Source organism: Chiloscyllium plagiosum, unplaced genomic scaffold (assembly GCF_037043375.1).
Source record: "Chiloscyllium plagiosum isolate Xiang-an unplaced genomic scaffold, Cpla_swu_hap1 HiC_scaffold_36, whole genome shotgun sequence".
NCBI lineage: Eukaryota > Metazoa > Chordata > Chondrichthyes > Orectolobiformes > Hemiscylliidae > Chiloscyllium > Chiloscyllium plagiosum.
Window position 1 is genome coordinate 18,775,697 of NW_028270174.1, and position 110,327 is coordinate 18,886,023.

At 43.4% G+C, this 110,327-nt stretch overlaps 1 protein-coding gene across 1 annotated transcript; it reads left to right on the forward strand.

The window, feature by feature from the left end:
• Positions 1 to 652: 652 nt before the first annotated feature.
• LOC122539252 (insulin-like growth factor-binding protein-like 1) lies at positions 653 to 80,481 on the forward strand. Its single transcript, XM_087980012.1, has 5 exons — positions 653 to 1,106; positions 64,881 to 64,990; positions 70,960 to 71,076; positions 71,873 to 71,990; positions 79,703 to 80,481. The coding sequence occupies exons 1-5, from the start codon at positions 668 to 670 to the stop codon at positions 79,738 to 79,740; spliced, it is 822 nt and encodes a 273-aa protein (XP_087836138.1). The 5' UTR covers positions 653 to 667; the 3' UTR covers positions 79,741 to 80,481.
• Positions 80,482 to 110,327: the final 29,846 nt, after the last annotated feature.

Genomic DNA, 110,327 nt, shown 5'->3' on the forward strand with positions numbered 1-110,327 from the left:
TCTGGCGATGAGGCATTCTGCCAAATGGCTGGTGTGTCCTACATACACACAGTGAGTGGGATGTGTACACGGTGTGTCGCACATACAGGAAGTGGGATGTGTACATGGTCTGTCCCACATACAGTGAGTGGGATGTGTACAAGGTGTGTCGCACACACAGTGAGTGGGATGTGTACACGGTGTGTCCCACATACAGTGAGTGGGATGTGTACACGGTGTGTCCCACATACAGTGAGTGAGATGTGTACATGGTCTGTCCCACATACAGTGAGTGGGATGTGTACAAGGTGTGTCGCACACACAGTGAGTGGGATGTGTACACGGTGTGTCCCACATACAGTGAGTGGGATGTGTACACGGTGTGTCCCACATACAGTGAGTGAGATGTGTACATGGTCTGTCCCACACATAATCGCGGTGGGGGTACCGGGGTGGAGGGAGGGCAGGTGGAGTTGAGATGAACAGGGAAGGCGCTTGAGAGAGTTAGCTGGATATGTGTTGGAAGTGGTGAATCACTGATTGGGAATGTGCTGAGGAGTGTTTATTTGGGATCTGACACTGGTCCAATCGGAGATGCACATGAATAATGAATGATGGGGGCCGGAGTTAGGAGCTGGTGTACACCGAGGGTGTCAGTCACTGAGGGGGAAGCGGCTGAACTGGCGGGATGGAGAGGGGACTCTTGCTGCTGCTGCTGCTGCTGGGGGCGATGGGCTGGGACCACGGAGTGCGAGCCGAGTGCGGTCCGTGCCAGCTGAGCTCCTGCCCGCCTGTCCAGTGCCAAGTGCCCGAGCTCCAGGCCAAGGACGAGTGCGGTTGCTGTGAGCGGTGCCTGGGGGTGCAGGGGGAGCTGTGCGGGGGAGCGGGGCTGCAGCACGGCCGCTGTGCCCCGGGCTATGTGTGCCTGACCTCGGCGGACGGTCAGCGGGCCGACAAGGAGGACGAGGAAGGCACCGGCTCCTGCATCTGCAAACACGACTACCCGGTGTGCGGCTCGGACGGGAGCACCTACCCCACCATCTGCGCCCTGCACCTGGCCAGCTGGCAATCCGTGCACCGGCTCCAGGGCAAAATCCACAAAACCCGCGATGGAGAGTGCAAATACGGTAAGAGAGAGGGACAACAGGGGGGAGAGAGAGAGAGAGTGGGACAACAGGGGAGAGAGAGACTGGGACAACAGCAGAGAAAGTGTGGGACAACAGCAGAGAGAGAGAGAGGGACAACAGGAGAGAGAGAGTGGGACAACAGGAGAGAGAGAGAGAGAGAGGGACAACAGGAGAGAGAGAGAGAGAGAGTGGGACAACGGAGAGAGAGAGAGAGAGTGGGACAACAGGGGAGAGAGAGAGAGGGACAACAGGGGAGAGAGAGAGAGGGACAACAGGGGAGAGAGAGAGGGACAACAGCAGAGAAAGTGTGGGACAACAGCAGAGAGAGAGAGAGGGACAACAGGAGAGAGAGTGGGACAACAGGGGAGAGAGAGAGAGAGTGGGACAACGGAGAGAGAGAGTGGGACAACAGGAGAGAGAGAGAGTGGGACAACGGAGAGAGAGAGAGAGAGTGGGACAACGGAGAGAGAGAGTGGGACAACAGGAGAGAGAGAGAGTAGGACAACGGAGAGAGAGAGAGAGAGTGGGACAACGGAGAGAGAGAGTGGGACAACGGAGAGAGAGAGTGGGACAACAGGAGAGAGAGAGAGAGTGGGACAACGGAGAGAGAGAGAGAGAGTGGGACAACAGGAGAAAGAGAGAGAGTGGGACAACGGAGAGAGAGAGAGAGAGTGGGACAACAGGAGAAAGAGAGAGAGTGGGACAACGGAGAGAGAGAAAGAGAGTGGGACAACAGGGGGGAAAGAGAGAGAGTGGGACAACAGGGGGAGAGAGAGAGAGTGGGACAACAGGGGGGAGAGAGAGAGAGTGGGACAACAGGGGGGAGAGAGAGAGTGGGACAACAGGGGGGAGAGAGAGAGTGGGACAACAGGGGGAGAGAGAGAGAGTAGGACAACAGGGGAGAGAGAGAGAGTGGGACAACAGGGGAGAGAGTGGGACAACAGCAGAGAGAGTGGGACAACAGGAGAGAGAGAGAGTGGGACAACGGAGAGAGAGAGTGGGACAACGGAGAGAGAGAGAGAGTGGGACAACAGCAGAGAAAGAGAGTGGGACAACAGCAGAGAAAGAGAGAGAGTGGGACAACAGGGGGGAGAGAGAGAGGGACAACAGCAGAGAAAGTGTGGGACAACAGCAGAGAGAGAGAGAGGGACAACAGGAGAGAGAGAGTGGGACAACAGGAGAGAGAGAGAGAGGGACAACGGAGAGAGAGAGAGTGGGACAACAGGAGAGAGAGAGAGTGGGACAACAGCAGAGAAAGAGACTGGGACAACAGGGGGAGAGAGAGAGAGGGACAACAGGAGAGAGAGAGAGGGACAACAGGAGAGAGAGAGTGGGACAACAGGAGAGAGAGAGAGTGGGACAACGGAGAGAGAGAGAGAGAGTGGGACAACAGCAGAGAAAGAGAGTGGGACAACGGGGGGGGGAGAGAGAGTGGGACAACAGGGGAGAGAGAGAGAGTGGGACAACAGGAGAGAGAGTGGGACAACAGCAGAGAGAGTGGGACAACAGGGGGGAGAGAGAGAGTGGGACACCAGGAGAGAGAGAGTGGGACAACGGAGAGAGAGAGAGAGAGTGGGACAACGGAGTGAGAGAGAGAGAGAGAGAGTGGGACAACAGCAGAGAAAGAGAGAGAGTGGGACAACAGGGGGGGGAGAGAGAGAGTGGGACAACAGGAGAGAGAGTGGGACAACAGCAGAGAGAGTGGGACAACAGGGGGGAGAGAGAGAGTGGGACACCAGGAGAGAGAGAGTGGGACAACGGAGAGAGAGAGAGAGAGTGGGACAACGGAGTGAGAGAGAGAGAGAGAGAGTGGGACAACAGCAGAGAAAGAGAGAGAGTGGGACAACAGGGGGGGGAGAGAGAGAGTGGGACAACAGGGGAGAGAGAGAGAGAGTGGGGCAACAGGGGTGAGATAGAGAGTGGGACAACAGGGGAGAGAGAGTGGGACGACAGCAGAGAGAGTGGGACAACAGGGGGGAGAGAGAGAGTGGGCCAACAGCAGAGAGAGAGAGAGTGGGACAACAGCAGAGAGAGAGAGAGTGGGACAACAGGGGGGAGAGAGAGAGTGGGACAACAGGGGGGAGAGAGAGAGTGGGACAACAGGAGAGAGAGAGAGTGGGGCAACAGGGGCGAGAGAGAGTGGGGCAACAGGGGCGAGAGAGAGTGGGACAACAGGGGGGAGAGAGAGTGGGACAACGGGAGAGAGAGAGAGTGGGACAACGGGGGAGAGAGAGAGTGGGACAACAGGGGAGAGAGAGAGTGGGACAACAGCAGAGAGAGAGAGTGGGACAACAGCAGAGAGAGAGTGGGACAACGGGGGGGAGAGAGAGAGTGGGACAACAGGGGAGAGAGAGAGTGGGACAACGGGGGAGAGAGAGAGTGGGACAGCAGCAGAGAGAGAGTGGGACAACAGGGGGGAGAGAGAGAGTGGGACAACAGGGGAGAGAGAGAGTGGGACAACGGGGGAGAGAGAGAGAGAGTGGGACAACGGGGGAGAGAGAGAGAGTGGGACAACAGGGCAGCGAGAGAGAGTGGGACAGCAGCAGAGAGAGAGTGGGACAACAGGAGAGAGAGAGAGTGGGACAACAGGGGAGAGAAAGAGTGGGACAACGGGGGAGAGAGAGAGAGTGGGACAACAGGGCAGAGAGAGAGAGTGGGACAGCAGCAGAGAGAGAGTGGGACAACAGCAGAGAGAGAGAGTAGGACAGCAGGGGAGAGAGAGAGTAGGACAGCAGGGGAGAGAGAGTGGGACAACGGGGGAGAGAGAGAGTGGGACAACGGGGGAGAGAGAGAGTGGGACAACAGGGGAGAGAGAGTGGGACAACAGCAGAGAGAGAGAGTGGGACAGCAGCAGAGAGAGAGAGTAGGACAGCAGGGGAGAGAGAGAGTGGGACAACGGGGGAGAGAGAGAGTGGGACAACGGGGGAGAGAGAGAGTGGGACAACGGGGGAGAGAGAGAGTGGGACAACGGGGGAGAGAGAGAGTGGGACAACGGGGGAGAGAGAGAGTGGGACAACGGGGGAGAGAGAGAGTGGGACAACAGGGGAGAGAGAGAGTGGGACAACGGGGGAGAGAGAGAGAGTGGGACAACAGGGCAGAGAGAGTGGGACAACAGGAGAGAAAGAGAGTGGGACAACAGGAGAGAAAGAGAGTGGGGCAATAGGGGAGAGAGAGAGTGGGACAACAGGAGAGAGAGAGAGTGGGACAACAGGGGAGAGAGTGGGACAACAGGAGAGAGAGAGAGTGGGACAACAGGGGAGAGAGTGGGACAACAGGCGAGAGAGTGGGACAACGGGGGAGTGAGAGAGTGGCACAACAGGGGAGAGAGAGAGAGTGGGACAACGGGGGGAGAGAGAGTGGGACAACGGGGGGGAGAGAGAGTGTGGGACAACAGGAGAGAGAGAGAGAGAGAGTGGGACAACGGGGGGGAGAGAGAGTGGGACAACGGGGGGGAGAGAGAGTGGGACAACGGGGGGGAGAGAGAGTGGGACAACGGGGGGGAGAGAGAGTGGGACAACAGGGGAGAGAGAGAGTGGGACAACAGGGGAGAGAGAGAGTGGGACAACGGGGGAGAGAGAGAGAGTGGGACAACAGGGGGGAGAGAGAGAGTGGGACAACGGGGGGGAGAGAGAGTGTGGGACAACAGGAGAGAGAGAGAGAGAGAGAGAGAGTGGGACAACGGGGGGGAGAGAGAGTGGGACAACGGGGGGGAGAGAGAGTGGGACAACGGGGGGGGAGAGAGAGTGGGACAACGGGGGGGAGAGAGAGTGAGACAACGGGGGGGAGAGAGAGTGGGACAACAGGGGAGAGAGAGAGTGGGACAACGGGGGGAGAGAGAGTGGGACAACGGGGGGGAGAGAGAGTGGGACAACAGGGGAGAGAGAGAGTGGGACAACAGGGGAGAGAGAGTGTGGGACAACGGGATAGAGAGTGGGACAACGGGGCGGGGAGAGAGAATGGGACAACGGGAAGGAGAGAGAGTGGGACAACAGGAGAGAGAGAGAGAGAGAGAGTGGGACAACGGGAGAGTGAGATTGTGGGACAACGGAGAGAGAGAGTGGGACAACGGGGAGAGAAAGAGTGGGACAACGGGGGAGAGAGAGAGTGGGACAACAGGAGAGTGGGGCAACAGGGGAGAGAGTGAGGCAACAGGGGAGAGAGAGAGAGACAACAGGGGAGAGAGAGAGAGTGGGACAACAGGGGAGAGAAATAGTGGGACAATGGGAGAGAGAGAGGGAAACAGGAGAGAGAGAGAGTGGGACAACAAGGGAGAAAGAGAGAGTGGGACAACGGGAGAGAGAGAGTGGGGCAACGGGAGAGAGAGTGGGACAACGGGGGGGAGAGAGAGAGAGTGGGACTACAGGGGAGAGAAATAGTGGGACAATGGGAGGGAGAGAGGGACAACAGGAGAGAGAGAGAGTGGGACAACAAGGGAGAAAGAGAGAGTGGGACAACGGGAGAGAGAGAGTGGGGCAACGGGAGAGAGAGAAGGACAACAGGAGAGAGAGTGGGAAAACCAGAGAGAGAGAGAGTGGGACAACAGGGGAGAGAGAGTGGGGCAACAGGACGGAGAGAATGGGACAACAGGGGAGAGCGAGAGAGAGTGGGACAACAGGGGAGCGAGAGAGTGGGACAACAGGAGAGAGAGAGAGTGGGACAGCAGCGGAGAGAGAGAGTGGGACAGCAGCGGAGAGAGAGACTGGGACAACAGGGTAGAGAGAGAGAGTGAGACAACAGGGGAGAGAGAGAGAGGGACAACAGGGGAGAGAGAGTGGGACAATGGGGGAGAGAGAGTGGGACAACAGGGGGGAGAGAGAGAGTGGGACAACAGGAGAGAGAGATACAGTGGGACAACGGGAAAGTGAGAGTGGGACAGCGGGAGAGAGAGTAAGGCAACAGGGGAGAGAGAGAGTGAGACAACGGGAAAGTGAGAGTGGGACAGCGGGAGAGAGAGAGTGGGACAACAGGGGAGAGAGAGAGTGGGACAACAGGGGAGAGAGAGAGAGAGAGGGACAACGGGAGAAAGAGATTTGGACAACGGGGGAGAGAGAGAGTGGGACAACGGGGGAGAGAGAGAGTGGGACAACAGGGGAGTACAGAGTGGGGCAACCGGAGAGAGAGGAAAAGTGGGGCAACCGGAGAGAGAGAGTGGGACAACAGAGGAGAGAGAGAGTGAGTGGGGCAATGGGAGAGAGAGAGTGGGACAACAGGAGAGACAGAGAGTGGGGCAACAGAACAGAGAGAGTGGGACAACAGGGGAGAGTGGGACATCGGGAACGAGAGAGTGGGACAACAGGGGGGAGAGAGAGAGAGTGGGACAACAGGAGAGAGAGAGAGTGGGACAACAGAACAGAGAGAGTGGGACAACAGGGGAGAGTGGGACATCGGGAACGAGAGAGTGGGACAACAGGGGGGAGAGAGAGAGAGTGGGACAACAGGAGAGAGAGAGAGTGGGACAACAGGAGAGAGAAAGAGTGGGACAACAGGAGAGAGAGAGAGAGTGGGGCAATGGGAGAGAGAGTGTGGAATAACGGGAGAGAGAGAGAGTGGGACAACGGGAGAGAGAGAGTGGGACAACGGGAGAGAGAGAGAGTGGGACAACAGGAGAGAGAGAATGGGACAACAGAGGAGAGAATGGGGCAACAGGGGGGAGAGAGTGGGACAACGGGAGAGAGAGAGTGGGGCAATGGGAGAGAGAGAAGGACAACGGGAGAGAGAGAAGGACAACGGGAGAGAGAGTGGGACAACAGGGGAGAGAGAGAGAGTGGGACAATGGTAGAGAGAGAGTGGGACAATGGTAGAGAGAGAGTGGGACAACAGGGGAGAGAGAGTGGGACAACAGGAGAGAGAGAGTGGGACAACAGGAGAGAGAGAATGGGACAACAGAGGAGAGAGTGGGACAACAGGGGATAGTGAGAGTGGGCGAACAGGGGAGAGAGAGTGGGACAACGGGAGAGAGAGTGGGGCAACAGGAGAGAGAGAAGGACAACAGGAGAGCGAGTGGGACAACAGGGGAGAGAGAGTGAGACAATGGGGGAGAGAGAGTGGGACAACAGGGGAGAGAGAGAGAGTGGGACAACAGGGGAGAGAGAGAGTGGGACAACAGGGGAGAGAGAGAGTGAGACAACGGGAAAGTGAGAGTGGAGCAACAGAGGAGAGAGAGTGGGGCAACAGGGGAGAGAGAGAGTGGGTCAACAGGGAAGAGAGAGAGTGGGGCAACAGGAGAGTGGGACAACAGTAGAGAGTGAGAGTGGGGCAACAGGGGAGAGAGAGTGGGGCAACGGAAGAGAGAGAGTGGGGCAACGGGAGAGAGAGAAGGACAACAGGAGAGAGAGAAGGACAACAGGAGAGAGAGTGGGACAACAGGGGAGAGAGAGAGTGAGACAACGGGAAAGTGAGAGTGGGACAGCGGGAGAGTGAGTGGGGCAACAAGGGAGAGAGAGTGGGGCAACAGGAGAGAGAGTGGGACAACAGGGGAGAGAGAGTGGGGCAACAGGGGAGTGAGTGGGACAACAGGGGAGTGAGTGGGGAAACGGGAGGGGAGAGTGTGGGGAATCAGAGAAGAGAAATGGAGGCAATTGGGGAAAGAAAGCAGGCATTAGGAGAGGAGAGCAGGGCAGCAGGGGAAGAGAGAAGGCATTAGGGAAACAAGGAAAGAGAATGTACCAACATGGGAAGCGAGGGGGCAGTACAGGAGGAGCCGAGGGCAATAGGGGAGCAGGGATTGAAATAAGAGAAACAAGAGCTGGGAGGCTAGGGAGACAGGAGGTGTGAGGGAGGGAAGGAGAAGAGTCAGATTGGAAGAGATATGGGAGAGAGGGACTGAGTGAGAGAGTGAGGAAAGGAAGATGAGGGAAATAGAGGACAAGAAGGGCTGGATTGGGGAGAGTGGGAATGGAGGGGCTGGGGAGGAGAGACTCGGCGTAGAGTAACGTGTGGGAGAAAGGGAAGGGGGAAGGACAACAAGGGGGAGAGAGAGAGAGTGATCGAGGTTGGACGTGGGCACTAAATACATTGAATTATCGAGCACATTTCCGCACCAACTTATTTTCTCTCACTATTTATTGTTTGAATGTTCCATGTTTCTGTTTTCGCCGTTTCTCTTTTCCTGTCTGTCTCATGTTGCTCCCCTTGATTAGTCTCTCTTTGTATTTTTCTGCCTCGCATCTCTCTTTCTCTCTGTCCCAGTTCCTCATCTCTCTTCTGTCCTGGGCTCTCCTTTCTCTGGCACTCTGTCGCCTGGCTGTGCCTTCCTGACAGAGAGAGTGAGATGGGAATGAAGGGAAGGAAAGACAGATCGAGAAAGCAACAGAGGGAGAAGCAGAAAAGGGACAGGTATAAAGGTGCAGCGAAACTGAGGGGCGATTTCTCTCCCTCTGTTTCACCCATCCACATTAATTCTCGCCTTTAAACTCTGAATGGGAAGCTGTGCAGCTGCTGTTAAATGTGTTGAGATTTTGCAAACCAGCCGAACCTGTGCTAAATATACGAGACATACTCAGAAGTACGGAGCGCTAGGCTGGGTGCGATGGGCCGAAGCGGTGTTTGGGGTTCGGTGTCCTACAACTGCCGCAGGCTAAACCATTCAGTTCCTTCACTTGCCTTGCCCCAGTCCTGCTGTTAAGGTCTCCAGTCAGGCTCAGTGTGACAACCAGGAACTGGTGCAAAGCTCTGGCGATAGCTGTGTTTTCCCAAATGAAGGCACCAGATTACTTTCAATCAGGTCCCTGTGGGAAAGACGTTTGTCTGAACCCAGATCAAGACTCCCGAGAAGCAGCTGCTGCCTCATTTAATGAGACATTTGGACCATTGTATTCGCCCACAACTGTCCCCTCAACATCCCTGGTAATTGGATGTGTAAGCAATTAGAGGAAGGAAAACAGAATAATCTATTCAGAATATTATTTAATAATAAAACTTCATTATTCAGACTTGGCAGTATGCTGAGTGGGTTTAATATGGACTATTTGGATCAAATGTTCCCAATTATTACTCCTCACTTGTACTTTAACCTACTGCATACATGCAGGCTTCCAGTATGTGTGAAGGATGGAGCGATACAGAAGATATGCCCCACAGGTGGGAGAGATACAGAGGAGGGAAGATATATCCCACAAGTGGGAGAGATGCACAGGAGGGAAGATATATCCCACAGATGGGAGAGATACACAGGAGGGAAATACACCCCACAGGTGGGAGAGATACACAGGAGGGAAGATATATCCCACAGGTGAGAGAGATACACAGGAGGGAAGATATATACCCCACAGGTGGGAGAGATACACAGGAGGGAAGATATATACCCCACAAGTGGGAGAGATACACAGGAGGGAAGATATATACCCCACAGATGGGAGAGATACACAGGAGGGAAATACACCCCACAGCTGGGAGAGATACACAGGAGGGAAGATATATCCCACAGGTGGGAGAGATACACAGGAGGGAAGATATATCCCACAGGTGGGAGAGATACACAGGAGGGAAGATATATACCCCACAGGTGGGAGAGATACACAGGAGGGAAGATATATACCCCACAAGTGGGAGAGATACACAGGAGGGAAGATATATACCCCACAGATGGGAGAGATACACAGGAGGGAAATACACCCCACAGCTGGGAGAGATACACAGGAGGGAAGATATATCCCACAGGTGGGAGAGATACACAGGAGGGAAGATATATACCCCACAGGTGGGAGAGATACACAGGAGGGAAGATATATACCCCACAGGTGGGAGAGATACACAGGAGGGAAGATATATACCCCACAAGTGGGAGAGATACACAGGAGGGAAGATATATACCCCACAAGTGGGAGAGATACAGAGGAGGGAAGATATATACCCCACAGGTGGGAGAGAGACACAGGAGGGAAGATATATACCCACAGCTGAGAGAGATACACTGGAAGGAAGATATATACCCCACAGCTGGGAGAGTTACACAGGAGGGAAGATATATACCCCACAGGTGGGAGAGATACACAGCTGGGAAGATATATACCCCACAGCTGGGAGAGATACACAGGAGGGAAGATATATACCCCACAGGTGGAAGAGATACACAGGAGGGAAGATATATACCCCACAGGTGGAAGAGATACACAGGAGGGAAGATATACCCCACAGCTGGGAGAGATACACAGGAGGGAAGATATATACCCCACAGCTGGGAGAGATACACAGGAGGGAAGATATACCACACAGCTGGGAGAGATACACAGGAGGGAAGATATATACCCCACAGCTGGGAGAGATACACAGGAGGGAAGATATATACCCCACATCTGGGAGAGATACACAGGAGGGAAGATATACCACACAGCTGGGAGAGATACACAGGAGGGAAGATATACACCACAGCTGGGAGAGATACACAGGAGGAAGATATACCCCACAGGTGGAAGAGATACACAGGAGGGAAGATATACCCCACAAGTGGGAGAGATACACAGGAGGGAAGATATATACCCCACAGCTGGGAGAGATACACAGGAGGGAAGATATATACCCCACATCTGTGAGAGATACACAGGAGGAAGATATACCCCACAGGTGGGAGAGATACACAGGAGGGAAGATATATACCCCATAGATGGGAGAGATACACAGGAGGGAAGATATATACCCCACAGCTGGGAGAGATACACAGGAGGGAAGATATATACCCCACAGGTGGGAGAGATACACAGGAGGGAAGATATATACCCCACAGGTGGGAGAGATACTCAGCTGGGAAGATATATACCCCACAGCTGGGAGAGATACACAGGAGGGAAGATATACACCCCACAGCTGGGAGAGATACACAGAAGGGAAGATATATACCCCACAGGTGGGAGAGATACACAGGAGGGAAGATATATACCCCACAGGTGGGAGAGATACACAGGAGGGAAGATATACCCCACAGCTGGGAGAGATACACAGGAGGGAAGATATATACCCCACAGCTGGGAGAGATACACAGGAGGGAAGATGTACCCCACAGCTGGGAGAGATACACAGGAGGGAAGATATACCCCACAGCTGAGAGAGATACACAGCTGGGAAGATATATACCCCACAGCTGGGAGAGATACAGAGGAGGGAAGATATACCTCACAGCTGGGAGAGATACACAGGAGGGAAGATATATACCCCACAGCTGGGAGAGATACACAGGAGGGAAGATATACCCCACAGCTGAGAGAGATACACAGCTGGGAAGATATATACCCCATAGCTGGGCGAGATACACAGGAGGGAAGATATACCCCAAAGCTGGGAGAGATACACAGGAGGGAAGATATATACCCCACAGCTGGGAGAGATACACAGGAGGGAAGATATATACCCCACAGCTGGGAGAGATACACAGGAGGGAAGATATACACCACAGCTGAGAGAGATACACAGGAGGGAAGATATATACCCCACAGCTGGGAGAGATACACAGGAGGGAAGATATATCCCACAGCTGGGAAAGATACACGGGAGGGAAGATATATCCCACAGCTGGGAGAGATGCACAGTAGGGAAAATACACCCCACAGCTGGGAGAGATACACAGGAGGGAAGGTATGTCCCACAGCTGGGAGAGATACACAGGAGGGAGGTTATACCCCACAGCTGCGAGAGATACACAGGAGGGAAGATATACCCACAGCTGGGAGAGAAGCGATATACAGGAGGGAGAGATACAGAGGAGATATGCAGGGGTTAGAAGCTATACCTGGAACAAACTGGACAATCCCAGAAAGGAAATTTCTGTATTAATCAAGTGGGAATTCTTGAACCCTGGAGGTGACAGTTACACTCAGGTGTGGAGCATTAATATACAACCTTCATGATCCCATTCATTCCATTTGCAAATTCATCTCATATTTTAACACATACATTGAACCAGCTAGGGATTTTGTCCCTTTCTCTGTGTGCTTATGTTTAAATCTAGTCTGAAAACTGTATCAAGCTTCTCCCTAACATTGGCAGACATTCGGTTTCTGGGATAAACACGGCTCTGTCAAAGTTACAGTGGATCAGAGGCAGAAAACCCTGAGAAATTCTTAGCTCTAAAGCTCTTGTGAAGCTAACTATGCAACGTTTTGTTTTTGGATCTGAATTTAACCTCTTCAAAGGAGAATTTGATTCAGAATTTGATATTTGTCAAATGTTAATACCGTTTGTAACATATTTGACAACTGATCTAATTAAGTTGGCATAGCGCTGGTGGTCATTTTAGGTGTCCAAATACCCAGTCAGTCAATCAGTACACAAGAGGCCCTTCAGCCCATCGAGTCTCCACTAACCTATCTATAAAAATTCCAAAGTTAAAAATCACACAACACCAGGTTATAGTCCAACAGGTTTAATTGGAAGCACACTGGCTTTCGGAGCGACGCTCCTTCATCAGGTGATTGTAGATGGCTGTTTGGAGCGTCGCTCCGAAAGCTAGTGTGCTTCCAATTAAACCTGTTGGACTATAACTTGGTGTTGTGTGATTTTTAACTTTGTACACCCCAGTCCAACACCGGCATCTCTGAATTATAATAATTCCACCCTCCAGTATTTAGCCCACAGCCCTGAATGTTATGATATTTCAGCTGTTCCTCCATATATATATTTTAAATGATTTGAGATTTCCTGCGCCTATTACCCTCTCTGGAATTGCATTCCAGATTCCCACTATCCTGTTTCTCCAATACCCTCCAAACCTCCTGCCGTTCATGTTAAAACATCCCCTCCCCCCGCCCCCCCCCCCCCCCCATTGACCTCTCAGCAAAGGGAAACAGTCGCTTTCTATCCAACCTTTCCTTACCCCTCGTAACCTTATACCTGTCAATCTGGTCCCTTCTCAGCTTTCTTTGCTATAAATAAAACAGACTTTATCCAGCCTCCCTTCGTAGCTAAACTGCTCGATCCCTGGCAATGTCCTGGTGAATTTCCTTTGCACCCTCTGCAGGTCAATCACATCCTTCCATCGGTGTAGCAACCAGGACTGCACATAGTACCCCACCTGTGGCCTAACCAAAGTTTTGTACAGTTCCAACATAACCTTCCTGCTTTTATAATCTCTGCCACGACAGATAAAGACAAGTGTCCCGAATATCTTCTTATCCACCCTGTTAATCTGTCCTGCTGACTTCAGGGATCTGTGGACAACCACGCCAAGATTCCTCTGAGCATTCTGGTGTCCTGCCATTCATTGAGTACTCCCTTGTCTTGCTGCTACTTTCAAAGTGCACCACCTCACAATTTTAAGGGTTAAATTCCATCTGTCACTGATTTGCCTGTTTGATTAACCCATCTATTTTCCTATAACCTAAGAACTTCTTCCTCCCTATTACCACTTGGCCAATATTTGTGTCATTGCAAACTGAGTTATCATTCCCACACATTCTCATCTATATCGTGTGTGTATATATAAGGGATTCAGCACTAATCCCTGTGCAGTGTCACTGGACACCAGCCTCCAGTCACACAAACAGCCATCTACTACTATCCTCTGCCTCCTGCTACTACACCAATTTTTGATCTATCTTGCCAAGTTATCCTTGATCCCAAGTGCTTTTACCTTCTTTATCAGCCTCACGTGTGTCAGCTTGTCAAAGGCTTCACTAAAATCCATACAAATAACATCAATCATACTGCCCTCATCTGAACACTTGATCACGTCCACAAAAAAGTCAGTCAAAGTTTGTTGGACATGACCTCCTGCTAACAAAGCCACGCTGACTATCTCTGATCAAACCTTGCCATTCCAAGTGGAGATTAATTCTGGTCTTCAGAATTTTCTCCACTAGTTTCCCAGCCACTGATGTGAGACTCACTGGTCTGTAAATCCTTGGTTTATCTCTATCACCCTTCTTAAAAATTGGAACTACATTGGCCATCTTCCATACATCTGGCAACTCTTTATCTTGAGAGATCTGTGGACAGAAATTACAAGTGTACTGTACACAGTTGTAACAACAGGTGGCATTTACATTGTACCATTAACAGAACCATCCATAAGAGGATGTAGAGCCCACATTGTGTGGCCTCTTCCCTTGCCTGTGGCTCTCCAACTTTATTTCCAATCCAAGAAGGAAACTCTCCAAGGTGACTATCATTCCATGGAGCTCCTTTGTATTAATGACATCTTGTTGCCTTCAACTATTCCTGAAACCAATCCATAAGTGATACGGTGCAAAAGCCCTACACAGATGTGTAACTATCAACGAAAATTTGTTGTTTGGGCCACAGAACAAGATAGTGTAAATTTTAAGGAGCATCTTAATAGCAAGAGAGGCTTAAGGTCTATGTAGCTGTTATAGATGGATTCGTTAATATCAGTGAAGCTAGAGGGCCTGAATTGAAGCAATGGAGATATCTTGGAGGGTTTTGGAGCAAGAGTTGGATACAAAGATAGGGTGTAGTCTAGAGGAATCTAAAAGCAAGAATGAGAATTTTAACATTGGAGTGTTGCTGGACAGGAGCTATTGTAAGTCAGTGTACATAACCAACATATATTCAGTGGAAAGATTCTATAGGTGTATGACTCATAGGTAAATGGATAGATTTTACAAATGCCAGTATTACAGTTTTCTTTATGTAAATTAGATGGTAACCAATGCTTAACATTTCTTTGCAAAATGCTTATAAATATTTAGATCTATTCTGGCAATTTTTGCAAGATGATGCCCATACGATTTTTCCCAAAGTTGGCAATTAAATACAGTTTTAGATTTCAGAATTTAAAAATGCATTCCAGCACTAATATATGGTCTTTAGAAATTAAAAATACAAAACTAGTGTTGCTAAACAAAATTAATCTCTATCCTGAAGTGCATCGGTATGTAAGGTCAAATTTATTAATATCATGTTAAAAAATCCAGAGGCACAACACAAATAAAACACATTTTGATGTGCAGTCACTATTATGTAGCACAGCCGTCAGTTTAAACACAATACTATCAGACAAAAAGGGGTGCGAGATTAATGTTTCTAGTCTCTAGTTTGAATGAGGGAGAAATTTACCCAGACCACCAGGTTCTGGGTTTTGTTTCAAATCATTTTGGGGTTTTAATTTTGGGATCTTGGTTCAACGTTTTGTCTGAAAGACAATTGCTATAATGAAGCATCAGCGTAGATTGTAAAGTCAGGTCCTGGAGTGAGACAAACTCAAAACATTGAAGCTACTCAAAGCAAAACAGAATCCAAGCTGACAATCGCTTCACTGGAAATTTGAAACAAAGATTCCATTTGTGTTTAGGTTTTCTTTGCATCTGTTGTTGTACCAAGTTTGACTGGAATCACTATTAGACAATGTTGCATTACAAATATTGTACCAATATCATGTTCGAAAGAGTAATTCATGTGGGAATCCTTGTTTGCAATTTTAGGATGGATTCACCTTGTCGATGTTCAGTTTTCTGAAATCACAGTCATCATTTTGTCATCTTAGCTGATCTGCAAGACCCATTTGGCTAATTCAAGGGAACTTCAGACCTTTACAAAAACAAGAATGAGTTGCTCTTGTTGCACTGTTTTACACAGTGAGCATTTGCCTACTGCTAGGTTTGCACAGTACCCCAGTGAAGGAAGGAGGCTGCAGGAAAAAAATTAATGGAAGGAACTGAAGGCAATATCAAAGCGGTATGTTTCAAGGTTTGTGAAAGAGGAGCGATGGAACGCGGTAATAGCGAGTGAGATCTGGAATGTGGGATATGGCCATTGATGAAGAAATGGAGGAAAAATCCCTAAGAAGTCTAATTCAGAAAAAGAACACAGAGTGTTGAATCAGTGCATTAGGTTGGAGGAGATTAAAGAAACAGGATAGGATGCAATATCGGAAGGATTTCTAAATGTTATTTTAAAATGAATTGGAGGATGAATGTTCCACTGAGTAAAGTAGACAGTGATGGTAATTAGGAGCGGAAGTAATTACAAGAGTGGTTGCCCGTTTGGAATCAAAACATTTTTCACCAATACCATACTGATGAAGTGTGGAGGAGAAATGGCAAAAGTGATGGAATTAATGACTCACTGAAAATATTGTTACAGTTATGAGGTTTATAAATTTATCAAGTTTAAATTGAGGGTAAATGAAGGGTGTCATTAGACCTGTTCTAAAGATTTCCTCACATTAAGTTTGTGAGATTGGATTATTACACATCAAAGGAAAGCCAAGATTGTTTTATTGAGAAGGTGCAAGGTATTTCTACCTGGAAACAAAGGCAGCAGTCACTGAGTTTACAAGTAGACTGAGTCTCACAAATTGTAACTATCAAGTTGTAAACAGTTGTGATATAAACTGTCCAGTTACTTTCAAGGTGAAAGAGCATTGCATAATGCGTTTCATGTTGCCATGTGAAAAAGGGTAGAGGAAGCCATTTTGAGATCAGGTTACAGGCTTCCCTAAAAATAAATTCAACAAATAACAGAGACTACAGAGATTCCATGTAGTAAGCAGGGAGAAAAATGCCCTGAAAAATGCGAAAGCACCTGGTGACAGTATTGTGAAGTTACTACTTGACAAATGGCCATCTAGTTACACATTCAAATCTAGGGACAAAGATTGACCTACTGCGAAAAGGACTGTAATTCCATGGAGATAGTGATGTGTGGTAAGTATAAAAAGGGAATGTTCATCATTGTAATTTAAAATGTAAGTTGCCTCCAAGAAAAAAGTGTTTTTAGTCAGTAAAACCTTTTAAATGATCAATCCATACACGAGAGGAGAGAGATTTAAGAAAAACATGACAGGCAATTTTTCTTACACAGAGGGTAACTTGGCTGTGGAATGAACTTCCTGAGGAAGTGGTGGGTGCAGGTATCTGGATAAGTACATGAGTAGGAAAGGTTTGGAGGGATATATTTCAGGAGCAGGCAGGCAGGACTAGTTTAGTTTGGGATTATGTTCAGCATGGTCTGGTTGGACTGAAGGGTCTGTTTCCTTGCTGAATGACTCAATGTCTTCCTTTCAACTAATGGGTGGAAGTTTAAATTTTTTTTAAATTGTTATGGAACAATATACATACTACAGGAATTGCCTCAAATGTTGATTGTGACTTTGATGATTTGCTTTAGTTCTATTGAGTTAGACAGAAACTGAACTGGAAATGGGTAGAACTGCCAAAGATGCATTCAAGGATTTTATAGAAGAAAGGAGCTGATAGAATGGATCAGGAGTGAGCTTTTGATGAAGGAAGTCAACTTGACAATTATCTTTGCATCAAACAAAACCAAAATTGAAATGCCTATCTGGGCAAATTCTCTTCTCTTCAGTCAGACCTTTTATTCATTCTTAGAATATGACACCACCGACATGGGAAGCAGTTTTATTCATTCTGAAATGCCTTTATAGTTGAGTGGCCTGCTAGACCATTTCAGAGGGCAGATTATAATCAACCACACTGATGAGGATCTGTAGGCCAGACTAGATAAAGATGACCGATTTTCTTTCACTGATGGACATCAGTGAAGATCTTTTTCAACAGTCTCATAATTTCATGATAATCTTTACGGAGACTGCTATTTTAAATTGAGATGTATTTGCTTAATTAAATTTAATTTCTCCCACTGCCCTGGTAGGATTTGAACTCATGTCATTGGATTTTTTGTCCTAGTCCATCACTACTTGCCACTACACTACTATCCATTGCAAAGTTACACTTCAAATTCCTGCATGGGTTCTTGACTTGATGTCGCAAATACTTTTTGCCTTTCTATTTATTTTCTTGAATAAACTATTTTAATTTATTTAGGTTTATTTCCTAAAAAGGACACAAATTGGAAGCTTTCCTTCTTAAAAAAAAATTGCAGTTTTCAAAATTGTTTGGGTTTTGTGCATGGAAAAATGCAGGTGGGGTGTCTCGCTTTGTGCATTGGTGCTCCCTCTTGCAGATGCATCACACAAGCAAGTTTCAAATTGTTTACTTTCCATAAATATTTGGGACTGTCTTTGGGGAAAAGTTTTAACATCTTTTTACTTGCTGGATGATGTGATCATGTTTGAATATTAAAGAATAAGGATATTAAATTAGTTAGTCCAACAGGATATACTGGTCTAAAGCTTAAATGTGGCATCAGCTTAAACTCTTGCACTTATACTCTTCCAGCCCTTCAACTACACCTAAAATAAACTTAAAATAACAATTTCCTGGGACTCTTCCGGCAAGTTGACATTAAAGCCTAAACTCCTGCCTTGCTGAAGCCACAAACTAAACTGCCAAATCAGGTCCCAATGTAATGTGTAAACAATTACTTTAAAACATTCAGATGTTTACTTTTAATTGAGCTCATTTCTCATATTCATGTTATAATCTGAAAGACACTAAGTCCAGAAGGTTTCAATTCATAGAAACAAGTTGATAATGTGTACAAATACTAGTGATAATTTTGGTATTGCCAAAGCCGAAGGCTTCAGCTTGAATCAATTTGTTTGTATGATACATATGTAAACAAGGCCCTCCCAATTTGCTTGCCTGCTCCAAAGAACAACTTAATTTCATAGAATCCCTTTGGTGTGGAAACAGGCCATTTGGCACTACAAGTCAACACTGATCCTCTGAAGAGTTACCCACCCAGACCCATTCCCCTACTACTCTACACCTAATCCACCTAACCCACACATCCCTGAACACTATGGGCAATTTTAGCATGGACAATTCACCTAACCTGCACATCTTTGGATTGTGGAAGGAAGCCAACGCAGACACAGGGAACATGTTCAAATGCCACACAGACAGTCATTCAAGGTTGGAATCTAACCAGGGTCTCTGGTACAGTGAGGTAGCAGTGCTAACCACTAAGCCACCTCTAACACTGCGAGACTGTGAGAAGACAATAGAATAAGACTGCATACCTCACCTCCTTTACTTTTAACTTCTCTCGGCCCAGGCAAGCAGTGTTAAAATTGTGGCTATGGTACATCAGATCCTGTACATGTCAGCATTGGCGCTCCTTTGGCTTCTGTAAGAACAAAGTATAATTAAAATTGCTGATTTGTGATATTGTAGGTATCCAATGCCACTGAAATACAAGAATAGAAACAGCTTCACTTTTTTTTAGTACACTGTATCTGTGACTTAAACAACTGTAATGCTGATTAATATGCAAAGGACCTTTTGATGATTATTCGGTGCCTATAATGTAACAAACCCCTGTTTTCACATATAACCTTTAACATGACAAAGCATCCCAAAATGCTAAGACTTTGAGCCATAAAAGGCATGTTTTCATGATTGGGTGGAAATTCATGGATTGTCTTGACAGAATCATCTGTAATTTTTTTGGGGGGTGGAGGTAATACTTTGAAATGTGATGAGTTTGTCCAGGAACAAATATTACTGATCATATTTGTATTTATAAAGGCCATGATTATAACTGTGGATGAAGGGACAAGCAGCAATCATATTCCTATTTTGGCAGACATTTACCTGCTAAATATTCAAAAGATGTCTTATAATATGCTTTAGTGATTTGGGATTCATTAGTAAGAATTGTGCTAATTTGTAGCTGTACTAAACATCAGCTGTACACTTCATCCAAAGGGTTACAGCTGCCGTTCACTGTTTCTCTTGCTGAGCTTAGCGTCTGAATGGGATTTGAAACTGGATGTCTGTCTGGGTGTTGAATCTGTCTGCATCTTTGAATAGAGAAGAGTGAATAATTTAGCTACAATAGTCTTCTGTGACAAGTCTCTGGGAATACTGGCATGCTACGCATCCAAATGAATCCAAAGTAATCCCAGGCATTTTTCATGTTAATTGTCTTTTTGCCAAAATGCATGCTGTTCTTCAATACACCTCAGAATTGAGAACTTCAGATGATAGCCCCTGAATGCAGTAACTAACAGTTCATTGTGTCGAAACATTAATTAATCCTGAATGGCACTTACCATCCTAACAGACAATGTGTTAAATTGTTCAATATGTCAGGATAACCATTTTGACAAAATCGAGGGAGATAGTGTTTACAGCAGAGAAAGGGTGTAACTATAAACTGCACTGAATAAAGCCTTCCTCCTTTCCTCATTCATTGCATGTGCGGTAGGCAACTGAGAAAATTAAAGGAGCATTAGAGCCTTTTTAAGGGATTTTCCAGCCACTAATCTCATGGTTTCGGCTTGTTCCATCGACAATTTCACCCTTCATGTTTGCATTTTGCATCTATTTTTCCCTTTATTATCAAACAGGGGCAAAGGCTAGAGAGTGACTGCCATAATCCTTTTATGTTGTCGGAGCATCAGTGCTTCCCTTTGAAGTGTTGCAGGATTTGTTTTAAATTTTCAGTTTCTGTTTTCATCATTGACCAGCCAGTTGCTACTGAGGACAGCGTCCTTGTGTCTCCCATAGATCAGTATTTCTCCTCCTGCAAATTCAGAAAGACACTTTTAAAACAAAACATCAAGATTTACCGTTTGATGCAACAATGGCCAATTAAATCAGGAGAGTAAGAAGCAGTGGAGCAGAAAAAGCTTAATCCTGGTTCTTGGACAGAATATTCTCACTGAAAGGGGCGGAATGTGAAAATCCTCCCAAGTGGCATCAGCATGGGGTTCCATTTCTAAATCCACCTCAGGGCATGTAAAACTGCTCATGTATTATGCAAAGCAAAACTCATGAATGCCTTCCCATATAATGTATTTCAAAGCAGCACCACAGCTGATGTTTAGTTCTGGTACCTGAGGGAAGGCCAAATACAGCGGCAATGTATGTTCTTTCTCAACACTGCAGCTGCTGATGGTCTGGATCAGGAGCTGAGTTCAGTCCTGGGGACCCGCCTGAGAAAGTGAAAGTCTGCTCGTGGAGCAACAACAGGGGCTATAATAAAAGAAAAAGCTTTCATTTATGTTGCTGCTTTCACAAAGTCCAGACATAGCAAAATATTTTTTTGGAGCAGTTACTGAATGTAGTCACTGTATCTGGGGAGATCCTCAAATTTCAGCTGAGGTAAAGTCATCATAGTCCTCCCAGACCATAGGGCTCTCTCATTAGGGAGAAAGATGATTGATGCTGGTTTAACCTGAGGATGACCGCACCTCAAATGAGGGAAGAAGGATCCTTCATGTTAGCCTCAGCCTGTTTGGGAACTGAACCAATGCTGTTGGTGTCTCTCGAGTCACAAACCAGCAGTCCAACCAACCGAGCAACAATACAGCTATGGAATAAATGACCAGGCACTCTATTTTGTGATATTGAGTGAGAGAAAAAAATTAACCAGAGAAACAGAAGAATGGCAGAATGCATTACAAAGTGGCGTGGGATCTTTTACTTCTTGTGAGGGTGCTTGTCTGAAAGGCAGCATCTCCCACAATGCAGCATGTTGTTAGTACTGAAGAATCAGGGTAGATTACATGTCGAAATCTGTAGTGAGTAATTTGCAGACTGAAGGTGACTTCAGTTTCCAGTCTTATGGATGAAAGCATGGTAGCTCTGGAACAATTGAGGGAGTTGAAAAATTGACCAATGTCATCTTCACCTTTCCTTTCACAATGTGCATTGTTTAAACAGACTAGATCAAGAATGAACAAGCCATTTGCTAATGGTTTGAATTTTTGTGATAATGCTTGTTCCTAGAAGTACAGCAGATTCCTCCTGTTCAGATGAGCAACCTTGGCTGGTGAAACCCAGACATAACAACTGTCCTGTATACCAGTAACATTGTGCTGTTTAGTTCCATCAACATTCCCACTACATTTCATGTCAAACTGTAAAAAGAGAAGTTCAAAAGCTAGGCCCCTTTCACACATTCAATAGCAATCAAATTGATAATACTTCAGCATGGAAACAGGCCCTTCGGTCTCACTCATCCATGCTGATCAGATATCCTAAATTAATCTAGTCCCATTTGCCAGTTCTTAGCCCTTTTCGTCTAAACCCTTCCTATTCATATACCCATCCACATGCCTTTTAAATGTTGGAATTGTACCAGCCTTCACCACTTCCTCAGGCAGCTCATTCCATACACGCACCACCCTCTGTGTGAAAAAGTTGCCACTTAGGTCCCTTTTATATCTTTCCCTTTTACCTTAAACCTATGCCCTCGACTTTTGGACTTGCCCACCCTAGGAAAAAGCCCTTGGCTATTCACCCTATCTGCTCCCCTCATGACTTTATAAACCTCTATAAGATCACCCCTCAGCCCCCAATGCTCCAGGGAGAATAGGCCCATCTGATTCAGCCTCTCCCTACAGCTCAAACCCTCCAACCCTTGTTGGGCAACATCCTTGTAAATCTTTCTGAACCCTTTCAAGTTTCCCAATAACCTTCCGATAGCAGGGAGGTCAGAATTAAGTGTAATATTCCAGAAGTAGTTTAACCAATGTCCTGTACAGCCACAACATCCCAATTGTTATATCCAATGCACTGACCAATAAAGGCAAGCATACCAAATGCCTTCTTCACTATCCTGTCTACCTATGACTCCACTTTCAAGGAACTAAGAACATCCGAGGTTTCTTTGTTCAACGACACTCCCCAGGACCTTACTATAAAGTGTATAAGTCCTGCCCTGATTTGCCTTTCCAAAATGCAGCACCTCATATTTATTTAAATTAAACTCCATCTGCCACTCCTCGGCCCATTGGCCCATCTGATTAAGGTCCCATTGTACCCTGAGGTAACCTTCTTCGCTGTCCACTAAACCACTAATTTTGGTGTCATCTGCAAACTTATTAACCATATCTCCTATGTTCACATCCAAATCATTTATATAAATGACAAAAAGCAGTGGACCCAGCACTGATCCTTGTGGCACACTGTTTGTCACAGGCCTTCAGGCTGAAAAACAGCAAACCCAACACCATCACCCTTTCAGCCAGTCCTGTATCCAAGTAGCTAATTCTACCTGTATTCCATGTGACATCAAACCTTGCTAATTTACAGGGAAGCGATCAGGTATTCTTGAATTGGGGTGGCACGGTGGTTAGCATTGCTGCCTCACAGCGCCAGGGACCCGGGTTCGATTCCAGCCTCGGGTGACTGTCTGTGTGGAGTTTGCACATTCTCCCTGTGTCTGCGTGGGTTTCTTCCCACAGTCCAAAGATGTGCAGGTTAGGTGAATTGATCATGCTAAATTGCCAATAGAGTTAGGTACATTAGTTAGGGGGGATGAGTCTGGGTGGGTTACTCCTCGGAGGGTTGGTGTGGATCAGTTGGGCCAAAGGGCCAGTTTCCATACTGTAGGTAATCTAATCTAATCAAATACATTAGTGGGGCATAAAAGGCACTAACAGGTATTAATATAACTCTGCAAGAACATAAAAGCAAAACATGCAAATACTGGAGACCTGAAAGTTAAAAAGAGCATGCTTCTAAAGCTCAGCAGGTCTGTGGAGAGAGAAATAGAGTTAATGTTTCGGTTTCTTATTAAGACTTAGCGAGCTGAAATGTTGGGCTAACTTTAATAGCTGTAACAATGGTTCTATCCACCAGCCAGCGAGCCAGTGCTAATCTCACTGCAGCCTGTCACCAAGGCTTGATAGCATTAAATGCCGGTCAGACATTTAGCTACTTGCTGTCTGAATTTCCAAAATGCTCAGGACAAAAATGTCACCTTTTTTCCCATTCCGGAATATGGGCCACTTTAGCTGAGCATGCATTTATTGCCCATCCCTAATTGCCTGTCATGGTGAGCTGCCTTCTGAACCCCTGCAGTCCATTTAATTGTTGGGGAGGGAGTTCCAGGATTCAGACCAGCCACATTGAAGGGACAATGATATACATTTCCAAGTCAGGATGCTGAGTGACTTGGAGGGGAACTTGCAGATGATGGTGTTCCTACATATCTGTTGCCCTGGCCTTCTAGATGGTATTGATCATAATTTTGGAAGATGCTGTCTAAGGAACCTTGATGAATTGTTGCAGTGTACCTTGCAGATGTTGTATACTGCGCCTTGGTTAAGGAGAGAGAGTGAGTCTTTGTTCCCGAGGACTACTGCAAATCAATGACTAGCAGCATAGTAACATCTATGGGAGCAGTGGTCACTGTGGGCCTACAATAGATCAGGAGCAGGAACAGCCATGGAGGTCCAGGGGTGCAGCTAAGCAAGACAGACTAACCTGCACTCATTTGTCAAAGGATCTTCAGGTGGGGATGTCACTGAGGGAGCCTCCATCGAGCACCAGGAGCCCACAGAGGAGTGGTAAGGCTGTTAGCACATATCTACTGGTCTCTGCATTTGGTGTAGGCCCACAATCCATGATGGTGGGATAAAGATCTTAAATGGTCACTTTAAGGGCCTCAATTGGTGACTGACAACAGTAACTGTTGCCACCCTGACTTCATCAGGGGTAGAGGGGATTCACCACCCTCTTCCTGTTGGGTCAGAGGACCAACCTACTGGCATTTAATCCTTCCCATCATTACTTTGGTCAGCATTTCATGGAGGCAATCAAAATCTTACCCTCCAGCTGGAAACCACCTTGTCACCTCTTTTAAAGAAGACCTGACCTATTAAGTAATTGGGCAATGGTGGATCTACCACAAAGACATGGACTCCAGGGATGGAGTGCTGCCAACCAGAGAGTAGCAGTTCTACTGACTACCATCTAGAATGTCCATGGGGGTGGTGATGCCTGGAATGGCACATATCTGAGTCCCAGGGTGATTGCTGGACTCCTCAGGCCACATATGAGTGATGGAGGGATGGGGATCACAGGATGGAGGTTATGGGTGGTGTGGTGTTGGCTTTCAGAATGTGGATACTAATTGCACATCGATAGGGCCCGAATTGATGGAGGGAGAGGGGAGGCAGCCTGTCCATGAGGTGGAGATGAAAGCGATCAGAACCACTAGGCCAATCTCATTAAGCATCCCTCCTACCAAATGACAGAGGCATTAAATTCTGTCCTATCTCTCACTACAGACATTGTTTAACATGCTGAGTACATACAACACTTTTTAAAATCATTTATTAGATATTATTTCATCACTTTCAGCTTGAGTTTAATTCTTATTACAATTTTATTAATCACTCATTTTGCATTATTAACTTCTTCCTTTCAGCATCAGTCTAGTTCTTGTTACAAATTCTTGCAATCAAATCATTTTTAGGATGAAACAGATATATTTCCTCCTGTCTGTTGGTACAGAAATTGTAGTCTGCAGTGGAATTCTTTAGATAGAGGCACTGGCCATCAAATCGTTGAAATACATGAGGCCAAATGTCCCCTTTGAGTTCTTTGCCTCATGCTAGTTTCAATACCACCAAGTACTGAGCGTATAAAGACTAATTGCTTCAAGCTTGGGAACAGGAGTAGGAGTATTCAACCATTTAATGAGATCATGTCTGACTGTACATTATTAAGAGGAGTCGCTTTTGTTACAGTTAGACAAAGTCCTGTTTACTCCATATCTGTAATATTATGTACAGTTGTGGGTATCACACAATAGAAGGGAAGTATTGGTCTTGGAGGGAGTGCAGCAGAGATTCACTAGATGTAACTGTTAACTTCATCCACTCTCCTTGGCTCTGTATCCTCTTACAGCATTGCCAATAAAACTTTGTTCATTTTAAACTTAACTTCATGCTTAAAAGCATGCTCTTTAAACAGGCTAAGGTGTATAAACAAATCACTCTAAAATCTCCTATATTACTGGAAATACAAACCTTACTTATGCAATTAATCCTCATAATGTAATACTTATCATTGTGGTGAAACTATGTTATGCTCCTTCCAAGGTCGAGACATCCTTTCTAAATGCAATGAAGTGTATACAGTTTTCCAGATATGGTCTAACCACAGCTTTATATAGCTGCAATAGAACTAACTCCTCTTTACATTCTAACCCTCTCGTTATCAATTATGTTCATACTTCGTAACCTACCAAATGCTCAGCAGCAGCAGTGATTACTATCCAGAAGATGCACAGAAAATTAAAATCACCAATGCTGCATCAACAGCACCTTCTAAACCCACTACCATCGAGAAGGACAAGAACAGCAAATACGTGGGAACAGCACCAGTGTCAAGTCCACTGACATTTTCTACAAACCCACCGACTCCCACAGCTACCTGGATTACACCTCTTCCCACCCTACCTCTTGCAAAAATGCCATCCCGTATTCCCAATTCCTCCGCCTCCGTCGTATCTGCTCCCAGAAGGAGCGGTTCCACCATAGAACACACCAGATGGCCTCCTTCTTTAGAGACCGCAATTTCCCTTCCCACGTGGTTAAAGATGCCCTCCAACGCATCTCATCCACATCCCGCACCTCCGCCCTCAGACCCAACCCCTCCAACCGCAACAAGGACAGAACGCCCCTGGTGCTCACCTTCCACCCTACCAACCTTCGCATAAACCAAATCATCCGCCGAAATTTCCGCCACCTCCAAACAGACCCCACCACCAGGGATATATTTCCCTCCCCACCCCTTTCCGCCTTCCGCAAAGACCGTTCCCTCCGTGACTACCTGGTCAGGTCCACGCCCCCCTACGACCCACCCTCCCATCCTGGCACTTTCCCCTGCCACCGCAGGAACTGTAAAACCTGTGCCCACACCTCCTCCCTCACCTCCATCCAAGGCCCTAAAGGAGCCTTCCACATCCATCAAAGTTTTACCTGCACATCCACTAATATCATCTATTGTATCCGTTGCTCCCGATGCGGTCTCCTCTACATTGGGGAGACTGGGCGCCTCCTAGCAGAGCGCTTTAGGGAACATCTCAGAGACACCCGCATCAATCAACCAAATCGCCCAGTGGCTCAACATTTCAACTCCCCCTCCCACTCTGCCGAGGATATGGAGGTGCTGGGCCTCCTCCACCGCCGCTCCCTCACCACCAGACGCCTGGAGGAAGAACGCCTCATCTTCCGCCTCGGAACACTTCAACCCCAGGGCATCAATGTGGATTTCAACAGTTTCCTCATTTCCCCTTCCCCCACCTCATCCTAGTTTCTAACCTCCAGCAACTCGACTTGTCCGGACTTGTCTGACCTGCCCAGCTCCTTTTCCACCTATCCACTCCACCCTCTCCTCCCTGACCTATCACCTTCATCTCCTTCCCCACTGACCTATTGTACTCTATACTACTCTCTCCCCACCCCCACCCTCCTCTAGCTTATCTCTTCAGGCTCTCTGCCTTTATTCCTGATGAAGGGCTTTTGCCCGAAACGTCGATTTTGCCTGTCCTTGGATGCTGCCTGAATTGCTGTGCTCTTCCAGCACCACTAATCCAGAATGATGTTCTCAAGGCCAAATAAGGATGGGCAATAAATTCTAGTCCGGTTGGACACTCACATCCCCTGTGTGAATAAAACAAAAACTCTTCAAATTTTGATTGTCATTTATATTTGACTACTACATTTTGGTGACCTGTGTACAGGGACTCCAGAACTGTCCTTCAGCCTCCAGACTTCCAAGCTCTTCACCATGTAAGCAAAACTAAGATTCAATGTTCCTTCTAATTTCCCTTTTGCTTTATGTATGCAAAGTACTTGTTTCACTGTACAGCCCCTTTAAAATTGTCACATGATGCAGCATGTTTGGATCTTAAAGGGATCATTACTTGTATGTTTGTCCCTTGCAAGGCAATTTCCTGATTGCTGCACAGCCACATATATATAATCATGCAGCTTAGCGGAAACACAAAGATTTATTTAGATTAAAAAAAACTCACACGTACCTGCATTGAAAACCAGTTGCCACAGTTTTGCCTACTCTTTTAATCATTGTATTCTTTGTAATGATTAGATTGGATTACTTAGAGTGTGGAAACAGGCCATTCGGCCCAACAAGTCCACACCGAACCACAACCCACCCAGACCCATTCCCCTAAATTTACCTCTTCACCTAATACTACGGGCAATTTAGCATGGCCAATTCACCTAACCTGCACATTTTTGGACTGTGCACCCGGAGGAAACCAGAGCACCCGGAGGAAACCCACGCAGACACTGGGTGCATGTGCAAACTTCACACAGGCAGTCGCCTGAGGTGAGAATTGAACCTGGGTCTCTGGTGCTGTGAGGCAGCAGTGCTAACCACTGTGCCACCCATAATGTTTAGTATCTATCAAAATCACCAATGATCGATGTAATTGGCATATTTGGATATATGATTTTTTATTGTGACAGCTGGGCAGTGTCTTATGGCGCAGTGGGTAGTGTGCCCACTTCTAAGCTAGACAATCTGTGTTCAAATCTCACTTCAGGATTCAATAGTCATAGTTCATAACGCGATCAAACAGGTTGATTATGAACTTGTGCATCATTCCATTCCTATGGTAACAGCAGAAAAATTTTGCAGTCATGTGTGTCACAGAGAGGGTGCCTTCAAGCTTTAACCTTGGCAATAGGCTGGCAACTTGTTCCAAGAAAAGCTAGTCATGGACTTAAGCACATGCTTTGTCTGCCTCATGTGCCATTAGATATAGAAGAGAGAACAAGATAGTGTTATTTAAGAAACATAGTCAGTTGTGTTATCTAAATCATGTAATGAACAGTTGAGGTTGTAGCCCAGTGGGGTTCCATTCATTTCTTTGAAGAGGGGACCGTCAATCTTAATGACATGAACAATAGCCAGACTCATTGCATGACTGGTACCAATCTACCATGGCTTTGTGCATGGGAAATTGTGTCTTATAAAACTTGATTGAAATTTTGAAGATGTGCCCAAGAAGATAAATGAGGGCAGAGCATTATCTTGGCAATTGGATACTAAATTGGGAGACAGAAGGTGGTGGTGGAGGGTTGTTTCTCAGACTAGAGGCCTGTAACTAGACGATTGGTGTTGTTTGTCCACTGTTGTTTGTCATTCACATAAACAGATGGTGATGGCCAGCATGAGGGGACATAGCTTTAAATTGAGGGGTGATAGATATAGGACAGATGCCAGAGACAGTTTCTTTACTCAGAGAGTGGTAGGGGCGTGGAACGGACTGCCTGCAACTGTAGTAGACTCACAAACTTTAAGGGTATTTGAATGGTCATTGGACAGACATGTGGACAAAAATGGAATAGTTAGGTTAGAGGGGCTTCATATTGGTTTCACAGGTCAGCGCAATATTGAGGGCCAAAGGGCCTGTACTGCGCTGTAATGTCCTATATTCTAAACAATTTGGTTGAAAATATAGGAAGGATGATTAGTACATTTGCAGATGACACTAAAATCGATGGTACAATAGACAGTGAAGAAGGTTATCTAAGAGTGCAAAAAGATCTTGAACAATTGGACGATTGGAGCAAGGGCTGGCAAATGGAGTTTAGTTTAGATAAATGGATAATGTTGCATTTGGTAACAGAAACAAAGGCAGGAGTTAAGTAGTTAATGGTTAAGGGCCCTGGGGGTGTTGTCGATCAGAAAGACCTAAGGGTTCAGGTACCTGAACCTTGATAGTTCCTTGAAAGTTGTGTCAGAGATAGACAGGGTGCTAAGAAGGTGTTTGGCACATTTGCCTAAGAGTTGGTTGTACAGAAATTTGGTGAGGCCACTTTTGGAGTACTGTATACAGTTCTGGTTGCCCTGTTGTAGGAAGAATATTTTTAAATCGGAGAGAGTGCAGAATAGATTTGCAAGGATGTTACCAGGACTGAAGCATTTGAGTTACATTATAAGGAAAGGTTGGGACTTTTACACTGGAGCATAGGAGGTTGGGGGTAACCTTAGGTTTATAAATTCATGGGGGGGTGGGGGGGAGTAGATAAGGTGAATAGCAAAAGGTTTTTGCCTTGGGTAAGAAATTCAAAAAGAGACCTGAGGGGCAACTTTTTCACACAAAGGATAGTTCATGTGTGGAATGAATTGCCAGAAGTGATAGATGCAGACATTTGGAAAAGTACATGAATAGGTAAGGTTTAGAGGCAAATAGAATTAGTTTAGTTTTGGAAACTTAGTCAGCATGGATGAGTTAGACTGAAGGGTCTGCTTCCATTCTGTATGGCTGAAACAAGCTGTAAATGTAATAAATCATGAACAATGGTCTTTTATAAACTGATGTCCTGTACTGCTGATGTCCCTCACAGAATGGGGCATATAACCTTCTCGAACCTTCATCTGATAACTCAGAGCTGAGGTCATCTTATGGATGTTCTCTTCTTAACTTGTACTGAGCAGATCCAGCTGCATGTAGATCCTTGGTACGTTAACAAGTTAAAACAAAAGAAATTTTCAAGTGCAGGCGTTGATGCTCATTCTGATATTTGACTCCCAATGAAGGATTTCAAACATATTTACTGTCAGATGCCTCAGGGTGGTGGTCGCCAGTAGGCATATTCTAGTCCTTATCCTAAAATTGTTCTGTTGAGTGATTTCAGTGCCGGGACTTTCTAAGAATGATACTATCTTTTAATGATTTCCTGGTGTCAGCTACTGGACTGAATCTAATCAAGTGATTCTGATTGTTTATTTCCCTGGTGGGACATCCTCATTTATAATTAACGACCTGTTCACCAATGTACTCATTGATCCCAGATGCACCAGTGCCTCATTTTAGAAATCCTCAGCCTTGTTATGCAAATTTCTCTGTGGTTTCACGTTTAACATCTCTGTAACTGGCCCCAGCTCTACAAATTTGACATCTCTGTAGTCATCTCCCATCTGGCCTCTTCCACAGCTCCTATTTTTATCACTGCTCAGTTAACAGCTCTTCATTCTGGAATTTAGGTCCTAGGGTCTGGGATTTCTCCCCAGACCTCTTTGTATTCCCTTCATTCACATCTATCCTTAAAAGCTACCTGCCCTACAGTCACCAGTCCAAATGTTGTTTCTGTAACTCAGTGTTAAATTTTGTCTGTTGCCATTCCTGTAAATCACCTTGGGACTCATCATATGATGTTAAAAGCACAACAGAATTGCAAGTCAGTGTTTACCAATGGGGAAGCAATTACAGTAATGTGTATTGCAGAGATATTAAGCATTGACATATTGCTCTGAAAGTGTGCAGTCAGATTCTCTTTACTGACTCTTGAGGTAATAAGTTGTGCAGAGTAATTTCTGATAGTGCATTTTGAAGTGGCTCCATTCACCTTGATTAAAAGTCACTTAGTGTTACGAATCAAAACTCTGGGTATTAATAGACAACCCATAAATACTATATCCTTGAAGAAGGTTGAATGCCACGAAATAGAGATTCGAACTTATGTAAACAAAAGTACTGCGTCAACTCAGTTTTCATTATTTTAACCATAAAAGCATGGCCAAATGTAGGTAACTGGTAAGGCAGAACCTTAACTGCAGTTACTGTTCTTTTTTATATTACCGTGTGAACCTTATATTACTGTGTGAAATACAGAAACATAAGCCTAAACTTAATCCTGATGGGAATGTGAGGAATTATTTTATGTCTCAAAGCCAAACTGAATGTTAATAGCTTCAATGTTCGTCATGACATTAGGTTGAACTTCTAAACCCATATTATTCAAATACACACTGCCATTGTTTGAGTCTGAATTAGATTGTTTGCACCTTTAATGTTCTGCATGACACTGGCCTGAGCTCCCAACCTCAGATCCTCCATCACCCAAGCTCACCTATTTACACCTAGGCAACGCTGACCCTCTCCAACCATGTCTTAGCAAATCTTTTTCTGAAACCATCCTTCATTTGCTACCTCCGTATTCAACAGGCTCGCACCTGCCAAATTTCATAAAAATTCAACTCATCTTAAGACTTTGCTGCCTATATCCTAAGCCATGCCAAGTCCCAATCATGCTCTGTCGTTATGCTCAGACACCAACATTAGTTCCTGGCTTGGCAACACCTTGCTTTTAATATTCTTGTCCTTCCAAGGGGGTTCCTCAAAATTTTGCCCCTTCCTATCTCTGTATCTCACCTCCAGGTACACATCCTCTATGCTCCTCCAATTCTGCCCTTCTGTACAGCTCTATTTCCATCACTCCATCATTGGCAGCTATTCCAATGTGTAGGCTCTAACGCCTGGAATTCCTCCCTCTTTATTGCCTCCATACCTCTTTGACCAGTCGCCAATCCAAATATCTTGATATCACTCCTATAAAGTGCCTTAGGACATGTCTCCAATGTTGAAACCCCTACATCAATGCAAAGTATTGCTTTAACCCATTCAGTTTAATGATTGCAGTTTAGAACTAAAACAACTACAGTATGTAAAATATTATTATAGTGAGAAATACCAGGGTGTTGCAAATGATTAATTTTGAATAACAATATCTGTGGCCCTTCATTAATGAGTTACTTTGAACTTCATTCTTTCTGGTAATGAATCCAGAACGGAACATTTAGTGACTCTCCTCCTGTTTGTGCTGTTGCTCCTTGTTTTGTGAACTAGCTGGTTAAAAGTTAACAGCACTGACCTCGAGTTTAATGTGTGGCCTCCCATCCATTTTACACCCAATTTTAGCAGGTATTTATTTTCTGAGAAATACAAATAGGGTTGCAGAGAGCAAAATATACAAAATAATGGAAATTGAGAACAACAAATTCAATTTTACACTGCTTAGTTTTACATGTAACCTGTCATAATTCCAGTTACATATGAATAAGAAATAGGGTGGGTGTGGAAAACCTTCTTTGAAAAATTGCATTGGTCTGAAGGAATTCTAATTGAGATACCCAAGCATTTGATGATGGGTTATTATGAATTCTAATATATATCAATGACTTCAGACTCAGAAACTCAATGCAACTAGGGCAAAATTGGAGATTATATCAAATTAGTAGGTGCTATGAAATCGGAAGGAAATACTCAAGGCTGAGCTGGACAAAGCATTAAGAGGCAGAGCAATATTGGCAGATGGCAATATAGAGAAATGTAAATACATTCTTAAATGATTTTGATTTAACTTAATTTAAGATGAAATTGGAGAAGACTGAAGAGGCTCAGGCAGTTTGAGTCTCAAGTCTGCGAAATAGCACAGAGAACAGAGCAGCATTCAAAAAATTAAACAGCCTTTGAACCAGACAATTATTGTCACTGGGACAGGATAGGAGCTTTAGACCAGGTGACAAGAGGCATAGTAAAAAAGGAAGACGTTTAAGGTGGTCGTCAGGCATGAGAAAGGTAGAAGGGGGTGGCAAGGTTAAGAAAATAAATTTGAGACCTTATGTGCTAATGGCTGAGGGCAAGGCTGATGGGAGTGGGTCAAAGGGATTGAATAAATGTCCAAAGTTAGAAGGATGCAGAGTTTTGGAGAGTTGCAGTGCTGGAAGAAGTTTAAAAAATAGAGAGGTCTGAGGCCAAGGATTGACTCCAATGTGGAGGGAAAAGGCTTTGCTATGCCTGGAGCCACTGCAAGTCAGCAAGCATGGGGGGAGTAGGGGAATGGGAATTGGTATAGTTTAGAATGATGTTCTGAGTGCAGGTGACAGAGCCTTGGATCGGATCAAATGTACAGATCATGGATGAAAAGGGGTTAGCCAGGGTAGCGTTGCATTGTCAAGTCTGGAACTGAGAAAAGCACTGGATGAAGGTTTCAGCAGCACATAAGCTGAGGTAGCGGTGGAGATGGGTGATGTTATGGGGACGGAGACCTGTGATGGAGAATAAACCCAGCTGTAGGTCAAATAAGACAAAAAAAGTCATGAGCTGGGTTCAGCCTGAGACAGCAGCCACGGAAGGGGATGGGTTTAGTGGCTTGAGGATGGAGGTGATGGATGTTGGTCTTGCCAGTGTTTGACTGGAGTAAGTTGCAGTTCATTAACATATCAGACATGAAGGCAATGGTGGAATTGAGTAACCTGCTGATGAGCTGGAGCAGAATGGAAGGTATTTAGATTAGATTCCCTACAGTGTGGAAACAGGCCCTTCGGCCCAACCAGTCCACACCGACCCTCCGAAGAGTAACCCACCCAGACACATTTCCCTCTGACTAATGCACCTAACACTATGGGCAATTTAACATGGTCAATTCACCTAACGTGCACATCTTTGGACTGTGGGAGGAAACCGGCGCACCCGGAGGAAACCCACATGGGGAGAATGTGCAAACTCCACACAGACTCAACACCCAAGGCTGGAATCGAACCTGGGACCCTGCTGCTGTGAGGCAGCAGTGCTAATGGTCAGACCGTTCCCATTTTATGTTAGCATTTTCTTACTGTGATTCATGGACTGGCAATCTGCCACGATCCATGTCCACTTTTCTCATGCCGTCGTCCACCTTTCAGCAACTGGTCTCCATGGAGCCTGGCACATGGAATGGCGTGGGAGGAGAAGCAGAAGTGCTCACCACTGTACATACTCTGTGACATTGGTACCACTGGCGCCAGATTTAAACTCCAGCTCCACAGTGGTTCAGGCACTGCAAGCCTGTCACAGTGTGCTGTTCAACTGTCATTACTGAAGATACAGGGCTCTCACTTTGCCGACAGGGATCTGGAGGTGTGAGTGGGCAAAGTGTAGGAAAGGCGGTGCCTCAGGAGTGTTCCCATGCTAATGCCTTTCATGGGAAACAATACTGCCCATTAGATACCATACACTGACTGAAAAAAGCCAGTCTCAGCACCTTCCAATATAATTGCCCTGTTTCACTGACTGCTGCTTCCTCCCTAACAAAATCTGTAACGTCAAGAGTAGAGTGGTGTTGGAATTCCTGATGAAGGGCTTTTGTCCAAAACATCGATTTTCCTGCTCCTCGGATGCTTCCTGACCTGCTATGCTTTTCCAACGCCACTCTGATCTTGACTCGAAACTCCAGCATCTGCAGTCCTCACTTTCGCCTAAAATCTGTAATGTGCAGATACTGGAATTACCCAAAGTTATCACACATACAATTGTCTGAATGAGCAGCCATTCATTCAGCAATGGGAAACATCAAGGAGTGTAGAAATAACTAGATTCAAACGGACTTTGAACTGACCGGAGACTGCTTGCCAACATAATGTTACACAACCGCACTGTGAAAACACATCCAAGCCCAGCTCATTCACACAGGAAGCAGGTTTCAACAAAGTCCCGTCTGGCCTGTCAAGTTCAATAGTGATAGCACCCTCTGACTGACCAGAGCCCCCCCCTTCACTCCACTCAGGACTGGTCACTGCAGTTGTGACACTGATGTAGCACTGTGCTTGATTATTCCATGCACTGCACAGTTACAAGCTGCCTGCCTCTCTCCTGCGCTAAAAAAAAATGCAAATCACGGAGGCTGGCAAGCAATGATTTAGGGAGGAAGAGACCATCCATTAAAAAGCAACTCAGGTCAGAGAGGCTGGCGCGCAAAGGGTGTCCAGGCAGCTTTCTGGGAAATGGCAATGATGGTGGAGGTGGTTGCAGGCCAAGAGAAGCAAGTGGTGAGCTTTGGCACCAAGTAAAAGCTTCAGCTTTCTTGTCGACAATTGGTACTGTCTAGTTTCTCAGGGGAGAACTGGAAGCTGCATACAAGCAAGGTGAAATGAGCTAATATTGAGATGCAAGTATGTCATAAAGTCATAGAGATGTACAGCATGGAAACAGATCCTTCGGTCCAACCCGTCCATGCCGACCAGATATCCCAACCCAATCTAGTATGTGAACATTAGGTAGTCACCAATCTTTAGCGAGATTTAGAACTCGACATTCAATCGACAAGGGGAGCATTGGAATTTTTTTCCTTGAAATCAGGAAACTGATTTTTCAAGTTCAGCGTGTTTTTGTAACTTTTCCATCATTGCTCACTCTGCTCAAGCCAACAGACAATTCTTCCTGGTGTTGCTCCGCATTAGCTAATAAACGGGAAAACAAGACAGGACCAAGGATGGATTCTGTAGGAACTCCAGAAGTAATGGTGCCTCACTGGGAAAAGACTCCTTGCTGGCGATTCTCTGACTATAAACAAATAAGTAAGAATAAAACAAGGTGAAGGTAATCCCTTTCAACTGAACAACAAAAACGAGGTGTTAGACAAGAATGATATAGTTCACCTTCTGGTGCACATCGTCCTTTTACAGCACGCGACTACAGTTGCATTCGATTCAGGTCTGCCTGCTCTAGGAAAGATATTGTTAAACTTGAAAGGTGCAGAAAAGATTTACAAGGATGTTGCTGGAGGGTTTGAGTTATAAGGAGAGGCTGAATAGGCTGGGACTATTTCCCTGGAGTGTTGGAGGCTGAGGGGTGACTTTATGGAGGTTGATAAATTCATGAGGGGCATGGACATAGGCAACCTTTTCTCACAGAGGGTGGTGCATGTATGGAATTAACAGCCAGAGGGAGTGGTGGGAGCTGGTACAATTCCAACATTTGAAAGGCACCTGGATGGGTATATGAATAGGAAAGCTTTAGAATCATATGGGCCAAATGCTGGCAAACAGGATTAGGTCAGATTGGGATGGCTGGTAGGCATGAACAAGTTAGACCGAAGGTAAAAACAAGGGCTGCAGATGCTGGAAACCAGAGTCTAGATTAGAGTGGTACTGGAGAAGCACAGCAGGTCACGCAGCATCCGAGGAGCAGGAAAATCGACATTTCGGGCAAAAGCCCTTCATCAGGAATAGAGGGACCGAAGAGTCTGTTTCTGTGCTGTTAAATTCTACAACTGTATGAAACTCTCTCTGGTCTGAAGGGTGAAAAGTGTGAAGGAACCCATGTTGACCAGTTCCATTTTTCAAATCTACTTTTGAGTAACGTTTACTCAGAGTTTGGGCTCTATTTTAAATATCAGTGATCAAATGTGAACATACTCCTGACGTCCTCCTGACTCTCCGGCCTCTTGGCCTAGCACCAGGAAGCTACCATTCATGGCATGCCATTAAGTTATTTATAATGTAGCCTTGCTGCCCAGAAGATATCCTTTTCTGTCTCTGGTGACCAGTGCTCACAGATACATTTCATTTATGTAGAGTCTCCTGCGGTATGTCTCCTTGCTGATTTTCCATGTTCACCACAATCAGTACAACGACTATTATTTTTATGTGGCACCTTTAAGCTGGATAAAAACAATCCAAGGTGCTTTCCAGGAGCATTATTTGACAACATGGGGCGGCACAGTGACGGGGGCGGCATAGTGGCATGGGGTGGCACAGTGGCTCAGTGGTTAGCATTGCTGCCTCACAGCACCAGGGTCCCAGGTTTGATTCCAGCCTCGGGTGACTGTCTGTGTGGAGTTTGCACATTCTCCCCGTGTCTGTGTGGGTTTGCTCCAGGTGCTCCAGTTTCCTCCCACAATCCAAAGATGTGCAGATCAGGTGAATTGGCCATGCTAAATTGCCCCATAGTGTTACGTCAATTAGTCAAAGGGAAATGGGGTGGGTTACACTTTGGAGGGTCGGTGTGGACTGGTTAGGCCGAAGGGCCTGTTTCCACATTGTAGGGAATCTAATCTGATTCCAGGACACATAGGCAGACATAATGACAGTAGCTAACAGCTTCATCAAAGAGGCAGGAAATGTAATTAAGCATTTTCCATCCACCCTTTATTCCCATTTATTCTTCAGTTTGTTATTATTTTAACTTGAATAACATCTAAATTTTAATGTGACAACGGACCATAGGGACAGGAAGATAGGAACAGGTATAGTTCACTTTCAGCTTGTCGAGCCAACTCTGCCAGTCACAAAGACTTTCAAAATTCTTGTCTTCCTCATAAAAAGTTTCAGCTCTTCTTCATCTATGATTTAACCAGTTCCCCTGTCAAGTTCAATGGGGAGATTTTTCATCATATATGATACAGAGTTGCAGCGTCTCTTCAACTCTGTTTATGATGGTCTGGATGGTGTAGATCCACCAATGCTTATGTTCAAGTAGCAAAAACAGTTGCAGTAACTGTGCTATAACTTATTCTTAGCTTCTGGATCTCGGCTCTGACTTCTTCAACCTCTGCACCACTGGAATCATCATCATTTATTGAGCTCAGATAACTTCTGCATCTTTCTATGAGTTTCAATATTCCTAGAATTTTGGTCTTCATTCTCAATTGTGGACATTTTCTAATCAACCTGTTGAGAGATGTTATGACACACCTCTGGGGTAGGTGGGACTTGAGCCATCTCCTTGGAAGCTGGGACAGATCTGTTTCCTTTCTTAGTTTCTCTTTACTGTCTGTCTCAAAAAAAATGCAACTTTGAATCTATGAATTCCATCACAATTTGCTAAATGTCAAACAGAGCCAGTTCGGTGAAATGTGATAATACAGTGTGTCAGTATCTTTGTTTTAAATGACAGTCTTGTTGGAAAGGGCAGGGGCCATGTTCTGTTCAGAATGCATTGTTAGTAAGCTATTTTGCTATACAATTGGTTTCAACAAGCAGAAAGATCCTTGTGCCAAGAAATAGAACATATTTCACTTGTGACACCATGCATCTTCATCAAGCAGTCCAAAATCTGGAACAGCACTGGTAAGGTATGTCGTAAAGGCTTTGGAAAGGTAGGAGCAAACCTTACTAGAATGGAAAGCCAAAAGAACTGCAGATACTGGAAATAAGAAAAAAACAGAAATTGCTGGAAGAACTCAGCAGGTCTGGCAGCATCTGTGGAGAGAAAGCAGACTTACCGTTCTGGGCCCAGTGACCCTTCTTCAGAACAGTCCTGTTCTGTCGTGCTGAGTTTTTCCAGCATTTTCTGGCTTTGTTACTGCAATAGATCCATCAGTTAGAAATGACAGTTACATTGATTTACTGGAGATGATAAGGGCTGCTCTGTTTAGAGCAGAGAAGGCAAAAAGATGATTTGACGGAGATGTTTAAAATCATGACAGGGTTAATTGGAGTAAATCTGTTCTCAATGTGACTATAATCAAAGTCAATTGGCAAAGGAACTACAAACAATGCGAGAAAAATCTTCTTAATATCATCAACAGTTCTGATTTGGAATACACAATCTGATAGGACAGTGAATAAAGATTCCCCCATGGCAGCTTTCAAAATGGGCTTGCAAAATGCTTGAAGTAAAAGGAATTGTGGAATATAGAGGAGAAGGGATGAAGTGGAACAATTTAGTTTGCTCTTCAATAGATCTACAGTAGAATCAGTGGGTTAATAACCCTTTTCTGGGTTATTTCATAATTCTGTGATTATATTTTCCTGGCACCTAGTTTCCCTTGAGGAGATGGTGATGGACTATCTTAAACAACAGTAAAGATACTCCCTCCATATTGTTGGCTAATGGATTTTACCCAATGATGGAGCACCAAAATATGTCCAGACCAGAATGTCCTGCTATAGGAATGATATGTATGATATGAGGGGTGCTTGGAGGTGATGGCATCCCAGTTACCTCCTGCCCTTGTTCTACCAAGAGAAAGTGAGGTCTGCAGATGCTGGCGATCAGAGTCGAGAGTGTGTTGTTGAGAAAGCACAGCAGGTCAGGCAGCATCCTAGGAGCAGGAGAATCGTTTCGGGTGTAAGCCATTCATCAGCAATGGTGAAGGACTGAAGGAGAAAACTGCTCAGGACTCATATGCCAAATCTGGATCGGCAAAAATGGAGTAAAGCTATGATCAGTGTGAAGGGCTTATGTCTGTAACATTGATTCTCCTGCTGCTCAGATGCTGCCTGACCAGCTGTGCTTTCCCAGCAACACACTGCCCTTGTTCTACCATTTGATAGATATCATGGGTTTGAGAGAAGTACTTGAAAAAACCTTGGTGACTTGCTGCAAACAGGAGATCAACAAAAGACAGGTAAATTTTTTTTATATAGATATTTTTATTAGAAATTAACATTTTTACAAGTTTACAAAAATAAACAAAACTCTCAAGTACAAACATTATATACAATTAAATCTTAAATATATAATCACCAAAATTTAACAAAAGAAAAATACCAAGAAAGAAAAAAAAACTCAACTAACTACTAATCTAACCTACAACTAACCAGAGTGTATATTTAAGTCTCTTATATTATTCAAATAAGAGAAAGAGAAAAAAAAACAGCAGATAACATAGAAATTGGGTAGTGAGATACATGCTCGGAATGTGTTAACATCAAATGTAACAAAACCCGTATTCGTGCGGGATTCCTCTCCCAAGGAGCCCCGGACCAGGCAATTTCGTAATCTCAATTAAATAAAAGCCCTTGGTAGGATAGCCGAAATATCTGTATTCATATAATTCAAGAAGGGCTGCCATATTTTATAAAATAATTCGGTCTTTCGGTGCAGCATATTTGTAAGGAAGTCAAGGGGAATACATTCCATAATTAATCTGTGCCAATTTGAAAGTCCAGGGGGACCCTCAGCCACCCAGTTTACCAAAATATTTTTCCTTGCACAGAAAGAGAGAATAGAAAATAGTCTCTTCCCGTACATGTCCAGAGAGGGAAAGTTCGAAAAGCCCAAAAGGAGAGATACAGGGTCCACTTTAATTTCCGTTCCTAAAATTTCTGTCAGGGTACTTGCTACTTTAGTCCAGTATCTACGGATCTTATGACAGGTCCATAGGCAATGTACAAGAGTGCCCACCTCTATTTTACATTTGGGACACATTGGAGATGCTCCTGCCTTAAATTTTGCCAATCAAATCCGGTGCTATATGGGCCCTATGAAGTATCTTCACCTGGATAGCCTGAGTTCTGTTACAGATGGTGATTCTTCTGGCGTTTTCCCAAACGTCATTCCACGTTTCTATAGAGATTTCTAGTCCCAATTCCTGATCCCATGTTTTAAGCAGATTGTCCATATCTCCCGATACTTCATCATGTAGTAAATGATAAATAGTACTGATGGAGGATACCCCCATTGGTCGTAGTACTCTACATTCTCTATCTGATTTATAAAGACTATCTAATAATGTAGTCTTCTTCTGTATATAGTCTCGAATTTGGAAGTATCGATAGAGATCTCCATTAGGTAATCCGAATTTCTGACTCAGCTGTTCAAAAGACATCAGGACCCCATCTTTAAGTAGGTCCCCTAGACATGAGATACCCCTGGATCTCCAGAGTTTAAAAGTGGAATCTGTAAACCCCAGTTGGAATCCCCATGCTCCCACTATCAGCGCATAGGGGGATGTTTTATGTGAGTTGCCCTCATTTTGCCGCATTATATTCCAAGCTTTAATTGTGTTTAGTATTATAGGGTTTTTACAGTGATCCGTAATGATTTTCCTCTTGTCTGAAAATAAAAGGTTAATAAGTGGGCATTTTACTTGAGAAGCCTCGATATCCAGCCAGATTGATTGTGGATCAGACAAGACCCAATCAGCTATGTAACTTAATAGGGAACTTAACTGATATTTCCTAAAATCTGGGAAGTCCAATCCTCCCCTTGCCTGTGGCAGCTGTAGCTTCTTCAGCTTAATGAGGGGCCGTCTATGATTCCAGATAAAGGAACCCAACCAGCCATATAATTTACATAGTGCCAGCCTCGGCAGCATCACCGGAAGCATTCTCATAGGGTATAGGAAACGGGGCAGGACATTCATTTTAATTAGTGCTATTCTACCCAGCCAGGAAATTGGAAGGTCTTCCCATCGCTGGAGGTCCTGCCTTATCCTTTCTAGTAAATGCACAAAGTTAGCCTTGTATAACTGACCAAATACTGGGGTAATAAAAATACCTAAATATAAGAAACCCTCCAGGGACCAACGAAAGGGAAAATGGGATCCGTCCATTAAGTGGGGTATCACAGCAAGGCCACCCATTGGCATAGCCTCCGATTTTGAGAAATTAATTTTATAACCTGAGAATGCACTAAATGTTTTAATAACTGGGAATACGCAAGGTACGGACATCAGAGGAATACTGAGGAATAGAAGAACATCATCTGCATAAAGGGTAATTTTATGTTTATCTGTACCAATCCTCGGGCCGTTATATTAGGATCAGCTCGTATAGCTCCTGCTAGTGGTTCAATTATTAGCATAAATAACAATGGCGAGAGAGGACATCCCTGACGGCAGCCCCTACCCACACTGAAGTTATCTGAACCTAATCCATTGGTAACCACAACTGCTTTGGGATCACTATACAATGTTGAGACCCAGTTGGGAAACACCTTTCCAACGCCAAACCTTTCCAATGTGTAAAACAAATATGACCATTCAACCCTATCGAATGCCTTTTCCACATCTAATGAAACTACTACTTCTGGTATCTTTCCCTGATGGCAGGCTTGAATCATATTCAAAGCCCTTCTACTATTGTTGGATGATCTACAGCCCTTAATAAACCCTGTCTGATCCTCCTTTATGATATGTGGCAGTACCCTTTCTAGTCTCAATGCTAACGTTTTAGAAAGGATTTTAAAATCTACATTTAGCAAGGATATTGGTCTGTATGACGTACAATCTTCTGGATCCTTTCCTTTTTTAAGGATAAGAGAGATATTTGCCTCTTTCAGCAAAGGCGGGAGACAGCCCTGACTATATGCATAGTTATACATGTCCATAAGTGGACCAGCCAATATTTCTGTAAATTCTTTATAGAATTCAGCTTGAAAACCATCTGAGCCAGATGCCTTACCGCTCTGAAGTTGCCTGATTGCGTCAAGTATTTCTTGGACAGTTAGGGGAGCATTTAAGACCGATACCTGTTCCGGAGTTAGGCCTGGAAAGGTCAAATTTTTAAAAAATGATTGCATCCTCCTAGTCCTGTCTTCACAATCCTGCGATTTATATAAATCAGAATAAAATTTTCTAAAGATTGCATTAATCTTTTTATGATCATGAGTCAAAATACCCGTACTTTCCTTGATAGACGTGATAGTTTGAGGGGCCTTTTTTTTCTTTGCAAGAAATGCTAAGTATCTACCCGGTTTGTCGCCAAATTCATATAACCTTTGTTTTGCAAATAATATTTCCCTCTTAGCCGTTTGGGTAAGCGTAGTGTTTAGAGCTGTCCTAAGGGCGGTAATCCTTTGCAATTTGATAATAGAATGTCTATCAACATATGCTGGTTCAGCTGCTTTTAAGCGAGCTTCGAGCAGACGCTGTTGTTCTCCCTTTAATTTTTTCTGGATCGCTGAGTAGGAGATGATCAAACCTCGCGCGTAAGCTTTGATGGTCTCCCACATCATTGATGGGTTTCTAGTTGTACCTAAATTAATTTCTAAAAATGTTTTAAATTCTTGAAAGAATTACTTTACAAATTTACTATCTTTCATTAGGAAGGGGTCCATACGCCAATGCCGAGGGGATATCCCGTTGTTCCTCGCCTTGGTTTCCATATATACAGCAGCGTGGTCGGAAATTGCTATACTACCTATTTTACAGGATGATATGGAATTTTTAAAAATCGAGGGGGCAAAAAACATATCAATTCTGGTATGACAGTTAGGTGGATTGGAGTAAAAAGAAAAATCTCTGCCCTGTGGATGAAGACATCTCCATACATCTACTAATCCTAATTCTTTGTTCAGATCCACCAGTTGTCTAGATCTGGGAGATATTCCTGCAGTACTCTTGGGAATCCTATCCATTTCCGGATCCAAAATACAATTAAAGTCTCCCCCTGTAATTGTATGACGGGTACCGAGAGCCATCAATTTTGAGAAGGCTTCCGTTATAAATTTAAAGGGGTGTGCCAGGGGGCAGTACAAATTTAAAATCCCATATTCCTCTCCATTTATAAGGGCTTTAATCAGAATATATCGTCCCGATTTGTCTTTTATCTGTTTTAGGATTTTGAGAGGGAAATTCTTCCGAATAAGAATAACAACTCCCCTGCTTTTTGAGCTAAAAGAAGAAAAAAAGGCCTGATCAAATCCACCCTGTCGTAATTTCAAGTGTTCTTTATCCAACAGGTGTGTCTCCTGTAGGAAAGCTATATTAACTCTTTCTTTCTTAAGATTTGATAATATTTTCTTCCTTTTGACTGGCGAATTACTCCCCTTGACATTCCAGGTGCACCACTTAACCGACTGAACAACCATAATCATCCGGGCAAATCCGAGACCCCTCAGGAGGGGAAACCCTATCCAGAACATCCTGAGCATAGAGCATATAAAATTTACAAAAGTAAAGGCTCTCTAATACACTCACAACAGTATAGTAAAAAACTATTTCTAAATAATAAAAAAAAATGTATTTAAATGGAGAATTTCCCCCTTGTTCCCAGGGGGTGTCACTTCCTTTCCAAAGGTCCATCATATCCTCTCCCAACCAATGCCCCACCCTTGACCCAGGTGCTCCTCAATAGGATGAGGAGAATTCAGATATAATTCAAAGCTAGAGTTAACAGTGAGCACCCTACCCCCCACCCACACCAACACCTGGATATATTTGGTAATGTTAATACCATGTATAAACATATATAACTATAAAATTACAACCTCAACAAATAATAATACAAAATAACAAGGGAAAACAACCCCGCTCCTAGAGACAGATGTAAAATAGAATAAGGTAACCACCTCCCCCACCAACATTAACTAACCCCCCCCCGGCTTATATATACATACACACACACACATACATATATATATACACACATATATACATACACACATACATACATAAAATAATTTTTAAAAACCCCAAGGGGGAGAGAAAATCGTTAAATAGAGAACAAATAAATAAATCCCTCTCCTCACCCTCCAAGATAATATTAAACAGTAAGGTAAGAAAAAAGAAAAAGGAGGGGGGATACAAACCGGAGTCGGGGAAAGGCAAACCAACATCCATTATCTCTTACAATTTATCTTAGAGAGTCCAAACATTCCTTAGCCTTTTCCGGCGATCCGAAGTTATACACAGATTCTTCATGGTTAAAGCATAGCGTCACTGGGTAGCGTAAGGAGTATTGAATATTTAAGTCCCTTAAACACTTCTTCGCCTCATCAAATGCCTTCCTCTTTCAGACCAGAGCTGGGGAAAAGTCCTGGAATAACATGATCTTAGATCCTTTATAGATCATGGCTTGGGAATCTTTTCCAAGATTTCTAGAGGCTTCTAGGAGTATCTGCCTCTCCCTATAGCTCTGCAGCTGGAACAGGACCGGGCGGGGACGCTGGTTTGAGCCGGGCCCGCGTATAGCGACCCGGTAGGCCCATTCCACCCTTATCCGGCCTGATCCAGCTTCCAGATTTAAAAGCTGTGGCAGCTACTGCTGGAGGAATGCTGTAAGCTGGCCTTCCTCTTCCCGTTCGGGAAGGCCCAGCAAACGAATATTTTTTCGACGACCTCGATTATCGAGATCATCAATGTGATTCTCTAAGGTCCGGACTTGCTGTTTGAGAGTCCGGACCCTATCCACGGCCGATTGCGCTGTAGTTTCGGAGGTCGCAGCCTTTAGCTCCGCCCCTCCGACTCGGCGCTCGATTTCTTTAATGTCTAGGTCGTGCTTTTGCAGCGCGGCCGAGAGTGAGTCCTATCGACTTCGGGACTCTTCGATGAAAGCGTCGATCTTCGCATCCAGTTTGGAGATGATTTCCACGAGACTCGCCACTGTAGGTAAGTCCCCCGAGGCGACTGTGGACGCCTCTGCTGCAGCTGGAGAGGGTGGGGGAGGGGTTCCTGCTTGCTGAGAGCTGCGGGCTCCCTTCCCTTTAGTCATTTTTATTAAAGATTAGATTGTTTAAATTTAATACTAAGCAACTAATTAAATTAAACAGCTATTTTAAATGATTTGGTGAGTGTGGTGGGGGTGGGTGGCCCACTTTGCCCAAGTCTTGGGAGGAGCACTATAGACTCAGACTTGCTGGGTCGCCGCCATCTTGGATCCCCCAGACAGGTAAATTTAACACAGTAAATTCATTCATTGAATCAAACTAGTTGATTTATTAAAATATTTTATTCAGTTAATCAAATGGGCTAATTGAATAGAATGACCTAAAAGAAATGGGAACTGTACTAAAAGAAGCAGTTAAATCTAATAAACCAAGGCACTCTAATAAAATGAGTGGGTTAATTTGATAAAATAAGTTAGTTGATTTATTCAAACAAATGCCCTAACTTGGTTAAGAAAAAAACAAGTGAAATGTTTCAACCAAGCCAGTAAATTATCATAATCTAAGTAATTAATTTTAGTAAGCATGTTAACTTCGCAAAATAACGTACGGTAGTGAAACATTAGGATTATTTAAAAAGAAACAAAAAGGTAAATTTAAAAGGCTAACAACTCTGTCAAAAATAAAAGTGATTGATGTGAATACTTCAATTATTCTTATCACAAGACTATAAAAACATAGCAAGGTTAGAGTGGTGCTGGAAAAGCACAGCAGGTCCGGCAGATTCTGAGGAGCAGGAAAATCGACATTTCGGGCAAAAGCCCTTCATCAGTCATGAGGCTGGGAGCCTCAGGGGTGGAGAGATAAATGGGAGGAGGGTGAGACTGGGGTGAAGGTAACTGAGAGTGCAATAGGTGGATGGAGTTGGGGGTGAAGGTGATAGGTCAGGGAGGAGGGTGGAGCACACTGGTGGGAAGGAAGATTGAGAGATGGCAACAGGTCATGAGGACAGTGTTGAGCTGGAAGGTTGGAACTGGGGGAAGGTGGACTCTGATCTCCAGCATCTGCAGTACTCACGTTTGCCGATAAAACATAGAAGCAGAAGAAGGCAATTCAGTCCATCGAGCCGACTCTAGTTTCTGTGCTACTTGCTTCCCATTTTCTTTCAAAGCTGCACATGTCAATTAAACCCAACTCATATTCTCTCAAACCCATTGTTGTTAACTTGGTTGATTTTCCAACTTTCCTTTCTGCCTCCACCCCCTGCCTTCTATCCAAAAGTGCCAATGGTTTTCAACTCATGCTTTGCTCAGTCCTCCCATCCATTTCTTTTCAAAACCAGTAATATTATTAGGTGTTGTTGATCTAGGCCAGTACTATGATCCGGTTTAATGTGTGTCTGGAGGTTTGGAATTCCTATTCATTGCATCATTACCTTAATTATGAATAAATTCTAAATCAAGACACCAAGATCTATTGAAAACATACAAGTATTTTCATGCAGGTTAAAGTGTTTTGGGGTGGTATCTATGCAGGATGTAACATGCTTTTGGATGCATGTACAAGTGATGTTGGCTGGAAGGCTATGGCTGATGCTTTGTACATGATTCATATGCCAAGCCCAGTGAATAAAATGTTCACAAATATAACCTTCAGTCATTAATGCTGGATTCTTCCTGTCCTTCAGTTGTATTAATATGCATAACATCCTTCAGGCCCTCCAGACTTCTCAAACTATCTTACAACTAAGGAAGTACTTTTGACATGCAGTCACTATAGTAAGATAGGAAATGCATTGGCATGCCTGTGCACAGCAAGCCCCCTCAAACAGGAATGTGATAATGACATTGTGCTTTGTGAATGAGGGACAAATGTATTGACCAGAACCTTTAATTTGTCCTTCAAATAGAGCCATGTCTACCTGAGAGAGTGAACAGTGTCTTAATTTAACATTGAATCTGAAAGATAGCAATCCCAATAATATAGCATTCAATCAATGTAGATTATTATGCTCAAGTTGTGGAGTTGGTCTCAATCTTAGAATGTTATGCCTCTGGGTCAGGAGTGTTACTAAGTGAACCCCAGCTGACACCAATTGTACTAACTAATTGTGTGTTCTGAAGGGAGTTTGTTTAGAAGTTACAAATCACTTTTTAATGTAAAAAGCCACTGAATGTAGAGTGAATAATAGCACCTGTTTGTTTCATTGACAGCTGAAAATGAGTTTAAGCTAAACTAAGCAATTTTCATTGCATGATATTTGTCCTTGGATGTGATCACAAATAAGAACGCATTTTGCAATGGTTGGATGGGTTGCCAACTGGAGTGAGACAATTGAATGAAAGATTTATTCGAGCTGAGAGATGTTATCATAAATACACATCGCTTGCAAATTCATGTGAAAATGCTGGTCAGCACTTGTAGTGTTAGCAAAGCTTCATGGTAGCTCTTGCAACCCTGAGTCAAGTTGCCTGTCTACAGATCTGAGCACATCAGTCAGACTTTATGCCAGGGTAATACTGAAGGAGGGTGACACCGGCAGAAATGCCAGCTCTTACATGTAATGTTAAATCAAGGCCACGTACTGCCTTTTCAGATGGTACAATTTTTAAAAAGAGCTTGCAGCTCCCCCAGTGTCTTGACCAACTTTTATTCATCAAGTAAGACCACTACAGCAGCTTGTTTGATAATTTTCTTATTGGCATTTTGCAGAATATGTGCAAATTGGCTGTTACTTTTCCAACATGTCAGCAGTGTCAAAACTTTGAATGATGTCATTGGCTGTGAAGTACGTCCTGCAATCGTGAAATGTTTTTGTCTTGTAATGCAGTCTTTATGTCCACCAAGCGAAAATCTTGGCTATATTTTAGATATATAAAAATTTTAAAACAAAATCGAGACATTGAGGACTATGAGGAGCTTGCACAAAAGAGGAGATGAAGCCTGGGGCAAGTCAACAATGACCTTATTGAATAACAGGGCCAGGCATGTGGGCCCAAAAGGCCTATTTGTATTCCTCTTTTTTACGTTATGTCTGGTCCCTAGGCAAGGTTCCCCAAATTCTTACAGCTCCAGGCATAATACCCTAGTTTCTAAGTGAGGTGGAATAAACAGGCTCCACTTCTGTATTCACCTGCACCCTCAGTTGATTGCAACAAGATGTTAGCCAGGCTGCTCCACAGACAGAGACAGGGGGACCAATCAGAGATATGTTCCTGAAAATGAGATGGTAGCCAGGAAGCTGCAGAGACACAGTGATACCAGTCGCTGACAGGGGCTAGGAATGCTCAGTATATAAAAAACTGCTGACACGCAGGGGAAAACAGCTCAGGAACTGAGAATGACCAGAATCCCGGTACTGCTGGGTACCAACCCATATTCTTCAGAAAAAAAGTAAGAAAGACAAGGTAATGCTGAAGCCTTATTTGGATAAGGGACAATGAGGTAACGCTACCTAGCACCTTGATCTGGAGCCAATAAGGTAAAGATATACCAAAGTAAATCAGCCTGAAAAAGACACCAGGACTCGAGAAAGATAAGGAGAGAGGATAAAAGAAAACCTTTGAGGCATACAGGCAGCGACAACTCCAGAGACCCACCCTCACAAATCAGACCATACATCAGGGACGTGGAGACATGGACAGAGAGAGAGCAGTGTGTGGCTAACATCAGCCTTCCTCAGCAGCAACATAATGGTTATCCAGATCGGGTATAATCTTTTGTGTTCTGTGACTACTCGGAGTGTCAGGGGACTCAAGTGGTTGTATAAATAGGTTTTTAATTCACAGTTTGTGGGAAATATATAAGCTCTAGTTTGTAAGAGATCAGAAGTGCATGGTTTAATATATTAATAAAGTAACTTGTGAAGTTGTAAGAATTGACTCTCCTGTCTGCCCACACCAGCATCTGCAGCCGGCAATTGCTGGGTTCAAACAGCAGCTGGTGGTTGCCGGACACAAACAGGAATCAACAAAGGTTAATTTAGAAAGCATCTTCATGGAGGCCTCCTCCCAGATCAAATGAATTTATGTTGTAAAAGGAGTCAATATAAACAGGTTTTCTTGAGTAACAGAAGAGCGAGTTTATTAGTTGCTAAATGCAAGAAGGAATAAGAGCACAACATATACAACACATCACAAATGAAAAGTGAATCCAAAAATGTGTAACATTTTGCTTGGCTTTGTAAGTCAGCTAAAGGGCCTTTGTCCTGTTTCCTTTTGATGGCAGTTTCATGGCTTCCATCTCAGCGGTGACCCTCACATCACAAAAGCTTCACCCTCTAGCACACGCATTAGAATTTGGCTTTTAATACCTCTTCCTGCACTTTTGCGAAAAGGAAAGACATAAACAAGTCCCTTGCCCACATTGTTTCTGTTATGTTCACTGCCTGAGATAACTCACAAGGGGTTAAAATTCAATTTGCAGTGCATTTCTCCCTTTGAAGTCCTTCTCTTTGAAACTTCTTTGATGCTCATTGAATGTGACATTCCAGGGTTTTGCTTGAGGTTGAAGATAAACCATACAAGCCTTCCAGATAGCCACTCAATTACTTTGCTCAGAATTTATATTGTCACTCATTTTCAAGCCTTGGCATACATTATAAATAAAACTTCAGTCGCTGTTTTGGGTTTTTCATTAGTTGTCATGACATTGTGTACTCATAGGCAAATAGAAATGATAGGTTCCTTAATTACTGCTGAGGTAGAGAAGGACACTGGAAGCCATTGTTTATTGATTGGGTTTGAAAGCAGTAATGGATGGGTATATGAGTAGGAAGGGTTTGGAGGGATATGGGCCAGGTGCTGGCAGGTGAGACTAGATTGGGTTGGGATATCTGGTCGGCATGGACGGGTTGGACCGAAGGGTCTGTTTCCATGCTGTACATCTCTAAGACTCTATGACTCTATGTCAAGTACTTTCATTTCCCAAAGTAGTTCTGGTCCCCTCCTTCACCTGATGTTGACATTCTCCATTCTAATTTGGCTCCGATTGCCACTCTTCTTCCCCTTGCCCCTTCCTACTTCATTAATAATGATGTTATCCCTTACCACCCCCTTCTCAATCAATATTGCTGCTCCATCTTTCTTCATCCCAAATCACCTGAGGGGTGGTGCAAAAGTGGTTAGAGCCACCATTTGAGAGGATGGAAAATGAGAGTCAGGTTTCTGCCATATTGGGGAAGGTTCATTGGGGAGATAGAAATGTCAGGATGAATAATGGATTCAGCAACAGACAGCCTGGGACAGGTGGCATGTTAGACTGGGCAGGAAGAAGCACATGACGGACCTCTACAGGCCTGTCATAACTGTTCTTCATTAATATCACTCAGCAAAAATCCCAGGCCTGTGAGTTGGGTTTGTAGGTGAATGGCTGTGTTGAAAGGGTATATGAATGGGTGGGTCAGGTTGTCAGGTTGTTTGCTAAGCCAGTGGATTTGTTCTCAAAGGTTTTGTCACCATGCTAGGTAACATCATCAGTGAGCCTCTGAGGAAGCATTGGTGTCCTGTCCCACTTGCTATTAATCTGTCTCGGTTTGTTGTGGTGGGTGATATCATTTCTGGTTCTGTCTCTGAGAGGTGGGTAAATGGGTCTTTACTCAGCGAGTCGTGAGTTCATGGAATGCCCTGCCAGTAGCAGTGGTGGACTCTCCCTCATTATGGGCATTTAAGCGGGCATTGGATAGGCATATGGAGGATAGTGGGCTAGTGTAGGTTAGGTGGGCTAGGATCGGCGCAACATCGAGGGCCGAAGGGCTTGTACTGCGCTGTATTCTTCTATGTTCTATAAATTTGTATGTTTGTTAATGGAGTTCGGGTCTGAATGCCAGGCCTCTAGGAATTTCTGCACATGTCTTTGTTTGGCCTGTCCCAGAATGGATGTATTGTCCCAGTCAAAATGGTGTCCTTCTTCGTCTGTGTGTGTGGATACCAGTGATAGTTGGTCATGTCTATTGGTGACTAGTGGTGCTCATGTATCCTGGTGGCTAGTTTCCTGCCCATTTGTCCAATGTAATGTTCGTTGCAGTCCTTGCAGGGTATTTTATATATCACATTCGTTCTGCTGGTATTTGGTATGGGATCCTTTAAATACATCAGGAGCTGTTTCAGTGTGGTGGTAGGTTTATGGGCTACCATTGATGCTGAGGGCCGGAATAGTCTGGTCGTCATCTCCGAGATGGCTTTGATGTACGGCAGGGTCACTTGAGTCTCTGGGCGTGTTCTACCTTCTTGTTTGGGTCTGTTGTGTAGGAATCGGCGGAGTGCGCTTGTCGGGTAACTGATGTTCCTGAATATAGGTGTGTCTCTTCGGCTTCTTGTAGTTCCTGGGTACTGCACTATGTTGTGGCCTAAAATGTCCTGATGCAGCTCCATTTATGGGTATTGGGATGATTGCTCCTGTAGTTGAGTATCTGGTCAGTGTGTGTATGGCTTTCCTGTAAACGATGGTCTGCAGCTCTCCATTGGCTTTTCATTCTACTATAATGTCTAGGAAGGAGAGTCAGTTATTGGTCTCTTCCTGTTTGGTGAATTTTATACCAGTAAGGATGTTGCTTCTTCTAATTTGTTTCTGGTTTGTTGCGTTTCATGATGATAAAGGTGTTATGTACAAAACTTGGGCTGGATGTTGGGAAGGGCTGTTCGTTCTAAGCTCTGTATCATTGCTTCTGTTATAAGTCCTGGTATTGGTGATCCCATATACGTCCCATTGAATTATTTGTAGATCTTGTTGTTGAAGATGAAGTGAGTTGTAAGGCACAGGTCTGCTAGTTTGAGGATGCTGTCCTTGCTGATGCAGTTTATGCTGTCGGGTGATTGTGTCCTTAGTTAGTCTAGCAGTGAAGCCAGTGTTTGCGTGGCTAGGGTGATGTTTATTGATGTGAATAGGGCCGACACATCAAAGGAAACCATGACCTCGTCGTCCTTTATCTTGGTGTCTTTGAGGATGTTAAGGAATTCCTGGGTTTGAGAGATGTGTGTGTGGAAAAGATTGAGAGTGAGTGAGAAGTTGTGTATGGATGTGCAGTGAATTAGTGTTGTGGGGTCAGTGAGAGCAAATGATTGAGTATGTGGGTGTGTGGGTGATGCACGGGAATGAATGTGTGAAAGGTGTCGGTGAATGTGTATGGGTGTGGTCAGGTTGGTTATGGATGTTCAGCTTGGTTTGCTTGAGATGGAGTTGGGTATACATGCACTCTCCATCTCCTGCCTCCACAAAGCAGATTGGAATAGAGAAAATAAAGAGAATGAAAGCAAACCTGCTACCCTACGAATTGCACTAAGACTAGCTCAGAGTGTGCATTACCAGAGTGCATGAGTTGAACCCAACTCTTTGTCTCTGGCCTGCTCCCACCTCCTTCCTAAGTGATCAAGACTTGAGGCCTAGTCTTTTTTACACTTAGAACAACAAGAACAATACAACGCAGAACAGGCCCTTCGACCCTCAATGGAATTTAATTCTGCTTCTTAATGGAAAAAGGCATAAAAAGGTTTTATTAATCAGTTCTGCTGCTTAGCACATTATATTGGTTATTTTTATTAATTACTCCTTTATTTTATTGCTTTGGAATTGTTTTTTGTGTCTGAACTTTATGCTTACTGTTGCAGCAAATGTTATCGTTCTGTAACAAAAACAGAAATTGCTGGTAAAATTCAGGAGAGTCAGGCAGCATTTGAGGAGAGAAAGGAGATTTAACACTTGGTGTCCAGTGACCCTTCTTCAAAGCAGTTCTGAGGAAGGGTCACTGGACTCGAAAGGTTAACTCTGTTTTCTCTCTCCACAGAAGTTGCCAGATGTGCTGGGTTTTTCCAGCAATATCCGGTTTAGTTTTCTGACTCCCAGCATCCCCCGTTCTTATTTTTGTTTAATGATTATCTTTCTGAAATTTGCTCACCTGCTTCTCACATGGGAGAAAAACTGAAATGCACCTCCCCACCCCATGTTGAACTACTCTACTATAGAAGAATAACTAGAATTTCACATTGATTTTTTTAAGGAACATAATTATGTCAAGGGTTTGTGATATAGATGTGATGTTGCCTTCATAATTGTAAATCAAATATTAAGTTGTGCGTTGCATCGCTTGCTCTGCAACACACACTGAAGAGTTTTTAATTTGTATATTCAGAATTATATCTGCTTGTCTATGGATAATGTTTGCTCATGAGCCTTACAGAAGTTCAAAGTCAAGGACCCTTTGCACTGGGGCTTTAGTGAGAATTCATGTTGGCTTCCACAGCTTAGTCATAACTAAAGTCGAATTGTCAGGACTTAAAAAATGTGGTCCAAAAGGGCTTGTTTCCTTTTAAAGCACTGTGGAAGGATATTGTTTTGCTCCTAGTGGATAAGGAGATATTTACACCATCTTAGTGATGGTTGAGAGAATGCTGTGTGACAGTAGGGTCAGCTAGGCTTTCGGAGCTGACTTGAGAACTATGGTACACAAGAGAAAGCGAGGACTGCAGATGCTGGAGATCAGAATCGAGAGTGTGGTGCTGGAAAAGCACAGCAGGTCAGGCAGCATCCGAGGAGCAGGAGAATCAACATTTCGGGCATAAGCTCTTCATCAGAAACCTGATGAAGGATTTTTGCCCGAAATGGCGATTCTCCTGCTCCTCGGATGCTGCCTGACCTGCTGTGCTTTTCCAGCACCACACTCGCAACTACGGTACACTGTTCATCTGCAGCTTCTTTGGGTCCAAACTGGTACACTGCACTTGGTTACACAAGGTCCATCTCTTGTATTACGATCTCCAACTAGTTTCTAGACCAGGCCATACCCTATTCTTTGTTTTGGAGGCTACCTACTAGCAGCTGATTGGAAGCTCTCATAGAGTCTATCCTCACTCTGAGGTAGGGGCAGTGGGGACATGTCATACAATATCACCCCAGAAGGTCACTTCTAAGGTGCACTTTGTATTCCTGTTACTGAGTTGTGAGAGCCTCATCAGAATTCCCCGTCACATGCAATGTAATCTGTCCATGTCCCATTGTAACTCCCTGCTACTTTTGACACATATTCTTAGCTTTAAGAAGATTTTTGGTTCATAGAACCATAGAATTCCTTTAGAGTGGAAGCAGACCATTCAGCCCATCAAGTCCGCACCGACTTCCGAAGAGCACCCCACCGCTTCACAACCCCCTACCCTATCCCCATAACCCTATATTTCCCCTAGCTAATCCACTTAGTCTGCATGTCCCTGAGCACTATGGGCAATTTAGATGGCCAATTCACCGAACCTGCACATCTTTGGACTGTGGGAGGAAACCAGAGCATCCAGAGGAAACCCACGCAGACTCAGGGAGAATGTGCAATCTCCACACAGACAATCGTCCGCAGCTAAAATCAAGCCTGGGTCCCTGGCTCTATGAGGCTGCAGTGCTAACTACTGACCACCGTGCTGCCCATTGTAAATGCTTTTGAAGAAGGGCGGGTGAGATGACTTCTTGAACTGTTTCAACTGATGTGTAGGTACAATCACAAAGCCATTCAGATGGGAGATCCAGGATTTGGACCCAGCAACAATGAAGGAATGCCGATGTAGCTCCAAGTCAGGGTGATGTGTGACTTGCAGAGAAACTTGCAGTTAATGCTTCTCCCTTGCTTCTGCTGCCCTTGTCCCTGTAGGCAATAGAGGATGGTAATGGCTGTCGAGGGTTATGCACTGAAATGTATCTGCTGGTTGTTTGCTAAAGCATGTACACCGATTGTTCACTGAACTGCGCTATATTGTTCGGTTGTTCAAATGTTTTTGCAGAGAGCCATATTTGGGGGGATCTGTGGTTGGTTCAGCTCTTCACTACTTGGTACAGGTTAGCATATAAATTAAGTCCAATTTGTGCTGCAAATATTTGAAATTCAGAATTCTTGCAGTGGATTGTGGGAGCACCTCATTGAGCTCTGTTATGGTGCTGCAGTGAGTGGGAGTAGGTTGTGCCTTCATTAGGCCAGGAGTTAAGGTTAACTATACTCCACACTTGGCAAATACTGAAAGCCATTTTTATAGGGACTATTCCACTTAGCGTAATACAACTTTCTAAAAACCATGACATACGTTTTATTGAAGAAATTCCTAATAGATAGCACAACCTTGTTATTCTCACCCTGTTAGATGCATTCAGAACTGTATTAAAATTACCATGTTGGCATAAGCTCAATATAGGTAATTGTGACTACTGCAGAGTCCTTGTGAAGAGGAAGTCCTGTCTTTTCACTGAGCATGTCATTTATCTGGAGGTATGGTAGCGTCACAGTGCTAAATAGGGTGAATACAAAACAAAACTACCTGTTCAAAACCTGAGCATCCATGAGACACTGTTGATCATTAGCAGGAGCAGAATTGCACATAAGCACAATCCAAAGATGAGCAGGTCAGGTGAATTTGCCATGCTAAATTACCCATAGTGTTAGTGTATTAGTCAGGGGTAAATATAGGGTATGGAATGGGTCTGGGTGGGTTATTCTTCGGGGTCGGTGTGGACGTGTTGAGCCGAAGGGCCTGTTTCCATACTATAGGGAATCTAATCTAATCAATCTGTAACCGCACAGTCCAGCATATCAATCATTTTCTACCATTAATATCAAGCTGGGAATCAATCTTGGTTCAGTGAAGAGTGTAGGAGGACATGCCAGGAGTAGCATCAGGCATCCGTAAAAGTCGAGCTCAGTCTGATGAAACAATAAGACAGGACTATTTGTGCCAGATAACAGAAGTAGCATGAAATAGACAAGGCTAAAATCTGAGCTCTGTCATCCTGCCTTATCCCAAGTATGAATGGTGATGAAGAATCAAACAATTTTCTGGAGGAAGAGAACTCTCAAAAATCCTCATCCTCATATGGGTGCAAAAGACAAGTTTGAATCTTTTGCATTCATCTTCTGCTGAAGATGCCAGATGGATGATCTGTTTCAGCCTCCTATTGAGATAACCAATCTTCAGCCATTCAATTCACTCTCCATGATATCAAGAAGAAGTTGAACTGACTGAATGGACCCTTATAACATTCTGGCTATCATGCTGAAAACTTGTGCTTCAGAATTAACCGCCTCCTGAACCAATCTGTGCCAGCACAACTGCAAGACTGGCATTTATCTGACAATATGGAAAACTGCCCGGTTATGTCCTGTCTGCAATAAATAGAACAATTCAAAAGCAGCAAGCTATTAACCCATCAGCCTGCTGCCAACTGTCAGCAATGTGGTGGAAGGTGTCATCAACAGTGCCATTAAGTAGCACTTGCTCAGCAATAACTTGCTAAATGACGCAAAGGCTGGATTCCGTCAGGGCCACACTGCTCCTGACCTCATTTCACCCTCGATCAAAACATGGATGAAAGAACAGATCGCAACAGGGTAGGTGAAATTGACTGCCCTTGACATCTAGGCAGCAGTTAACTAAGTGTGGCATCAAGGAACCGTGTGGGTGGCACAGTGGTTAGCACTGTTGCCTCACAGCGCCAGAGATCCGGGTTCAATTCCCGCCTCAGGCGACTGGCTGTGTGGAGTTTGCACGTTCTCCCCGTGTCTGCATGGGTTTCCTCCGGGTGCTCCGGTTTCCTCCCACAGTCCAAAAGATGTGCAGGGTCAGGTGAATTGGCCATACTAAAATTGCCCGTAGTGTTAGGTAAGGGGTAAATGTAGGGGTATGGGTGGGTTCGCTTCGGCGGGTCGGTGTGGACTTGTTGGGCCGAAGGGCCTGTTTCCACACTGTAATGTAATCTGTAATCTGAACCCTGGCAAAATTGAATTCAGTGGGAATCGGTGGGGGGGAACCCGCCACTGGAGTTGGCGCCATATATTGTACAAAGGAAGATGGCTATGATCAGAGTTCCCTCTAATTTTCTTTCCAGCTGCATGAACCTCTGAGGTCTATGCAACAGCGAGTTCTGGAACCACAAGTCAATGCTGCAATCAGTATGTCAAAGCCAATTACCACGCAAAGAATACTGGAGCAACTGTGTGTGTAGCCACAGAGGGAACTTTGGCAATGATTCTTGAAGTTGAATCATCTCGGTTTCAGGGCCAGGCTATAAGAGGTTTTTAGGCTGTTTCCTATGCCCAATCATCTTCAGCTGCGTAGTCAATGACCTTTACTCTATCAGTCAGAAATGGAGTTGTCACCTGATGATTGCACAATGCTCAGTACCATGCAGCACCACCTACAAGCCACAAGTTGGGAGTCTGATGGAACTTTCCCCACCTCACTGGATGAATGTGACTCCAACAAAACTCAAGAAGCCAAACAGCACACAGGACAAAACCGTTCTCTTAATTGGCACCCCGACCAGCAAATTAACCATTCACACTCTCCACTGCCAATGCACAGGTGGTAGCAGAGAGTCCTACCAACAAGATACACAGTAATAACTCACTAAGGCTCTTTCAAAAACATATTCGAAACCACAAACTGTACCACCTAGAAGTAAAAAAACATTCTGCAATGAAACTCCACCATCTGCAAGTGCCATAAAGCAACGTGATCTGAACTTGTTTCACTGTCTGCTAGGTCAAAACTCTGGAACTCCCTCCCCATCAACACTGTACCTCCTGCCACATGGACTCACCATTACATACTGATGGGCAATTAGGAATAGGATACAAGTTCCATTGTGGGCTCTTGTGACTTACTGGTAGTGTCCCTACCTCTAGGGATCAAGTCCTACCTGCCTCAGATATGTCATAATCTACCTGAACAGAATGTCTACAAGTTCAGTTGAGCTATTTAGAAGGGACTAAATATGTTTAACTGAAAATGATGATTGTGTAAGGTTGGTGACTGGGTTCATTCAGGAAGCCAGTGTAAATAGAGTGGACTGAATGGCCTCCCTCTATGCTGTCCTCATTCCTGAAGAAGGGCTTATGCCCGAAACGTCGATTCTCCTGTTCCCTGGATGCTGCCTGACCTGCTGCGCTTTTCCAGCAACACATTTTCAGCTCCCTCTATGCTGTGTCAATTCTATGAAATACTGGCATTGCTAGAGACACTCTCAACCCATGATAGGCTTAGTTCAAAATTATTTTTTTCTGAGTCATGTGATATCTCATTTGTATTTTTTCAAGTTGTTTAAAGTAGGTAGCTTGACTCCTCCCCATTACAAAGGGGACTTCACACAGAATAAACACAGGCTTTTTGCCAATGCAAGGCAGCAGGCTGCAAGTGCTAAATTAGTGATGGTGAAAGCATGTGACAGCTGTCCCTGTCTTGTGCCAGTGCCTCTGGCTCCCTGTTCATTGGTTCGAGTTAATTTTAAACCGGTCAGCTCTATGAGCAATATCTACCAATAGGGTGAAAATAAAGGGATATAACCTATAATCTGGACTTTGTGGGGTTGCATAAGTGTCCTATTCTTCACGATTCTACATGGAAAATTACAGCATGATAACAAAACAGAATATCACAGGTGATTAGGAGCTTGAGAGAGGTAGGATTTGGGCAGCAAAGTTCTGGATGAACTGAGGTTTTTGGGGTTGAAGGTTTGGACGCTAAGCAGGAAGGCAGTGGATTCATTGAGTGTGGAGATAATAAAATCACAGTCAAGGGTTTTAGCAGATGGTGTGAGTAAGAAGTGGAGATGGTCAGTATTACAGTGGTGGAAGACGCAATTTGATTTATTGCTGCCACATGTACCTAAGTATAGTGAAAAGCTTTGTTTTGCAAGTAGTACAGGCAGATCATAACAAACAAGGACGTACAGATCATAGGGTGCTTGGACAGAGATTTGAGTACTGGAGAGGACGTGAAGTTGGATGCTTAACTCAGGGTCAAATAGCTGAGGTGACCAAGGAGAGGGTGAAATAGTTGGTATGGGAATGCTTTTTGTGATGGGGTTAAAATCAATGGTTGGCTTTCGATCCTAAACTGGACCACTTTAGGGTGGCACAGTGGATCAGTGGTTAGCACTGCTGCTTCACAGCGCCAGGGACCTGGGTTTGATTCCAGTCTTGGATGACTGTCTGTGTGGAGCTTGAATATTCTCCCACATCTGCATGGGTTTCCTCTAGTTTCTTCTCATAGTCCAAAGATGTGCAGGCCTAGGAGGATTAGCCATGGGAAATGCAGGGTTACAGGGATAGAGTAGGGGGGTGGATCTGAATGGGATTGCTGTTTGGAGGGTTGGTGTGGATTTAATGGGCTGAATGGTTGGCTTCCATATTGTGGAGTTCTATGAATTCTATATAATCACAAAGCACAGGCATACTGAGGCAGTTGTCCCTTCTAATCCATCTTTCCATGCAAATTGATGATCCCCCATCACTGTCTAAATGTCTCCAAATGATGTGAGCTTTTGCCTCCAGTACCTAACTGTTCCAGGTATCAATCTAAATGTATTTGAAGTTGTGCTTCCTGACAACTATCCTGGATCCTTCTTTGAATTGTGGCATTGTTGAGGGGTTTATTTTCCAGTGGCAAAACAGCATCAAGTAAGCTTCTGAAAAAAATACTGCCTCTCTACAAAACTAACTGCTTCTGTGATGGTCTGTCTAAAGGCCACTCCTCTGCATTTAAATGGTGTCAAGAGTGAAGAGGTGGTGGGTGAGGAAGGTTGGGTGAGCAGGCTAACCCACTGTCCCATTTTCTCCCAAATATCCATCCTAGATAATTGCATGACTACATTATATGGTAAGACATGCATCGAGCAACACATCAATGAGGTGCATTGATTGGCTTCTTCATTGTCATTTCTTTGTCTGTGCATCTAAGCCATTTGGGGGGGCAACTGGGGACTGCTGACTTAGGATTTTTGCTGTTAATTTTGGTCATGTCTGCTCAAAGTTTGGTTTTACACTGTAGAAAAGGATTTTGCAACAGAATTAGGAGCTTTGAGCAGCGAGTATTAAATAGGAAAAATGCTGATAAGTAGGTTAATTGGAGGGCGGAGAGAGTTGGCTGGGAATGGTCACTAAAGAACATTAGAATGGATTACTTTTATCTATTTATCAAAATGATTTCTGGCTCCTTGGATATTGAGCAACTGGATAGGATTTTGTGCATGTGTATTCCTGTTGTTAATTAAAGGCTGCTTCAGGAAATTGCTTTGCTATAAAGCGTTGTTTCAGTCGTTGTGTGCTCCTTTTTAAAAAAGCATTGCTGCAGATATTGCCTTCTTCATAATTTTACAGATGGAGTATTCTGAGCAGATGGCCCTTGACAGATCACTGTGAAATATAAAAGCTGTATGATCAAAATCTATGTGTAGTCTATGGGGGGGGTCCAGATTCCCTGCAGATACCATAGGCTCGCTCATAATTGAAGGGTATTTGGCAAATGTGCAATTACCTCCTTTAACAACACTCTGCTACTTCATTAGTAAGAAGATTGATTTACTGGAGACTTCATAATAAGCTCCAACAGTGTCGTTAGGCGAGCAGTTTTTTAAAGACCTCATTAGGCCCTGCTTTATTACATGGTAAACTCTACCACCTACATTTCTGCCCAGCGACATCCAGGTCAAATTTTCTTTGTACTTCTGAACTGAAAAGCATTTTAAATTGGTCTGCCATCTAATTTACAGCAGTAACTGCCTGGATTGCATTTACGTTGCAGGATTTCAGTGCTTTCAGCAGCCTGCTGTCCCTTTGTGACGGACTCAGTTTTCCCCTTTAAGGATGCTGTGCTGTATTTATCTGTTCCAGCTACACATGGCAGAGTGGAGAAAAACAAAGTGTTGTGATGCATTTTCAAAATCATTGGGCCTTGAGGGGGCCAGCCAAGGTTAACCAAGCCTTTGTGGGAATGAGGGGACGAGAGCTCCCAGCTTAAGGCCCCCTTCATATGGTCATGTAGCAATCTTTGTGAACGGTGGACACAGAACTCCCATAGACATTGCTGCAGCAGTCTGTTTGTCATGCTGGGACTCATTCCCAATAGAATTAGATAGGGTGACAAAATTATGAAACTTTTCAGACCCTCAACTGCTTGAGAGCAGTTACAAACCAATTTTGGCTCCATTCCAGTATTGTGCATTTTTAGAGATTTGAAGCAGACTCCTGATTATCTGGAATGACAGTTAATAGGGAGTGGTTTATTGTGTCTGGTTAGACAATCAAGTGATGGTCAAGGTCACTATTAGTGTACAATCTTGTGCTTTTATAATGCAAATATATGCTTTTTTTTTACCTCCCCAAATGTATGTCAAATTGTAAATGGCTACATTGTACAGTTGCATTCCAAGGTTTCATACAGATAACAAGGTCTTTTTCAATTTTTTCCTGAAAGGCATTTCTTTTAACCCTGCCTGTCTAGGAGCTAAGTAAAAATAGTCAATGTGAGAAGACACCGATCTCACTGCCTTCCTCTGGATTGCCGCCTTAAATTATTCCTGTCAGTAGGTGAGAAGGACAACTATCTGCTGATCTGTGGGTCCTCCGTTCATTGACAGACCAACTCTGATGTCAGTGGGAGCAGACAGCAGTTGTAACTAAAGGCCAGTGCAGGGAAGTCATTGTGACAGGAGTAGCCAGTGCCTGCAGAAAGCCTCCAAACTCCAGAAAAATCTCTGATATCTCTCCTCTTTCCATGATGGTTATGCTTTCTTCCAATGGCACATCCAATCGAATATCTGAATGGTGAGAGCCACTCTTGTGGGTTCCCTACAGCAGTCCATTGTCACCCAAGCTCCCCATCACCAAGGAACTGGGGCTTCCTGTTGGGTTTGAGCAGGGGAATAATTTTCCAAGTGTCTCAATGGGAAGGGCCAGACAGATTGCCACTGCTTCCACCTCCATACACGCTTCTTCCACTTGGAGTGAAAATCAAGAGAGAAAAAAAGTTGAATTTAAATAGCACCTATTCATATTCTCAGGACATTTGGTTCATAGCCAATTAAATGTTTTGGAATTGTACTCAAAATTTAACGCAGCAGAACTCAGCAGACCCAAGGGCATAGCCTTAGAATAGAGGGAAGACCTTTTAGAACAGAGATAAGGAGAAACCTCTTCAGCCAGAGAGTGGGGAATCAATGGAATTCATTGCCACAGAAGGCTGTGGAGGCCAGGTCATTGAGTATATTTAAAACAGAGATAGATAGGTTCTTGAGTATCAAGAGGATCAAGGGTTACGGGGAGAAAGCAGGAGAATGGGATTGAGAAACTTATCAGCCATTATTGAATGGCAGGGCAGACTGGATGGGCTGAATGGCCTAATTTCTGCTCTTCTGTCTTATGGTCTTATCATCTAACTTCCAGTCCTTGTGACTAGCTTTCATAATGCACAAATTCCTTAATAAAAAGGTGGCTCAGTGGTTAGCACTGCTACATATCAGTGCCAGGAGCCCAAGTTCAATTCCAGCCTTGGGTGACTGTTTTTGTTGAGTTTGCATGTTTTCCTTATGTCTGTATGGGTTTCCATCAGGTATTCCATTTTCTTCCCTCAGTCCAAAGATGTGCAGAATAGGTGGATTGGCCATGGGAAATGCAGTGTTATAGAAATCAGTTGAGTCTGGGTGGAATGCTGTTTGGAGGGTCATTGCAGACTTGATGGACTGAATGGCCTTTTTCTGCACTGTAGTGATTGTATAATTGCCTCAAATACAAAACTGAAATGCAACACTGAACGAACAAAATTTAACAAAGGGATCAACTACTATGCTTGACACACTTTCTATCAAATATTGCAACCTGATGTTCAATCAATAGGTAATGTTTTGTAAACAATATGTATGTGCATGTATACATACTTTGACAGGGACTGCAACCTTTCCTTTGCTACCTTTGACAGTAGCAATTCACTGAAATGTTACAGTGCTATTTCTTGGGTGTTGTGGGTTTCTGCCACAGTTTGCAGTTGAAGGAACGCTTGGGACAGATCACTGAAACCAGAACTCAAACACATTGGTTTTAATCAGAGAAAAGAACAATCAATTCTGAAATTCAGAGCATTTAATCAATTTTAAACGATTAATGTCATCCAAAATTCTGAAGTGTAATACAGTCTACTCAGACAGTATGCTTCTGAACACACTCTAAAATTGATTGGCAATGACCTAGTTGTGTTAATGAATCGATTCCAGACCAGGCAGGCAGTGTGTTTTAAGCCAGTTACATGTGATGCTGAAGTATAAAGGTACCCATCTTGCCTCCAGTTACTCTTTCAGTGCAATAGAGTCAGTGTAGTGTTTTCAGTCAGCAGTTGTATGTGTGTGTAATGTACATTAACATGAGGAAGCACAGAACCTGTACAATGCACAATTCTGTCATTTTGTAACACAATAAATAGTGATGTTAATGGATTTTAAGACCGCTGTCTCACCCAGAACCCGATCTTCATTAAGAAAAGAAAATTCTGGTGAAACTCAGCAGATCAGGCAGGTCTGTGGACAGAAAAACAGAGTTAATGTTCCCAGACCGATATGACTTTTCTTCAGAAGTCAGAAGTTTGTTTTGATTTGTTATGTTATATGTTATGTTATGTTATGTTAGATGAGCTTCATCTAGGGCAGTCCTCAGAATATATCATATTGGCAATGATGTTTGACTGAAGAAACTATGTGATGTTGGCATCTCAGTCTTTCCACAGATGAAAAGAACTGAAGCCAAGAGCCCATCCCTACTGGTATTTGGTGGATTTTACTTTACTTCATGGATATTCCAACGTAACCCAAACTAACTGAACGATTACACTGCAGTCTGGTTCCTGATTGGGCAATATTATAAGATTGTTCCAATAACTCAAAGGTCGCCTAATCCCGTGAGATCTGCTAAATCCCATTCCAGCAAGTACATGGGCACTGTTTTGTTTTTGTTATGCTAAGTGCTAATAGTACCAGGAAATAATCAGAGAAACAAAATGCAAAGCCAAGGTGGGAAAGGACTGTGTCTCCATTGGAAGCACACCAGCAAGGAACATAAGAATAACAGCTTCCTGAAGAAGGGCTCTGCCCGAAACGTCAATTCTCCTGCTCCTTGGATGCTGCCTGACCTGTTGCGCTTTTCCAGCAACACATTTTCAGCTCTGATCTCCAGCAGCAGCAGTCCTCACTTTCTCCTAGCTCATTTGGCACCCACCAAGTCTACTCCTCCATTCTAACTATATAATAGGTGGTCATATCTTGGGCCCTTTTACACATACTTGATACATATCCCTGAGTTACCTAAAAATCTACTGGATCTCAGTCTTGCAAATTTCAAATGATTTGGCATCCATATTTTCTGCTCAACTTAACCTTGTTGGAGCTATCAACAAACTTGGGATAGAAAGACTGATTGGCCTCTGATCAGATTGAAGAATTTTTGATTTACATGTATTTAAAACCCATGTCACAGGTCAGATAGGACCCCTGAATGGGTCATAGCATGGCCCAGGAGCTGCCTGCTGGACAATCCTGTTCTAAAGGGAAGAGTTCTATAATGATCCACAATATTGTGTAAAATATTCCTTCCTGATTTCACTCTGAAAGTAAGTGCAATGTCAGCCAGCAGAGGGAGTAAATCGTTTACTTTGCTCTCTGAGACATTTGCCAAAAAGTAGGAAATAGCAAGATGAAAAACTTTACAACCTGAACTTTGAACTGCTGCACTGGTAAGGATCAATTCAGTCCAAAACATTTCCTGTTTCTGGAATGTAAATGTTTCAATTATTTGCTTTTTCACAGCTCCTATCATTGTACTCACACCAATCTCGGTCCAGAATGTGACTGGTGCTCAAGTCTACCTATCCTGTGAAGTGAAAGCTGTTCCAACTCCCATTATCACTTGGAGGAAGGTAGGACAGCAGTGCAATTTGCCTCATGTCAATTCATTTTAGTACATTCATCCATGTGAAGGACTCAGATAATGAAAGGTTCCAACATAACTTTATTGTTGCTGAATTTCATCTCTACTAAAGAAAATACTTTGAAGGTTTTATCTGCAAAACTTTGTTTTTGCTTTCCAGCATTGCAAGTTCTTGAGTTGTGAAATCATTCATGTTTCAGTGTGGGTTCATCTGTTCAGATAAATTCAGGCCAAGCCAAACCACAAGGTGTATTGTAGAACAATATTATTAACAATTTAGACCTGATAATAGAGGAGCAAATCTCTTTGCCTGGATCTCTTTTAGTCCCAACCTGCAAGCAGAGTCTCTATCACGTGACTGCTGAGGTCACAGCTACTTCATTGCACAATGGAGGTATGTCTGGGGTAACACTGGGATCAGGCAGACAGATCCCAGCAACGCATCGGTGGTTGTTGGCGTGGGACAGGGCTTGAAAGATTGGCTGGGGAAGGGCAAAAGGTGAATTTGGTGCATTTTACTCCAGTGGGCACAAAGGAGCCACAAAGGAGGATCCCTGGCCCCCTTCCCCACCCCAATCCCCCACTCCAAACCACCACTACATCACCCATTGCCTATCGCCAGCCCGTGGAGCTGACGTTGGCAGTTTCCACATGCAGTGGACATCCCCCTGTATGTAAAATAGTGGTGAGGTAAGAGGAATAAGGACCTTAAGTGATCAATAATTGGGTAAAGTATATCAAAAGATCCAAGTCTGGGTGGGTAAAAGTTCTCCAATCCCTCCCCAACCACCCGCTACCACTCCCCCCTGCTCCCTGACTCTCCCCACCAAAGAATTGTGGGACAAGATGGAGGTAAGTGGCAGGAAGAGCATACTCTGGCATATAAAATTCAACCCATACAGTCTTTAACTAGACAGAAGTCAATACTGAGACAGACATTCAAGTCTTATACAAAGACTGTTGTCCAATGTTCTGTCCCCCTTGAATTTCACATTCACTTTTGCACTGGCAAGAAGCACAATGAGAGAGTCTGGTAAGATATTTAGCCAAATGGTCACTTCAGGTGGCAGCTAAGAGCCATCATGCTGGTATATGGGGGACTGCAGGCACAAACCAGACTGGGTAAGTTCAGCAGCCCTCCTTCTCTAAAGGCTACTCACCAGGTTGTTGAATTATATTTTTCCAACCATCTGACAGCTCCATTGTTATTTTCACCGACACCAGCATTTTAATTTCTGATTTATTTCAGGAGCTGCTATTTAAAACCAATTAAAATTCACACATTGCTATGGCAGGAGCTGAAGCCACATTCTGTGGGTTATTAAATCTAGTAACATAGATTTAACATAATCTAGCACAACACAGGCCTTGAGGTCTATCGGCCAAAGATGACCGGTGATGACTAGGATGGCACAGTGGCTAGCACTGCTGCCTCACAGTGCCAGGAACCTGGGTTTGATTCCAAGCTTGGTGACTGTGGAGTTTGCATGTTCTCTGCTTGGTTTTCCGCCAGGAACCCTGGTCTCCTCCTGTGGTCTAAAGTATTGGGTCTAAAGTCTGGGCTGGATTTTACACACCAGGAGTTTGCATGTTCTCTGCATGGTTTTCCTCCAGGAGCCCTGGTTTCCTTCTATGTTCCGAAAACATAGGGATTAGCTATGCTAAATTGCCCATTAGTGTGCAGGTTAGGTGGATTAGCCATGGGAAATGCACGGTTGCAGGGATTGGTTTGGAGGGTCAGTGTGGGCCGAATGGCCCACTTCCACACCATAGGGATCCTATGTCTGTGCCTTTTTAGGTGCTGCTCTGTTCTCAGAGATTTAGCTCCTGATGTTCTTTGTAGACAGCTTTTATTATCAGGAGATGTTTTCGGCCTTTGCAATCTGCCCTCTGGAGGTAGTTGTTGGCTGGTTAATGTGCAGTTCCACTGTCAGACATTCACCTCTCAGATACTATGTCTAATGTTGCCGATACAGATTAGAAATTGTTGGATAAACTCCTCCTCAGTATTGTGTCAAAACATTCTTTGGGAAAAGGATTACAATCTGTGAAACACAACAGCAGGACCTCTGGTAGTTATGAACAACTGAAATGGTATTTCATTCTGAGGGAAAATAATTCTACGTCATAAGCAGGAGTTTTAGTCACAGTTGGTAGTTGGAGAGAAACCAAGTTCCCAGACAAGAAAACCAAAAGTCAGCAAACTAAGAAGGTGCCAGATCATTCATGATTCGGAGATGCCGGTGTTGGACTGGGGTGTACAAAGTTAAAAATCACACAACACCAGGTTATAGTCCAACAGGTTTAATTGGAAGCACACTAGCTTTCGGAGCGACGCTCCTTCGTCAGGTGGTAGTAATGAAGGTGCGACGCTCCGAAAGCTAGTGTGCTTCCAATTAAAACTGTTGGACTATAACCTGGTGTTGTGTGATTTTTAACCCAGATCATTCAGGTATCTTACATTAGAACAAAGGATATTGGGAAATATTGCCTTTGATGTGAAATATTTGCAAGCTCATGAGCTAGACATATAATTCTAACCCATTTTTAATTTCCATTAAAGGAAGGCTGAGGGGGTGACCATACAGAGGTTTATAAAATCATGAGGGGCATGGATAGGGTAAATAAACAAGGTATTTTCCGTTGGGTGGAGGAGCCCAGAACTAGAGGGCATAGGTTTAGGGTGAGGGGGAAAAATATAAAAGAGACCTAAGGGGCAACTTTTTCACACAGAGGGTGGTGCATGTGTGGAATGGGCTGCCAGAGGAAGTGGTGGAAGCTAGTACAATTGCAGCATTTAAATGGCATCTGGATGGGTATGTGAATAGGAAGGGTTTGGAGGGATATAGGCTGGGTGCTGGGACATGGGATTAGATTGGGTTAGGATAGCTGGTCGGCATGGACGATTTGGACCAAAAGGTCTGTTTCTGTGCTGTATGTCTCTATGACTTTACGACTGTAAGACGTGCAAAAACAAATGGGACAATCAATGGATGAAATTTTGCGCATTTTATCACAGTGTTCACAATATCACAGAAAAAGACATTGAAATTGAAAGGGTTTCATTTGAAAATTTGCAAAAAAAAATCGATGTGGTGTAGCATATCCTGGATGAGAATGTTTGCTGCTCAATTTAGAAGGTGGAGCGGCACAAGATTTTGGCTGTTACCACCACACAGCTAAATCTGGCCTTAACTTCTCATAGAATAGTCACACAATCAGTAACCCCTGGATAATTTCATTTAATAACAATTCTATAGGCTGCTTTTGGAATACTGCACTCATTTCTGGCCTCCCTGCTTTAGGAAAGATCTTATAAAACTTGGTACGGTTCAGAAAAGATTTACAAGAATGTTGCCAGGGTTGGAAGGTTTGAGGGAGAGGCTGAATAGGCTGGGGCTGTTTTCCCTGCAGCGTCAGAGGCTGAGAGGTGACCTTATAGAGGTTTATAAAATCATGAGGAGCATGAATAGGGTGAATAGTCAAGGTCATTTCCCTGGCATGGGAGAGTCCAGAACTACAGGACATGGGTTCAAGGTAAGAGGGGAAAGATTTTAAAGAGACCCAAGATGCAACATTTTCACACAGAGGGTGATGCGTGTATGGAATGAGCTGCCAAAGGAAGTGGAGGAGGCTGATACAATTACAAAATTTAAAAGACATCTGAATGAGTATATGAATAGGACGGGTTTAGAGTGATATGGGCCAAATGCTAGTAAATAGGACTAAATTTACTTCAGATATCTGGTTGGCATGGACAAATTCAACCAAAGGGTCTGTTTCCATGCTGTACATCTCTATGACTAAATATAAGAAGTGCTGACAGAATAATATCTTTGATACTTGTTATATTTTGTGACCTTTCATTATTTTCTTTACCTGAAAAGATTTGGAGTTGGGTTATGTTTAAGGATTGAATTTGAAATGAAAATGAATTTTGCACCAGTTTAAAACAAGCATTGACAGCAGACATCGAACATTAAAAGAGGATGACCAGTTTATAAAACACAATCTGTTTCAAACTTATGCAAATAATAGTTTATTTTACTCTAGCTGAGCCCATTGGCGAGCGTGGCCCCTCCTCATTTTGAGAATTGCAAGAGGTAGTTTCATGACTCCAAGAGAAAAAGTAGACAATTTAATTCACTAAATGAAAATGATGTTTCAGCAACAGCCTCACCACTGTCCTGAAATTAGGCATTAGAGTAATAGCACATAGAAGCAATCTTTTTTTAATTAAATACAAAACTGCAACTTACAAGCTGAGGACCAAAACTGGAAACTAATATATGTATGAACATCTTCTGCTGTTCATAAAATTACAGAATTGTTATTGTGCAGAAGGAAGCACTTGGCCTATCTTGTCCACGCTGGTTTTCTGCCATTTTAACTTAGTGCCCATCTCCAGCCCAATCCCTTTAACCCTGTTTCTATTTAAATAAACATCCAATGCTGTTCTGGAATGCCTCAGTTGAACCTACTTCCACCACACTTCCAGGCAGTGTGTTCTGGACACCAACTACTCGCTCTGTGAAAACATTTCTTTCTCACCACACAATTGCTTCTTTTGAAATACACTTTAAAGCTGTCCCCTCTAGTTCCTGATCTGTTTCCAAGTGAGAACAGTTTCTCCTCATCTGGTTAACACGCGTTAACATTTGAGGAACAAAGGTAACCATAGGGGCTGGTCAAACTGTAAAAGTGACAAGATTAGGTGGTTTATTATTCCATCCAATTTTTTGAGAATGGAACTGAGATTAGGAATTTGCTACAGCTATTATTTTCTGCATTCCCTCATGATTTGTAAGAACTGGATTTTAATGATTCATATTTGGCTTTGAATCACTAATAGTTCTCAGTCTCTCTCTCTCTGGAACAATGGAGAAGGACCTTTGATGGCACAATTAAAAGGCATGTTAGTCAAGTTGGATGATGAATGATTATAATTTTTTTATCCCTGGACTTTATGATTAGGTACTAATTTTAGGAATAGACTCCTGGAAATTAGGAAAAAAAGACTTAACATTTATATGACATCATTCTGACCTCAGGATGTCCCAAGTATTTGACAAGTAATTAAGTCCAAAGAAGTGAGTCACTGTTGTAAGATAGGAAAAGGAGCAGCCAGTTTTCACAAAGCAATCACCCACAAACTGCAATGATACAGTTTACACACAATCTGTTCTCTTTTCAGTGACTGTGACTGAGAGTTACAAATTTAGCCAAGACACCAGGAATAGCTCCCTTAGCTCTGCTATAGGATACTATATACCAACTTGAGTGGGCAGGGAGACCCTTGTTTTAATGTCTCATCTGAAAAACAGCACCTCTGACACTACAGCACTCCCTCGTTTAAGTGTCAGCTTAGATTTTCATTTGATTTATTATTGTCACATGTACTAGGAACAATGAAACGTTTTGTTTTGTGTGCAGTACAGGCAGATCATACCTTACAAAGTGCATTCGGATAATAGAATTCAATGTTGCAGCTGCAGGGAAGGCGCACAAAGTGCAAGATCAACATTTTTGAGCTGAGATTTTCCAGCCTAAGTCCTCAAGTTGGACTATGAGCCCAATACCTTCTGAGGCAAGAGTGACCAATTGAATTAGGGTAAGGTGCAGAATGTGGGAAATGATGCTGCTACCTCTTGTTTATCTCTAACATTAGACCGTTCAACTGCTGAAGGGCACCAGCACCACTGTGCCCAAGAGATTATCTAAGATGTAATATTAATTTTTAGTCATAAATTGTTATCTTGTTTACATTGTAAATTTTTAAGATACCTTAGCTGGCCAGTACTATTGTCTGAAGTGAATTATCTATATTTTTGGATCAAATACACCTTTCTTTATTGTTGCTACATCTCATTTTGTAGATTTGTATTGTAATGGTTCGTTATTGAGAAACTAGTTGCTTTTATCTTTTCTAATTCTCAGTTGTTTTTTTATTGGGAGCAGGTTACTGAGTCTCCCAAAGGAGTCAAGCTCTTGGAGGAGTTACCTGGCGACCGAGTGAATGTTGCGGTTCAGGTTCGTGGTGGACCATCCAAACATGAAAGCACAGGATGGGTTTTGGTAAGAAAACAGTTTTGAATAGGATGAAATTAGGTGGAAGGAGACAGAGAATACTGAAACAAAGGGACTGGCAAAGTTATACGGTACAGTAGCAGTGCACCACAGAGTTCCCAATGGGATATGTGCTTCCATCAATTCTGACTAATACTTCATGCTAAATCTCAGATCCAAAGAGGGAAATCACACTCAATGGGAGCATGAATCAAAGCTGACTGTGAGCAGTGCTCCCTGCTCATCATCCAGAACTATTGTGCTCACCTTTATGTGTGAGGCGGAATCTAGGAAGTAGGATATAAAAAGTCTACATCGAGACTTCAAGATGAATAAGTTTTGTTACATTTTACTTACTATTTCCATTACAAGACTATTATTGATCAATGTTAATATGCAGTTGTTGAACCTCAGTTTTAGATTCAGTGTTAGTATTCAGATTGATTTGCTTGACCTTCTTCTGCAGAGCTGAAAATGTGGTGCTGGAAAAGCACAGCAGGTCAGGCAGCATCCAAGGAGCAGGAGAATCGACGTTTCGGGCATGAACCCTTCTTCAGGCCTTCCTGAAGGCCTTCCTGAAGAAGGGCTCATGCCCGAAATGTCGATTCTCCTGCTCCTTGAATGCTGCCTGACCTGCTGCGCTTTTCCAGCAACACATTTTCAGCTCTGGTCTCCAGCATCTGCAGTCCTCACTTTCTTCTTCTTCAGAAGTCCATGCATTTTTACAGTTGAACGCCGTTCTTGTTTCTGCCCTTAGGAATATTGTTCAAACTTTTTATTTTCAAAACTCTCCCTTGTAACTCAGATTAATCCACTGACGAAGGAAGATGAAGGTGTCTATCAGTGTCATGCCAACAATATCCTTGGAGAGGCTCAGACAGAAGGTACAATCAAGGTCACGGAGAAAGCCCCTCGAGCTAAAGGTATGATTAACATCCAGGAAATGAGCATTACTTTCCAGGGATGTAGCATTTCGCAAGTCTGACCGTCGGATGTCTGCTGAGATCTGGTCAGAAGTAATACTGCACTGAGTTTACCTTCAGCATCACCAGAGGAGAAAATCCCAGTTCCCACATTTGGAATGGGACTTAGTTACAGCCAGCAGGTATTGTTGAACTGGACATTTTAAGTTTGTTGTATTTTCGCATGAGTTTTCCTGTTTTTCATGCAGCTCAGGCCATATTTCATCTTACTGTCAATGATGGTAAGACTACAGAGCAGCTTGTGCTGAGCTGTACAAGTCCCAACCTCCTACCTCCTATCATATGACAATTGAGGTCACAGTTACTTCACAGCTCTGAGGTTCACCAACATTTCCTTCAACTCTCTCTCTATATGCCACACTAGATTATATGCCACACTCAATTCTACAATAATACACAGCCAGATTTCTCTGGCACCATAACATGGACCAAATTAATGTGCCTGGATTATGGCACATGCTGCAGCAATATGAGTTGGGAAATGAATATAAAAATTGGTTTCTTGGTGCCCTCCTTATGTCTAATTATTGGAAATACAAATCCGTTACTCAAAAGATATTCTGCCCTTAAACAGCAGTTATCCCTTGGTTTTGGTGCTTCTGCCATCACCATCAAACTTTGCTACTTCTGTTGTTTGCCGTGGCTCGTGACCGTGATGATGAGATTCGAACCTTGCCTTGGGATAGCTTGTAAAAGGCCACGGATGACAACTGAGGTTTAAAATGACCCTTCATTGGCAGATAGTACAATACCTGCCCTTTTAACACTGACCAAAACCAACAGCAGAAATCTGATATTTACAATTGTACTTCCCAGTCTCAAACACATTATTAATCCAAAGTCCTGGAGTCATAGAGTCATAGAGATGTACAGCACGGAAACAGACTTCTCGGTCCAACTCGTCCATGCCGACCAGATATCCCAACCCAATCTAGTCCCGCCTGCCAGCACCCGGCCCATATCCTTATCACCCTAAACCTATGCCCTTTAGTTCTGGACTCCCACACCCCAGGGAAGAGACTTTGTCTATTTACCCTATCCATGCCCCTCATGATTTTATAAACCTCTATAACGTTGCCCCTCAGCCTCCAATGCTCCAGGGAAAACAGCCCCAGCCTGTTCAGCCTCTCCCTATAGCTCAAATCCTCCAACCCTGGCAACATTCTTGCAAATCTTTTCTGAACCTTTTCAAGTTCCGATAGGAAGGAGACCAGAATTGCACACAATATTCCTTAAATGGCCTAACCAAATAAAGAATATCATTGACTTAATGAGTAAATAATTTATGATGCCCACAAGAAAATGTTTAGTTTTAACTTTCTTCCCTCAGACCCTTTTTTTAATTTCTTCTCTTTCCTTTCTCTCTCCTTTACTTTTAAATCTGGAATTCTGTGCCTTTCCAATTCTGTTTCTCCCATTCTGACTGTTTTTCCTCGTTACATTCTTTTGTCCCATTTGCTATCTTCCATTATTCATATTTTTTTCCCTTTTTCTATGTCTATGAGTGGGTAGCACGGTGGCACAGTGGTTAGCACTGTTGCCTCACAGCGCCAGAGACCCGGGTTCAATTCCCGCCACAGGCGACTGACTGTTTGGAGTTTGCACGTTCTCCCCGTGTCTGCGTGGGTTTCCTCCGGGTGCTCCGGTTTCCTCCCACAGCCCAAAGATGTGCAGGTCAGGTGAATTGGCCATGCTATATTGCCCGTAGTGTTAGGTAAAAGGGGTAAATGTAGGGGTATGGGTGGGTTGCACTTCGGCGGGTCGGTGTGGACTTGCTGGGCCAAAGGGCCTGTTTCCACACTGTAAAGTAATCTAAAAAAAAATCTAATCTATCTCAGTCCATTGCTTCATTCTGACACGATGAGCAGAGTTTCACAGTGTACACTGCAGACAGCTTGGCAGGAGGGCAGAGGGCTTTAAAATTGGAGCTGATGCCACAGACACAACTTCCAGTGTTTCCCCACCACAACTTTAGGTGTGGCAAGGGGGCCCAGAAGCAAGGTTAAAGAGATTCAAGTCTCCATCCTCCTACTACTGAGGTGAAAAGGGGTAGTTTTCTTTCTTTACTGATGCCACTTGACCATCAGAGATGCTGTTTCTGGAGTCTAGCCTCCCCAGATTTCCTGTTCCTCATCCCACACATTTCCCAGGCCTTTGACCACAAGACATAGAAGCAGAAGTAGGCCATTTGGCCCATCGAGTCTGCTTTCCCATTCAATGAGATCTGATAGTGACTGATCTGATAATCCTCAACTCCTCTGTCTTGCCTTTCTCTGCAGCCTGCAACCCTATTGAAGCTTTTCCAGGGCTGCTTGGTGTGACCCCATTGACCTCTTCCTCCAGCTCCAGTGAAGATCCCCTTTGGGGACTGCCTAAAATCCCAGCAATTGCCACCACTCCTGATGCAAGAAAATGCTAGCCGTTTGATTGGTTGGCAGTGCTCAGAGGAAGAAGTTCCTTACCAGATGCAAGCAAAAGTCTCACCAGAAATCAATTAATACCCCCCTGCCCATCCTTCTACACAAGGCTATCTTAAAATCAGCCATAGACAGCTACCACTAATTTGCCTGCCACATAAGTTATTGATACAGAAATGAAATTTTCATTTTTTGTTATATCCTTTTACTTATTAAGCATAACCCAAACCACAGGCAATGACTCCAGGTGGCACAGTGGCTCAGTGGTTAACACTGCTGCCTCACAGCACCAGGCACCCAGGTTCGATGCCATTTTCAGGTGACTCTCTGTGTGGAGTTTGCACATTCTCCCTATGCTATCCGAGGTTCCTCCAAAGATGTGAAGGTTAAGTGGATTGGCCATGCTCAATTTTCCATATTGTCCAGGGATGTTCAGGCTGGGTGGAGTAGCCATGGGACATGTAGGGTTACAGGGGTAGGCTTTGGGTGGGATGCTCACAGGGTTCACTGGCCTGTTTCCACACTGTAGAGGTTCTATGATTCAATGGAAGAAGGTTCTTACAATAGCTTCTCTTCCTATGAAGAAGCTGATCTGTGTTCACTGGTTACACCCAGAAGCATTCCACTTTAATACTTTCCTTCACAAATTTATTACCGAGACCTGTGGTTGTAGCGTCATAGAGTCAGAGAGATGTACAGCATGGAAACAGACCCTTTGGTCCAACCCATCCATGCCGACCAGATATCCCAACCCAATCAAGTCCCACCTGTCAGGACCCAGCCCATATCTCTCCAAACCCTTCCAATTTATATACCCATCGAGATGCCTCTTTGCTGTTGCAATTGTACCAGCCTCCACCACTTCCTCTGGCAGCTCATTCCATACACTTACCACCCTCTGCATGAAAAAGCTGCCCCTTAGGTCCCTTTTATATCTTTCCCCTCTCTCCCTAAACCTATGCCCTCAAGTTCTGGACTCCCCCACGCCAGGGGAAAGACTTTGCCTATTTACCCTATCCATGTCCCTCTTAATTTTGTAAACCTCTACAAGGTCACCCCTCAGCCTCCGACGCTCCAGGGAAAGCAGCCCCAGCCTGTTCAGCCTCTCCCCATAGCTCAAATCCTCTAACCTTGGCAACATCCTTGTAAATCCTTTCTGAACCCTTTCAAGTTTCACAACATCCTTCCAATAGGAAGGAGACCAGAATTGCACACAATATTCCAACAGTGGCCTAACCAATGTCCTGTACAGCCGCAACATGACCTCCCAAATCCTGTAATCAATACTCTGACCAATAAAGGAAAACATACCAAACACCTTCTTCATTATCCTATCCACCTGAAACTCCACTTTCAAGGAGCTATGAACCTGCACTCCAAGGCTTCTTTGTTCAGCAACACTCCCTAGGACCTTCGAGGAGAAAGTGAGGACTGCAGATGCTGGAGATCAGAGCTCAAAATGTGTTGCTGGAAAAGCGCAGCAGGTCAGGCAGCATCCAAGGAACAGGAGAATCGACGTTTCGGGCATAAGCCCTTCTTCAGGAAGGCTTATGCCCGAAACATCGATTCTCCTGTTCCTTGGATGCTGCCTGACCTGCTGCGCTTTTCCAGCAACACATTTTCAGCATTAAGTGTATGAGTCCTGCTAACATTTATTTTTCCAAAATACAACACCTCACATTTATCTGAATTAAACTCCATCTGCCACTTCTCGGTCCCTTGGCCCATCTCTTCAAGATCCTGGTGTAATCTGAGGTAACCCTCTTCGCTGTCCACTACACCTCCAATTTTGGTGTCATCTGCAAACTTACTAACTGTACCTCTTATGCTCGCATCCAAATCATTTATGTAAATGACAAAAAGTAGAGGACCCAGCACTGATCCTTGTGGCACTCCACTGATCACAGGCCTCCAGTCTGAAAAACAACCCTCCACAGCCACCCCCTGTCTTCTACCTTTGAGCCAGTTCTGTATCTAAGTGGCTAGTTCTCCCTGTATTCCGTGAGATCTAACCTTGCTAACCAGCCTCCCATGGGGAACCTTGTCGAACGTCTTACTGAAGTCTATATAGGTCACATTTACCGCTCTGCCCTCATCTTCTATGCACTTTTATAAAAGGAATAAGGCTGAGATTCAAACCAGGAAACCTTTGTAAGAGTAAGGGCCGGACTATTTCTGCCATTTCAAGGAGATTTGATTAATGTTTAAACTGGGCTTCACTGCCCCCCTGGGAATAATTGACTTTTTCCTTTTCTTAAAAATGGAGGAATGTTAGTTTCTGTCTGTAATTACCTTGTCATGCATAAAACTGTTCGAGAACTCAGCTTTAAAATCTGTGATTTCTGAGGATGTGAGTGCCTTTGGCAAATTGTTAGTTGAGATGGCAATTCTGCACGTGTTCTGTTAAAAGAGGATTTTTTTGCGTTATTGGAGCGTTTGTGGTTGCTGCTATGGTGCACATGGACTTTCAAAAGGTATTTAATACAAGAAACTGGTGTGAAAAGTCATAGCTCATTGAATAAAAGGAATGGATACAAAATTGGCTGAGTGACAGGAAGCAAAGAGCAGTAGTCAATGGATATTTCTGAAGCAGTGGGAATGTTTGTAGTAGAGTTCCCCGGGGATCTTTTTGCTTTTCCTGATATATATGTATTAATATCTAGATCTTGGTGTGCAGGGGGCAACTTCTGAGAATGCGAATCATACAAGACCTGGCAGAATTGTAAACTGTGAGGAAGACAGAATAGAGTTTCAAAGTGACATTGCCAGGTTGGTGGAAAAGCCAGTAGGGAGCAGATGAAGTTCAATGCAAAGAGTCATGCTGAGGTGATGTATTTTGATATAAAGAGCATGAACAGATATTGTAAAATTGTGGTACAATACTTAAGAGGATGGAGAAGCAGAAGGGCTGATGTATATACATCTCCATACATCATTCGGGTTGGCAGGATAGGACAGAGGACAGTGCAGTAATTAAAGCATACAGTATCGTCGGCTTTATTAAGGGAGGCATAGAATACAATGCAAGGAGGTTATGCTGAATTTAAACAAGACACTTGTTAGTTCTAGAGGAAGGAAATGAATGCATTAGAGATAGTGTAGAAGGAACTTACAAGAACTTTTCCAGGGATGAAAAACTTCCAATATGAGAATAGATTGGAGACATTGCAAATGTTTTCATTAAGACCCAGAGGTCTGCAGCAGAGAAAATGGCCCTTCAGACCATGGAGTCTGTGCTGGTCAAAAAGTAGCCACCATAATATTCTAACCCTATTTTCCTGCACTTGGCTCACAGCATTGTCTGCCTTGACATCACAAGTACACATCTAAATACTGAATCAATGTTATGAAGGTCTTTGCCCCTACCGCTCTTACGGACAGTGAGTTCCAGATTCCCACCATCCATCCTTTGAGTGAAAACAAGTCCTTCTCATCCTTTCTAAACTCCTGCCCCTTACCTTAAATCTATGCTTTGCATACTTCTTTGTACATCAATTATGTTCCCCACAAATAACCCCAGTCCATGAGGTTGGTGTGATTCCCTGCTGATGGAGTTAGACCAGATCCTACTTTGCCAACATTCTGGGCAGGACAGTCTGCCATTATCATTAAACACTAAACTGTTTTCTGTGTATCCATATCAGTAACAAGACTGACCACATCCACCAGAGATCCTGAACCTGCAGCCAGCAATCTGCATGCCATCTGTTGGGTGGTTAGCACTGCTGCCTTACAGCACCACGGACCCGGGTTCGATTCCATCCTCAAGTGACTGTGTTTAGTTCACACATTCTCTGCATGGATTTCCTCTGAGTGCTCTGACTTCCTCCCAGAATCCAAAAAACATATGGTTTGGATGATTGGTCATGCTAAATTGACCATAGTGTCCAGGGATGTGCAGGCTAGGTGGGTTAGCAATGGGAAATGCAGGGCTACAAGGATAGGGTAGGGGGTTGGGTCTGAGTGGGATATTCTTCAGAGGAGCAGTGCAGACTTGATGGGCTGAATGGCCCTCTTCCACACTGTAGGGATTCGATGATCTACATTTCCAGGATAGAAAGTGAGATTTGCAGTGGAGAAGACTAAACGGAGATCTGATAGAAGTTTTCAAAATCAGAAGAGGGCTAGATAGAGTAGATAATGAGGAACTATTCCTGCTTGTAAGAGGATCAAGAACCAGATTCAAGGTGATTTGCAAACAGGGGCCAGAATGTACTACCTCACAGTGTTAAGGAGGCAGGTTCAATTGAGGTATTCATGAGATAATTATTTGAATAGAAAACATGTACCAAGGCAGGGAAAAGATAGGAGAATGGCAGTAAGTCAGAATGCTGACTGAAGAGCCAGTGCAGACTGGAGAACTGAATGGCCTTCTGTGCTGTCACACTTCTGTTACGACACAGGGTAAACCCCTCTGCTAATTTAAACCAGCCACACAGGAAAAAATTCACCTCATACTTTAATCTTTTAAAATTCGAGAGGCAAAGAGCTATCCCAGAGGTCACTACTTAAAGTAAGAATTAACAACTTTAATCTTTAAGTCCAACAGAGATTATTAAAACCAACAACTATTTACAACTACTTTCTCTTCAACCTATCTTTTACCTCCCACTCTACAATATTAGTCTGATTTTAAAAATCCGAATTAAGATTTACAAAAAAAAGTCACATTTCAAAACCGATTTGCCAATTCTCCTTTGAAGATTTTCCTCTGTAGATTCTCTCCAGGTCGGCCTCGGTGTTCTGCTACACAAACTTCCCACAGACAGGTACCTTTCAGAGAGCTCTTCAGCGAGCAGTCTACATTTGTTGGTCTTTGGCAGTTCTCCCCCCAACTTTTCAAAATGTCCAGTTTTATACTCCAAAACATTGGCTAGTTTCATTGGTTTTAATATTATCAAAATACTAAATTCGAATTTGATTGGATTTCGGTATCTTGGGGCATAATTTAAATTGATTGGCCAAATTTGAATTTGTTTATGTCTCATGGCAACCCACTACTGCTATTTGTTTTGACTAAGTGTTACATTATTACCTTGTTCAGAATTCTCTGTGCTTTGTCAGTCCTTGCTCGCTTTTCAACTCTGTTAAAGATAGAGTACACCTCCTCAACTTCAAAACAGTTCTGTGATTCTGATAGGGTATAACTGCTGAGCTTTAACGGTTTCGTCTTGGAATTTGATTTGAATTGCTAATTTCTCTGGAAAACCATTTCATTGCTTTGCACTTTTTCAGGTAAGAAGAGGAATGGTGTCCAAAAGGAAGAAAGCTAAGCCCTGACTCCAAATGTGATCACCATCAACTTCACACTGAGAAATCCATACAGTGCTTTTTAGGGATTAGGTAAAGGTGCGATATAGCTAACTATATTGCAAATGATGTATTTTGTACCTTTTTTTGACTTTTGTACATTTTATAAGGTAACATTGGTAGGCATAGCATAAAAGTTGCAACTTTCAAAATCTCCAGGGGCTTGAGAATCAAAATCATTTAGTTTTGAACAGAAAGGGGTGAGATTGTGAGTATTTAAATCTCACAGCAGCTATGAAATGTGGAGACAGGGTGTAATATGGTAGCACCATAACAAGGGTAATTAGCTATAGTAAATTATTTTATGCTACATTAACCAATTTTAATCTTTCATCCCTGATAAAACGTTTAACTTTTAAACCACAAACTAGGCTGGTCATCTGCAGTGCTGCCAATAGTCTTTTTTATAGATTTCTTTAAAAGCTGTACTTTTATATTTTTAAGGAATTTATCTTCTAATGTACTGAATTAACAAAGTGGAACCTTTACAACTGCTGAGTTCCCTGCTACAATTTTAATAAAAATTACAACTTGTGAGTTAATGGGTGCTGTCACAGGAAGTATCCAGCTATGGCTAATTCAATATGGAGGCTTTCAAAAAGAACTCTTGAAGCCGTAATGTAACCATGATATGCATACCAATTTAGTTGTCTTTGTTCTGTATTCATTTTGAAATTTTAATAAATCCCTTCTCTTCAAAAGCTTTTCCCTTTATTTATTTTTTGAGTTCTTATTCAATTTGTATTTTATTTGTTAGGAGTGACTTTTATTTCTTCCAGTGAAAGGAAGTAATACAGTGAATGTCTCTGCTTTGTTCGAATTGGTTATTACCAAGTTAATATTTTTAGCTTCATGTTCCATCGTAAGAGAGGGTGTGAGGCTTGCCAACTGGAGAACTGTTGAAGGACAAAGATGACACATGTATAAGCTACTGTGTATGCAATACAGCTAAAAAAATGCAGAGTACTTATGACAGGGTCAGAACAGAAATTGTGGATTGGACAATTCTATAGCTAGGCGTCAGTTTTGCCAGAGCCAAAGAGATTTATTAAAGGATTCTTATAAAGTGCCACTGATGATTTTTTTTGCTATTAGTGTGGTCATAAACCAGCTAAAAATGTTCTGCAAGAGAACATAGAGAACATAGAACAGTACAGCACAGAACAGGCCCTTATGCCCACGATGTTGTGCTGAGACTAAATCCTAATGTAAAATATAGTAACTTAACCTACGCACCCCTCTACTCACTGTTATCCATGTGCATGTCCAGCAGTCGCTTAAATATCCCCAATGACTTCGCTTCCACCACCACAGCTGGCAACGCATTCCACGCATTCACAACTCTCTGTGTAAAGAACCTACCTCTGACGGCTCCTTTATACCTTCCTCCTAATATCTTCAAACAATGACTCCTCGTACCAGTCAATCCTGCCCTGGGGAAAAGTCTCTGGCTATTGACTGTATCTATTCCTCTCATTATTTTGTACACCTCGATCAGGCAGAGTGTGCTGCTTGGATGATGACTGTCTTTGATGTCATCTCAGAAGGAGTGGAGTTGCTATTATAGGTGACCTAAGGAGCAAATCCATTGACTGAGAAAAGTAAGAGAACTTATGATCCACCATCCGAGATGGAAAGATTGTGATTGCAAATGGTTTCATATTTGTCTTTGGGCCGATAAAATATTTGTAATCTCATGAGATTGTCTTTGTTGTATCTGCTTTCCATGTATAATTTATAGTTTGTACCATTGTAATTTGCCTATTGATGAATGTTTTAATTTACTTGGAATCAGATTGGCAGGTAGGGAGGGGAGATTTGGAGGTCTTCCTGTAAAATTCTGGCTGATAATCTCTGCTGCATGGTTTGACTGCTTCTTTCAATGGTTTGTATTATCAGTGATCTTGACAAGTATGAGAAGAGATTAATGAGACATGTAGTGAAATTAATCAAAAGCGAGTCAAGAACTGCCTCCATACCAGGTGGAGATGAAAATGGAAGTGGAATGTAAGAAGGAAAGAACAGATTGAAATAAATGATTTCACTTAAAGGTATATTCATACAGAACAATTACTCATACAGAGGAAACATGAGATGGCTGGAGCAGTACAACGCAATAGAAAAAAGCTAACATTACTTAGATTGTCTACACAAACTATTTTATAGAGTCATAGATTTATACAGCATGGAAACCAACCATTCGGCCCAACTTATCCATGCTGACCAGGTATTCTAAACTGATCTAGTTCCATTTGCCAGCATTCAGCACAGAGCCCTCTAACCCTTCCTGTTCATGTACCCATCCAGGTGTTTTTTAAATGTTGTAATTATACCAACATCCACCACTTCCTCTGGCAGCTCATTCTATACACGTACCACCCTCTGTGTGAAAAAGTTCCTCCTCAGGTCCCTTTTAAATATTTCCCTTCCCACCTTAAACTGATTCCCTCTAGTTTTGGACTCCTCTATCCTGGGAAAAAGATTATGGCTATTCACCCAATCCATGTCCCTCATGATCTTATAAACCTCAATAAGGTCACCCCTCCACCTCTGATGCACCAGTGAAAATAATCACAGTTTATTGAGCCTCTCTCTGTAGTTTAAACTCTGCTATCCTGGCAATATCCTTGTAAATCTTTTCTGTCTGTCAGTACTGCTTCCAGGTAAACTATCACCAAATCACATGGACTGGCATTTCTTATTATTCAAAAAAGTTACAATTAATTATTTTGTAATTCAGAAATCAGGTATTGCTGAAAAAAAGAGACATGCTGTTGAAACCTCTTATCATGCACACACCTAGACAAATACAAGAGAGTAAAATTTCTGTGGGAGTAACAAATTATTCTACATGAGGAAAGGAAAATGCCCAAGCAATGCACAATTTTTGAACTAAACAAAACCCTGTGTGATAACATTTTCTGATCCTTCTCTGTGGCAATGCCTCTAGACCCAGGAGATGCAGATGATGCAGGGCCCAGAATTGTGTCTTTTACTGAGAATAAGGAATTTCAAGACACGTGACGATGATGATTGCACATTAGGATTGTTCATCAAATCTCCTGCGCCAGATAAACCTTCTCATGATTGCAGACTCCAATGGACCATGTGAAAGCTTTGCAGCAAACCCTGTCCCTAAGAAATGGTCAGGGACCAAACCGTGCCTCTTCCTCCATGGAGGCACAGACTACAGTTCTGTTGGAAACTGGGGATACAATACAGAGAATGTAGATAAGTGAGATTTTAAGGTGAAACTTTATTTGCTTGTCTTCTGTTCTGGATATTGAACCTACCAGAATCCAATGCTACGGTTTGGTTCTGATGCCCTGGTCAACACTTAATCTGCAGCCAATACCTAAAATAATTTTATTCAATCATTACCTCATTCCTGTTTGTATGCAACTGGTTGCGGTTTGCCTACACTAATGTGGGAATTACACTTCCAAGTACTTATTTGGGTTGTGAAGCCCTTTGTGATAAGAAGTGTAATATAACTGGAATTCTTTCTTCCATCATTGCACATTTGAATCGTAACTTAGCCTAATGATCTTTCAGTGTTTGATAAACTGGCAATAGTTTTAAAAACATTTAAATCCTCAATGCGGTAAGAGATTGTGGCTGCTCCCAGTTCTATGAACTTTCCCAGATTGGGAGGGACAGTAAAGACTTGTGGCATCTTTGTGATGGCTCATTGCCAACATAGTTCACTGGGAGTACATGAACATTCTCCGCACAGAAAGAATGTTGTGGATATGTGTAAACAGCCTCGATTGCTGCTTGATTTGATTTATAACCTGAAGCAAAACATCTGACCATGGGAAAAGAAGCTGGTGCTGAACTGTCAGTTGCAAAATATTTCCATGTGATATCTGCACGAAGTATTATTTGAGAATCAAAAGAGGACAACAATGCATTAATTTAGTAGACCTTTCTTGCCTCATTGATTTTATTCTCCAAAGTTCTCCTCATCTGACATAATGAGACAATTGCCAGTTGCAGCAAAGTCACAGAGTCTGCGGCGTCAGGCTTTACACAAAGGAACAGTTATAAGCCTGGCTAAGCGTGTACCTCAGGAACTAAAAAAAGTTGACAATTTACCTCAAGGTTTTCTAGACTCTGCCAGATTCAGCAGCAATCAATCTATTCCATTTGTTGCCACAGAGGATGACCTTTAAATCCAGCCCATGGCATTGGGAACCATGGCAACCAGGCAGAATTAATCAAAGGGGAGTGTCACATCATGTGAAAACTTCCTATGATTAAGTTGGAGGAGATAACAGGAAGACCTGCCTGTATGCTGGTGGGATATCAATTGGCACATTGATCAATGTCAATCCTGAGCCCACCAGAATTCCGTGGAGGCTCAAGGAGTAAATCTGAGTGGCACAGCTCTCCAGACAGAAAGAAAAAGTCATACTTGCAAATAACACATTCTGGTCCATCTCTTGTATACTTCATCATAGAGCTCCAGGATCAACAATACCTTCATTTCCAATTATTACTGTGTTTTTTACTGGTTTTGTCCTCTGCTAGTTCTCCTGCCTTTCCTGAAGGCCATCAGGTAGGGTTTACTCCTGTCTTCTAGATGAGGGACACTGCTGTTGAATGTACTTAATGCCTGACCAGAGGACCTGACATCAGGAATGAGTGTTGGCTGCTGAGAGTTACCCTTTGCCCTTTCCTCATCTTCCTTGATTCCTCTCCCTGCAACCCCCTCAGTCCAGGCATTCCAGAATGATCTCTGTTCCTGCAGCAACTGGTGACAGCCATATCTCCTGTAACAGAGAGCTCCCATCCTCGGGATCACTAGTGACTCTCAGGTAGGCTTCGCACCCCTGGAGTCTTAGATCCCAAATAAAGACCAACTCTGGTTAGTTAAATGCCTGAACAGTATTTGATTTGATTGGACCCCGCCAATAAAGGTTGTGCATATTCCCAATGGTTCTCCAACCAAATAAACAGGGCTGTGTCAGGAACATTAAATTCCATCCCATGTATTAGAATCATAGAGTCCAACAGCACAGAGACAGGCCCGCTGGCCCAGACTGCTCCATGCCAACCAAAATGTCCGTCCACACTAACCCCATTATCCTGCACTTGGCCCATATCCTTAAATGACAAATTTACAAAACAGAATGTTTCAGGAGTCTTACACCAGGTGAATAATGCTTTCTTTTATAGAATCTCTATTAACATTAGCGCAATACATTATATATGAACCATAACTGTGTAAACTACAATTAAGAAGTAACATTTCACCCTCGGCATATACATGTGTCTGGAGTTTTTCATTGCAGTTTTTTAACCAAAGGCAGAATTGTAGAAGCATCTGTGGATCAAATATCTAACATCCTACACTATAGGTTCAAATTCAAGAGAACCACAAGCACAATGTTGTCTCCCAAGGGCTGGTGATTTCTGTTATTATACCAGCCGTCCCATGGCCAGTGGGACACAGATCCAGGGACCAAAGGTGATGCCCATCTCTATGATACAATCAGTCCTCATATCAGCCGTACTTGCAACACCTTGCATTCAGGACCTAATTGATTTGTATCCACGTGGCTAGTCACTTAAGCAATGTTGTGCATTTGGAAAGCAAAAGCGCTTTTACACAAGACATTACATTAACGTGTTATATGTCCTGGTCAGGCAGACTTATAACAGCATTATAAGTCTGTTGCATTATTAATAGAGAACAAGATCCCTTTGTGTCAAAACCTTTCAGAGATCACATGAAAAACTCATCTGATCATGAACAAGAAATAAAATACTGTAGATGCTGAAATTTTTATGTGAAGAAAGAACACAACTGAAGTGCTCAGTAGGCCAGACAGCATTTGTTGAGCAAACAGTCAACATCTTGGGCTTTAACCTTCTTCTTCAGCTGAAGAGCAGGGATATAGAATACAGATAATGGGAAGGGGGGGAAAAATCACTGCAATATCCCCCACCCAATAATCTGGAAAATATACAAGGTGGAGAGTAGAGTATTTAAATAAGAGAAGTGATACAGGAGACAAAATGAAGTGTAATAAGAGAAAGTGAAGAAATGAAAAATAAATGAGACTTTGAGAGTGTGTGAATAGCTAAAGGGGATGTATATAGAAGGGCAAGCCTAATAGACTGGCAAACTGAAGCATTATGTACTGGACCAGGAACCTAGTGGAAATGGAAAATGAAGGTTGGCACCAAAGATAGTGACCGCTGTGCTAGTAGAACTCTGATTAGATGGCCCCACACCCACTGGAACTCTAACATGTCCTTACTCAATACACTGATTGTGCTTCCTGTCTACCCATGTCACTCTTCTCTCTGACTGCTCGTAACATCCCACAGTTGTATAGCATCAGGACCTGATTCATTTCTCATCTAAGCTTCTGCTGGTTTTTAAAGAAGCAAATATGATTCTGCTGTTATAGGCTTTGTTTCATTTGAATTCTTTCTGAACTAGATTTGGGTTGGTATTTGGTGGGAAAGTAAGTGACAGTAAAGAGTAGGTCTTCTGATTTTTAAAACATTCTGTCGATGTAGATATTGCTGGATGGGCCAGCATTTATTGCGTATGTGTAATCACCCAGAAGGCAGTTCAGGGTCAGTCCTATTGCTGTAGGTCTGGAGTCACATGTAGGCCAGACCAAGTAAGGATGGCAGTTTCCTTCCCTAAAGGACACTAGTGAACCAGATGGATTTCTCTTGACAATTGGTAATGGATTCATGGTCATCATTAGACTCTTGCTTCCAGATTTTTAATAAATTCAAATTCCACCTTCTGCCCAGGATTTGACCCTGGGTCCCCAGAACATTAGCTGGGTCTCTAGATGCACGGTCCAGTGACAATCCCACTAAGCTATTACCTCCCCTCCCCTGATTGGTGGTCTGTGACCAGTAATGTTCCCATCTTTACTTTAACTTCACGTTTTCACCATATTTAACAGTAACATGCGTGAAGTAATTAGAAGTTTACACTAAGTGGGGCAGGCACTGTGAGCTGTGAAGGGGAGTACGATGCTCCAACAGATTCAGCTGGTCTGTGGAAAACTGGCGTTAGGAGTTCAATGCAGGAAGTGTCTGATGATCTATCTTAAATCCATGAACATTGTAGCAACAAAGTAATTTCTCAAAATTGGATCATTGTGGAACTACAGACAAGCAAAGTGAATTGTATGTCACAGTTTAACAGCTGCTGCATTTTGAATGTAGTACATATGACTCATTTTTTCTTCATGTGAGTCAGCACAAGGAAGCCTTATGACTCACAAAGAAGCCATTTTGACCATCAAGCCAAATCTTTGTGGAGCAATCCAGTCAATCCCATTCCCCTTTAAACGTGATCTAAATAGCATATCCTTGTCTTCTTCAGCAGAGAGAGGAAGCGAGCTGGCCTTCCTAAGCCCACTCTCTTTTAGCACCGTACACTGCAGTGCATTCCTCTCACAGATCATAAAGCTCATGAGGAAGCTATTCCTAAGCCAGGTTTGACACAAAAGCAATAGACCAAGTGGCCTCCAGCTTTACTGTAACCATTCTATCGTTCTATGGTTCTGAGTCCTGTTCAGAGGATACCTCATCTGGCCTTCACACAGGAGTCATCTAACTAAGACAGAGAAATAAGCAGAAAGAAAATGGATTAGAATGTGACTTTGGCAAATCATTTTCAATGTAAAATCAGCCAACCATCACGTGTTTGTGAAATGAAGAGCCAAGCATGATGACAAGAGGCAACCAATGATGTGTGTCTAGGGCTCTGACTTTATCAATAACAATGAGACCCAAGGTTTCATAGGTGACCTCTTCAGAAGACATGGGTCTGACATTTGGTAGACCTCCTCATCAACTGTGCGACTTGTCTCCCTCTTTTTAGTGAGGCCCCTTTCCGTCATGGCTGACCATGGATGCATCTTGTTGTTCTGGCTTTCTACTTCCCTGAAGCAACGTCACTTGTGACTGAAGTGACCAATGGTGAAGTGACAGCCCTGGTTGCAGAGGTCATATCTGTAGGTGGTCGTTGATCTACTAGAACTGCTGCACTCCTTCTTTGGTGCCCATTTGTCTGCTGCAGCACTCATCAGCTTCTTTTCTCCTGTTTTGAGGTGTTGGCTCAGGGTGCTTCTCCATCTAGTGTGGTCAGCTGCAAGCCTTTCCCAGGACTCCGTAACGATATCAAGTGCCTTCATGTCTCTCATGCAGACATCCTTGTAGTACAGCAGGCGACGCCCAGTGGGTCTCTTCCTGGATGCAAGCTGTCTGTGGGATACGGCCATCCTCCATGTGATGGACATGGCTCAGCCAGTGCAGTCTCCGCTGCCTGAGCAGACTGTACATGCTGGGAAGGCCAGCGCGAGATAGGACCGCTGCGTTGGACACTCTGTCTTGCCAGGATATGCTGAGGGTACAGTGGATACTCATCAAGTGGAAGGTGTTCAGTCTTCTCTCCTGTCTGGCACATGTAGTGCACGATTCACTGCCGTTCAGCAGTGTGCTTATGACGCAGGATTTGTAGACTGACATTTTTGTCTTCACTGTCAGCTTGGGATCTATCCATACTCAAGTCATGAGGTGAGCGAATGTTGAGACAGATTTCTCGATTCTCTTGTCGATCTTTTTATGAGCAAAGGTTTCTGCTAAATGAATAGAAGAGAGTACAAAACAACTTCAGGTCTTCACTCTGTAATACCCATTGGCCTTAGTATTCATGATGGCAGGAGAAAGTCAAAACGTTGGGCAAGAGTGGAAGGATGTTTGGGAGAGAGAGACAAAGAGAGAGTGGCTTCACATTTTCATGGCCACTTCTCTTTCCTCACTAATTGTTTCTGGCTCTGGTTTATTCCAGGTGGATTCCAATTAAATTGATATCCTTCACAGGTCTCTCTGAGATATTCAACATTCCCTGAACCCCTGATCTCACTGCATTCACATTCTGAAATTCACACCCTGTGCCACGCACTGCATATGCTCACCATTGACCAACCTCATCAGCAGCATTGACTCACTGCATTTTAAAGTCACCCTGCTCCATGGTTTGATTTCGTCTGTGGTTCACATCTGGGACTTTTAAGAAAAAACAATTTCTCTTCGTTTCCAAGTATCAAGGAATGCAAGCTGCAACAACACCTGGGTACCAGTGCTCTTTCTGGCCTTGCTTCCTATTAATTTCTCTCTGACCCGCTGACCCCACTTGGTTTTTCTCTCTCTGTCTCTGAAAGAGATGCTGCCAGACTTGTTTAATACTTACGGCATTTTCTATGATTTGTTTAAGGAACAAATCGTTCATTTAAATGCTGGTAAGAAAACGCAACAGCACTTGATCTCCACCTATAATGGCCAATCTAGTCTATGACCAGCAGATTCCATACCTTCAGCTCAACCACTGCATGAAAAAGATGGAGTTTAATTTAGATCAATGTGAGGCGTTGCATTTTGGTATGGCAAATTAAGGCAGGACTTATACACTTGGTGGTCGGTGTTGCTGAACAAAGAGACCTTGGGGTGCAGGTTCATAGTTCCATGAAAGTGGAGTCACAAGCCTGCTCCTCGGATGCTGCCTGACCTTCTGTGCTTTTTCAGCACCACTCTAATCCTGACTCTGATCTCCAGCATCTGCAGTCCTCACTTTCACCTAGGGTAGTGAAGTAGGCATTTGTTACGCTTACCTTTATTGGTCAGTGCACTGAGTATAGGATTTGGGAGGTCATGTTGTGACTGGACAGACTTGGTTAGACTCCTTTTAGAATACCCCACTCAATTCTGGTCCCCCTGAAAGATGTTGTGTAATTTGAAACGGTTCAATAAAGATTTACAAGGATGCTGTCAGGATTGGAGGTTTTGGGACTAGGCCTGGAGGCTGAGGGATGACCTTATAGAGATTTATAGAATCACAAGGGGTATGGGTAGGGTAAATAGGCAATGTTTTTTTTCCTCCCACAGTAGGGCAGTCCAAAACTAAAGGGCATGAAGGAACTTGAAGCAGAAATGTCACCACAGCTCATGCATGGTTTCCATGGGCCACTCAAGGAAATGCTTTTCCTTCTGATCAGGAGGCATTGATCATCTCAAAGATAATGAGAAGGTAGATTAAAGAGAAATTTCTTTACGCAGAGGGTTTTTTTTTAATGGAATGCTTTGCTATAGGAAACTGTTTGGGTAGAGCACATTGCTTCTTTAAGGAAAAATACGACTCACATTTCAAGCAGAATAAGTTACAAGGCAATGGGAAGAAAGGCAAAAGGAGCAAAATGCCATTATCCAGCTCCTGTTTCAAAGCAGTGAGATCAGCTTTGGATGATTCCAGCAGCAGAACAAGCACAAACATCATCAGCTAAATGATCTTTCTCAATGCTGCAAACTTCCATGGTTCTGTGACATGTGAAAACAAGTATTTCAGGGATCTTTTAACATAAGCTCTCAATGCACTTAACATTCCTTCATGTATTTTGAAGGAATAAACATACAAAAGCCTGAAGCATAAGAAATTGGTGGAGCATCTCAAGGGCAAAATTTAGGACTTTTTTTAAAGTATTCATATTTGCTAATGGTAGCAGTTTTTAACCTTGCTTTTGAAACATTTTTATCAAATAGAATAAATAAATCGACACTCTACCATTTCCTCAGACAAACTTTTCTCCTATCTAGCAGTGATTTATTTATATTCCCTATAAGCAACAATAGTCCACTGGTCACCCCCGAAGTTACATTCTCCACAGCCTTTTATTTTTTCTGTTCAGTCAGTTTTCACTCACCTCAGATGATTGCCTCCAATCTCATCTATCCTACCTCGTGCACTATCCATTTGATGAGCTACTTCATCAGGCCTGCCCTAGCAACATGAAGTCTGCAGAATGGTAACTAGATATTTCCTTTCTCCACATATTCAAGCAAAGAAAAACTCGGAGACAATAAAAGAAAATTCTTGTCCAACATTTCTGTGAGTTTTTGCTGAAGTGGGAGATGGCAATGGACATGGTGACAATAGGTACACGGACACACAAAATGGCCGCTGAACCATAAGTTGGCCACTTGACACACAAGATGGCTGCTGGACCATGATATGGACAGAGACAGCAGAGCAAACACAGGTACTGCCTGGAGCCACCAGAATACCAGCACAATGCACTCACAACCTAGTTGATTAGTTTAAGGTGAGTGGGGGAAAGAATAAACATGAGTACCTCCCCTTCACTGTTTTGATCACACAGCACTGCCCTTTGATGTGAGGGGCAGTGCTTGTCACTGGCCACCCGGGTGTTTTCCTATCTTCCTGGTGGTGGAAATTGAATAAAGATTCGTGCACTTTGTGTCTCTCACTGTGTCTCACACCTGCACACACACACACCATGGGTGCTGGGGATAAAATAAGCACTACCGCACTTAGGCGGTAGTGTGGGGGTTAAAAAAGAAGAAAAAAAAAAACCAGGAGAAGAAAGAAAAAAAAAGGAATGCCAAAAAATAAGCACTACCGCAATTAGGTGGTAGTGTGGCGGTTAGAAAAGAAAAATAAACATGAGTACCTATACTGCCCACTGAATTGTCTGGGTCAAATCAACACCTTTGATAGAAATGCTAACAGTCTGATAGAGACTCAATACAGAGTGATAATAGCCAGAGCTGCAGTAAACGTCCTGCTCAGGAAGAGCAATTAGCGCCCATTACTATAGCAATGGACTTCCGCGCAGACATTGAAACTGACAATGTCTGCACTGAAACTGAGAACATTCGCGTTGAAATTAACAAAGGTTGTGCTGGAACTGACAATGACTACACCGAAACTATCAACGATTCTGCAATGTTTACAATAAACAAACCATGTTACAAAGACAATAACCTCATCATTGACCTATTATATCACAAAATGTATAAAAGTATCTTGACGTGCTCTGGGTTGAGATAGGACTTGCAGCTGACCATTGTGCTGTTGGTGTCTGTCACTCCCTGGAGCTCTGGTATTTTCTTGTACAATAAACTCTGTCATTGAACCCTGACTCTGACTCTGAGGTTAGTGATTTTCCCCACAACAATTGGCACTGCGAGCAGGGTTCTTATTACTGGTGCCCTGGTCGAAGGCCACAATCAGGGAGCTGGTATGAGAACCAATTTTTACCTGCAAATAGGAAGAGTCAGACTGGGTTAAAGACACGGGTTAAAAGGTATACAATTGTAATGTCTAATTTGCTAAAGTACTGAGTTTAAAAAAAATTAACTGCATGTCTGTGGAGAATAAATGTTTAACTGTATTAACTGTTGTAAGAACCTGCTGCTTGTGCTGAAACAGCCAGAGGACAAGGTAGTGCCTGTCTCAAGTCCTGCCCTAACCAGGTTATTAAGAGGGGTAGCCCCACCCCATGTGAAGGTTGAGATTTGAAGTGGGAATTTAGGCGTCGAGGGCACTGGGAGCTGTGAAGCACAAGTGACAAAGTCAGATAACATTGGACTCTGTTGGGGCGAACAACACAGAGTCCAGTTAGAGTTTAAGTTAAACGCTGGGTGCTGTTTGTATTTGTAATTTCCAATGTGGTGATCACTCTGACCATGAGTCAAACCTGAGTGGAGCGCACGTAATCAAGGTGGGGAGCGTGGACACTGCGAGTAACCGTGATCCCCTGTCAGTCCGGAGTAGAACGACAGAGCTTGAATAGTGGCAGTGGCTGGGAGGGTAAAGAGTCCCACCGGTAGAGAGCATATCGGGCTGGAGGTAGCTTTCTGGCCCTGCCAGGAGGCATTGGGTCAGTAGAGGTGGCTAGGAGGGTAGAGGAGTCTCGGTAGAGAGCAGACCCTATTGAGCCAGCATTCCCAGCTGACCGGTAGGTACCAACGAGTAATGGTAGTCGCGAGGGTAGAGAAGTCCCCACTGGATTAGGAACACTTTACTGTTGGTGGTATCTAGGGGTACACAATCTGCTAAATGGCAGATCAAAGCTTTAAGGGGGATATTGCAGGTTCCCTTATTGAGGAGTACAAGGCAGACAGACAAAGACTGACAGAGCAAAGGAAGAAAAGTTTTTGGGATCCATCCCAGACATCAGCGCAACAGAGAGAGTGGATAGACAAACAGAAACGAAATAAAACTAAAAAGATTGGGGTATTGTTAGTGTCCCAATTAGCCGGCCAAATTGAACAAGTGAGTGCCTCCACAAGTAGGTGGAGAAAGGACCAGGAACAAATTTAAAAGTTGGAGGACAGAATACAAGAGTTAGAGCAGGAAACAATGTGAAATATTGCAGCCACTGCAACAGAATAGGACACTTAGAATCAGTGTGCTGGGAAAAGTATGGCGCACCCCCAAACACCACCCTGAACACCGCGAAACCACAGGAATCCCGAGGTCGGTTTCCCCCATTCGTGAGGTTAAGGGAGGGGGGAGAATTATGTACTCGCAGTAATAGGAGGGAGGAAATGTGAAATGCAGGAGCGGCTGTATCTAACTTACCCTTACCCCACACAAATTAAATGGTTCAGTTAACCAGGGTGGGAGGGGATAAAACACCAGCTTACCTAAGTGAAACTAGCCTCGTATAAATAAATTATATATATATATATCTCCATGAAATTCTGTGTATGTCAAAATAACAAGGGCACCATAATGGGCAACAATCTCATGAAAGAATATAACATTCTAATCGCTTGTTCAAGAGGGAAATTGATTTGGCCCAGACAGGACGGTCGAAAGACCGAGATTGGGAAACTTACAAGTCACCTTGAAACTATTAAAGTGGCTACAGTAGGGATTGGAACCTCAAAAAGGGGGGATTCTGAGCCATCTGCACCTCTGTCTCCAGAACATGGGCAGAAACAAAGTTAGATGCAGGTCTAGTTAACGTAGACCTGATAAGGGTTCCCGGACCGGAGCCCCAATAAAACTCAAAGCAGTTGTGGAGATAGTGCGAGGACTAGTGAAACAGGGAACCCTGGAAGCAACCACAAGTACAACTAATTCCCCAAGGTGGCCAGTAATAAAGCCTGATGGGAGCTACAGGCTCACCATTGATTATACAGGACTAAATAAGGTCACCCCAAAATTGCACCCCATTGTTGCAGACCCCTCCACCATTTTAAACAGCTTGGCCCCCGAACACAAGACCTTTACTGTTTTAGACATAGCCAACGGGTTCTAGTCTGTCCTGTTACACCCCGAGTCCCAGAATAAATTTGCTTTTCCAGTAAGGGTCTGGCAGTACACGTGGACTCGTCTGCCCCAAGAGTTCCACACAACAGCTCCATTATTTTTCACAGCATGATGAGCGACATTCTGAAGGGAATAGATTTACCAGAAGGTAGCACTGCCCTCCAATATGTAGGCTGAGGGCCGTTTCCAATCTGAGAAGGGCAAAGTGGGAGGCAGTTCTTTGACCCCCAAGTCAGTTCGTGGTAATAGTTAGGGATACGGGAGGAAACCAGCTGAGGGAATTCGAGACACAGGGGAACCGCACAACTGCAGGGATATGGATGGGGATGAAGATAAGGGGAGAATAAAAGAAACCCCCCCCTAGACACTGCCGAGGTGACCATCTTTGTGGATGGGTCACAAAAATACATAGCAGGGTCACCCCGAACAGGATGGGCTGTGGTAAATGATAAGTTAGAAACAGTTATGCCCAGAAGGATTGGTGGAAGTCAGTCTGCACAGGTAGCAGAACAGGTAGCACTCACCAAAGCACTGGAACTAGCAAAAGGAAAAATCGTGAATATATATACAGACAGTCAATATGCCTTCGGTGTAGACCATGACTTCATGGTGGCATGGGGTAGAAGAGGGTTCACCACCGCAGGGAAAGCCCTATCAGACACCAGTTAAGAATTCAGGCACTATTGTGTGCCAATGAACAGCCAAAAGAGGCTGCAGTAATAAAAATAAAAGCCCTTCAAAATGAGCCAGCAAAAGAAAGTCCAAGTTAGCTCAAATTCAAAGGAAACCAGGCAGCAGACCGATCAGCTCAGAAAGCCCCAGAAGAAGAAGCCATTGAAGAGGCTGCAACAGCCACTATTGAATAAGCAAAAGACACTATCCAAATTCAGCAGCTTCAGGAGGACACCCCGCAGGAAGAGAGAGAGTAAGGGGAACCGCAGGGGGCGTTCAAAACGGAGGATGATGTCTGGAGGCGAGCAGACCAGGTGTTAACACCAGCGTGTATACAGAACACATTGCTTGAACTGCACCACAGACTCTCCCATACAGGTAGAGGCCACGATAGCAAGCCTAGGGAGACAGTGATGGTGGAAGGGAATGGGAAAAGACTTGGCCAAGTACTGCCGCAGATGCATGATTTGTGCACAACATAACCCAGGGAGACCCATAGAGGTTAGGATGGGACACCAGCTGAAACCAAGGAGACCCTGGGTACACCTTCAGATAGATTTTATAGGGCCACTACCACCTTCCCATGGGATAACGTACTGCCTGGTCATCATAGACCAATTCACCCAGTGGGCAGAAGCAATTTCAAACAAAAGCTGCACTGCATCCACTGTGGCCAGATTATTAGCAGAGGAGGTAATCCCGAGGTGGGGAGTACCCCTCCAGATCGGCTCTGACCAAGGGATACATTTTACACGCAAGGTCGTGAAGACTGTCTGCCAATCACTTGGCATTAGACAAAAATTTCACATTCCCTATCACCCCCAGAGCTCAGGAATGGTAGAGAGAATGAATAGAACGCTCAAAACTACTTTAACTAAGGCCAAGCAAACCTCAGGCAGAACATAATGCCAGCCATACGAATGAAATTAAGAGCCAGCACAAATCAGGCAACCGGGCTAACACCGTATGAATTAATGACTGAGTGAGCAAAGCAATTGCCAGAGACGATAATCACAGGTGGCACCGATGTGGGTCCCCGAAAAGACAAAATTCGGTGGTATGTGATAGAATTAAGTGCCCATTTGAAAAGGATGCGGACAAAAAGGACATTGCAGGGGAACTTGAAATCTTTCCTGAGGTCCCAGCAACAGGAAGCCACATCCTGGTGTAAGCATTGCCTGACAGACCAAGCTTTGTCCCCAAATGGAATGGGCCATACGACATGATAATAAGTGGAGACACCTGTGCCTGCATAGGTATTAAAGGAAAAGGCACATGGAAGCCCTGAACCCAAGTAAAACCGTTTAAAGACTCCTGTGACCCTAAACTAAAGTCATTGGCCATTCCCCAGGTGCAGACAGGAATGGTGGACAAGATGGTCATCCTGGGAGTACCGAAAACACAACAGAAGAAACCACACAGAAGCACCTCCTGATGAAAACAAAGACTTTGACTGATAACTTTATTTAACTGCAAAATGTATATACCTGTATGTATTTCACTGTGTTTAAGTGTCACAACTGTTGCGAGCATGTCAGGAGTTGAAGATAACTTCTTCTATAAAACCCACCTATGTTTCCATGGGAACTGAACTGTCTGCTACCCACTAGTGCGATCAGTAGAATCCCGATTTGTAGCCACCCCAGTGTGGACCCCTCGTGACCTGTATAGAGTAGACACCTCGGGAGCGCCTTGCCAGGGGCAGGTAGGGAAATACAAGCAGGGACTCCAAGGAGCCACAATTATAGACAGCTGGCTCAATTGGTTGATAGGTAAATCTTGGCACATGGGATAGTTCTCCTCATTGCACTCATGCTAGTATTTTGTGTGGGTCTCAGGTGTTTAAAGCTCTGCTGTAAGGCACTACTGAGAAGAACTGCACCAGTGTGTTCTTGTTTTACTTGAAAGCCTTCTGTCTGAGGCAGTATCTGTTAGCTATCACAAAATAGCCCTAAAACCCTTCAACCCCAGACTTTTCGGAGTCTGTGTCATTTACGACCTCTCTGAAAAAATAGCCAAGGACAGCATAACCTTGTTAAAGGAGCAGTTTCATCACATGTGTACTTGCCACCCTTGCTGTGATGGAAAAGCTTGGTCCCAGAGTAATGCCTCAAATCCTGGCGGGGCCACTCACAATGGTAAGGTGAGGGGAACTAGACAAGGTGCAATCCAAAACAAGTCCTCAACAGCGATCCAGGTGTAAAATGTTGGTGCGATATCAACAGCTGTGATAGTAATTAAGGCTGCAGAAGTAGGCTGCAACATGCAGGTTGGTGGACCTTATAACCAAGATAATAAAAATCTGATATTGAAAGCTAGTCTCAGTAATGGTGACCATGAAACCATCAACAATTTTCATAAAAATCTGTCTGGTTCTTTAACTCAGAAAGTTGCTACACTTCCGAAACTGACTACCTGTTCTCAGAAAATAATGAAACCTCCAGATGTCCTACATTTGTGAAGTCAGAGACTTGGGGAAAGTTGGGTAGTTGTAAATGTAATTACATTCACAAATATATAATGTTAAGAATAGGATAACAGCTGAAGTTGAATAAAGGTGTAAGTGTCTGAAGCTGCTAATGCTGAGGAGTCCATTGAACACTGCCCAATATGATAAAACAAATTTGAATACAGGAGTAAGCACTAACATCAAGGTCTGTCTCGTAGTCTCAGTTACGATGTCTACCATACCAACATAACATACCTACTGTCACGCAATGAATTACATCTTGTTTAAGACAAGAGCTTCATCACAGTGGACCCCCAGATGATTTTCCTCTATCACACTAGACTAAACAGGCCCTGTAAATCTCAACACAGAGAGAGAACAGTGGCAGCAAACCCACCAGAGAGTTCATTCAACACAATGATTTGTGGTGAGGATTCAGCTTACAACAATGTCTGGTGAATTTTGATCAGCACCTTATTCTGACACTTCATCTGCTTAAGTCTAATACATTTTTTGACAAACCATAAATTCATGCTGACTCACTCTCTTTACAATGTTGCACAGTATCAAATTGGCATTGGGGATTTAAGCAGCAAGATTAAGCCTGACCAAGCAACTTTTAACGAGACACAGACTGTCCAAAAATTGGGTAGATAGATATCAGTTGAGATTTAGATGTTAAAAAGTGAGAGAAAAGATATAGAGATGAAATCCACAATAAATAGTAATACTTTAGATGGATTTGAGGACCAGAAAGCATTTCAGACTAGAATACACATATTGCTAAAAGTGGCAGAAGTGGGTTTTGCAGATGCTGAAGCTTAGAGTCAAGATTAGAGTGGTGCTGGAAAACGTCAGGCAGCATCCGAGGAGCAGGAAAATCGACATTTTGAGCAAAAGTCCTTCATCAGGAAATAGGATTCATTCCTGATGAAGGGCTTTTGCCCAAAACGTTGGTATTCCTGCTCCTTGGATGCTACCTGATCTGCTGTGCTTTTTCAGCACTACTCTAATCTTCACATATTTCTAAACGTACAAGAAAAAGAAAGTGTAAATCAAGGGATTCTAAATTTTACAGAGAAATACTGAGAGAAAAACAAAGATTCTGACATCAAGGATAATGAACAAAAATCAAACACTTGTATAAACACTTGTATAAATTAGGTTTGATATTGGTCCTTCATTCCAGTATATGACAGGATTCAATAAAGGTACGAATAATTGTAAGTAGCAACAGGTACCAAGGACTTTGTAGGCCTTGCTATTAATATGGCTCAATAATATCCACAGCACAATCCTCCAATAGAGTCTTGCAACAAAAATTGCAATGGAACCAAGTGTCCACTTTAGCTGCCAGCCTTAGGAAAAAAGAGCCAATGGATCTCCAAGCATCAAAGATCACTGTCCTTCAGTGAAATGCTAGGACTTTATTTGCAGTCTCTCAATGCCTTGCAGCTTCAACTTGAGAAGTGAGAAGAGTAGGAAAGCAGCGTGGGAGTGTGGGTGGTGAGTGGCATGAGAAACACGAGACACACTGCCAACTTCTTGGAGTAGGATTATTTCCTGAAGTGAGGAAGCTTTATCTCGGCCTCATTAAATTTATCTATTCCAAGCCCTGCTCTTTCCATTATGGCAAAATCCCTAAAATACCAGGGAGGTGATGGAAACCCCTGTGCTGAGTCTCCATCCTCTTTACTCCATAGAGAAACTGGGGAAAAGGTTTGTCCCAGACACTAGGGATAATATCAGGACCATTTCGTGTCTGGTTTGGGCTTTTTATGTAGGACAGCTTCCCAGTTTAAAAGCATAAAAGACTTTCTAAAAACATTACAGAAATGAAATGCTATGGTTATGTAAATAAGTGAGAGAATCTCCCTTTGTAAATGATGTGGTGTCAGTATGTGCCACATGGATAATTAGCTTTGTCCCATTAACTCAAAGGAGCATGATAACAGAGACAAAATCCTGTATCTTAAATGTCAGTTCCTTTTAGAAAAAAATCTTCCTTCCCATCTCTCCTATCTCTGAATTTCTGGGCTCTTGAATCCTAGATTAAAAGAGGGGATTAAATGATGCCTTCTTTAATAATGTATTCTGTACACAGTCTTCACTGGAGTTGTATAAGATGCAATTTATCGACAAAGTTGTGTGCAGTACAAAACATTGTTTTTTTGCCAAGTCCTAGCTTTGTTGAAAAAAGGGAAGGTTACCAGATTGCTCTGTGGGAATAAATCACTCAGTTAGAATCTGTTTGTTCTTTCTTGCCTTTCAGTTTAATAATCTTTCTCCCCCCACTTTGTTCTGTGCCAAGAGGTTGGACATTCCATCTTTGCTCCGTCTGCTTGTCTGAACATCTAATGGGCCAGTACAAAAATGTAGTTATTATGTCAGTAGTTGCCTTTCAGTTCAGCAATAGAGATTCCAGATCTATTAGCTCCAGTCAACTCGCTGTCAATTTGCTGACAACTTGTTGTCAGTTGTTCTATGTGAGTTTCTCAACAAATCCATCAAAGGTGCACCAAAGCAACAAAGATACCAATTCCAAAGGGGCTACATTCTGAAGGGGCTTGACAACATCGATGCTGAGAGTTATTTCCCCTGCAATTTAGAACACAGTTGCATCATTTGAGGAGAAGAGGTCATTCATTTAAAACTGAGATGAGGAGGCATTTTTTCAAGCAGTTGTGAGTTTTTGCAACTCTCCATTCCAGAGAGTTGTGGATATTCCTGTGATGTCAGTAGTTAAGGCTGCAGTAAATAGATTTCTTCATCAAGTCTTTCAGGGAATGAGGGATATGTGGATAGAACAGGGCTATAAGTGTTGCATCATTTATGTCTGCTCCTATTTCTTATTTTCTTACAGGAAGCACAAATTTACGATTGGGTTAGACACTAAATGGATGCCACATCAGTGGTTATCCATGGTGCCCACACACTAAAAGCTGTTTAGAGACTCAACCTGCTTTCTGGTTCAGGTCTCACAGATCATAGAATCCCGACGGTGTAGAAGCAGGCCAATCAGCCCATTGGGCTATACCAACCCTCTGAAGAACATTCCACCCAGATCCCGCCCCACCCTCGCATGCCACATTTCCCTTGGCTAATCCACCTAATCTACGCATCCCTGGACACCATGGGCAGTTTTTTAATGTCAAATCCACCTAATCTGCACATCTTTGGACTATGGGAGGAAACCAGAGCACCTGGATGAAACCTATACAGACATGGGGAGAACATGCAAATTCCATACAGACAGTCATCTGAGGGGTAGAATTGAACTTGGGCATGTTCGCACTGTGAGGCAGCAGTGCTAACCACTCAACCACTGTGCCGCACTCAAGCAATACCTCATTGGGTTACAAACAAAAAAAGAAGGACTCTTAGAGGCTCAGCAGCCTCTGGGGAATAAATTGGCCAAGTATTTCATGCAACTAATGAGTAAGGCACATTTTGTACATTTTTACATTCATGGAATGTAGGTATCACTATCTGAGTCAGCATTTGTTGCCCATTTATTGTCTATTCCATGTTGCCCTGTAGCAAGTGCAGGTGAATTTCCTACTTGATTCACTGCAGACCATTTGCTGTAGATAGACCTACAATACTGTTAGCAGGAGTCTACCAGGAATTCTATCCAGAGCCAGTGAAGGAAATTTCCAAGTCAGGATGGTGAGTGGCTTGGAGGGGATCTTCCAGATGTTAGAGTTCACATAGAGTTATTGAGTCATAGAGATATACAGTGTGGAAACAAAGCTTTCAGTCCAACTCATCCATGCTGACCAGATATCCTAACTTAATCTAGACCCATTTGCCAGCACTTGATCCATATCCCTTCCAGCACCATTAGAAGAAGGTAAGATTACCAGGAAATAGGCATGTTTCCTCCTTGAAGATTATAACCTGGGTGCCAGCCTTCATGTGTGTTTTGGTTGGGAATGCTGGGAAAGTCAACTTGAATGTTTCAAGTCAGCAACTGGCTGCACAACATCCCCACATGACCTTTAACGGCTTGTCTCCCATATCCTAAGTGTGAAACAAAAGACTGCTTGTTGAAAATCTCCCGAATTGTGTTAAATTTGCATTGCCAAGCTAAAAGCAATGTTTCACACAGCATGGAGAGGCTCACTTTAATTCTTGTAAAGGCAAAAATAGCTTGCACTTAGTTAGTGTCTTTCACATCCTCGGGTCTGGCAACAAATAAATAAGGATCGGGCTGGATTTTAACTTTTTATGGCAGGAAACAGGAACCTGGGCTCTTCTCTGGGCTGTCACTGCATAACCGAGCAATTATCACCAAATGCCCCTTCCACCATACTGCTACACCCTCCTGCATTCAACACATATTGTCCCAGGGGGAATCAGTCACTCATTGGAATTTCCACAGAGGTATCCCCATTACTGGTCTGGGAATGGGCTCCCTGTCAATAAAGGATAGTGAGTGGGCTTATAAAACTGAAGGGCTGATCAGAGGACATTGAGAGTGGCAGTGGGCTGTAATACAGGGTAAGTACCTCCATGTAATAGTGCCCTCTCACGAGTTCTTTTTGAAACTTTGCTTTTCAAAATAGCAAAAAAACTGAAGCCAGGTTAGTGAGGTTTGTCAAGGGAGGGCGGCAAGAATCAGTTGACAGGATGATCTTTACCTCCACATGTACTCAGACAGGCAGGTGTGGGAGTGAGAGTTTAGGGGAGATGTTGGGTTGGGAGTTGGCGAGGGTATCAGCTGTGCTCCTGCAGACTGCCCCCCAGACAATTAAAATGCAACCCCGCCATGTGACATGGAAACTGGAAAGTTTTCAATCAGTTGTTGTTAACTAGTCTCCTGCTCAGCCTTATTTGCTAGTGGCCACAAGGCTTAGCAACCTCCCCAAACAAGTCTTAGCAATAATAGTTAGCACTGGTAACAGGGTCAGAATACTGGCACTTTGGCCAATGTTTGTATTTTCAGGTCTTGGCTACCTCTGTTCCCAACCACACAGGGTCTCAAAACTTTTGACAGCTCTAATGTATTAGAGCAGAGCTTCCTAGACGTTTTCCTGATTGTGACCCCATTTCAAAGTTTGAAAACTGTCACTACCCTTCAGTGAGTGCAGGAGTGGGAGGGCGAGGTTTACTAGTGCAGGGGGAGGGGAATCAGTCTCAAAGCTCTCGCCACACTCACCCCTCCAAAATTTCAGCTTCCCACTGCTTTTGAGATCCTGGCGCCCCGCCCCAATTTGGAAAGCCATGTCTTAGAATGTGAGCAGTGTACACTTACCTGAATACTACCAAATCTGTGTTGCAAATCGTTCTCTGCACTTTCAGAGCTGCTTGTGCTGCATATTATTCTTTATGTTTCGTTAAGTTTAACTAAGTTTAAATGAACTTTAATCTCTTCTGGGTCACTGCCAAAGCTCTGATTTAGCTGTCTCGGGCAGATGTAAAAATAAAGCATAAATAATAAGAAAAGAAAATGCTGGAGAAACTTAACAAGTCTGGCAGCATCTGTGAAGGAAGAAACAGAGTTAATGTTTCAAATCAAAGTTATCTTTTCAGACCTGAAGAAAATTTCTAAAACCCAAACTATTTAAACATGTGTATATTTATACATGTATGTATATATATTTATATATGTGTGATGCTAGCATTTAGATATTTGTCATTCTGATTCCTAGGTTGCTCTTAAAGTCTTCAGAATTTGCCACTCAGATTACATTAAGTAATCCTACCTCAATCTAAGCAACTTTTCAATTGACTATAACTCCTTTCTTTTATTCCCCATTCAGCCAAGAGAACAAAAATGCTTACATTCTTCTGCTAAACAGCGATTACAAATGAGCTCTGATTTAACTTCTCGTGGCTAGAGTTCCTTGAGCATATTCACAAAGGAATGCTTAATGCACTTGTCCTGACATCTAACTTAAAAGCATACATCTAATTATTTCAAAAAGGGTTAAGGCGGCCACACAGATAATCACCAGCATCAATCTCTAGCCTATGGTAGCATTAGATTCTGAAAGCTTTAGATGGAAAATCCCTCAATACTGCAAATTGTTCCACCACGTTTAAGGTAACTTTAGTTGAGCAGAAACCTCTCCAAGATATTACCAAATCTTGGTAAAAACAAACGTTGTAAAGTTAGTGCAACCATTCCTTCAATTGCTGGCTACATTGAGTTAATTCATTAATTTTAAGTATGTGCCATTGTGTTGAAACTGCATTAGCATGGTGATAGTTCACAGTGATAACTCAGATTAGAACTACGATTATCAACTCTAATAGGATAGTCTTTGAACCTACCGCACTGCAGACATCATAATTTATCATGTCTCACATGGTCTGTGTTTCATAGCATTAGCACATTTCCAGATGAGCTCATGAAAATATTCCTAGCTTTTATTTTGTCATTGCAGGAAATCTCATGGTATTTGTTTGTTTGTTAGACTTGCTTATACGTGTTTAGGTTTTCAAATTCGTTTTCATGGAAAGATGCTGGAAAAGTGATCAGATGATGTCACGGCAAAGGAATCTGTGACCTTATTAAGCAAACAATAAATTATGTAGCTCCTAAAGCAACCAAATTGAAGGATTAACAGTACAAGGACTGAGAAAGAAGGATGAGTTGGACTGTGGGTGGATTCAAAATCAAATCAAGCACAGGGAAAGAAAAAGCGAAATAAACAGAAAATCGGTTCAGAAAAGATTTATAAGGATATTACCAGAGTTATAGAGTCATAGAGATGTACAGCATGGAAACAGACCCTTCGGTCCAACCCGTCCATGCCGACCAGATATTCCAACCCAATCTAGTCCCACCTGCCAGCACCCGGCCCATATCCCTCCAAACTCTTCCTATTCATATACCCATCCAAATGCCTCATAAATGTTACAATTGTACCAGCCTCCACCACATCCACTGGCAGCTCATTCCATATACGTACCACCCACTGCGTGAAAAAGTCGCCCCTTAGGTCTCTTTTATATCTTGCCCCTCTCACCCTAAACCTATGCCCTCTAGTTCTGGACTCCCTGACCCCAGGCAAAAGACATTGTCTATTTATCCTATCCATGACCCTCATAATTTTGTAAACCTCTATAAGGTCACCCCTCAGCCTCCAACACTCCAGATAAAACAGCCCCAGCCTATTCAGCCTCTCCGTGTAGCTCAGATCCTCCAACCCTGGCAACATCCTTGTAAATCTTTTATGAACCCTTTCAAGTTTCACAACATCTTTCCGATAGGAAGGAGACCAGAAATGCATGCAATATTCCAACAGTGGCCTAATCAATGTCCTGTACAGCCGCAACATGACCTCCCAACTCCTGTACTCCATTCCCTGACCAATAAAGGAAAGCATACCAGACACCTTCTGCACTATCCTATCCACCTGCGACTTCACTTTCAAGGAGCTATGAACCTGCACTCCAAGGTCTCTTTGTTCAACAACACTCCCTAGGACCTTACCATTAAGTGTACAAGTCCTGCTAAGATTTGCTTTCCAAAAATGCAGCATCTCGCATTTATCTGAATTAAATTCCATCTGCCACTTCTCAGCCCATTGGCCTATCTGGTCCAGATCCTGTTGTAACCTGAGGTAACCCTCTTCACTGTCCACTACACCTCCAATTTTGGTGTGATCCGCAAACCTTTTAACTGTACCTCTTATGCTCACATCCAAATCATTTATGTAAATGACAAAACGTAGAGGGCCCAGCACCGATCCTTGTGGCACTCCACTGGTCACAGGCCTCCAGTCTGAAAAACAACCCTCCACCACCACCCTCTGTCTTCTACCTTTGAGCCAGTTCTGTATCTAAATGGTTAATTCTCCCTGTATTCCATGAGATCTAACCTTGCTAATCAGTCTCCCATGGGGAACCTTGTCGAACGCCTTACTAAAGTCCATATAGATCACATCAACTACTCTGCCCTCATCATTCTTCTTTGTTACTTCTTCAAAAAACTCAATCAAGTTTGTGAGACATGATTTCCCATGCACAAAGCCATGTTGACTATCCAGAATCAGTCCTTGCCTTTCCAAATACATGTACATCCTGTCCCTCAGGATTCCCTCCAACAACTTGCCCACCACCGAGGTCAAGCTCACCAGTCTATAGTTCCCTGGCTTGTCTTTACCGCCCTTCTTAAACAGTGGCACCACGTTTACCAACCTCCACTCTTCCAGCACCTCACCTGTGACTATCGATGATACAGATATCTCAGCAAGACTTGCACCCATACCTCCCCCCTCACCTCCCTCCAAGGCCCCAAAGAAAACTTCCATATCCACCACAAATTCACCTGCACCTCCACACACATCATCTATTGCATTCTCTGCACCCGATGTGGCCTCCTCTATATTGGGGAGACAGGCCGCCTACTTGCGGAGCGTTTCAGAGAACACCTCTGGGACACCCGGACCAACCAACCCAACCACCCTGTGGCTCAACACTTCAACTCCCCCTCCCACTCCACCAAGGATATGCAGGTCTTTGGACTCCTCCATCGCCAGACCACAACAACACGACGGTTGGAGGAAGAGCGCTTCATTTTCCGCCTAGGAACACTCCAACCACAAGGGATGTACTCGGATTTCACCAGTTTCCTCATTTCCCCTCCCCCCACCTTGTCTCAGTCAAATCCATCGAACTCAGCACCGCCTTCCTAACCTGCAATCTTCTTTCTGACCTCTCCACCCCCACCCCAGTCTGACCTATCACCCTCACCTTGACCTCTTTCCACCTATCGCATTTCCGACGCCCCTCCCCCAAGTCCCTCCTCCCTACCTTTTATCTTAGCCTGCTGGACACACTTTCCTCATTCCTGAAGAAAGGCCTATGCCCGAAACGTCGATTCTCCTATTCCCTGGATGCTGCCTGACCTGCTGTGCTTTTCCAGCAACACATTTTCAGCTCCATACCAGGAGATCAACCTAATGCATCGTCTCTGAACTGCCTCCAATGAAATGATATATTTCCTTAAATTAGGGGACCAAATCAGCTCACATTACTCCAGATGTGGTCTCACTAGTACCTTGTACAGTTACAGTAAGACTTGCCTACTTTTATCTCCAGATCCGTTTAAAAAGGGGCCAACATTCCGTCGTTCTCCTGATCACCTGCTGTACCTGTGTGCTGGCTTTCTGTATTTTGTGCACAAGTATCCCCAGGCCCCTTTGTGTTGCAGCTTTCTGCAGTTTTTCTCCATTTTAATAACATTATGCTCTTATGTTCTCCCTTCCAAAATGAACAACTTTGCGTTTTCCCATATTATACTTCATTTGCCAAGATTTTGCCAATTTAATTAGTCTATCAATATCTCTCCTTAACGTTTTTATATCCTTCTCACAACCTGCCTTTCCACCTATTTTAGTGTCATCTGCAAATTTGGCTTCAATACATTCACTTCCTTCCTCCAAGTCTTTTATATTGTAAACACTTGTGGTCTCTGCACTGATCCCTGTGGAACCCCACTTGGTCACAGATCGTCATCCTGAAAAAGAACCTTTGGTTCCCCCTCACTGTTTCCTGCCCGTGAGCTGATTCTGCATCTGTGGCAACATACCTCCACTACCATGAACTCTTATCTCATGATTTAACCTTTTGTGAAAAACTTTTGTTAAATGCATTCTGGAAATCCAAATGTAACATATCTATTGGTTCCCCTCTGTTCACTTTGGTTGAACTTCCTTGAAGAAGCCTAATAAATTAGTCAGACATGATTTCCCTTTCATGAAGCTCGTCTGCTTGAACTAGATGATGATTTTCCAAATGTTCTGCTATTAATTCCTTAATAATTGATTCCAATATTTTACCAACAGTAGATGTCAGGTTAGATGTCAGATGCTTTTTTCCTCACTCCCATTTTGAATAAGGGTGACTCATTAGCAGTTTTCCAATCATCTGGTAATCTTCCAGAGTCCAACAATTTTTGGAAAATTACAACAAATACATCCACTATCTCTGTAGCTACCTGTCTTAGCGTGCAAGCTATCAAGATCAGAGGATTTAGCCCCATCATTTTGTCTAATACTACTTCTTCAGTGATAGTAATACTACTTAACTCCTCCCCCGTATTCTTCAGTATTAATGGAATGTTCAAAGTATCTTTCACCATAAAGACTGATGCAAAATATCTATTTAACTCCTCTGCTATGTCCATGTTCCTCAAAACATCTCCCAGATTCATTTTCTAAGAGGCTTGTGTTCAGTTTGACCTCTTTCTTCTTTTTTACATGTCTAAAAAAGCTCATTTTGTCAGATTTTATATTGCCCGTAGTTTGCCCTCCCAGTTTATTTTCTCTATACTTATTAACTTTATGGTCCTCTTTTGTTGGATTCTAAATGTATCCCAGTCTTCAGGGCTATCACTGACTTTGACTTTGACCTCCTATATGCTTTTCCTTTTAACTTAATACTATCGTTAAAGAATTGAGAATCTATACTGTGATCGTTAATTTTTAATACCAAATGTGTTGATAGGTGGTAGTTAACACTGAGCACACTATTTAAATGGTACTTCGACTGAAATAAGGAAATATTAACTTTCAATGGCAAGTTCAGTTTTTACCTATCATGTAATTCAGGAACATCATTCCTTGGAGATTCAGAAAGCTAGTTGCTATTTTTTTCAAAGCTGATGTTAATTATTCATCACACAGTCAGCAAGTTTTGTCTTTGTCTGAAGTTGTTGTGACATTTATGCATAAGTAACACTAAGGTTCCACTAAAAACAAAAAACACTCAGCTAGAATGATCAAACTGCAACTTTCAAGGAAAGGGAAGGTATTGGAGTAAAAGAAGAGCTGAGAACATTGCAAAGATAAATGACCTGTCTGAGAATTGGAAATCCATGAAGAGTGACTGAAACGTTGATTAAAAGGTACGATTTACTATTTGTAAGTAAACCAACAGGGAGTATTAGAACAAATTTGACAAGTGTTTACAAGTATGAAAAAAGGAGAATAGCTAAAATAAACATTGGTCCATTAGAGGCAGAAACGGAATAAATTCTCATGCGAATAAATAAATAGTAAGCACTGAACAAATATTTTGTTCAGTTTGCACAGTTGAAGACATAATTTATATATCAGAAATAGAGGGTAATAAAGCAGCTAATAAGAGTGAGCAACATAAAAATAATTACATGTAATAGCAGCAGAGAAAAAGTTATTATTGGGATTTAAAGACATAAAAGCTAACTAATTTGCAGCATTCTGGAGTTCTAAAAGAGGTAGCTTCAAAAACAATTGATGCACTGGATTTGATTTTTCAAAATTTCTCAGAGTCTAGAAAACTCCTAATGGATTGGAAGTTAGAAAATGGAACATCTCCATTCAAGAAGTATATTCAAGGCTGAGACAGACACATTTTTAATCACAAAGGAAATAAAAGGTTGTGGAGAAAAGGCAGGAAAGTGGATTTGAGGATTATCAAATCATTCATGACCTCATTGAATGGGGAGCAGACTTGATGGGCTGAATAGCCCATTTCTGCTCTTAAATCTTAGGATGTTAAAGGAGGGAGGAAGAAAATACATATGTTCAGATCCCGTTAGCCTAAATTTAATGACTGAGCAACACTTGTGGCAGTCTTAACAATGCATTTAGAGAATCATAGTATGTTCAAACAGAGCCAGCATGGTTACATGAAATGGAAATGCTTGACAAAAGGAATACAGCCAGACAAGTGGATACAAGGTAGAACATCAGCCAGGGTGGAGCATGCTTGAGGGATTGCTCCTGCTCCTATTTATTATATCCTCAGGTTATCCATCCCATTGTTATTTTGACAGCAAATGATAAGCCGCTAATTTAATTTATACTTTTTCTCAGTATTCAGTCTTTTTATATTTAGAGCTGCCAACTCTGGTTCTACACAATCCTGGCACTTTGATCAAGTAGCATTCAGACCACTTGATATCTGCCAGTATTATTGTAATTAGTTTATAGGGATTGGATCATCAGCAGTTGTGATGCTTTGTCTGTGGTTTCTCACCAGAGGCTGTTGTGCAAAACTTTATGTAAACCGGAGCTCACCCATGAGCAGATGAACAAGGGAAGCCAAGAGCCAGAAAGAAGGGAGCTGAAGGTAACAAAGTAATTCACAGGGAGAAAACCAGAGGTTTAAAGAAATTTAATATATAGACAGATCTGCACTGGGATCTGAACTTTTCATCCTTTTTATTGATGACTCTGATTAAGAAATAGTTGTAATTCTAAAGGCTTGCAGTTTACATTGAGAGAAAGGAGAATGAGTATTGTAGATAGAAGCAGAGCATTACAAAGTGTCATAAATTAAGTGATGGAGTTCATTGAGTACAAGTATAAGGAGAAAGCTTTAAGCAGATGATTTTCAACAAAGCAACTGAATAGCAATATCATGAATGCAACTACATAAAATCCATGTTATCTGGCACACAGAGGGAACAGGTAATGCTTGTAAATCAAAGGTGCCAATTAATGGAGAGTTTACGACAGGAAGTTAATAAATAAGAATGAGATGTGGTCAGGATCAATGTTAGTGCTCTGATTGTTTCTGATCAGGGTGATTATCAACGTGTGGAGTGGTTTGAAGACTGAAGGCTAAACTGCTGATTTTACAGCGATTGAGCTGACAGTTGCTGTCAAAATAACCACTCCACTTTGTAAAAAAATTACACTGTCAGAAATGCTGGTTACACTCAAGTTGGTAAGGTGCCAGAAAGGACAGATTTTACTGCACTTTGGGTGGGAAATAGCTAAATTGAAGGAAGTGAGTCTGTATGATGATCAACAGGACATCAATAAAGCTGAATTAATGACCCTGGATAGTGTCAGGTTTGTAAATATTATTGAAAGGACACTCATCCAGGCAAATGGCAAATACTCCACCATATGCTTGAATTGTATGAGCCATGACTAACCTCTCAAAGCATAATTATGGAGGTCAGAGCCACCAGGCAGTGATTGTTGAGGTGGGTTGCATGTGTTTTTTTTGGTACCGGTGTAAAGATAACAATCTTTCCCTCAATGTCAGCAAAACTAATGAGTTGATTGTCAACTTCAGGAAGCAACGAGGAGGCCACACCTCTAGCTAAAGTGGACATAGTCAAGTGAGTCAAGTTCATAGGAGTGACACTAACTGACAACCTGTCCTGGACCACCCACGTTGATGTGACAGTCAAAAAAGCACAACAACGCCCCTTACTCAGAAGGCTAAGGAAATTTGGCATGTCTATAAGGACTCTCGCCAACCTTTCTAGAGGCACCATAGAAAGTGTTCTATCTGGATGCATTATGGCTTGGTACAGCAACTGCTCTGCCCAGGACTGTAAGAAACTACAGAGGGTT

Coding starts and splice junctions, on each gene's coding strand:
- LOC122539252 (XM_087980012.1), top strand. CDS start 668: ATGGAGAGGGGACTCTTGCTGCTGCTGCTGCTGCTGGGGGCGATGGGC. Junction 64,991..70,959: donor CCATTATCACTTGGAGGAAG/GTAGGACAGCAG, acceptor TATTGGGAGCAG/GTTACTGAGTCTCCCAAAGG. Junction 71,991..79,702: donor GAAAGCCCCTCGAGCTAAAG/GTATGATTAACA, acceptor GCACTTTTTCAG/GTAAGAAGAGGAATGGTGTC.